General features: G+C 40.4%; 3 protein-coding genes, 1 long non-coding RNA gene and 1 pseudogene across 5 annotated transcripts; 2 read left to right on the top strand and 3 right to left on the bottom strand.

The window, feature by feature from the left end:
- Positions 1-10563: 10563 nt before the first annotated feature.
- LOC113934353 lies at positions 10564-12961 on the bottom strand (annotated as a pseudogene).
- Positions 12962-17510: 4549 nt separating this feature from the next.
- On the bottom strand, positions 17511-86641 carry SPAG1 (sperm associated antigen 1). Its single transcript, XM_027604001.2, is given in 20 exon segments — positions 17511-18493; positions 18600-18775; positions 18778-18970; positions 20532-20690; positions 28562-28688; positions 30511-30643; positions 33166-33332; positions 37389-37541; positions 42639-42738; positions 43103-43477; positions 56040-56199; positions 60259-60365; positions 63593-63723; positions 66926-67031; positions 67831-67940; positions 68861-68925; positions 72350-72475; positions 78738-78897; positions 81331-81472; positions 84768-86641. Coding segments are annotated over 20 exon segments (3021 nt in total). The 5' UTR covers positions 84967-86641; the 3' UTR covers positions 17511-18361.
- On the top strand, positions 49060-82918 carry LOC113927867. Of its 2 annotated transcripts, none has more exons than XR_003521757.1 (3): positions 49060-49781; positions 63984-64131; positions 82679-82918. It is a non-coding gene; the product is annotated as an uncharacterized LOC113927867 (long non-coding RNA). The 2 variants fall into 2 exon arrangements; XR_003521756.1 differs by lacking the exon at positions 82679-82918 and adding an exon at positions 70648-71159.
- A 4073-nt stretch (positions 86642-90714) lies between the features above and the next one.
- POLR2K (RNA polymerase II, I and III subunit K) lies at positions 90715-93535 on the bottom strand. Its single transcript, XM_027621206.2, has 4 exons — positions 93428-93535; positions 92787-92856; positions 91956-92048; positions 90715-91279 (listed from the first exon to the last, which is right to left on the bottom strand). Exons 2-4 carry the CDS (start codon positions 92845-92847, stop codon positions 91257-91259), a joined length of 177 nt encoding a protein of 58 aa, XP_027477007.1. The 5' UTR covers positions 92848-92856; positions 93428-93535; the 3' UTR covers positions 90715-91256.
- Positions 93536-99034: 5499 nt separating this feature from the next.
- Positions 99035-113237, top strand: FBXO43 (F-box protein 43). Its single transcript, XM_035727073.1, is given in 7 exon segments — positions 99035-99852; positions 99854-99882; positions 101981-101993; positions 102820-104274; positions 107720-107822; positions 112307-112510; positions 112614-113237. Coding segments are annotated over 7 exon segments (2103 nt in total). The 5' UTR covers positions 99035-99802; the 3' UTR covers positions 112863-113237.
- Positions 113238-115727: the final 2490 nt, after the last annotated feature.

Here is a 115727-nt window from a genome sequence, read left to right as displayed (position 1 = left end):
ACATAGCTTAAAATGATGTCAGATGATGGGTGCCAAGAAAAATACGGGGTGTGGAATAAAATGACTAGAATGTTGGGTAGTGCTGTTTTATATAGAGCAAACCGGAAAGGTCTCTCCTAGATGACAGTGCACAAGATCTAAAACAAGTGAGGGAGGAACTGGGTAGACATACCAAAATGGGTGAGCATTCCAGACAGATATCTTCTCTGAGGTGAGTTAACAGACTATTTAGACATCAATCTTGGAATTTGATAACTAGTAAGACAAATCTGCCACCTTGTTTTTCTTGGAGGATCTCTTTGACTGTTCTTCACACTTTACGTTTTCATAACCATTTTGGAATAACTGTTGAATTCTACCAGTTTGTGTTGGGATAGTATTAAGTCTATAATTATCCCTGTAGAAGGATCTTTCGTGTCTTTTATTAATTTTATTCCCAGGGAACTTGATACTTTTTGGATGCCATTTTGTTTGTTACTAATAGTATATAGAAATACAACTGATTGTCATGTAATGATTTCATGTCTTGGGGAATATTATTACTCTCTTAATTCCAGTAGTTTAGCTTCTTTGAGATTGTGTACACAGTCATCTGTGAATAATTTATTTTTTATTTAACACTTCTACAGTGCTTTGAAGTGTCAAACACTTTCTATGTACTTTTAAAATATTAACTTATTTACTCTTCAGAACACCTCTGTGAAGGAGGTATTCATTATCCCATTTTACAGATGAAACAGAGGCAAAGAGTTAATACTTTGTCCAGAGTTGCATGGCTGGTAAGTGGCAAAGCCAGGATTCAGACTGTTTTGTTTCTTCCTCTTCGATTTTTTTCATCATGTATTTCTTTTTTTGGCCCATTTGCACTGGCTGGGACTTCAAGTATAAAGTGTTAAATAGCAGTGGCTGTGGGGGCAGTGTTTACTTGTTAAACAAGTAAACCTTTCAGTGTTTCAACCGTTAAGTGTGATATTTGTGCAGATATATTTGTAGATGCCCTTTATCAAATTTATCAAATTGTCTTGTAACTCTTCATTTGCCAAGAGTTTTTACCTTGGGAAATATGTTGAATTTTATTGGCTGCTATTGAGGAGGTACATCTGTCATATAATTGTGATTTATTCCTTTCATGTAATTAATGTAAATGGGATTTATTCCTTTAACCAGGGTTAATATGGTTATGGTTAAAATATGAATTTGATTTTTCAAATATTAAGCCAACCTCCTGGGATAAACTTCTGTATCAGAGCGCATAAGTTTGGAATTAACGTCTTTTATGAATGCTTGGTAGAAATTGCTATTAAGGCTGTGTGGGCCTTCTGAATTGCTTGTTTTTTAGTATTACAGAAAGCCAGGTTTTCAGGGTTGAGAAGCAGTTCATCTTCATGGATATAATATGAGCAGTAAGGAATGGCAGCCCCTCTCCTCTGTAAGAGTTTACAAATCCTAGAATGTGTAAATTCTCCTGGCTCTATGGTGACAACATAGTTTTGCTTATTGTTTTTCTCTCTCCAGGGTTTTGCCTAATAATTGGAACACCTATTCCACCTTTTATCCAGCATAGAGAAGGTTAAACTTAGATATTACACGCCATGTGTACCAGGTGCCTCCAAATTTGGACTTCAGGATACTGGGAAAACAAATCTTAAAAAAGAAAGACACTGTAGGCCCTTAAGGGCAAGGACCTTGTCTTTTCTTTTTTCTGTAAGTATACTAAAAGTATATACGAAGAGGAGATTGAGGATGTACTTGCTATGATGGGACAAAGTAACTGAGCAACAGGAATGAGAATGCTTGTGGACTTAGGCCTCAAGAGTTGGTGACAAGTCTCTTCATTACACTGTGCACTAGAATAAGTTGTTTGAAACGAGAGTGACTGAAAAAGCAGTCACTTTTAATTAGGTTTAATACCATGTATGTTAGGTCATAAATATTGTAGAATGTGTGACAGCCACTGGCACATCATTTTTCAGGGTTGATTTAGCCAAGGCATTTTAATTTTGGTTTTTGGGGGCTTTTTGTTGTATGTTCGTTTCAAGGAAATGTGATACTTTCAGCTAGTGAAGAAATTTGCTTTAGAGAGGCAACACGCAAACTGATGTTTTAGAGACAATTACTATTGAGAGTTTATAAACAAATAGAATGTACACACAAAAAAATTTACTTTCCCTTTCCCCCTTTTTTCCTTTCCCTTTTTTCTTTGCTCCATCTTTTCTTAGCCCCTCCTTCCCACATTTCCCTCTTCCATAACTGATGCAGATCAGTATGTACAATGATAGCATAGTTTTCTCCATGCTACTTAGTCATGCACAATGCATGTATACATTGATCATTTTCTCGATTTTCTCAATATCTTACAGAAATTAATCCAAGTCAAGTGGTATAGCTCCAACTCATTCTTTTTAATGGCCGCATATGATGGGCATTCTCTTGGTGTCACATTTGGGTTTTTCCCCCCCTACTACAAAACAGTGCAGGAAACATCCTCATAAATAAGTCCTATTTTCTGTTAGTTTTCATTATGGGAAATAGTTTCATGTATAACAAATGGCTAGGTTGCAAAGTATATGTAGTTTTAAATTTAATAAGGTTATCAGATTGCCTTTTGAAAAAGGCTGTCAAAATTTACAGTTTCCACTAATAATACATGAGTCCCCTTTCCCCTGCGTTCAACTGAGAGTAAATATTAGAGCTTTATAGTTTTTACAAGATGGGTATAAAGTAATATGTATTACCTAATTTTATGTTTATGTATCCCTGACCACTACTGAATTTGTAAATCTTTTTGTGTGGTTTTCTTTTTTTATAGGAGGAGGGGAATTGGTGGTATTTGATTTGCTGCTTTCTAAACTGAGTATTATCTTTTGCTTATTTTGCAGGGGGGGGCAGGGATTCTCTGTTCAGTTTGAAAGATCTTTATTGTACTATTATATATTTTAGCTATTATTCTTTAAAGATTTATTTATTTTAGAGAGAGAGCACAAGCAGGAGGGGCAGAAGGAGAGGGAGAGAGAATCTCAAGCAGACTCCACACTGAGCCCGATGCAGTGTTCAACCTCACGACTCTGAGATCACTACTGGAGCCAAAACCAGGAGCCAGATGCTTAACCAACTGTGCCACCCAGGTGCCCCCTATTATAGCTATTATAATAGCTATGCATTATATATATATTATAGCTATAGTCGTTTCTTGTTATAGGTTATATTTTTGTTCAGGTCTGTTATTTGACCATTGACTTTATTAACTTTGCTATGCATTTTATTCTAAACTTTATTTGAAATACTTTTAGACTATAAAGTTGCAAAGATAATTCACAAGCTTCCCATACACACACACACACACACACACACACACACGTTTTGCTATATGAAAGCTCTATTGTCAAATGTATCTCATTTTGTATTTCAGAGCTTCTAGTCATAGTTAAGGTCTCTTTTGTTCCTAAATTATACTTACAGTCTCCTGGGTTTCTTGTGAGATTTTTATTTAACTTTTTACATTTGCTTTAATGTCTTGAATTCGTTTCCTGTGATGCAGAGGCCCAATCTTAGTTCTTCTAGGTGGTGAGCGGTTTGTGATGGCACATTTTTAAATAATCTGTCCTTTCCCACTGATCTGAATGCTGTCTTTATACTGGAATTTCTAGATTTCTATCAGAAAGCCTGCTGGGATTTTGATTGTGATTCCATTGAATCTATAGTAGACCAAATTGGGGGAAATTTGCATTTTAACAATAATGAGCCTTCTGATCCATGGGCATGGTGTATCTATCTATTTATTGGGTTTTTAAATTTCTTTCATCAGTGCTTTGTAGTAGAAATAGTTGATTTTTGTAGATTGATCTTGAGTCCTAGAAATTTGTAAGTCATTTATTAACTCTAATAGCTTTTTAGTAGACCTGTAAGATTTTTCTACATAGACAATAATGTTTCTGCAAATAGTTTTATTTCCTTCTTTCCAATCTGGATGCCTTTAGGAACTTTTGGGGGTGGGGCAGAACCTATTGTACTGGCTTCAGTCTCTAGTACAATATTAAATAGAGATGGTAAAAGAGACAACCTTACCTGGTTTCCAATCGTAGTGTGTAAGTATTTAGTCTTTTATCCTCAGCTTTTATTTCTTCTGCTAAATTCTTGACAAGCTTAAAGGGGTTGCCATTTTGGATTGATTGCAGGACCCCAGAGTTTGCCTGTAAGTTATTATTTGAGTTGCGTGGTTTGCTTTTTTCCCCTTCAGTTTTTAAAATTAAGATATAGTTCATACATTGTAAAATTCACCCTTTTTAAAATGTAAAATTCGGTAATTGCTAGTATATTTACAAGGTTATACAACCATAACCATTACCTAATACTAGAACATTTTCATCACCCCAAAAAGAAACCCTGTATCCCATTATCAGTCAATTTCCATTCCCTCTCTTTCTCAACCCCTGACAACCACTACAGCTATTTCTGTCTGAATAGATTTGTCCATTCTGGGCATTTCATATAAAAGGAATCATATAATATGTGGCCTTTTGTGTCTGGCTTCTTTCACTTAACAGAGTTTTCAAGGTTCATCTGTGGAGTAGTGTGTATCAGTACTTCATGCTTTTTATGGTTCAGTAATATTCTGTTGTATGGATATACCATTTTTGTTTATTCACCAGTTAGTTGATGGAATTTGGGTTGCTCCTACATTTTGGCTGTCATAAATAATGCTGCTGTCAACATTTGTGAACAGGATTTTGTATGAACGTATGGTTTCAATTTTACTGGGTATAATACTAGGAGTAGAATTGCTGGCTCATACGGTAACACTGTTTAACTTTTTGGAGAACTGCCAAACTGTTTTCCAAAGCAGCTGCATCAGTTTACATTCCCATCAGCAATATGTATTGTCTAAATTCTTCCACATCCTTGCCAACATTTGTTTTTGTCTTTTTATTATAACCATTCTAGTTAAATCTTTGCCCTTGTTTTAGCACACATGTGAATTAGAATTAAAAGTGTGTTTGTTGAAGTTCTCCCAACCCACTGCTTAATTATAGTAAATATTTGGTCCTATTTTCAGGTGGCAAACACATAAAAGAGGTCAAATGGTAAGCCAGTGAGATGCAGTTTTTAGGAATTTTTGGATTTGACAGGTCGCTATTAAAACCCTAAGGAAAAATAGATAGCTAAGTCAAGTTGGTTTGTAAAGTTCCTGTCTGGTTTCTGCCTGCTGTACAGTGAAGCTTGCAGTGGCAGAGTTATTATTACTAAGTTTCTAGTGCATGTGATACGGAGAATTCCATAGTAAAATTATTTAATTATACTGAGCTCTTCCTTCTCATTCACTGAAGTCTAACCTGACTTAGATTTTACCTCTTCCTGAAAACATTCTTGATTTATTCTACTTGGTCCTTTTAGTAACTTTGACAAACATTTCACTGATACTTTTTTTTTCCCACTACTAGAGTCTCTCTCGCTTTTTTTTTTTTTAAAGATTGATTTATCTATTTTAGAGAGTGTGAGCACAAGCAGGAGGGGGAGAAGGAAGAGAGTATCTCAAGCAGACTCCATGCTAAGTGCGGAGCCCAACACAAGGCGCAGTCTCACAACCCGCAGATCATGACTTGAGCTGAAACTAAGGGTGGGATACCCAACCAGCTGTGCCACCCAGGCGCCCCCCTACTGGAGTCTCTTGAACTTGGTTTTATTTTCTGTTTAAGTTAGTCATAAACTCATTAAAAGCAGGAACTATCCTTTTTATCTATTCCCCATAATATTTTGTTCAGAGGGTCATGAATAGTTTAATTCACTTACAGTGCTTATGCAACTCAAATATTAGTTATTACACACTCACCTTCTAGGACAGTGGGTCACATATTCCAACTTGACTAACAATTAGAGATATTTTAAAAGTTAGATTCACAACCTCTTGGACTCAAGATTCCCAAGTGATTCTAATGCAGGTATTCCAAGAACTGTTTGAGAAATATTTGGGTTTTTTTTTTTTTTTAAGATTTTATTTATTAGAGAACGAGCAGGGGGGGAAGGCAGAGGGAGAAGCAGGCTCTCTGCGGAGCAAGGAGCACAATGCTGGGCTTGATCCCAGGACCCTGGGATCATGACCTGAGCCAAAGGCAGACACTTAACCGACTGAGCCACCCAGGCGTCCCTATGTTCCAGGTTTTAAAAATATAATAACAAGACAAGTATAGCCCTCACCTCTAAAAAACCAAGTAAACAAAAAAGCAAGTTATTACAGACTGTGATAAGTGCTTTTAAGGAATCAAACTTATACCTTACCTTCAATCTAAAATAAATTGGCTTGAAATCCTAAAAAAAAAAAAAAATGGTCACCACTTCCTGAGATCATGAAGGGAGTTTTCACCAAAATGCATTTCAGAATTGGAAATGAAAGCTTTCCTGACAAACATCAAATTCTCATTATATCCATCCTGTTGGAGTGTCAACTTACAGAGCCCTGTGCATTCTGAGATCTTGCTCATAAAGGAGGTAGTCTCTGAAATTGCCTAGATAAATCACCAATCATTCTGAGCAATTCAGAACTAAGATAGCCAATTTAGATTCAGTCTTGCAGCTGCCATTAAGCTTTTTCTGCTTCACCTTTCAAATTTAATTTTCTTTGCCCACAATCTCAGCAAAAGGGCAAAAACAGTACACAGTTCATCAGCATTTCTGATTGCATAGTGTTTTATTGTGTTCTTAATTTGGGCTTCAAGATAAATAAAGGGAGTAGATTTAGATGAGATGATCTCTAAAAAAAAATCTCTTAGGGCTATCGTGTAACCCAGTTCTATGACTAAGAAAAGGCTTCTGGATTTGACCAAGGTTGTTGAGAGTAGTTTGAATACTGATGAGAAGTAGAGGCCAAATTTCTTTTGAAAGAGAGAATTTGGGAAGTGGGAAAAATAGAAAAAGTTATTTCTGAAAACATGGTGTAGGGAAGGATGGAAACTTGGAGATTGAAAGGGACTTTAAGTGGGGAAGAGTTGAGTAGGTTTGTAGACTGAGAGGAAGGTGGTAATTGAAAGGGACATACACAAAAGACGGTCTTATCGTTGGAGGAAAGCCCTTGAAGAGGGGACGGGATGAGGGATCAGCCCTAGTAAGGACGAGGAAATTACTTCCTAAAAGAGGAGGAGCAGGGAAAATGTGCTAAGTCAGAAGGAAGGGGAGCTGATTGGAGCAGTTGTAGGAGATGGCCTGTTACTTCAGTTAAGGTCAGGAGCTGAGGGTGGTCACAGCTAGTGGCACTACCACGGCAGTGGACTGTGGGATGATGGAACAGCTGCAGAGACTGGATATTAACTGATGGGCCATAGTTAGGAGATGTTCTATACACAGGGAGTTTTCATAGTGTCCATGAACCAGAAATACTGTGTTGTATAGCTTAGAAGGCATTTTCATATGTTGTATCACAACAAACATGATGTCAGCCCAGATGATATTTACTAATCATTTAAAAATATGCAAACTTAAGCCCAGTGATTGTGGATTTGCTCAGGTGTTATACATCTAGTAAGTATTGTCATGTATAGTTTTCATTTAAAAGGCTTTGGGTTTTCCCCCCTTTTTCTGTCTTAATATTTTGTCTTACATTCTTATGTCTAGAAATTTTGCTTATTGGTTCTCTAAGGCATGAGGTTAAATTTTGAAGATAAATCACACTCTATAGAATTACTTTCTTTGAGACTTTGCTACTTCTGGATGCATGATTTACAGCAACCCATTAGGTATAACAAGTGCCCATTCTATTGAAGTATTTTAATATATGTACCCAAAAATATGTTAGTAATGTTTTGTTTTTTTTAAGATTTTGTTTATTTGAGCGGGCGCCTGGGTGGCTCATTTGTTAAGCGTCTGCCTTTGGCTGGGGTCATGATCCCAGGGTCCTGGGATCAAGTCCCGCATCGGGCTCCCCGCTCAGCGGGGAGTCTGCTTCTCCCTCTGCCTGCCGCTCTGCCTACTTGTGCTCTCTCTTAAATAAAATCTTAAAAAAAAAAGATTTTATTTATTTGAGAAAGAGAGCATGAGCTGGGGGAGGGGCAAAGGGAGAGGGACAAGCAGACTCCCCGCTAAGTGGGGAGCCCAACTCAAGGCTCCATCCCAGGACCTCGGGATCATGACCTGAGCCGAAGTCAGGACACTTAACCAACTAGCCACTCAGGTGCCCCAGTAATGCTTCTTACTCATTCATGGAGGTATTGAATCTCTACTGGGCCAGTCATTTTGCTGAGCAACATAGGGAACAGAACTAAACCAGACATTTTCTGTCACAGACAAGTCAACTCAAAACACCAAAACAGTTGGGGGCTTCTGGATGGCTCAGTCAGTTGAGTAACCGGCTCTTGATTTCAGGTCAGGCCATGATCTTGGGGTCATAGGATCGAGCCCATGTCTTCACACTTGGCACGGAGTCTGCTTCTCCCTCTCCCTCTGCTCCTCCCCCTACTCACGCACTCGCTCTCTCTCTTTCTAAAATAAATAAATAAACACAAAAAAACACCAAGACAGTGGTCAGAGCTATGGTAGAGCTATGCACATGGCACTATGAAAAAACAAAAATCACTTAACTCAGCCAAGGCAGGTGAGGAAGAGCCTCTAGGAGGTGACATTTGAACTGGATTTTATTTTACAGATTTTATTTACTTGAGAGAGAGCATGAGCAGGGGCAGGGGGAGAGGGAGAAGGAGACTCCCCGCAGAGCAGGAAGCCCAATGTGGGACTCAATCCCACAACCCCAGGGTCATGAACTGAGCCAAAGGCAGACATTTAACCCACTGAGCCACCAAGGCATCCCTGAACTGGATTTGAGGAATAGTCTTGTGGTTTTCGGAGGTCAGAGAGAGGGGAGGAGAGCGCTTGGAGCAGGGAAACACCAGGTGTATAAGCGGTCAGTGATGGGTGAATATGCCCTGTCTGGGTAATAAAAGTTTGCCTGAATGAAATATTGGATGTGGACATTGAAAAAGCAAGAAAAGCCTAGGAGGAAACTGAAGTTTCTGGCTTAGACTAGAGCGTAAATGCTGGTACATTTCACTGAGATCCTGAGTAAGTGAAGCCTGAGTTTGAGGGAACAAAGAGTTCGTTTGGGGCATTATTACATTTGAGGTGCGATGAGACATTCATGGGGAGACGAACAGTTTGGAGTTGGTTTTACAGATTGAGAGCTCAGGAAAGATTTAAGGGCTTAAGACAGAAGAGATACAGAAACAGACTGTGAGAGGCTAAGTCTTTGGATATAATTTTAAACAATCCAAAATCTCAGTGGCTTTACAAAAAAGGATTTTTTTTTTTAAGATTTTATTTATTTATTTGAGAGAAAATGAGATAGAGCACAAGAGGGGGGAGGGTCCGAGGGAGAAGCAGACTCCCTGCTGAGCAGGGAGCCCGATGGGGGGCTTAAATTACACAGTGTGTGATAAACTGTGCACAGTCAAAACCACCTACAATTGTTTTTTTTTAATTGAAATATATTCGACATAGTGTAAATTTAAGGTGTACATATCGGTTTGGTACACATATATATTATAATATGATTACCATTATAGTGCTAGGTAGCATCTTCACCTCACATAATTATTTTTTTGTGGTAGGAGTAATTAAGATCAGTCTCTTAGCAAGTTTGATGTTTATAATACAATATTGTTATCTATAATCACTATGCTGTGCATTAGATCTCTAGGACTTAGCTTATCTGCTAGTTGCTAGTTTGTACACTTAAACATTTCTCCTATTACCCCAACTCCAGCCCCCTGGTAACTATTATGTTACTCTTTTAAGGAGTTTGGCTTTAAGATTCCACATATAAATGATACTATACAGTATTTGTCTCTCTGACTTATGTCACTTAGCTGTCCTCAAGGTCCATCCACATCACAAATGGCAGATTTCCTTCTTATGACTGAAAATATCGCATCCTGTGTGTGTGTGTAATGTCCTCTTTATCCATTCATCAGGTGACAGGCATACCTAAGTTGTTTCCGTACCTTGGCTATTTATAATGCTACAATAAACAGGGAATTGCATATATCTCTTCAATATCCTGTTTTGGGTATATACCCACAAGTGGAATTGTTGGATCATATGGTAGTTCTGTTTTTAGTTTTTTGAGGAGCCTCCATACTGTTTTCCGTAGTGGCTGCACCAATTTACATTTCCACCAACGGTGAGTGCTCAAGGGTTCCTCTTTCTCCACATCCTCACCAATGCTTATTTCTTGTCTTCTTGATGACAGCCATTCTCATAGGTGTGAGGTGATATCTCATTGTGGTTTTGATTTGCATTTCCCTAATGATCGGTGATGTTGAGCATCTTTTCATATACCTGTGGCCATTTTGAGGTCTTCTTTGGGAAAATGTCTAGTTCCTCTGCCCATTTTTTAATCAGATTGGTCTTCATTATTGAGTAGTGTGAGTTGTTTTTATATATATATATATAATTTAACAGATTTTTTTAAAGATTTTATTTATTTGAGAGAGAGAGAATGAGAGAGAGCACGAGAGGGAAGAGGGTCAGAGGGAGAAGCAGACTCCCCGCCGAGCAGGGAGCCCGATGTGGGACTCGATCCCAGGACTCCAGGATCATGACCTGAGCCGAAGGCAGTCGCTTAACCAACTGAGCCACCCAGGCGCCCTATTTAACAGATTTTAATTCATTTTATTTTTTCTTGTGTAAAACTGCATACTGGCAACAGCTGGAGCCTGGGTCCTCTGCATGGAGACTCTGATGTGGGTCTTTACAAGATGGTCAGTGAATTCCATTTTGTTTTTTTTTTAGATTTTAATTTATTTGAGAGAGATATATAGAGAGAAAGAGCATATGAGTGGGGGGAGGGGCAGAGGGAGAGGGACAAGGAGACTCCCTGCTGAGCAGGGAACCTGATACAGGGCTTGATCTCAGCACCTTGAGATCATGACCTGAGTGGAAGGCAGACGCCTGACTGACAGAGCTACCTCAGGCGCCCTGGTCAGTGAATTCCTGATAGGGAGACTTAGTGAACAGTCTCTCTCCAGAAGTCAGAGGTGAGATAGCTGTAGGTCTTGGCATCAAGAGTGGCCTTGGCAAAGTTGCCTACACTGGCAGTGCAGCCCCTGGCTGAGGTGCAGCGGTCATCAATACGGGCCATCATCAGTAGCTTCTTGGGCATAGGGGCTGAGACAATGTCATGCGTCTGGGGGCAGGGATGAGGTGCACCAGCACAGAGCCATAGCGGCATGGTGTGGGGCTTGCTGATCTTATTCCATCAGTAGCCTTGCCACACAGGGATGATGGAAAGCTTCGCCAGGATGATGGCCCCATGGATGGCTGTTGCTGCCTTGGAGCACTTAACACCCAGAACAACGTGTGTATTGTAATTTACAATGGCAACAAATACTTTGAACCTGGTCTGATGGCCAGCATGGGTTTGCTTTTGAACAGGCATAATCTTCAAAACCTCATCTTTGAGGGATGCCCCCAGGAAAAAGTCAATGATCTCAGATTCCGTGATGGGCAGGGAGAAGAGATAGATCTCCTCCAGGGACTTGATCATGTCCTTTACCAGGCAGCCCAGCTTGGTGACAGGGATCCAATTCTTGGCCTTGGCCTTGTCTCCGAGAACTCCTTGGCCTTGGCCCCAGCCTCACCATGGCCACAACCCCCACCCTGCATGCCACTGCCAAGCCTCTGCGGAAGCCACCACGGCCTCCCATTCCAGGGCCCCCAAGCCCTTCAGACCTTCCCACTGCACCAGTGCCATCCGCCATTTAACGTTTTCTCCGAGAACTATTTATATATTTTGAATATTAATCTCTTATCCAGGATATGCTTTGCCAATATTTTCTCCCATTCTATACATTACCTTTCCATTTTGTTGTTTCTTTTGCTGTGCAAAATTTGCTTTTCATTTTGATGTAGTCCCACTTGTTAATTTCTGCTTTTGTTGTTTGTGCTTTTGGTGTCATAAGCAAAAAAACCATCGCCCAGACCAGTATCAAGGAACTTCTTTCCTGTTTTTTTCTAGGAGTTTTATGGTGTCAAGTCTTAGTCTTTGATCATTTTCAAGTTAATTTTTGTGGGTGGTATAAGATTAGGGGCCCAAGGCGCCTGGTGGCTCAGTCGGTTAGGCATCTGCCTTCCACTCAGGTCATGATCCCGGGGTCCTGGGATCAAGTCCCGTGTCGGGCTCCCTGCTCAATGGGGAGTCTGCTTCTCAGTCTCCCTCTGCCCCTACCCCAGCTCATGTTCTCTCTCAGTCAAATAAGTAAAATCTTAAAAAGAAAAAAATCAGGGGCCCAGTTTCACTTTTCTGTGTTTACCCAGTTTTCCCAACACAATTTGTTGAAATACTTTCCTTTCCCTACTGGGTGTTCTTGGCTGCCTTGTTGAATATTAATTGACCCTATATGTAGTGGTTTAATTTGGGGCTCTCTATTCTATTCCACTAGTGTGTGTGCATTGTTTTTATGCCAGTACCATGTGGTTTTAATTACTAAAGCTTTGTGGCTTAGTTTGAAATCAAGAAGTGTGATGCCTCAGCTTTGTTCTTATGATTGCTTTGGCTATTTGGGGTCCTTTCCGGTTCCATTAAAGTTTTAGGATTTTTTTTTCTATGTGAAAAATGCCATTGGGAATTTGATAGGGATTGTAATTAATCTAAAGATGGCTTAGGGTAATAGGGACATTTTAACAATATTCTTCCAATCCATAAGCATGGAATCCCTTTTCCATTTGCTTGTGTCATCTTTGATTTCTTTCAATGAAGTCTTGTAGTTTTGGCTATACAGATCTTTCACTTCCTTGGTAAATTCAGTTTATTTTGTTTTTGATGCTACTTTGGGATAGTTTTTCAGATGTTTCACTGTTCTAGAAATGCAACTGATTTCTCTATGTCAGTTTTATATCCTGCAACTTCATTGGATTTGATTAGTTCCAACAATTTTTTAATTGAATCTTTGGGATTTTCTCTATATAAAATATCATCTGCAACAAGAATTTTACTTCTTCCAGGGCACTTAAGTGGCTCAGTTGATTAAGTATCTGCCTTCAGCTCAGGTCATGATCCCAAAGTCCCGGGATCAAGCCCCACATTAGGCTCCCTGCTCAGCGGGGAGTCTGCTTGTCCCTTTGCCTCTCACCCTGCTCGTGCTCACACACTCTCTCTCAAATAAATAAAGTATTTTTAAAAAAATTTTTACTTCTTCCTATTCAATTTAGATTCCTTTTATTTATCTTGCCCAATTGTCCTAGCTAACATGTATTAAGAGTGATGAGAGTGGGCATCCTTGTCTTGTTCCTAATCTTAGAGGAAAAGCTTTTGATTTTTCACTGTTGAGTATATCTATATTCATCAGTTATGAGTCTTTAGCTTTATATGTAGGTCCTTATCTGGCTTTGATAGCAAGGTAATGCTGGTTTCATAGAAACAGCCTGGAAGTGTTCCCTTCTCTCTTTTTTGGAAGAGTTTCAGGATTGCTAACTCTTCTTCAAATGTTTGGTAGAATCTGCCAGTGAAGCCATCTGGTCCTGCACTTTTCTGTTTTAGGAGGTTTTTGATTACTGATTCAGTCTTTTATTGGTCTGTTCAGATTTTCTATTTCTTCCTGATTCAGTCTTGGTGAGTTCTTTTTCTAGGAATTCATAGATTTCTTCGAAGGTATCTAATTTGTTAGAATATAACTATTCATGGTAGGCTCTTATGATCCTTATTTCTGTAATGTCTCCTCTTTAAGCACTTCTGATTTTGAATCTTCTCTTAGTCTAGTGAACAGTCTTGTTAATTTCATTTATCTTTTTGAAAAAAGTTGCTTTGTTGATCTTTTCTATTTTTTTTTCTGGTCTCTATTTCATTTATTTCTGCTCTGATCTTTATTTCCTTCTGCTAACTTTGAGCTTAGTTTGTTCTTTTTATAGTTCTTTGGGTATAAAGTCAGACTGTTTGAGATCTGACTTAATATATGCATTTATCACTATAAACTTCCCTCTCAGAACTTTTTTTTTTAAACTTTATTTATTCATGAGAGACAGAGAGAGAGAGGCAGAGGGAGAAGCAGGCTCCCAAGAAGCAGGGAGCCCGATGCGGGACTCGATCCCAGGACGCTGGGATCACGACCTGAGCCGAAGGCAGACGCTTAACCATCTGAGCCACCCAGGCGCCCTCAGAACTGCTTTTGCATAGGTTTGGTATGTTTCCATTTTCATTTGATAAATTTTATTTCCCTTGTAATTTCTTCTTTGACCCATTGGTTCACAAGTGTTGTTGAATTTCCACATATGGATTTTCCATTGTTGATTTGTAGTTTCATACCATTGTGGTCAGAAAAGATGGTTGGTATGATTTCAGTCTTCTAAATTTGCTAAGACTTGTTTTGTGTCCTTTCATATAATCTATCCTGCAGAATGTTCCTTGTGTACTTGGGAATAATATATTGTTGGTATTGGATGGAATGTTCTATATGTCAGTTAGGTCCATTTGGTCCAAAGTATGGTTCAATTCCAACATTTCCTTATTGATTTTCTGTCTGGATGACTTACCCACTGCTGTAAGTATTAAAGTCCTCTGCTATTATTCTATGGTCTTATTTCTCCAGGTTTGTTAGCATTTGCTTCCTTAGTGCTCCAGTGTTGAATGCATACATATTTATGATTGTTCTATCCTCTTGCTGTACTTACTGATCTTCATTATATCTGAAGGTCAGTTCAGATATAATGACTTTTATCATTATATAATCTTCTTTGTCTCTTGTTACCATTTTTGGCTTAAAGTTTGTTTTGTCTAATGTTCAGTATGGCTATCCCTGCTCTTCTGGTTTTCATTTGCATGTCATTTCTTCTTCCATCCTTTTACTTTGAGCCTGTGTGTGTTCTTAAAGCTGAAGTGAGTCTCTTGTGTGAAGCATATAGTTGGGTCTTACTTTTTTTTTTTAATCCAGCCACTTTGTGCCTTTTGATTGGTGAATTCAATTTACATTTAGAGTAATTATTGATATGTAGGGATTTACAACTGCCATCTTACTGATTCTTCTTTCCTTCTTGTTTCTGTTTCACCTCTGTGATTTTCCATGGTGGGTATACCCCATGTATATGTTTCCTTTTTTTAATCTTTTGTCAATCTAGATTTTTGCTTTGTGATTAACATGAGGCTTACCTAAAACATTTCATACATGGAACAGTCCATTTTATGCTGATAGCAACTGATCTTCACTTGCCTATTAAAGGCTCTACACTTTTACTCCTATATTTTTATCACAATTCATCTTTTTATATTGTGTAGCTAGCAAATTACAGTAGCAAGTTATTTTTAATACTCTTTAATCTTTATACTGTATAGTTAAGTGGCTAATATACTATCCTATTATAGAATTAGAGTTTTTAAATTTGAGTATTTTTCACCCTTACCAGTGTAAAGATGTTTTCATGTCACTGATTAGCATCTTTTAATTCAGCTTGACGAACTTTCAGCATTTCTTGCAAGGCAGACCTAGTGGTGATAAATTTCCACAGCTTTTGTCTGTTGGGCAAGTCTTTATAACTCTGGTTGGCAGTTTTTATTTTTTGACACTTTGAATATGTCATTCCACAGTCTCTCCTGGCCTATGGGGCCTTTTTTTGCTGAGAAATCTGATAGCCTAATGGGCGTTCCTTTGTAAGTTACACTCTTTTTACCCCTGGCTGCCTTTAGGATTCTCTGATTTTTGGTAGTTTCCTTGTAACATGTCAGGGTGATCTATGAACTTTGTGAATTTGGATGTCCAAGTCTTTCCCCAGATTTAGGGGAGCTTTCAATTATTTTTAAAATAAACTTTCTGCCCCCTTCTCCCTCTTGTCCTTCTGGATTGTGGATTATTTCAAAAGTCCTATCCTCTAAGTCATTTATTCTTTCATCTGCCCTATTCTACTACAAAGGCTATTGTAGTCTTGTTCACTGAATTCAACTCCAGAATTTGGTTATGTTTTTCATCTGATAAATTTTTCTTTTGTTCGGGACACCTGAGTGGCTTAGTTGGTTGAGCATCTCTTGGTTTCAACTCAGGTCATGATCTCAGGGTCCTGGGATCAAGCCCTGCCTCAGGCTCCACCATCAGTGAGGAGTCTGCTTCCCTTTGCCCTCTGCTCCCCGAACCCTGCTCATGCACGCTAAAATCTTAAGAAAAAAAAAAAGTTATGTATTTTCCTTCCTAATACCATTGTATTGAGTTTTCTTGTAGCTAGTTGTGTTCTTCAAAACAGTTATTCTGAATTCTTTTATCAGCTAGATTGCAATATTCTGTGTCTTTGAGCTCAATTGTTGAATTATTGAGATCTTTTGGCAGTGAAATAGTTGATTTTCACATTTGTGTTTTTCCATTGCTGTTTTCACATTTCAAGTAGCAGACACCTCCTGAGCCTTTACTGGTTGGCCTTCGATGGAGTGCTGCTCACCGGTGTTGCTACATCAGGTTTCCTCGACTTTTGAATGGGCAAAGCTGCTCCTCTTCCTGCTCCCTCTAGTGGCAGAATTCTTAAACCTCTACGTCTTGTCTTGTAACTCACCAGGCTGCCTGCTGGAAACCTGTTTTCCAGAAGGTGGTGCTATAGCTCCACAGCTCCAGTTGGTGATTTCTCCCTTGCCCAGGGACCCTGGTCCATTTTTCTGAGAACACTCTGATCACCGGACCTGTTCTCACTGCCCCAACACGAGCACGCACAGGGATCCAGCCACATAGTGGGAGCTGGTGTGCGTTTAGCACTTGGGGTTTGGGGATGCTGTGGACCCAGTGGAACAATCTTGAGTGGGATACTCTCGAGGTATATGGGCAGACCGCTTGAAGCAGTCAGCAGGAACTGCATTCTTTTAATGCCCTTTTTAAAGAAAGATTTTTATGTATTGAGAGAGTGAGAATGGTAGAGCGAGCATGAGAAGGAAGGTCAGAGGGAGCAGCAGACTCCCCGCTGAGCAGGGAGCCCGATGCGGGACTCGATCCCGGGGACTCCAGATCATGACCTGAGCCGAAGGGCAGTCGCCTAACCGACTGAGCCACCCAGGCGCCCTGCTCTTTGATATTCTTAACTGCTTCCTTCACCTCTCTTCCCTCGCCCTCACAGTCATGCAGGTCCCACTTCAGTACCCAGGCTGCTGCTGGAGACAAATGGATTTCTCCAGCCATGACCCACATAACTGGCATAGCTGGGCACTCACTGCTTTCCACCTTCTCTGGAGAGGCCCGCCACTGCCAGACGGCTTAGCCCCAGGCAGCCAGGTGCTGGGTATGTAACTGTCAACAAAAGAGGTTTCCTTGTAATGTCTCTGAAGTTCACTAACATTCAAAAGGAGAAAACTTTTGTTTGCTTGAAGACTCGAGTCAGATTTTCATTAATGAACAAAGAACAGTTTAAAAATGTCAGAGTTTGAAAGGTATCATTTACCCACAATGATTTTTAAAATTCTGTAATTCTAAAAGATTAATGAATATGGAAATAATAAAAGTGATACCTAAAGAATGCTCCAGAAAAAGAGAATGGACTCTAACAACTACAGGAATAAATGACAGTACACTGATACAGACCTGAATGTTTTATTGTAAGAAATACTTTTACTTTGACCCAATTAACAAAGGAGCTTTCAATATGATAAGATTTCTTCACTTTCCATTAAGGGAATAAATATGGTTATGCTTAAAGGAGGAAAAGGGACATTTAAAGAAACATTGGGCAAAATGTGGAGGTGACAAAACACAGGCTTAGTTTGCTTTTATACAGTGGTGGTTTTGTTATTTACATAAGCAATATATACGGGACAGGAGCTTTTTAAAATCTAGTAAAAAGTAAAAATTTTTGCCCTTTTTTTAATGTTTCCATGTAAGAAAAAATAAGTTCCTCTTATAGCTCTTGAATTAATCACAATTTAATAATCATTTCATATTAGAAGACTTAAGTGTTGCATTTCACCCAAGCAGACTGTAATCCACAAGTAGTAATAAAAGGGGATTGATTTATATCATAGCAGGAAATAAAGGTGATAATCATTGTTAATGATTTTTAAAGAAATACATTTCTATCAAACTTTAGAGGAATCCTTCATAGCCCAAAGAAATGTAATTTAACTCAAATTTTTAACGAGTAATTAAAAGAAGATGTAGAACATAAATTAAAATGTACTTTAAACAAGTTCCAAATATACTTATTAAATATAAAGATGTTAGCTCTTGGTACGTAAGAAAATATTTACAACTAATAAGAATATTGTAGAATATACATGTTCTATGTATAAAAATAAGTAAAATATTTTATAGTACAGACCAAAGGATCTTTTCTAAACCAGGTTTTATCTGTGCAACTCTCTTACAATACCATCCCACTAGCATTACTGGAACTCATACATGCATGGAAGAAATCTAACCATAGTCTTGCCTTAAAGCTCATACTTCCTTTTTAGGGCCTGTACATCTTCTAAAGTAAAATGTTTGTTTGGTGTGTCTGAGAGGTCATCAAAGAGCTGTTCAATTTGCTTCTTCTGGCCCTTGCTAATTAGTGTCAACATCATCTGGAATAAAGAGAAAAACTGTATTAGCTTAATTAAGAAAAACATGAACATTTTAAAGTTACAGAAACCCTGGAAGAAAATCAATCTCTATTATTTTTCCACTTACCATGAACCTTTCTACTTTACTCAGATATAAAAGATGCTGATACACCAATGAGGGATCTTTACCAAGATTATTTTTCAGAGACTGAATGAGGAGGAGGAATGTATCCCCTTCAAGTTTGTTACTCAACAACATTGGCAAATCTTTCGGTTCTGTGATGGTTAAAAGGTGTGCACAGCTTGTTTATCGTTCCGCATACTGAAAGCATTTATAACCTGACCAAACTCATAGGCATTGTTAGGCTTGGTGATGGGTAGTTTTTCAGAGTATTCTGGTGGCCCACTACTGGTTGTGTCTCCGTTCTCGGAGGCACGGCAGTCAGTGGAGAGCTCCTCCGAGGTCCTTCCAGGCTCTTCTTCCTGGCCTTCGCTCACCTTCATGAGGGAAAAAATGATACTGTGATGTAACAGCCACTGCACACATCCCAAGCTACATTTATTAAAATGGGAAGGAACTGGAAAACACTAGGCGGCTATATTTTGGTCAAATTCTAAGTGTGTAATTTATAATAGTAAAATCTATTCTTTTTAGGAAGAAGTTTTAAATATCCATTCATGAAAGTATTAAAATTTTTTATAGTTTTCCATGAAAGATGACCTATATAACAACTTTATCTCAGGGCACCTGGGTGGCTCAGTCGGTTAAGCGTCTGCCTTCGGCTCAGATCATGATCCCAGAGTCCTGGGATCAAGCCCCACACCGCACTGGGCTGGCTCCCTGCTCCGCGGGAAGCCTGCTTCTCCCTCTCCCACTCCCCCTGCTTGTGTTCCCTCTCTCGCTGTGTGTCTCTGTCATCAAATAAATAAAATCTTTAGAAAGAAAAAGAAAAAACTTTCTCTTACATTTAACAGAGACATGAACATTTTTTTCTTCCCTCCTTAGAGGAAAAATACTTCTGGTTTTCTCACTTTTTGGCTTTTACTCTATAATGGAAATATAAGGTGATAAATATCACCATTTATGAATACACAAGAATTCAGGAGCCAACTTTTTTTTTTTTACGAGAGCTTGTATGGGTGCGCGCACACATTGGGGGGGGGGGTGCGTGAGAAGCAGCGGGAGGGAGAGAATCCTAAGCAGGCTCCAGGACTCCACATCAGCTCAGAAGCCCAAAGCAGGGCTTAATCTCACAACCATGAGATCATGACCTGAGCTGAAATCAAGAGTCAAGACTCTTAACTCACTAAGTAACCCAGGTGCCCCATGAGCTGACATTCTTCACCGAAGGCAAAGCAAAAAGCTGGAGCACAAGACACTGAGTTTGATTCAGGACTAGTCCAAGATCTCTGATGAGGCCAGTCTTGTTTCAGAGTGCTAAAAAGGCCTAAATCGATCTAAAAAATCTCTATGGGGTATGGCAAGGCCACTGAAATTTGAATCAGTCCTATCAGGATTGTCCAGGTCTACCCTGAAGCAAAGTTCAATGACCACAGGCCCCCAGAGCAATCTGGGGTGGAAACAATGCAAACTGTAGGCAGGTGGGGAGGGGGGAGGGGTGGAATGCAGAGAAAGGAGGAATTGCAGTAATGCAGAATCCCAATACCCTCCATGGACCCCAAGCTGGGAAATACAATGGCTAATTATGGCAAAGGAAAAGTTTTGTCTCTGTAACTGGTTAAAATTTCTTCACTGGAGATTAAAATAAAAAATTTAAAACATTTCTCATAAGAATCTGACTTAAAAACATTAAATAAAGATTTTATTTATCTGACAGAGAAAGACAGAGAGGGAACACAAGCAGGGGGAGTGGGAGAGGGAGAAGCAGGCCTCCCGCCAAGGAGGGAGCCAGATGCGGGGCTCCATTCCAGGACCCTGGGACCATGACCTGAGCCGAAGGCAGACGTTGAACGACTGAGCCACCCAGGCGCCCCTGAATCTGACTTTAGAATCCAATATAAAATCCCCCAAAGAGTACCTTCAAAGATAATGAAATACCTCTTGAATCTCAATTTTCCTTCTCTCCTTTTCCTTGTTGAATAATGTTGTATTGTCCTTAAGGAATCTGGTTACCTCTTCCAGTTCCATCTTTGCCTCAACAATACTTGAATCTAGTAGGAGAACTTTATTGAGATCGTTCAAACTTTTCTGATAATCCTGAAAGTAGAAAGCAGAGAAAATAATTTTCATAAATAAAAGGGCACAGATTAGCTCAAGTGGGAGTGAGAATAAGCTTGAGTAGCACAGAACGTGTACAGGGGCTCCCTTTAGTACCTTGATGATAACGTCAGGCCCATACAGTAGTCTTGAACTAAAATATTAACACCCATAACACAGAACACCCACCAGAGAAGAAAAGGCATGGAATCTGGAGTTGGAAGACTCCAGTTCAATTCGGGGTCACCACAACCTTCACAGTCCCTGGTATACAGCAGGCATTTGTTGTCTGCTGAGTGAGTGAATGGAAGAACCACCATCCTCATGTTAGCACCTACTAATTATGAAACTGGAACAAAATCCTACTTAATCTTTGAATTTCAGTTTTCTCATCTTTAAGGATAACAAAAGCTTCTCTACTCTGGTTTTCACCAAGGCTGTATCAAGTATAAATGAATTAATAAGGAATACTTTAAACCTATGTAAAGGGCTATCCAATGTCACTTGTCAGATAATATCTTGCACCATAAAACCCTTCAAAGTGGTACGCTGTTCAAACAGGCTGGCAGCAACATTTATTCTTCCATAGAGTCAAACAATACATGGGGGGGGGGGGTGAGGGAAAAGAAAAGGAATCTAAGCTTAACAAAACACAGCAAAGAATCTGGTGGTAGAGACAAGATACCACAAAATCACAGTCTGATGTGACAGGCCATCCTAGAACTACAGACTAGACCAATGTTTTCATTAAACCAAAATTAATTCTGTAAGGAGGCAAAGAATTCCAATGATGTGTAACCTCCCCAAGTATTCATGACCTGCCAATAAGCTCATGCGCTGGAGGCTGAGGCCCGGGTTAGACAGGCTCGTGGTTATGGGACGTTCCTGGGGGGCTCGCTGGGGGGCCACAGCCCTCCCCCTCCACCCAGCAGGACACTAGAGCAAAAGTGACCTGTTTAAAGAGATTAACGTAAATCTGCTCTCATTCAGTAAAAAAGGTAAATTATTTACAAACCATAGTAGAAACCTGCTACAGAAAAACAAGTGACACTGTATTTCCATCCCAAGTGTTCCTGCTGGGAACCATACTGAGAGGCAAGGAATGGGGCAGCAGAACAAGTTGAGGTAGTAATTAACTGCTAACTCTTAACCATTCTCTCTGCATTTTCAAAGTATTAGTTTACTCCCAATAGCCCTATACATACTAACTGCTGTCCAGCATTTTAAAGATAAGGAAACTGAGGGCATCGAGAGAATCCTTGGGACGATCAAGGCAGCAATGCCCACCAAGCAAATGAGACACAGTTGCGGAATCCCAGTGAGAAGCCTGAAAACAGATTGTGGCTATGGCCTTGGAAATGGAAGAAGTCCCACACCACTGGAAACAATACGTTTTTTGTTTTGTATTGTATTTAAGAAAAATCTGTGCCTAGGGGCGCCTGGGTGGCTCAGTCGTTAAGCGTCTGCCTTGGGCTCAGGTCACGATCCCAGGGTCCTGGGATCGAGCCCCGCATCGGGCTCCCTGCTCAGCGGGAAGCCTGCTCCTCCCTCTCCCACTCCCCCTGCTTGTGTTCCCTCTCTCGCTGTCTCTCTCTGTGTCAAAAAATAAAATCTTAAAAAAATAGAATCTGTGGCTAAAGAGCGATCTGTCTGGTTGGAGGAGACCTAAGAAAACATGAAATAATACTTTGATAAAGAGTTACAACAGGGGCAAGCAAATGTAGAGAGAGAACAAGAGCACAGGAAGAGGGAGGAGCCCGTCTGCCAGATCCCAAGAATGGTCAGGTAGCCCTGGCCCCTATGGAAGCTTCTGTCTTAGGAAGGGAAACAATCTTTAAAAAGTAAACGAATGAATAAAGTACGGACTATCACTAATGCAATTAAGAAAGCCAAGGTTTTCTCTGGATACTAACGAGGGGGAATGAGTCTCCTTTTGATACCCTTGTCAGGGAACACAAGCCCTGAAGGGAAACAGGCATGCAGTGGAGGGAAGAGCAGGGCCTACACAGAGAAAAGTGTGGCTCCGGCAAAAAGGAGGACATTAAAAGTTGCTAATTACTGCATTAGGGCCTTAAAAAAGTATAATCACAGTATTAATAGATGTACTTAAAATGTGGTAACAATTATATGACTGTTTGATATTTTTGGCCTTACAGCATCCCCAATTAATGGGCTGCACATTCCCTAAAGCAACACCATGGGCTCGTCACCACTATGATCCACAGTCTAGCGCATACATGGCACTCAATAAGAGAAAGAAGTTCTAAAACAAAATACCACAGGATTTAACTCACATGTGAAACTTAACAAAACAATTGAACACGGGGGGGGGGGGAAGGAGAGGCGGACCAAGAAACAGGCTCTTAACTATAGAGAACTGGTTACCAGAGGGGAGGTGGGGGGGGTTAAGGAGGTGATGGGGACTGAGGAAGACACTTGAGATGAGCACCGGGGGTTGCATGGAAGTGCTGAATCACTGAATTCTATACCCAAAACTAGTACTGCGCTGTAGGTTAACCGGAATTTAAATAAAAACTTGCAAGAAAAGATAAATTCTGAGTGAAAGCTTTTAATTTTCAAAACTGGCGCGTGCGCGCACACACAAAGTTAAAAGGCATCTAGAAAACAAAAGATCTAAGAAAGCAGAGTACTCAGCTGCTAACTACAGGTAGGGCACCTGCTCACTGCAAGCCTCTGTGCTAATTCTCGTTACAGACACACTAAGGAAGTGGATCCGGGCGTGAGTTCTGATGCATTTGATAAAAGCAGCTGTCGCCTTTGAAGATCGTGAAATTAAATTTGCTTGGCACATAACTCAAAATTACAGGATATATAAATGGAAGCTACAAGAACTCAAACCAGAAACACAAACTGCCAGCCTCATAACCTAGTGGGATAGGATTACTCAAATTTGGGATTCTCTTTCTGCGTAATACAATTTCTAGAATTCATTCCAAAGAAGTATAAAAAGTCTTTCATTAGGTACACCTTCTGCCTTTATGTGAGGAAAACAGGTTCAAAGTATGAGGCAACCAGTATGAGGTAAACGTGCTTTTAGAGTCTGGACATACGTAAACTCATGAGTTGTCAGGCACACCTACCCTCATGTGCCCGAATCCATTAAACTCAGAAAAAGCCGAGTAAATTTTGAAGAAGCCTCTCTTACCTCATGGTGCTACACACCAGCTAAGAAATCTTTACGTGAGGTTTATGGATGGGTGTGTCACTAACAGAAGGAGCGGGGGGGGGGGGGGGGGGGGGGGGGGGGGGGGGGGGGGGGGGGGGGGGGGGGGGGGGGGGGGGGGGGGGGGGGGGGGGGGGGGGGGGGGGGGGGGGGGGGGGGGGGGGGGGGGGGGGGGGGGGGGGGGGGGGGGGGGGGGGGTGGCCGTGGCCCGATGTACCTCTTCGCCTGGCTCTCGATCTGCGTCCTTCACAATATCCTTGATAACACACTGGGCGGGAGATGGGGGGCAGGCACGGCACGGCCCCACTGGCCTCGGGGTCCTGCCACAGCAGCTGCATGCGTGCAGCTCAACCACAACCTCTGTGGATCCAGGATCTAGAAACACAAAAGCCTGAGCCCTCAATGCGCACAGCTTGGACTCATTTGCTACACTAGGCAGAAACGTAACTGCCCTCTCCCAAAAAACCCAGGTTTTATAGAATATATTTTTAGATATTGCCCTGTCAGTGATGGGCATGGAACCTAAAGAATTATCTCAAACTCAATAAGGTCAAACTGAACTATCCCTCTCCCCAATCAAAACTCTCCCTCCTCCCGAATACCCTCCATCATCATACTGCACCACTCAATCCCCAAGCCAGGAAGCTGGGAGGTACCCCCCCTGCTCCTTCCCCCCTACACGTTACTGCTCAGGATGTTTACCTTCAAACGCCCTGGAATTAACCTCTCACTTTCTGCTATGGGCTAAACTGTGTCCCCCTGAAAATTCCTCTGTTGGGAGGAATTTTAACCACAGCACTGCAGAATGTGACCGTATTTGGAGATAGGTTCTCTAAAAAGGTAACCAAGTTAACATCAGGTCATTAGGTTGGGCCCCAATCCAGTGGGACTGGTGTCCTTATAAAAAGAGGGAACTGGCAGACAGACGTGTACAGAGAGAACACAGCTATCCACAAGCCAAGGAGAGGGGCCTAGAGCACATCCTTCCCTCACAGCCCTCAGAGCGAGCCATCCCGGCTGCCAGCTTAATCTCAAGATTAAGAACTCTAAGAACCGTTAAGAAAATACATTTCTCTTTAAGCCACAACGTGTGGTACTTTGTTATGGAAGTCCCGGCAAACTAAGAGACCTTCTCTCTTCCCTCTGCTATTCGTTACCTTCCTTCAGGCAACTGCTTCTTACTTTGGCAGCTTCTAACCAATCTCCCTACTCCACGCTGGGCCCCCGGTGATCCAGCTTTGACGCTGCTGCCAAATCTGATCCATCATGCCCCCCCCTGACCCTTAGGGGAATCCCACCACCTTCAGGATCAAGCCTATCCACCAGAGCAAGGCCTCCCAGGCCCTTCATAATCTGACCATCTCTCTCCATCCCCATTCCCATCTGCACCTGGTCTCTCGCTGTACCAGTTCATGTACAAGTTCATAAAAAATGTGGCAAGGAATAATCGTAACAGTTTTATTCTTAACAACCCCAGAAGGGAAACATCTAAATGTAATTAACTGGTGAATATGTTAAAAAAAAAAAAAAAAGTTGTAGTATATTCAGTAATAAAACTCAGTAATAAAAAGAAACAATTCCTGATATTCACACAATATGGATGACTCTCAGATGCTCTGCTGAGCAAAAAAAAAAAAAAAAAAAAAAGCCAAAGAATACAGTACATTCTATATGATTATACTTATGTTACTGCCGAAAAGAAGCAAAACTAATCTACAATGATAGAAACGAGATGAATGGCTGCCTGGGGGTGGGTGTGGAAGGAGGGGAATGGGTATAGGGAACTTTCTGGAGAGATGGGAATGTTATTTACCTTGATTGGAGTGGTGGCTACATGGGGATATACATTATTCAAAAATCAACAACTAAAATAAGAAAACAATTCTACTTACAATTGCATCAAAAGGAATAAAATATCTAGGAATAAACTTAACCAAGAAGGTGAAAGATTTGTACATAGTATAGTGAAAAGTATAAGACACTGATGAAAGAAACTGAAGACAGAAATAAATGGGAAGACAGTTTGTGCTCATGGGTGGAAAAAATTAATATTGTTAAAATGTTTACACTACTCGAAGCAATCTACAGATTCAATGCAATACCTATTTAAAATTCCAATGGCATTTTTCACAGAAATAAAACAAGCAATCCTAAAACTTATATGGACCTGGTAATACCCCAAATAGCCAAAGCAATCTTGAAAAGGAACAAAGCTGGGGGCATCACAATTCCTGATTTTAAACTATATTACAAAACTCCCAGTAATCAAAACAGTACGGTACTGGCATAAGAACAGACACAGAGATCAATAAATCAGAATGGAGAGCCCAGAAATAAGCCCATGCATATATGGCCAACTAATTTACGACAAAGGAGCCAAGAATTCTCACTGGGGAAAGGACAGTCTTCAATAAACGGCGCTGGGAAAACTGGACCACTATCTTATACTATACACAAATATCAACACAAAATGGATTAAATTTGAACATAAGACTTGAAACCATAAAACTCCTAGAAGAAAACATAGCCAGTAAAGCTCCTTGACACTGGTCTTGGGTTTTGGATTTGACACCAAAAGCAAAGGTAACAAAATCAACAATAAACAACTGGGACTACACCAAACTAAAAAGCTTCTGCACAGTGAAGGAAACAAAATGAAAAACTACCAAGTAGGAGAAAATATTTGCAAATCACGTATCTAAGAAGTGGTTAATATCCAAAATACATAAGCAACTCCTACAATTCAGTATCAAAAAAAGAATCCGGTTAATAAAAGAGCAGAGGAACGGAACAGACAGTTCTCCAGAGAAGACCTACAGATGGGCAACAGACACATGAAAAGATGCTCAACGTCACTCATCATCGGGGAAATGCAAATCAAAGCCACAATGAAGTATCATCGCACACCTGTCAGAATGGCTAGAATCAACACCACAGGAAACAACAGGTGTTGGCGAGGATGTGGAGACAGGGGACCCCTTATGTGCCGGCGGTGGGAATGGACACTGGTGCAGTTATTACAGAAAGCAGCACGGAGGCTCCTTAAAAAAACTAAAACTAGAACTACCAGGTGATCCAGCAATCCCACCTCTGGGTATTTATCTGAAGGAAATGAGAACACTAAATCTAAAAGATACCTGCACCCCCATGTTTACTGCAGCAATATTTACAACAGCCAAGACGTGGAAACAACCTAAGTGTCCACCACTGAATGAACGGATAGAGAAAAGGAGATATAGCTACACAATGGGAGTATTATTCAGTCAAACAAAAGGAAATCCCTGCCATCTGCCAACAACATGGATGGATCCCAAGGACATATGCTAAGTGAAATAAGGCAAATAGAGAAAGGCAATTACCATACGACTTCACTTGTACGTGAAATCTAGAAAAAAAACAAACAAAAAACTGAATTCACAGATATAAAAACTAATTGGTGGTTGTCAGAGGCAAGGCGGGGAGTGGGGAGTGGGTGACATGGGTCAAAAGGTACAAACCTCCAGTTAAAAGTAAGTCATGGGCATACATATAATGGACCGCCTTAACACTGTACCGTGTATTTGAAAGTTGCTACAAGAGTAGATCTTTAAAAGTTCCCATTACAGGAAAAAAAATGGTAATGATGTGTGCTGATGGGCTGCTAACTAGACTTATTGTGGTGATCATTTTGCAAATCGAATCATTATGCCATACACCCGGAACTAATATAATGTTATATGTCAATTATATCTCAACTTAAAGAAAGTCAATGACCTGTAGGCTTATAATGTGTGAATTTCATTGTATTAGGCCCTAAAACAAATTGGTTTTTAAGAAATACAATTTCAAGAAATGCCACAGCCCAGTATGTTCTAATTTGTCCTTGTGATGTTACTTTCTACAAAAATGAACATTAAAGTATTTCCACGCAGAAGACTCAGCCTAAAGAAAAGTGTAAATTATACTTTGAAAATAACGGTGTGGTTTTCTTAGAGAAGAACATCACTCCGCAGTCTCACGCTGATAACCAACCAGCCAGTTTAAAGCCCAAATCACCATCCGCTTCCCAATCTCTGATGTGTCTCTACCAACTTCCCCTGGGTGAGTCAATCTTCCGTTCCGAGGCCTTCCTCCCACCCCCCAGACAACCCCAATCGTTTGGTGGAGGAATCCAGTGGCACCACTGGTTGCCTTCAGTGATTCAGTAGCAAACCTTCCTGTCCCTTAAAGTGGACCTATGATTAACTAATAAAATTCCTAGAAAATCAGGAAATAAATCCTAATCTTTGAGCTGGAAGGAATCTTAGAAATTATCTAGCTCCACATAAAAGGTAGGGGAAATCTGAGGCCCATTCCCAGGTGTCAGGACTGGTTGGCACAGAAGCAGGATTAAATCCCAGGATAATCTCACTCCCTTTCCATGATCCCAGGATTTATGTTCATAAAAACCACATGCTGTTTTCAGAGCTGCAATTTACATATTAAAATGAAGATTTCCAGGGCACCTGGGTGGCTCAGATGGTTGAGTGTCTGCCTTCAGCTCGGGTCATGATCTCCAGGTCCTGGGATCGAGCCCCGCATCAGACTCCCTGCTCAGCGGGGAGTCTGCTTCTCCCTCTTCCTCTGCCTCTCCCCACTGCTCCTGCTCTCTCTCTCTGTCTCAAATGAATAAAACAATTCTATTAAAAAAAAATGAAGATTTCCTCACCTTGAGTCCCTTATGAGCCAGAGCTCGTCTATAGCACGCTTTCACATTCCCGTTATCGATCTGAAGTGCACGATCACAGTCCTGCTTTGCCTCTTCAAACTGGCACAGCTTCAAGTAACAGAGAGCTCTGGTGTAACGTTAAGTATGAAAGTAACGATGTATTATCAACAGCGAAGACAACGTATCTCCAATCACAGCTTTTTCTTGCAATGCATGTAATCATGGCATTGGGGATACAACTGCAAACAAAATACAGTCTGGGACCCTCAAGGAGGCTACAGTCTAGTGGAAGAGAAAGACAATTAAAACAAGCAAACACAGTAAAATCTAAACAGGATGCTTTCTCTGGGAGCACACAGCTGAGAATATCACGGAATCTGGTGGGGCTGAGGCAAGGGCAGGAGTAGTCAGGGAAGACTTCCCGGAAGAAGTTACATTTAAGTTGAAGCCCAGACCATGAGGTGGGAATTATCCAGTGCAAAGGCACTGGGCCGAGAGTTAAGATGTAGGAGGGGAGTGGTGGCCAGGGGCCCAGCAAGAGCAGAGTCTCACAGTGAGAGAGAGAGACAGAGAGCGAGCGAGCGCACAGTGCTCTTGATGGGCTAAGAAAAGCGTCATATGGCTGGGTACAGGGATGAGCTAAAAGGGAGGACAGGCCAGATGGTGAAGGGTCCCGTAAATCATGGCAAGGAGGCTGAGCTTTCTCCTGAGCTTTGTGGAGGTCCACCAATGCGTTCTCAAATAGGGCTAACATGTTTACCAGGTTTTAGAAAGATGGTTCGAGCTACAACCTTGGAGAAGGAGACAAGAGGGAACAAGACTTGCAAGGTAGTATGGAGGGTGCTGCAAACATCTAGGAGGAGCCGGTGGTGGCCCAGGACAGGGGTGACAGTGAGGTCGGAGAGAAAGACTCCCGCCAAAGAGGAATTTGGAAGGAGGACATCCCAGTTTGCAGACAGCCCGGGAGAGGGAGGCGTCAGTCAGGAGTGCAGACAGGAGTGGAGTGCCCGGGTCTGGAGCCCAGAGGGAGATGGACAGGGCAGCAGGCAGTGGGCACACCGGAAAGGTGGTAGGGGGACTGGGGAGAAGATGGACTGGCCCAGAGAGCATGCAGGGTGAAAAAGGGATCTGCGCCTTCAGAACCCCGAGAAGGTCAGGGGAAGGAAGGCCTGTGGAGGGAGGAGAGGAGATGTGCCGGGTGAGCCGCCGGTACTGACAGCAAAGGGCGAGGCGGTTTCAGGCCCAACTGAGCGGCCGCCCATACCCCAGACTGCAGAGGCTGAGCAGAAGGGGAGAACACTACCTGGTGGAGTTAGTGACAACGTTTTTGACAAAATGGTTGCCAACAGAGGAAAACATGCACAAAAACAAAGCAGTGAGAGGTCCAAGTAAAAAGAACTCATCTGAAATAGCTAAGAAAACGTGTGCTGGGAGTCCCTGCTCTTTAGGAACTATCCTCACTCTTCTTTGTCACCCCAGACTCTACCTAGTCCTGAAAATCCCCACATCACTGGAGTCTAGATAGCGATCTTTTACCATCATTGTGGTAAAGACTGCCTCTCAGCAGCTTTCCAGAACAACCTGCCCATTCCTGCTACACACTGAAGGATGCTGGTACCCTCCCTCAGGACTTCAAGAGAGAAAGGACACTTAGGAAACGCGTCGGAAAGACAGGTGAGTCTTGCTCCTATAGGGCCAACCACGCGCGGGCCTAGTTGGGCACAGGGAGCTGGGCGGCAGGAAGGGGGGCAAGGGCAGCCCGCGGGGACCCCCAGCCCGCCGCACCGCATGCTGTCAGTCTTTCTGGAACGCCTATGGCCCCCGCCTCTTTGAAAAACACTTAGGACAATATGCTGGAGAAAAAACTTTGGCAATTAATCTGCCTATACTTTTTAATCCAAAAAAAAAAAAATTAACATAAGAAATACGTAAAGTTACAAAGAACTTGCCTGTTTGTATAAATGGCACATTCCTTGTTGTTAATCTTTAAGCATTCACTGTATTTACTAAGGGCATCTTTATAGTTTTTGTCCTTTACACATTGATTTCCTTCTTCTTTAAGGGTTTTAAACATTTTTTCATCTATGGGACACCCCCCAAGGGGGGGAAAAAAAAAGGAAGGATTCATATAAGCACCTCTACAAAATCTTCAGTACATCTGTAAGCAGATATTCTATTGCAAATTAACCTGACCACACACCATGCAGAGCTAAAGTCAAAGTGGAACAAAACTTTGTATACAAATTAAAAAGACAAATTGGCTGTAAGTAAAAATTACACAATTATGACATTTTTTTCAAATTAGAAAATAAAACATAAATAATGACATCATTTTATCCACACTGGTATGTCTTCTCTACTGGAGATACGAACATCTACAGTGTTTGGTTTAGTAACTATTTCATGAAAAATGCACAAACCTGTTCAAGCCTGAGGTGGACATTTGTCCAGTACCCCATTTCCTTGAAAAACCCACCTCCCCCCGCTCTCTGTCCTGCGGTTTAGGTAAAGTAAGCCCTACCCTAGCCCAACCTTTTGGAGTAATTTTTGTGTTACTATCAGCACATCATACTTCCTTGGTGACAATAATCTAACTCATCAGGGATAGGCCTATGAGAGCCAATAAGCTACAACAAGATTTTTTATGGCAGCTTCTGGTAATGCTTGCTCTTTCTCGTGGAATATGAGGAGGAAGAGAGGAGCTATTCAGCCATCTGGTGATACAAGGGGAGAGTCTGTATTTCTCTAGATGGGGTGAAAAGAGCAAGAAAGAGGCCAAGATAGACAGCTGAAGAAGAATCTATGAGTCCTGAATCTAGCCATCCCTGCAGCTACTCTACCTGTGGACGTTTCCATGATAGGAGCCAATAAACAACCTTTTTCACTTAAGCCATAAAAGGCTGGATTTTCTGTTATCTGCAGTGAGAGAGTCCCAACTATTACCATTACCTGTGCAGTGATCATGGCCGACTCTGCTTAGGATCCATTTCCCCTTCCTCAGGGTGCCCTGATGTCCACTCAGCTATCGCTCCTCTCCTACTCAACCCGGGCGTTCAGAGGAAGCTGACCCCACTGATCAGGAACACAGGCTTAGCTAAGCCAATCGGGGCATGGCATGTCCTCATCATAGGGACTGGCTCAGGAATGGGCACATGACCCACTAGAATAAGTACCAATAAAATGTGAGTCAAGAAAGTAACGGGATAAAAAAGCTAGGGCTTTCAGGGTAACATATTTTCTCATTTTTAAATTAATGCTACCCAAAGCAATGGTGTCTCTCTCTCTTTGGACATTGATACCTGCACCCAGGAAGCCTAAAACCACTACAGTTCTATTATTTTCAGTCAGCATCTGAGCCCTGATGAGCTTTCAGTTACATGAACCAAAATATTCCTTACGGTTTAAGTTAGTAGATTTTCTGTACTTGCAACCAAAGTTTTCTATCACACATAAGTATGAAAACCTGAAGTTTTGAATCTATGTAATAAGTCTACCTAATGGAGTAACTTGATATAAAATAAAAATCCTGAAATTAAAATTTATTTCTAATGTTTCATGTTTCAAAAGACCACACAATGGGGCCAAATGACACTCCCCATACATCCTGCTATATGTAAGACCTAAAACAGAATATTACAGGGATTCCTCCCTGCCCAATTTGCTGAAAAACTTTCCTTAAGCTTTTCTTCCCCCATTGTTTTTAAACCTTTGGTATCTACTCTAATAATCACATAGATATGTAGAGCTGATTATCCTTATGCTCCTCATGAGCTGACACAGATCCACAGTACAGTTAGTACATGCCCTTTGTTAATAAACCACCACCCTTCACTGAGCAAATGCTATGTGCGAGACTCCGATGACAGCCAACTCTAGAAACCAGAGATCTCCAAGATTTTCCAAGTCTTAGTAGATGTTCCCTGCATCTCCCTTCTAGTCAATGAAGAGGATGAGGGTCTAACAGAAGCCACATCACAACTCAGGAATCTCAGGGTGTCTACAGGATGAGGCTCAACCACCAGGGACACACATGGAGGTCCTAAACAGGCAGGAGAAATGGGGCCTCAAGTTGCTTTTGTCAGAAAGCAAGAGTGAAGTCCCATTTATTAAACACTCTGCACAAAGTAATGAGGTCGGTACTATGGGAATGCAGATATGTTAATAACTATGATATAAGGCAGAAAGAAATACCTGCTAGATATTTACGTTGTAGCGTTTTACTTTGTTCTATTATTTCAAACACACTGATCTTATTACTTTAAGCCCTGCAACGTGCAGGTGTTAAGAGAGAACTACATGCTATACTTCTTTTTCTTATGAATAATAATGCTAGCTAAACCTTTATTAAGTATTTTGTACGCCTATCTCCATTTATTCCTGGGAACAACGCCACAAGACAGTTATTCATATTCCCCCCTTTCATACACACTAGGACACTGGATGTGGGAAGCAACTTCTTAAGACTCTAGTTAGAAAGAGGGCGAAGAGGGTCTTAAACCTGGGTCTGATGCCTGAGTTCATGCCCTTGACCTTCTGCTTCCCTGTGAAAACAGACACGCAGCTCAAGGTACCCTTGAAAAGAAGGGCGTGTAGGCTTCTCCCACCTGTGATGCCGGGCAGGGGCCGGCTGCAGGAACCTCCCCCTTGGTTGGGGGGCGTCTCCGCCACAGGCTGCCAAGCTCGCAAATGCGCAGAAGTGGGCACAGCAGGAATGGGTGACAACTTCTCCCTCCAGCTTGGTCCATCCAGATTCATTAAAATTCTTGTTATTCTAAAAAGAAAATGAGTTTTTTATATCACTGAAGCCCAAATCAACAGTAAGATTACAACACTTCTCTATAGAAAACACAGTCTTGAGCTATCTGCTGTCCCCATAAACGGTTTTTAAAAGGACTTTTAAAAGTTGCCCAAAACTATGTTAACTTTAGATCCTTTCTGTATCAAAAGAAAAAATGAAGGTCTAAAAATTTTTTCAATGTATATGCAATAAAAAGCGAAATATAAAGGTAAAATTTAGGAGGCCTAGAAGAAATGTCCCACATAACATTTAATATAATTACTAAATTGATAACGCGTTACTCTTGAGAATAATCAAAAACACCTTAGAATTTCTATGCCCAAACTGTACACCAAAAAGAGGTGTACAAGACAAGCTACTAAAACTGATGAGGGCAAGCTATCATGTGTAATATTGTTTTTCCTTAAAGCATTTACATATGGCTAAGATACTCTTACCTTGCCTTTTTTTTTTTGTCTTTAAAGTTACTCACTTACTGTATTTTCATATGCATAAAGATGAAAGGACAGGGTACCGGAGTCTAAGAGGCGGGCCCTTATACTATTGATGTTTACTAATGGCCATCACAAAGTTCAGATTAACATCCCCATTATCACTTATCACATCTGTCATCATTTTAAACATACAAAATATATTTACGTTTAAAAACAAAACTGAACTATGTCTTTGAAATGAAACTGGTTTTAAAAAGGTGTGTCCCAAGATGAGAAGATTTACAGGTAAGTAGTAGAATGCATTCAAGTTAGCTAACTCAACAGTACTTTTTGTGTGAATAATTTTCTATTTATGCAGAGACAAACACAATCCACATACTTTTTCTTACAGTTTCTGAAACCGAAATTTCAATAGTGATCTTTGGTTATGCAAACCAAGTATCAGACATCTTAGTGTAAAGAAATAACTTTAAAAAATAATGTAAGGCCACCCACAACTACAGAAGGAAAAAAAAAGCTTTAGAAAAGAGAAATTTTCAAGCAAAACTTGTATTACCAGCAGAGAGAAGGAAGCATGCAGCTGGAAAAGAGATGATGTGTTGCCAGGGAGTAAATAAGTAAATGCAGGGAAATTTAACATATAGATTCCTGGAGAGGAAAAGAGGAACATGGTTAATGGAAGACCAGAAACAAATATAAGCACAGAGGTTTAAATAAATGAAAAAAAAAGCTGCTCTTGTTCACATGGAAAAGCAAACATAAATATGGGATTCGTGAAAAGGAACAGTGAAATTTAAAAAATGGATATTTCACAGAAAAATATATATGGCCACCCAGACAAAGCCCCCTCATCTTCTTATAAAGTATCACTAAGAAATGTTCGATTAAAAAGTGAATGAATCTTAAAAGTCAATCTGTATAAACGAACCTTCATGAATACATATAAAATGGATAACACAATCCTCAAAAAGCTAACATAGAATTCCCCCATGACCCAGCGATTCCAATCCTAGGTATACTCCAAGAGAAAGTGAAAACAGGTGTGCAAACACTTGCACACGAATGCCCACAGCAGACTATTCCCAATAGCCCAAAGATGGAGACAACCCCAGTGTCCATCACCTGATGAATGGATAAACAAGACGTACTATGCCCATACAATGGAATGTTATTCAGCTATAAAAAGAAAGGAAGCACTCACATATTCTACAACATGAACCTTAAAAACATCACACTAGGTGAAAGAAGCCAAACACAAAAGGCACATACTCTAGGATTCCATTTACAGGGACCATCCAGATAAACCAACAAGACAGAAAGCGGATGAGTGGTTGCCAGGGGCTGAGAGAAGGGAGAATGCGTGGCTGCTTAATAGGGACAGGGTTTCCTTTGGGGATGATGAGTGTTCTGGAACTAGAGAGAGGTGGTGGGTTGTACAAGTGTGCATGTACTAAAGGCCACTCAATTGCATACTCTAAAACACAATCTTATGTTCCATGAATTTTACTTCAATTTTTTCAAAATATATATATATAGTGCACAAGGTTCAGAAAGAGGAGTAATCACAGCCTCTCAGGTAACTATTTTTCCTGTCAGACCTTCCGGGCCCATCACTATGAACCCGCTTTCCTCCAACACCTTCCAACAGGCCCTTCCTCTCTGTCGGCTAATTCGGCTGTCTTCCTGCTTTGTCTCACAGGAAGCCGAGCTCTGGGAGAAGATCCTACTTGCCCAACTACGTTGGAGATGACTGGGGACAGAGGATGGGCAAACTAAAAGCCGACCACAGGAGTGAACTGTGCTCTCTCTGTTGGAGAATGAATTCATTCAACACATCTTACTGAGTGTATCTGCTGAAGAGGTACTTCAACTACACAGACGGATAAAACCCAATTCCTGACCTCAAGGAACTTTCAGTAGAATGAGAGAAAAATAATTTTACAAAAAGGGACAGAGAATTTACAAACGATATGGAAGCTGGGTAATAATAGAGGGCACGGTGTTCTGGGGGAACTGGGAAGGGCGCCTAAAGTACATGTATGGTGGGATGGAGGTGGGTCTATCAGGGAAAGTCATTTCCTAGAGGAAGGAGGTCCTCTCCTAAAGGACAGCAAGGAATTAACCGGGAAAAAATGGGAAAAGAGCCTCCAGGCACATATGAGGAGGCAGCAGATGACATTTCAGCAAGGCAGCTGTGCCACAGGGCAAATGGTTGAGACCTCCCAGGCGATGCTGCCCAAGCTCAAGCTCAAGATCAAGCTCAAGATCAAGGAGGCTGTGAATGCCCAAGGCTTGATCTGGCCCCAGGTCCAATTACCAATGCATATCCCTTTCTTCCAGTTAGGCCAGGATCAGACAGGTTCCACATGACCAGAGGGGACACTCCAGGAAATGACTGGTGGCTCTACACACAGATCTTTCCAACGGTCTTCTCCAAAGTGCGGTGGGACTATGTGTGGAGATAAGGCATGATTTTATAAAATGAATTAATCTAAAACATGCCATTCTCATCTTGCACAATTTTGCTCAAGGTCGCCTCCTATCAGTGCTCTTCAAAGACCACGTCAGGCGCTTGCTCTCCAACAACTGCAGCCTGCACAGACGAAGGGGGCCTGGCCTCTCTGTGATTTCCCCACCTTACTAACATATTTTCACCGTTGGGGATAATCTGTCTTATGTTTTTCCCCCTGGCTATATTCTGGTTTGCTTAAATACAGAGATTATGTTATTTTTCTGCTTTTTGTCTTTTTGTGGGGGGAGCAGGGCAGGGTACGCCAGACCAACACAGGGAACAGTGTAACGCACATAAGAAGGTATACTCTGGACAAATGGGATCAGAAAATAGTATACATAACTAGAAATATTATCCAACTTGCAATTTTTTAATTTCACCTGAAAGCAATTTATGAAGTCTGGAAATTCTTACCTTCCCATGCTCACTCAGGGGCTAAATAGGTCATAATATAAATTAGATCCAAATTCTTTGCTATTTCACCATGATAAATTAATACTCATCCTAGATGAGTTGTCTATTTAAAGGGCATATAACACAAAATCTAGGAGGCTCATGAAGACATCTACTTTCCTGAGAAACAACAGTTATGCTTCCACTGACAGATGTGGTGCATTGAACATGTGCAAACCCTGTAGGAGAAGAAGATTCGATATGGCAGTTTTCACTACATTTTTGGATCTTGTGCTAGAATTACTAGTGATTTACAACATCACTGGAAACACCTTCCTAACGCCACAGATATTTACAAATACTAAAATTAAGTTCTGTGCGTTCAGAACAGCAAAGAAGATCTATACACTGAGCTTAAGAAAAAAAAATTTACTGAACAGTAATTAATGGACCAGGAAACAAATATAAAGGTGTTAGAGGACAACTCAAAATGGATTATAGGACAGTTAGAAATTAAGTTAGAGAGAGAGAGAGAACACTTTGGTTTTGATGGGAGTGAAAATCATGCATGCAAAGTAAGTAACCAAGGACATGTCTACACTCTGACACCATTCTTGGAGAAGAGGAAGAAAAACACGTAATTCCAGTAGAAAATAACTAGACCTCAGGCACCGCCTCAGGCTGGCTTACCTGTTAATGCTGTCATTTGCTAGCTGGATTCTGCAGTCTATTTGCAACACTATTTTATAATCCACATAAGCTTTCTGATACTGCTCTAAAGTTTCATAGGCCATTGCTCGACGAAGAAGAGGTTTGACTGAGAATGGATGAAGTTCCAGAGCCCTGAAGACAAAAATATTACATGTCATTTGTTTTGAAAAGTTTTAACTTAATACTAACTGAATATACACTGTAGTACTGGACTTTCAAACACAAACATATCTAGTATTTCATACGAAGGACCTAGGAATATACTAGGAAAGGCAAACTCAGAGTAGAAGAACAATCAAACTTGCGGTTACTTCCTTTATTTTATATACTTTGGGTGGCAGGGGAGGGAGAGAGAAAATCCTAAGCAGGCTCCACTCCCAGTGTGGAGCCCGCCGTAGGGGCTCCATCTCATAACCCTGAGATCATGCCCTGAGCTGAAATCAAGAGTCGGATGCACCAACTGAGCCACCCACGTGCCCCTACTTCCTTTATTTTAAACCAGTAGCAAAGCACGTTAGCATTTACTTTCCCCCGCTGAGACTGAGCTCCCTGGCAGTGGGCAGTGTGCCCCACCCTCTCCAATACCCCAAACCCTCCCCACCTCTGCCCCGACAGAGCCCACCATGGCACCAAATACAAGGTAGGCTTTCAACAGATTCTTGTTATCTACTAATGGATTAAGAGGAAAATTTTCATTCGCACTTGTGTTTAATAAGGCACCTCAGCAACAGAACCACAAAAATTTGCATTACATTTTGAAAATCAGCTCCCTAAAGGTCAGTTTATTATGATTTACTTGCTGGCAAAGGGCTTCAAAAATAGACCAGGGGGAAATCAAGGAAGTAAGTGTATGATGATTTCTTGTTAAGTCATGAATTTTCATCTTGCATTTGTTAAGGCTACGAAGTATTTCCAACATCACTAGAGATGTATTTCAAGGTTATGTTCCTTGGTTTTGTTTTAAGTAACTGTTTAAGGCTACTTCGCTACACAACGGACTTCATGACATTCTGAAATAAAGCACACAATCCAGAGATTGTAATTATGAACGAAAATTATCACACTCTTCGTTTTAACGAACTTAACTGAAACTGTAAAGCACGGCGAGCAGAAATCCTAGCAAGAGCCTACCTTCTACACACCCCACCAGGGAGTGTCTGCTGCCCTGGGCTGTCGACACCAGGGATGGCAGGTCTGCTCCTCGGGTTCACTCTTCTGCTACACGCGGTATTCAAAGCACATGTTTAACTTCCTTCAGGGAAAGCACGAGTGAGGGCTGCTTTACTTGTTCTCCAACAGTCTTGGGGATCTGCTGTCTATCCCCGTCTACAGTGATCTGGCAAGGGGATGCTGACAGAGCACCTGCCAAGTGCGAGCCACTGCAGACTCCCTCCTCGCACTGCCCAAGCCGGCAAGGTCAACAGTCATCCGTTCATGCTGCAGGTGAGGAGGCGGAGGGGAACTGAGCCTGATCTGCCCATAGGGCAGTTCTGAATTTCAGCTTCAGGAAAGCCAGGGCAGTGACTGTCCCCACGGCTGAGATCAGCGCCTGGCCCGCAGGAGGCACTCAGCAAACACCCCAGCCCCCACAAGCGAACCTACGCTCTGCCTCCCTCACACATCCAAAAGCACTATCAATAAGGGAACTTCGTTGGAGTCATTCACAATTCTCCACACTGTACAGACACTCCACCGCAAAGGGGGGTGTGCTCCCGGGCTCTGCACCATACAGGCTGTCACGAACGAGCTTCAGTGCTCTATAATCTAACCAAGTTCATTCTGCACAGGTGTTATCAGTGGGGGTTATTTTAATGATCTCCTCTGTACTGTACTGTACTGGGCTTTACGTTTTTTTCTCTAACACACATGTATTATTTTTATAACCAATAAAAGTTACTTTAAAAATAAAACTAAGATCAAGTAAAAACTCCTACTTAAACACTAGAAAACAGATCTCTGAGCATCATTACCACTGCCTTAAATCTAGCTTAGTTTCATGCTTAGGGGATTTAACAACATGAACCCAGAAGACAAACATGTACGATACTCACACAACTACCCCAGGTCACCACAGACTTCCAATGCCCAAGGTGCTTTTCAGCCACTCAAGACAGAGCCCAGGTAGGCGTGGAATATAACACTGAGCAAGATGATGCATTTAATTTTTAGCCCTCCCAGCCCAGTAAATGCAAGGTTTTTTCTCTTTAACCACAATCCTGAAAGTGAATATGAGCTTATAAAGGAAATTCCACTAAGAAAAAAAAAGGGGCATTCATTCATAAAAACAGAGAGAACTTTTTAAGCCAGAGCTCACAAAGGTTTAACCATTCAAGTTAATACAGTTAAGACCCTACAGTCTTATAATTCGAAGCCTGTCAGAGGGAAGCAAAGAGGAGCAAAAGCAGAAAATTACCAGGCAGTGTTCATTTTTAGTGAGTCTGTCAAAATATCCTCAATGGAAAGTCACCGAAAGATTCTTTTGGGGTAGTTTAGATAACCCAAAAAGGTTCTCTGGCAGCTAGGAAGAGGATTTTTTTTTTTAAGCTGGTAAACAATTCTGAGAACATAAAGCAATTTCTAGGATAATGGTTTTAAACTTCTGCCCTGTTTCATGGTTCATCTCGAAGCCTAAAATAGAAACATGGAGATGCTGTGGTCCAGAGAGGGACAAGGCCCAGAGCCCCCTGAGCTCCTCAAATTCCCCTTATACTCCCAACCGTGATCCTCTCAGCACACCCCTGGGACACACCTCAGAGGAGGTGTTTCAGAGGAGGCCCCAGGAGTTCAGATGTGTAAAATTAAACACTTTTCCCCCAAACTGCATTAAGTTATTCTCATAGGTCAATCTATGAAAGCTAATTCATAGGTTCCCCTCTCCCTTAAAGTTTGCCCCGATTGAGTTTTTTTTTCAGTTTGACTCCTGCTACCACTTGCCTCAGAGTAAGGGCTCATGGGCACACTAAAACAACTCTGCAAAGAGCAGAGACAAGCAAGTGAAAAACTAAAACATAGGCTTCCATTAAAATGTATGTAATCTTCTTGAGGTGACAATAGTCCTATTTCTGCTACTAAATGATTCCTAGTTCATACAGATTTAAATACATTTATTTCAACATGTTTACAAAAGCATATCAAGTTTTCTGGCATTAAAAGCAGTTTGAGGGGCACCTCGGCGGCTTAGTTGTTAAGCGTCTGCCTTCGGCTCAGGTCATGATCCCAGGGTCCTGGGATCGAGTCCTACGGCAGGCTCCCTGCTCGGCGGGAAGCCTGCTTCTCCCTCTCCCACTCCCCCTGCTTGTGTTCCCTCTCTCGCTGTGTCTCTGTCAAATAAATTAAAACAGTTAAAAAAAAAAAAAAAGCAGTTTGAGGTTCACTGCTTTGGAGTAAAATCACCTCATGCCCCTTATGTTGGGACTCATATGCCAGGTATCAGGAAAACATCTAAGTAGGTCGGGCTCCACAGAGGTCAGTACTGACCAGCAAAGCAGGATTCTTTGGCCTAGAACACAGCTCTTATCTAAGGACATCTGAACCAAACCACCGCCCGTCTCCCTCCACCCCCGCCCCCTCCCCAGGCCGTCTCCTGCTCTCCTTCCAGACAGACCTCCATTCTAGCCCCTCAGACACCGTGCCTGGAATCCCATCTTTGACTTCCTCCCAGATCTACACTGACACAGAACAAATTTTAGCAAGAAAATGTCTGCTACCCTCAACTATCTCACTTAAGGATAAAGTGACTCCACTGTTTTGCAGCAGCCCTAACTGTAGGGTTCCCAAGTTTGAACTGTAGTCCTGAACTCACTCACTGTAGCAAGACCTAAGATAAATCTGAAGGTTAACGTGTTAGCCACAGACACTTGTGCTGTAAAGGTTCTTGGCTGCAAATCACAATGTACTTGATATTCCACAAATTCATATGGTCTTACTAGTTAAGTGCAGTGGTAAATGTTTAACAACTGGCTCTCCTGAGGAGAAAAACCGAGATTTGAGGTGCCTGCCAATTTTCATGGTGTTAGTACTCCAACCATGGCAGGTTTCAAGCTACCAATTTGACTTCGACCAGCTCCTAAAAATGTAACAAGTAGTGTGAGCCAGCACAACAGTGGATGGGGTCTACAGTCAGGGCCAAGTGAATATAAGTAGTATTTATTTTAAATTTGAGCACGTAAAATTGGCAAAAAAAAAAATCCAAGCCCCTCAACACCTTCTTTTTAAACTGTAGACACAGAAATTGGCAAGTTTTTACCCATATCAATATACTGATACTAACACAGAAAAAAATAATAAATTGTTCTTCTTATAATGAGATTGTCCACAAGTTATTGTTCAACCTAGGACTTCTGAGAGTGAAAACGGGTAATATTAGTAATTTTACCAGAGAAGAGGAGTAAACCAGGACTGTGAGGGTCAAGCCAGGACACACAACTTATTTTTTCGATGCACTAATAGTAGCTTCTTTCCAAAGGGCTCCTGAAGCAGGCTTATTACATAATGGTGGGAAAAAACAGTACTTTTTATTCATGTAAATACAGTCACCAACCTCAGTATGTAACTTGTTGAGTACCACGGGTGACTATAGTGCTTGCAAAGTGGTCTACAACATGGTTCCTGACTTCACGGAGCTGAAAATCCATTGTAGTGGATAACACAAGTACCCACAGGTGTGAGAATGACCGTGCAAGGGGTATAGCCATGCAGGTGACCAGGAAGCCTGAGGTTACCAGGAAGGCAAAGAAGAGGGGGCAGCTGAGCAGGGATTTCGGAAGTAAAGATGTGCAGAGGGCATCACAGTGGCCCAAATGAGAGCAGAAAGCTTGTTTGGAGGGCAAGGAGGTAAGAGGAGCTTGTAATTATCTGCAACACCACACTGAGCCACTGAATACCTGTTTGAAACAAAATAATGCTTCAGGAAAAGTTGTTCTGATGCTACAGTGGAGGAGCCAAAGAGACTAGATGAAAGGCTTCCCCGAAAGTCTGAAATTGACATGAAAAGAGCACGGATTAAGGTGATGGCTGTGTAAATGAAAAAAGTTTGCAGCCTTCTATTAACTGTCTTTGTATATATGAAGGAGAAAAATCTATCATTTTTAGGTATAATTCAATTAACATGTCTTTAAAGTGTCTAAGAAATTAGATTCATGCAGAAAATTCAGTAAGAAATTAAATACTGCATTCATTCATCACACTGAAATGGTAATCTCTTGACAAACCTGAAAACGCGCAGTTTACCTGTTACAATCTTGAATGCAGCCGCTGCAGTTTCCTTCTTTTAGGTAGCACGCTGCTCTATTTGAATATAAGACACTTAGATCATCTGCACTTCCACTTCCTAAAATCACATTTAATTAAATACGGTTAAACTCCAGGAGCGCAATCACAGTTCCCCAGCAAGACGAGACGACTGAGGTCTCCGGGGGGCACTGCAGTCCTACAGCCCGCCCCTCACGCGGAGCCCGGGGAGCGCCCGGTGCCCGCAGGGGCCTCAGAGGGCGAGGCCGTGAGGGACGCACGCAGACGCGCCCTGCCCGGGCACATGCTACGCATTCCGAGGTGCAGCTCGCCCAAGTCGGTCCCACCCCGCCCTCCGTCCGGCCCGCACGGACGCGAGCGCCTGTCATCCGGGCGGCGGCCCTACACGTCCCGAGAGCCGCAGCCCGAGGGTCCGGGGAGGCGCGGGCTCAGCTCTCGCCTACCTGCAGGTTCCAGCTGCGCGATCGCCGCCGAGTACTTGAGGGCAGCCTCGGCGAACTGGCCGCTTTTGAACAGCTCGTTGCCCTGGCTCTTCAAGTCCGCGGGGCCGAGCGTGGCGGCAGGGACGGGGGCCGCGGCGACGGCGGCAGGGTCCCCGGCGCCCCGCCCGCTGCCCGGGTGCCGGCTGGCGCTGCCTGCCGCCTCGGGGACCCGCGGTCGGCCCCGCTTGTCCGCGCCGGCTCCGGGCGCACGACCCCGCCGCAGCGCGCCCCTCTCTGGCCGCTTGCCGCCCTCGCTTTTGCCGGTCAGCTTCTTCTGGATGTTGCCCATGGCGCGCGGCTCCGCGGCGCTCCCGGCTCCCGCCGGCTCCGCGGCCTCTGTGGGAAGTGGATGCGGGAAGCGAGTGTTTGCATCATCAGGAGAAACTACCTACCGCGGCGGCCGCGGGGGTGCCCCGCGCAGACGCGCGGCGCAGCGCGCGCGGGGGCGGGTCGCGGCGGAGGCCAGGCGGATACCGCCCCCGCGGGCGGGGCAGCGCGGTTCCCGGCACCTCCAGGCGCGCGTCTGCCGGGGGGCTGACCGCCGGGCCGCGCGCTGCTCGGGCCACGCACTGGAGGCACCCGTAGTTAACTCCTTGAACGCCGACGAGCTTAGGACGCGAACACGGCTCCGCAAAATCATTCCCTGAGTCAAAGCATCCGTGGCGAGGTACAGCTTAAAAAAAAACGTACCTTTCTCCCATTTACGATTTACGAAAGCATGAAGTTACCAAACCTTGAATACGATAATTGCACCCAAGATCAGGGTACCCTTTTATGTTAAAGAACTGGGAGAGAAAGATAATTTGAAAGTGAAATAAAATCCAAGTGACCATTTTAAAATGAATTTAGCAAAGAAGTTACATAAAATAGGCACCAAGTTTTTAAAGTGATCCTTAAAAAACAGTAAATTTTCCATAACAGTGTCTTATTCAAGCTAAATTCCTTTATCTTGATGGAAAGACTTCAGGCATTAATCATAGCTTTAATAATTGATTTTTGAATCTATTATTTTTAAATATGAAAATGATGTATAAATATTTCATTGGTGGGTGTCTTATCACTATTTAAAACAAAGCAAAAAATATTTAAAACAAAGCAATTAATTATTTCACAGCACTGTTAGAAAAAACACTTAAGTACAGAGACTTCCGAGCTTTCTGTTTTAACAAATTCTAATCTGACTTTTTTTAAGCAGGCTCCATGCCCAACGTAGGACTTGAATTCAAGACCCGGAGATCAAGTGTGGCATACTGCACCACTGAGTGGGACTGAGTCAGCCAGGTGCTCCTCTAACCTGATTTTTAATGGATATATTTTCCACTGTTTCATGAATGGTAAAGCTAGTATTTGAACCACAAGGACAGGGGAATAGAAAAGCAGGAGTATTTAAGTGAAAATCAGTGGATGGTCACCTTAAGGCAAGCACTGAGTGTAAAAACACTAATTAGTAAGTATGGGTTTCTATAGTGTAATAACCAAAAGAGGCTTCATTATGAAAAGAATAAAAAGATCTTGTTATAGCAATAAATCCCCAAATTGGACCCAGGAGGATTATTACAGCAAGACTCCAGTCTTCTTTGTCTGGTATCTGCTGCTCAAGTCCCCACCCAGCATCAAAACTGATGAAAGCAGAGATCAGTGTCAACAGAAACCATAGACACTTCAGTATTATTCTCCGTTCCCTTGTATATTACGCCCTCACGTCTGACCAGTACTATTACTAAATAGCTGCAGTTTATTTAGAACTTAATATGGGTCAAGATTTTTGCATACACCACTTTCCATTATCATTAATCCTCATACCTAGTATTATCATCCCCACTTTATAAATAAGGCAACAAAGACACAAGGAAAAAGCTAAAGATTGTCCGAGAGCAAAGAGAGCTAGAAATCAGCATAACTGGTTTATGGGATTCAAATGAAATGACCTGAAAGCCATACCTCTCTCCTTAAGACTGAAAGGTCCTTGAACAACTTTGATAGTCTCTAGAGGTAAGCCGAGGCCTGATCCTGAAAGACCTGTGCGTCCTGGTGTGTACTGTACTACCTGTGGGACATTCCAGCGGAGTTGTTCAGGAGGTGGCTCCAAATGTAGCTCGGAGGAGTGGCCTTATCTAAAGTCTTCAGTAAGTCCCAGTGGACTTGGGAGTTGCTGATATAAATAGGATCATTGGAGTTTGGGTGTGGATGAGGTCACTCCGATCTTCCAGAGGATCCCTAAGAAATACTAACATGTAAAGGATGATAATAAGAAAAATCTTCAGTGGAGATGGAAGAGTATCTAGAAATGAGAGAAAGCCCAGGAGGGAGTACTGCCTCAGAAACCAAGAAGAAAGAGTATTTCAGGGAGGAAGGAGTCAAGAATAACAAATAATCAGAGGAAGGGATGGCTGGCAGTATCAGCTGCCTAAAGCCTACCGACAGCCATTAGATCTAAAGCCATGAGGACTCCCTTCAGTAGCCTTCAGTCGTTTGGGTAGTTGGTAGATGCAGAAATCCTCAACAAAACACTAGCAAACCAAATCCAACAGCAGAGTACAAGGATTATACACCATGACCAAGTGGGATTTATCTCAGGAAGTAGTTCAACGTACAAAATCAATATACAACATACCACATTAATCGAATAAGGGGAAAAAAAACACATGATCATTACTGACTTTGAATGGGCATTTGACAAAAGCCAACACCCTTTCATGATAAAAAACAGAAAACTATGACCAGAAGTGAAATTTCTCAAAATGATAAAGTACATTTATGAAAAACTCAGTCAACATCATATCAGTGGTAAAATCCTCAAAGTTTTTCCCTGAAGTTCAGGAACAAGACAAGGATGCTGTCTTCACCACAGCTACTCAACATTATACTGGAAGTTGCAGCCTCATCATTAGGCAAGAAAAAAATAGAATAAAAACCATCCATATTGGAAAGGAAAAAGTAAAACTATTAACAGATGACGTGATTATTATATTTTATATTATATATGTGTGTGTGTGTATGTTTATATTTGGAGGGTATATGTAATCCTAAAGAATACACACACACACATTACTACTACTAAGGCTAAAAAGCAAATTCAGCAGTTTCAGGGTACAAGATACACTAGCAATGAACAATCTGAAAATTACAAAAACAATTCCATATACAGTAGCATCCAGATGAATAAAATATTTAGGAATATATTTAACCAAGAAGGTGAAAGACTTGTATACCGAAAAATACAAATTACTGGAAGAAAACCAACAAATGGAAAGATATCTCTTGATCATAGATAGGAAAACTTAATGTTAAGATATCCAAAGTGATCTACAGATCTGACATAATCCCCTACCAGAATTCTACAGCCTTTTCTGCAGAAATGGAAAAGTTGATCCTGAAATTCATATGGAATTTCAAGGGGTTCAGGGTAGTCAAAACGATCTTGAGAAAGAAGAACAAATCAAAGGACTTATACTTCTGATTTCTAAAAACTAAAAGCTTCAGTAATCAAAACCGTGTGGCACTGACATAAGAATAGACATCTAGGTGAACAGAATAGAACTGAGATTCTATAAACCCATACATCTATGGACAGTTAATTCTTGACAAGGGTGTCAAGTCCATTCAATGAGGAAACCATAGTCTCACAAATGGTGTTGGGACAATTGGATTTTTACATGCTGAAAAAAAAGCTAAGCTGGACTCCTTCCTACCTCAATTAATCAAAATAAGTCAGTGACCTAAATATAAGAACTAAAACCATAAAATTCTTAGAAGAGAACATAGGGGTAAATCTACATGCCCTTGGATTTGGTGATGGATTTTTATATAGGACACTGAAGGCACAGGCAACAAAAGAAAAAATAAACTTAACTTCATCAAAATTAAAAACTTTGCATAAAAGGATATTATCAAGGGCGCCTGGGTGGCTCAGTTGGTTGGGCGACTGCCTTCGGCTCAGGTCATGATCCTGGAGTCCCTGGATCAAGTCCCGCATCGGGCTCCCTGCTCGGCAAGGAGTCTGCTTCTCCCTCTGACCCTAACCCCTTTCATGTGCTCTCTCTCATTCTCTCTCTCTCAAATAAATAAAATCTTTAAAAAATAAAAAAATTTTTAAAAAAGGATATTATCAAGAAAGTAAAAACACAACCCACAGAATGGGAGAAATTATGTGCAAGCCATATATCTTACCTGCAAGGGTCTAGTACCCAGACTACATAAAGTACACTTATAATGCAACTATAAAAAGACAACCTAATTCTTAAATTAGGCTGCAAAGGACTTGAATAAGCATTCCTCCAAAGAAGATACACAAATAATAATATACACAGAAAAATGGTTACCATAATGTCATTACAAGAATGCAAATCAAAACCATAAGGAGGTGCCACTTCACACACCCATTATAATGGCTATAATCAAAATGGCAAACCATAACAAGTGTTTGCAAAAATGTGGAGGAATTAAAATCCTCATATATTGTTGGTGGGACTATAAAATGGTGTAGCCACTTTGGAAAACAGTCTGGCAGTTCCTCAAGAAGTTAAACAAGAGTTACCATATAATCCAGCATTCTACTCCTAGTTATATACCCAAGAAAATTAAAAACATAACGCCCACACACAGAACTTATACACGAATTTCATAGCCACATTTTTCAGAAGAGCCAAAAAAGTGGCAATAATCCAAATGTCCATCAACAGATGGATAGAGAAAATGTGGTATTATCCATGCAATGGAGTTTATTTGTCCATAAAAAGGAATAAAGTACTGATACATGATACAACATGGATGAACCTTGAAAATGTTATGCTAAGTGAAAGGAGCCAGACACAAAGGCCACATGTTGTATGATTCCATTTATATGAGATATTCAGCATGGGCAAAGCCACAGAGATAGAAAGGATTAATGGTTGCCCGGGGTTGGGGAGGGGGGGAGATGGAAGTGACTGTTAATGGGTATGAGGTTTCTTCTGTGATGATAAAAATGTGCCAGGATTAGACAGTGGTGATGGTTGTACAACCTTGTGAATATATTAAAATCCACTGAATTTGAAAAGGATGAATTTTATGGTATATGGATCCTATCTCAATTAAAAAAAAAAATGCTTATTTCACTTTACCCTTGACAACAAAGGATACTTTTTCTTTCTTTCTTTTTTTTTTTATCCCCCATCTTGGCCAATTTGTTGGGAGAGAAAAAGAATCTACTTTTAATTTTCTTTTTTTGTTAGCAGTACAAAATATGTTGATCATTTAATTTCTCCATTAGTGATTAATTGTTCATATGCTTTGTTCATTTTGGTACTGGGCTCTTTTAATATTTTCTTACTGTTTTGGAAAAGCTCTTTATATCATAAGGTTACCAACCCCTTGCCATTTTTCCTAGTTTGTCATTTACCTTTTCATTTTTTTTTTTAAAGATTTTATTTATTTATTTGAGAGAGAGAGAATGAGAGGGAAGAGGGTCAGAGGGAGAAGCAGACTCCCTGCTGAGCAGGGAGCCCGATGTGGGACTCGATCCTGCGACTCCAGGATCATGACCTGAGCCGAAGGCAGTCGCTTAACCAACTGAGCCACCCAGGCGCCCCTACCTTTTCATTTTTTTATAGCATCTGACTGATACTGGTTTTTCACTTATACACAGTCAACATCATTCACCTTTCTTTTCATGATTTTATCTATTGTTTTAACTCCTTGAAATCCCTACCACCTTCCTGATCCCACCAATTCTAGGACAAGAGAAATAACTGTATTTTATTCTTCTGTTTGCAAGTTACTATTTAATTTTTTTTTATTTTATTTGGGAGAGAGAGAGAGAGAGAGAGCACATGAGAAGGGGCAGGATCAGAGGGAGAAGCAGACTCCCCGCTGAGCAGGGAGCCCGACGCAGGACTCGATCCCGGGACTCCAGGATCATGACCTGAGCTGAAGGCAGTCGCTCAACCAACTGAGCCACCCAGGCACCCCTATTTAATTTTCTTATATTTCATTTTTAAGTAGGGAATAAGCAACAGCACGACAAAGGAGGCTAGCTGCTTACTTTCCTCTGATGACTTCTCACACTCTGTAAGAAGACAATAAATACCAAAGTCTCTGACAGCTAGTCATATGGTGATGGTCACGTCTAAATGCTCTCCATTAGGGAAGAAAAACACAAATAGATGGGGAGTTCCCAAGAAAGCCCAGGAGCTCAAATCCTTGGGTCTGATCAGCCTGGCAAATAGGTGTTTCTTCAAACTAGTCCCTGTAAGGACAATTGTCAATGGTCTTGTCTTAGTACCTGATACAGAGCAGGTGATCAATAACTGTCAGCTATTAAATCAAATCCACTGGCTACGTTATACCTCAGTCGGGATGAACTGGGCCTGGCCAATCCAAATGGTGCTTACAGGTGAGCAGCATTATCAGCTGAGGTTACACAACACTCAAAGCTGCATTTTCCCAGGGGCTTTAGGGCTCCCTGCATCATAGCCCATAATGACTAAGAATTCTTTCTTGGAATGTGGTGGGATGGGGAAACGTATGCAAGGATTCCATCCTGATGACCTCCCCTCTGGGCTTTAACAGGATTTCCTAAAAGTGACTTGGATTTATCCTGTCTTGTCCAAGGCTCCAGGACCTCTTTTTACATGTCCTCTAACAATGGAACTTGGTAGAGGTGAGCATAACACAGTCCTATTGACTTTATTTCATCTTAAAAGGACTACAGTCCTATTGACTTTATCTTAAAAGGACTACTTCTGAGCTTCCAGCTATTTATCCCACCTAATCTTGATTTGCTTTCCTGAAAAAAGGGAACTAACTAGTCTTAAAATTTATATTCCTATCAAGACATTTTTATTTTTGGAATTTCACATATCTTTATGTATTCCCTAATCTACAAAATAATTATTGAGGGGCATAAATGACGAGATCAGAAATGGTTCTCTCAGGGGTACCTGGGCGGTTCAGTCGGTAAAGCCTCCGACTCTTGATTTCGCTCAGGTCATGATCTCAGGGTTGGGGGATGGAGCCCTGTGTTGGGCTCTGCGCTGGGGATGGAGCCTGCTTAAGATTCTCTCTCTCCCCCACTGCCCCTACCCCAACCCTTCCTATGCGCCACCCCCCCCCCCCCCATGCTCGCTCTCTCTCAAAAAAAAAGAAAAAAAGAAATGGTTCTCTTAAAGCTCTGGCTGCTTGGAGATCTGAATGGGAACACTGTTTCTCTGTGGTTCTGATGTTATGGATAACCACCTAACTCAGAAACATCAATCTATTAAATGATTAATATTACACAACAGTCTGGGGCGCCTGGGTGGCTCAGTCGTTAAGCGTCTGCCCTCGGCTCAGGTCATGATCCCAGTTAAGTTCCGCCCTGCCCTGCCCTCGGCTCAGGTCATGATCCCAGGGGATGGAGCCCCACATTGAGCTCCCTGCTCGGTGGGAAGCCTGCTTCTCCCTCTCCCACTCCCCCTGCTTGTGTTCCCTTTCTCGCTGTGTCTCTGTCAAATAAATAAATAAAATCTTTAAAAAAAAAATATTACACAACAATCCTGACTCACTTTTCTAATCACAGAATAGTAATTACTCATTGTTTAATGATTAGCCCTTTCCTGTTTATCTCTCTGTGGGAGGAGGGCCTTTTAGTATCTCCAGTCCCCCCCCAGCTTTATTGAGATATAATTGACATATAACATTGTATACATTTAAAGTGTACGTGATGATTTGATATGGATATATATTGCAAAATTATTAGCACAGTAAGGTTACTTAACACATCCATCACCTCATGTAACCTTTTTTTAAATAGTGAGAACATTTAAGATCTACTTTCTTAGCAACTTTCAAGGATATAACATCATATTGTTAACCGTAGTCACCATGCTGTACACTACGTCCCCCAGACTTACAGGTGGAAGTTTCTACTCTTGGACCAACTTATCCCCAAAACCTCCACCTCTGGCAACCACTGTTCCACTCTCTATTTCTACAGGTTTGGCTTTTTTTTAGAATCTGCACATAAGTGAGTTCACACAGTATTCATCTTCCTCTGTCTGACTTATTTCACTTAGCATAATGTCTTAAAGGTCCACTTGTGCTTTTGCTAATGGCAGATTTCCTTCTTTTTTGTGGCCTAATAATATTCTAGTGTTTAAATGAGTGAGTGTCTCACATTTTCTTTATCCGTTTATCTGCTGAAGGACACTTCAGGTTGTTATTGATGAAGGATAGTTGGAAGAAAGGAAGGCAGGGATGAGGGCCCTCCCCACCCCCCAAGAGGAAACCACCCTTGAAAGGAATTTACACCACCCTGGAAGGAACCCTCTCCCACGTGACAGATAGACGACAAAAGCCTGATTGGATGACAGGTGTGTGGAGGGTTAATCAGATTAATACAGTCCACCAGCAAGCCCATAAAACCCCCTAGACATAGAAACTCTGGTGGCCACCCTCTCAGATCCCCTCCTTCTTCAGGAGCTTTGTACTATCGCTCAGTAAACCTTGCTTTGCTGCCCACCACTCTGTCTGGTCTACCTCTTCAGACGTCAAAGTGGCGTGACCAAGACCCGCGGGCACTGAGGGAAAAGAAATCCTGCAACGTTACCATGTCTTGGCTATTGAGAATGCTGACATGAACACAGGGGTGCAGATATCTCTTCAAGATAGTGGTTTCATTTCTTTTGGACATACAACCAGAAATGGGATGGCTGGACCAGACTGTAGCTCTATTTTGAGTCTTTTGAGGAAGCTCTAGAGTGTTGTTCATAGTGGCTGCATTAGTCCACATTCCCACCAGTAGTGCACGGGGTCCCCTTTCCTCCACATCCTCACCAACACTTGTTATCTCTCGTCTCTTTGATGACAGCCATTCAAACACATTTGAGGTGATATCTCATTGTGGTTTTTTTTTTTTTTTTTAAGACTTAACTAACATTCTTTAATTTCCACATTTTCTTCAACCCCCTTTCCACATCCATGCTCTTCTATGTATACTTTTCTGTTTATGTTTTATATTTTTTTCCCATTTATTTTTTTTTTGATGTAGTGTTCCATGATTCATTGTTTGCGTATAACACCCAGTGCTCCATGCAGAACGTGCCCTCTTTAATACCCGTCACCAGGCTAACCCATCCCCCCACCGCCCTCCCCTCGATTACCCTCAGTTTGTTTCTCAGAGTCCATAGTCTCTCATGGTTCGTCTCCTCCTCCGATTCCCCCCCTTCATTTTTTTTTTTTAACATGTAATGTATTATTTGTTTCAGAGGTACAGGTCTGTGATTCATTGTGGTTTTGGTTTGCATTTTCCTGATGATTAGTGATGTGAGCATCTTTTTCCTATACCCATGGACCATGTGAATGTCTTCTTTGGAAAAATGTCTATTCAGTTCCAATGCTTTTTTTTTTTTTAATAAAAAATGATCACATTAGTCTTTAACTCACTTGCTCTTCAACATAGGTTCAGCTTCTGATAAGAGTTTTGGTACAACATCAGTAAGCACGAGGGAGATAAACACCAAATTACATCTGTTTCTTTGACAAGGTAGCCTGGTGATGTTCAGTCTGGATTTTATAGAACCTGTACTTCCTTAGTTGGCATCTACTAACCACTTTTATGAGATAGACATTGGAGTCACACAGGTTTAGGGCCATGTCCTAGCCATGTGATTTATAGCCCGTGCAAATGTGGCAAATAACTAAACCTTTCTCGGCTTCCGTTGCCTAATCTATAAAAGTGTGGGTTATAGCTTCCTTGAGGATTAAATAAAATAACCTAAATAAGCAACTTTTATAGTTCTTCAAATGTGCTAATCCTTCAAAAAATAGTAATGAGAAAGGCAGTTCTGTCAAGATGGAATAAACACACTCTCCCCATCTCTCCCCCTAAATATAACTAAAAACCTGAGACAGAATGGATGGAGTAGCCAAATGAGGACACTGAAAAGTAAATGGTAGCAGGCCAGCCGGGAAAAGGGCCTAGAACCTGAAAAGCCACCAGACCAGCAGTGAGCTTCTCATTTTTCTTTCCTCTGTCATCTCCTAACCTGGTTCAAAGGCTGTCCAAAATCTGGAGCTGGTGCCAAAATCTTGGTTTCTTTTATTTGTTTTGTTTTTCCTTTCTGTCCAATCCCAACCCCCAGGCAATCCTATATCAGCCGCAGTGGTAGGAACAGCCAACAGCTACGTAAAATTTTGAGGGAGAGGAACTCTTCTCTCTGGTCAGAGAAACTGTGGTCCCAAGAATGTTCCCATTGCTATTCTTCTCTGTCCTCTTGCTGCTCGGTCCTGGAGGTACAGGGTCATGGGAAGTGTGCGGTAGAAAGGGGTAGTTAAAAGTCTGCCTTTCTAACTAGAGGAGTAGGAAGGAAAACCTATGGGTGCCAGAAAGAGTAGGAAAGAATCACAGAGAAGGGGGAAGCTCAAGAAAACAATTGCATATGACCTGGGCTCACATCGTGCATTATGTGATCCTAAACAGCATACTAAAAGTTTTGAGAAATGAATTATGGGGGAAGACCACTGCCCAGGCAATGGCTGGTCACTGAGTGGTGCACAGGTGGGACAGATCCAAATAGCATTGCAAAGGTTCTGAAACTAAACTGACATTAGAACCATAGTCCACAGAAATCAGGCAGGAAAACTGTTACCCAAACCTAACCAGATTGATTAACTGCTAAAAAAAAATTCTCTGTAAGATTTAAATAAGACTGAAAATCGCATATCATAATGAAGTTGCTAGTATACAGTACAAAACTACTTAACAAATGAGGAAGAAAGAAAATCTCCATATTTGGCAAGGGAAACGATGATTAAGTAATACCAAACCCCAAATAACATAGATGTGAATTCTCAAAGACTTTAAGTGACTATTATAACCATGCTCCAAGAAATAAAGGCAAACACTCCGGAAATGGATAGAAAGATTTAAAAAGTTTGCAGAGAAGTGGAAGATCAAACAAACAAACAAAACAAAACAAAAAACAACCAGAACTAAGATGAAATTTTAGAATGGAAAAACACAATAACCAAAATTTAAAATTCACCGAATGGGGGCAACAGTACATTTGGGATCAGGAATTAAAAAATCAGTGAACTTGAATATAGATCAATAGAAACTTTTCAATCTTAATAACAGAGAGAGTGAGAAAAAGAGAAGAAAGCCTCAAGGACTTGTGGGACAACACTAGGTGATCTAACAATTGTAACAGTCCCTGTGGAAGAGGAGAAACTGTTCTCCCCCCACCGCCAAAATTTGAAGAATTTATGGCCGACCAATGGTTACCAAGGTTTGAGGTGAGGGAAGAAATTGGCCAAAAGGACAGCAAGAAAGAGTCTTTGACGTCATGGAATCGTTCTATGTCCTGTCACGTGATTTTTTTTAAAAAAAGATTTATTTATTTATTTACTTGAAAGAGAGAGAATGAGAAAGAGAGAACACATGAAGGGGGGAGGGTCAGAGGGAGAAGCAGACTCCCTGCTGAGCAGGGAGCCCGATGCGGGACTCGATCCTGGGACTCCAGGATCATGACCTGAGCCGAAGGCGGTCGCTTAACCAACTGAGCCACCCAGGCGCCCTGTCACGTGATTTTATACACCTGTTAGATAGAACTGCATACCAAGAGAGTCCACTTTTACTATACGTAAATATTTAAATAATAATTTACAAATAGGATCAACTGATCTAGTTTATACTGTATCTTGTTCCAGTAAGATATTAAATGATTTCCTTTAATTTTAAGATACTTGGCTTGATATCTTAAGATAAATATAAACCCTTAGAACAATATTTGCTGCCAGAATTTATTTAAAAATCTGTCTGAAAGGTAAGTCTCAATCCTTGAAAAACTATTTACTTTAACTTCTCCCTTTTTCATCCTTTTAATGCCCTCTCTTCCTTTCCCATCTCCCTGGTGCTCCTAGCGTTTACTTTTCTCTCCTCTTCCCTTCTTTTCTGCCCCTTTGTCTTTACCCTAATTTCATTGATGTTTTGTCTTGAGCTGTATATTTTCCGTTATAGTTCTCTCACTAAAAAAATTAAAACTTTTACTTCTTTACTTTTTAAGTTGAATGCACTGAATATTTTATATTTCTCTCTCAAAATTAAAATATTCTGTCAGATTGCTTACAAGTTAATTTTTGCCTGTAAATAATTTTCAGAACTGTTACTTTCCCTTTGGTCGTTCAGGGGCTCTCAGAAAAGGGGTAAAGACACACTCCCCACCCTTGTTAAGGGAGTAGGTGCATCCTCCCCCTTAAAGCTGATGTAACTGTCATTGTTATATATTATGAAGATGAAGCTTTATCTAGTCTAGATTCTGTTAAAAAAATTATACCAGAAGTGAAATTATACCTATTTCTTTTGCATATTTAAAAAAATTTTTGAGAGACATATATAGCAATTTCCCAACAATGCATTCATCCCTGTGAAGTCAATACATTTGGTTTAAAACCAAGTAGCTATATACAAAACAATCATCTTGGAGAGGGATTTAAGGTTAACCTGCAAATTATCAATAATGTCAATATACCATGATAATCAGGAATTGAGTTGAACACTAGAGAAAGGTGCCAGGTTAAGAAGAAAAATGGGTTTAGGAGATTGTAGTAAGAAAAACATTAAGAAAAAACTTGGGGCGCCTGGGTGGCTCAGTCAGTTAAGTGTTTGACTCTTGATTCCAGCTCAGGGTCATGAGATGGAGCCCAACGTTGGGCTCACCTGCTGGTCTTGATTCTCTCTCCCTGTCTCCCTCTACCCCTCCCCCCGTCCCTCTCCTTCTCTAAAAAAAAAGAAAAAAGAAAAAACTTGTTTATGGATTTACATGGTAGAGCTAGAAAAAGTTTGGTGGACTAAGAATTTTGGTAGAAATAGAAAATTTGAGCCAGCTCATCGTATAAAAAGGGAGGTTTTTGCATAACCCAAAGAGGAAAGATGTCTCACGCTTATCTCCACGGCCGTCCTCCTGTGCTCTTCTGCTGTCCTTTCCGCCTTCATCCTCTGAGTTTTCTACTTCCTGGATAACCAGCCTCTTTCCTTTGGTTTGAGTCTTAGATGCAGGTTCAGAATTTTTCAGATCTCTCTCAACCTCTGACAAGGTCTTCTGCAACATAATCAGCATGTTAAAGAAAATGTTTTCCTTTAATTAAAAATGTAAATTCTGTCAGGTAGGAATATGAAGATATTAAAAAGTGGATAAAGAGGGGCGCCTGGGTGGCTCAGTCGTTAAGCGTCTGCCTTGGGCTCGGGTCATGATCCCAGGGTCCTGGGATTGAGCCCCGCATCATGCTCCCTGTTCGGCGGGAAGCCTGCTTCTCCCTCTCCCATTCCCCCTGCTTGTGTTCCCTCTCTCGCTGTGTCTCACTCTGTCAAATAAATAAAATCTTAAAAAAAAAAGTGGATAAAGGTACATAGGACAACACTTTTTATGGCGATCTTGTTTTTCTTTTTCAAACAACTTCATTTGTCTGATTATAATCATACATGTCCGTTAAAGCATAATGAGCATGAAAAGAAAGAAAGAAATCATCTGAAATCCTGCCACTCTGTAACAATGACATTCTGACATTCCTAGATATGTTTCTACACATATGTACACACAGACACAGTTTTATACAAATAAAATCATACGACACATGCTTTTTTTAATGTGGAAAGTTCATATCAAAACATTTTCCTTCCCCCCCCATTGCCCATTTTTAACAGTTTATGGAGGTATAGTTGACAAAGTCACATGCTTAAAATGCATGTTGATAGGTTTTGACATAATAAACATATCCATCATTCCCAAAAGTTTCTTCCCATTTTTTTTTTAAAGATTTTATTTATTTATTTGAGAGAAAGCACGTGAGAGAGCACAAGGCGGGAGAGGGAGAAGCAGCCTCCCCGCTGAGCAGGGAGCCTGACCAGGGGCTGGATCAAGACCTAAGCCAAAGGTGGAGGCTTAACTAACTGAGACACTCAGGCGCCCAGTATTGTGATTTTAATTTAAATTTCCCTAGTAACTAATGATCTTAAGCATCTTTCCATATGCTTATTTTTTTTTTAAGATTTTATTTATTTATTTGAGAGAGAGAGAGAATGAGAGAGAACACGAGAGGGAAGAGGGTCAGAGGGAGAAGCAGACTCCCCGCCGAGCAGGGAGCCCGACGCGGGACTCGATCCCGGGACTCCAGGACCATGACCTGAGCCGAAGGCAGCCGCTTAACCAACTGAGCCACCCAGGCGCCCTCCATATGCTTATTTTCCATTCACAGATCTCTTTTGGTGGAGTCTGACAGTCAAACATTTTGCTTATTTTTTATTTGCCTGTTTGTTTTCTTATTATTGGGTTTTAAGAGTTCTTTGCAGTTCTTACAGATCTTCATCAACTTACAATGGGGTTATGTCCTAATAACCCCATTTTAAGTTGAAAATGCATTTACAACACCTACCCTACCAAACATCATAACTTACTTAGCCTAGCCTCCCTTAATCGTGCTCAGAGGCAAAGTCCTCTAACACAAAGCCTCTTCTATAATAAAGTGATGAATATCTCATGTAATTTATTGAATATTGTACTGAAAGTGAACAACACAATGGTTGCATGGGCACAGAATGGTTATGACTGTATCGGTTAACCCCTGTGAGCACATGGCTGACTGGGATCCGTGGCCCACTGCCCCTTCCCAGCATATTGCTAGTCCAGAAAAAAATGAAAATTCAAAGCACAGTTTCTACTGAATACCTATCACTTTTGCACCATCATAAAGTCAAAAAATTGTTAAGTCAAGCCATTGTAAGTTGGGGACCATGTGTACATTCGTGATACAAGTCCTTTGTTGGATACATAATTTGCAAATATTTTTCCCAGTCTGTGCCTTGTCTTTTTTTTATTTCTGACAGTGTCTTTCAAAGAGCAAAACTTTTAAATTTTGATGAAGTCCAATTTACCAACTTTGCCTTTTATGGATTGTGCCATTATGTCATATCTAAGGAAGATTTATTTAATCCAAGGTCATAAAGATTCTACCCTATGTGTCCTTCTAGAACTCTCACATTCTAGGTTTTACACTGAGGTATATGATCCATTTTGAGTTAATCTTTGCATATGGTTAAGATATAAATGGTTAAGGCCTGAAAGTTAATATGTAAACATGAAATTGTATTGGGTAGTGACATTAAAGGTGGTTTTCCTTGTTTCAAATTTTTTTTAGAATATTGTCATGATAACTTTTCAATAAATACACCACTACAAAATGAAAGTACTATGGGTAAAAGATGCGTTCTTCAGCCGGGCCCTAAACCTAATCCACTGAAATGCTAACTTGACAAATACACTAGGGACATCAGCTGCCACTGAAAGTGAGACAGATAACCCGACAGGTGTGTGTAGAAACAGTGACAACTTACTGCTGGAAGACAGTTCTCCATGGACTTCTCACATTTCTAAATATGTTGTGAGTAGTGGCATAAATAACAGTTGTTCTGGATTATCTTTTCCAGGATGTCTGTTACTGAGAACAGCCTTGGAAAACAGAGAGAGTATTTCTCTTCAGAGAAGAGAGCAGGTATGTTTGCTCTCCAGTAAAATAAAGATGTTTCCCTCCATAACAGAATTTTGGGCAGGTTTGCTTGTATCCCACGATAAAAGACAAGGGTTTTCCTAAGTTTGGGATTCCTCAGCTATGATACAAACCCAGTGAGTGTGCAGCTCTATCTGGGCCGCCCTGCACCACCCCCATGGGATTTGGGGGCCAGGGGAGCTGACATGAACTTGAAGCTCATCAGTTTGCTGTAGTGTGAATAACAGAGTCCTTTGTGTCTTCTGCTAGGCCACCTTGTTAATTTGCAAGTTGGGTAAAATCTCACAGTTCTCTACACTTACCTCACTCATTAAGCCTCAAAACAGCCCCCGGGGTGCATACCTCAGTCAGTCTGCTCAGTCAGGCAGCGAATGCTGTCAGTGGTGCCATGCTTACCATGCACTCTTCTATGGCCATGGAGCCCTAGGAAACTTCTATACCACTCTGCATAATAAACTGAGATTGGCTCAGAGAAAAGCATTGCCTACAACACTGCAGGAAAGAGAAAAATCAAATATTCTTATTGTATGATATCACTTATATGTGAAATCTAAAAAAGCCAAACTCATAAAAACAGAAAGTGGAGGGGCGCCTGGGTGGCTCAGTCGTTAAGCGTCTGCCTTCGGCTCAGGTCATGATCCCAGGGTCCTGGGATCGAGCCCCGCATCGGGCTCCCTGCTCCGCGGGAAGCCTGCTTCTCCCTCTCCCACTCCCCCTGCTTGTGTTCCCTCTCTCCTTGTGTCTCTCTCTGTCAAATAAATAAATAAAATCTTTAAAAAACAACAACAACAACAAAAAAAAACAGAAAGTGGAATGATTATTACCAGGAACTGGGGAGGTACGGCACTGGGAGATGTTGCTTAGGGGCACAAACTTGCAATTAGTAGATAAGTAAGTCCTGGAGAGCTAAGGCACAGCATAGAGATTGGAGTCAGCAATACCATATTCTAAACTTAGAAGTTGCTGAGACAAGATCTTAATTGTTCTTAGCATAAAAAAGAAATAATTATGTGATGTGACAGAGGTGTTAGCTAAAGCCAAGGTGGTGATCCTATTGCAATATATAAATGTATTGAATCAACATAAGTACACCTTATAAACAATGTTACCTATCTAAATAAATATTTGTCCTTCAAAAGTAGGTTTATAGTTTTGGACATTTTCAGAGCCTGTTTTCTTCCACTTCAAATAGATATTAACACTTTGGAGCATCTGGGATATACCTAGGTGTTTTTTGTTTTGGTTTTTTTTCTTTTGGGATATACCTAGTTTTTAAAGCTGTGAGCTAATTCTCAACATCATTCATCCAACAAGATTGATGTCATTTTAACATAAATACAGAAATACTAACTGGGCAACTGGGTGGCTCAGTCCGTTAAGCATCTGCCTTCGGCTCAGGTCACGGTCCCAGGGTCCTGGGATTGAGCCCTCATCGGGCTCTCTGCTCGGTAGGGAGCCTGCTTCTCCCTCTCCTTCTGCCCCTGCCCCTGTGCTGTCTCTCTCTCACTCGCTCACTCTCTCAAATAAATAAAATCTTTTTAAAAATTAAAAAAAACACAAACTATAGAAATAAGTGAGGTATCACTTTCTGTACTTACCTTGGCCAACTCATTATCAGGTTCAACATTCAGTACTTTATTCAAATCTTCTAGGGCTTCCTGGAGCTTGTTTTGATGTTTATATGTAGTGGCACGGCGCAGAAGAGCTGAAAATTTACAGGAAAAAAAAAGTTGTATTTTTTAATGTGTGGTATCATGGTTAGAACCTATTTTTCAAGTGGAAGAATGCAAATACCACAGAACAGTTTAGTGTGCAAGTGGGCAAAGCTTAATTACACCCATTTTCATATTGTTGCACATGTAGAAAATGATACTGGGGTAAACAAAGAGGCTGCCTCAGGCACCAGTCCCTTCCAGCAACCCCGGTCCTTGAGCAGCCCCAGGCTCTGCCGGCTCCTGCCAGCACTGAGAGGCCATACCCTCAGAGGCGCCACACTATAGAGCTCTATTGGGAAGCTGGTCATAGAGCATTAACACTTACATCTTAATAATCATCATCAGTATTATTTTGCCCCTTTATGAAAACTGAGAAAATCCTTTATTCAAATTTAGTATATTGCTGACCAGCAGATGGCTCAGAATATGAGCCATTAGCAAAGGAAGCCTCTATAGCAATCTCTAAAATGATTAGATGGTATTTCACACAGGGAACCGACAGAATCCTGATTAAGTTGGCTCAGTTCAGAAATTGAGCACTTTGATAATTTGCATCAGATTTTCTGTATATTTCAAATAATTCGACAATTATTTAATACTGATAAGGAATGCCTTTATAATCCCATCATTATCCATGTATAATCAGAGAACTTTGTATAGTAAATCATTATTTTGAAAAGAATGAGTCTTGGAAATTTTGAAAAGTGAGAAATTTATATCCAACATATTTTAATATGCTATTTTAAAACATACATTTGACCAACTTGATTTCAGTCTTAGAATGAGCCATGAAAACCTACAGGATAAATCATTTTGTCATAAATTTAATCAAAACTGTTACACTATACTTTAAGCAAGTTTAGCTATTACTATTACTACTCAGAAGGGAACAACCATAAGAAGTAGGCATGATATAATAGTTACCATTTTTTAAACTTTTTATTTTTGAAATAATTTTAGGCGTATGGCAAAGCTGCAAAGATAATACAGAGAGTTCTCATATACCTTCTTCCAGCTTTCCCTCATGCTAACATCTTACGTAACTGTGGAATATTTGCCAAAACTAAGAAATTAACATTGGTATACTACTATTAACTGAACTACAGGCTTTACTTGCATTTCACCAGTTTTTCCACTAATGCCTTTTTCTGTTGCAGGATGAATTGAAATACCACACTGCATTTAGAACAATTGTATTTTGAGTAAAACAAAGTTTTGAAAATGAAGTTTTCATTTAAGCAAACATAAGACTTCTTAATGTTTTATAGCCCTCCTCATTACTAGATTTGGCTCTATCCAGTTTGTTTTTTAAATAGTGAAGATTCTGGTGCTTTTGAAATTACTCAAACAAGGAAAAATGGAAACATAAAGTCATTCTGGTGGCAGAAGATGAGCACTGTGGTGGAATGTGGGCTCTGGAGTCTGCTGCCCAGTGCAGATTCCTGTCTCTGCCATTTGCTAGCTGTGTGACTGTGGATGAACTGCTTAATCCTTTTATGCCTCAGTTTCCACTTTTGTAAACTGAGTGTCCTAACAATAGTATCTGCACCTCTACTCACCTATTGTGAAATTAGTGGAGTTAATATGTGTCAAGGACCTGGCACAGTGTTGGTGTGGGCCCATCAGAAGATCGCAAAACTTTTTTGCCACATCCTAAAACTGGGAGCCCACCCATGCTCCGTGACAGAGACAAACTACAGACAAAGAGGATTTTGCTGGTAAAAGGAGGGCAATCCATGGCAATGACAGTCAGGGCTGATGCTCCAGGATCTCCCCTTAGCACACCCACGGCTTGCACAGGAGGGTACACAAGGGTACATTCCATGTGAAAAAAATTAAATGTGTATATTTACTCAAATCCATAACATTTAAAGAAATAGGGTCGGGCACCTGGGTGGCTCAGTTGGTTAAGCGACTGCCTTCGGCTCAGGTCATGATCCTGGAGTCCCGGGATCGAGTCCCACATCGGGCTCCCTGCTCAGCACGGAGTCTGCTTCTCCCTCTGACCCTCTTCCCTCTCATGCTCTCTATCTCTCATTCTCTCTCTCTCAAATAAAAAATAAAAAAATCTTAAAAAAAAAAAAAAAAAGAAATAGGGTCTATTATAAATTATGCCACTCCCTTGTGGAGTGATTCCTTCTGGATAACAGAAAAGGAGTGGAGTCTAACTTGTGTAGTCGGGCTTAGACCACAGCAAGGCTGTGCAGCCACTGAGACAGGAAATCCGAACACAGTGCAGGTTTTGGTAAAAAGATATAGTTAGCTTTGGGCACATCTAATTTAAAATGTCTATGAAGGGGCGCCTAGGTGGCTCCTTCGGTTAAGCGTCTGCCTTCAGCTCAGGTCATGATCTCAGGGTCCTGGGATTGAGTCCCGCATTGGGCCACTTGCTCAGCAGGGAGTCTGCCTTTCCCTCTGCCCCTCACCCTGCTTGTGCTCAATCTCTCTTGCTCTCTCAAATAAATAAATAAATAAAAAGAAAGAAAGAAAATGTCTATGGACATGTAGGTGGAAATGCCCACAAAGCCACTGGCAGAAGGTTCTAGAGCTCTGGCATGGGCTTATTATATTAATGTCAGAAATTTTATATTAAATTATACTTAGATATTTTTTGGATAAAAGGATAGTTCAATAAGCCTGTAACAAAAAGATAAATATTGTATGATTCCACTTAGATGAGATACCTACAATAGCAAAATCATAGAGACAGAAAGGAGAATGGTGGTTGCCAGAAGCTGGCAGGAGGGAAAGGTAGAGAATTATTGTTTAATGGGCATAGAGTTTCACTTATGCAGGATAAAAAAAGTTCTGGAAAATGGAGGATAATGATGACTGCACAACAATATGAATGTATTTCATACCACTGAATTGTACATTGAAAAATGATGAAGATGGTAAGTTTTATGTTATGTGTATTTTACCAGAGTAAAAAAATTAAAAGATAAATAGAAAACCACCATGGCTCAAATGTAAGCCTGAGATATTTCTTTAAAAACATATTTTACTTCATCTCCTGGGATTATTAACCACTTCAGTGCAAATAACCAGGAATTTAAATTCCAAGTTAAACTTGAAGTTAAAAGTAACTTTATGAAAGTGATGATTCACAGAAATTAGAGTGTATCTGAAATAGTCTTAGTATAATCATAGTTGAGTGTCTACAAATTGTCGAACAAATCCTGGTATAAATTTAAAGCATTCTGTGAATATTTTTTACCCTTTAAGTTTCCAGGTTCTAACTCCAAGACCTTTTCACAATCCTGAAAAGCACTGTTCCAGTTCTGTAGTTTGAGTTCTGCTTGAGCACGATTGTTATAGGCCGCCACTGTGGGGAGCACTGATATACTCCTACAAAAGAGACACTTATTGGCAACAAGTAGACCAGAGGAAAACATAAGAAGATAGGAAAAACTCAGCTAAAGTTTCAAACAAAACAATTATAGCCTGTGTTATAGGTGGAATTGTGTCCCCCAAACTCATATGCTGAAGTCCTTACCCCCAGCAGCTCAGAATATAACTGTATTTGGAGATGGTCTTTAAAGACATGATTAAGTTAAAATGAGGTCATGAGGGTATACCTTCATCCATTATGACTGGTGTCCTTATAGGAAGAGGAGTTTAGGACATAGACACATGCCGAGGAAAGACCACTTGAAGACATAGAGAGAAGACAGCCACCTACAAGCCAAGGAGAGGGGCCTCGGAAGACACCAGCCCTGCCGACAGCCTTGATCTCAGATTTGCAGCCTCCACACGGTGAGAAAATAAATTTCTGTTGTTTGAGCCCCTCAGCCTGTGGCACTTTGTTATGGCAGCCCTAGCAAACTGGTACAGCCTGAATCATCAAGAGCAATAAAATATAGTTCTATAGACATACTGAATCAATATTTAGACAGATGCTGAATATCCAGGTAAGCAGTTTAAGGTTGACCCTGGCTTTAGAAGTGACCTGGTAACCTACATACCCACAGATCTCCTAAAAAACCAGTTTAGTTAACATCAAATACATTATTTTGACTCCTTGGGGACAATTTCCTCGTACAAAAAAAATGGAGCAATCAACCACAACTAATATCCTTTATTAAGTTGCTATGGTGAGTTTACTTTGTAATCTAAACACAAGAGTTTAGTTTGTAATCTAAAAGTGGATTTAACTGGGAGGAAATGATCATAATTTAATCAGAAAAAGTTAACTGAAAGAAACAAAGGAGAGTAGTAGTAACTGAGGAATACAGACTTTAAGAGAGGAAATTTTGTTACATTAAGGGTATGAAAGCAAAAATAACTGATGAAAAGAGGGACTTAAAACCTCCCCAGTTGTTGCTTAATAAGTTGATTTGGAGTGAAATAATGTATTCCTAGGTTTAGGAAAGATAAGGGTATCAGTGCACTGAATTTTCTAAAGCCAGAAGAAGAATAGAAAATGAAAAGGGAAAAGCCACAAAAAGTAGCAATTTACTAAGATCATTAAAGATGAATATAAAGAAATCACATGGTTGGGTAGAGACCAAAGACAGACAATACAAGTAAGAATGACTAATACAAGTACCTGACACTGAGTACCTCCCACCTGCCAAGCACAAACACCACACTCATTGAATCCTCACTATAATCCATGAAGGAGGTATTACTGCTCTTCCTATCTTACAGATGAAAAAAACAGATGTGACAGAAAAGCCAAGTCACATGCCCGAGGTCACAAGCTAGTAAATGAGAGGCAGGACTCAAACTCAGTGTACTCCAGCACCTGCTATCACTACCACCGTGTTAACCTGCCTTTCAGTGTGTTGTTTTATTGAATTCTCACAGCGGCTCTGAACTACTTCACTGTAACAACCTCATCACACTGAGGAAACTGAGGCAAGAGAGGTGAAGAATCTGCCCAATGTCAGAAAGTGGCAGTCTGAGTTCCCTTAATGCTATGCTGCTTTAATTTTTCACCACTCTGATTTCTTAAAAGAGGAAAAATTGTGTTCCCTGCAATAGACTAAGAGATTCTCTACTGGTGGAAATCTACGAGAGAGAACAACATCAGCACTGACATCCACCTGCCTAAAAAGGGAAGACAATACTGAAAGAGAAATAGATTAACAGCCTCTTTACCTTGTATGTTCACTTAAACATGGAGACAAACTTCTTTAGAGAAGCAACATTGAAAAAAAAACCTTCCTTCCAAAGATGAAAAAAAGATCATAGAGAGTTTATTTGTAAGATAGCATAAGGGATTCTATAAGCACAATTAGTTTGTAACAATATTTTAGGAAATTAGTCTACTTTTCATTGACTGTTAAGAGCTTCAAAAGTTCATGTAAGTGGATGCCTGTGTGGCTCAGTCAGTTAAGCATCTGTCTGCGGCTCAGGTCATGATCTCAGGGTCAAAGGTAAGGAGAGTCTGAGTCAAAAGTCTGAGTCTCCCTCTCCCTCTGCCACTCTATCCACTCATGCGCTCTCTCTCTCTCTCAAATAAATAAAATCTTTATTTTAAAAAAGTGCATATAAGTATTTATTGAATATCTACTATGAACCAGGTACTTTGTTGGACACTGGGGATACAAAGTTATAAGAAAACTGACAAGGGTGCTCTGCTCTGATAGAGTTTACAGTCCAGTTACTATCAAAACACACAAACTTAAATTGTATCTCCAACAAGTACCACAAAGGAGAGGCAAGATTGCCTTGGGAGTCAGGGGTGGGGAGGAGTGGAGTAGGGTGGAAATTTAACCTTGTCTGGGAGGCGCAAAGGAAGACTTCCCCAAAGTGAAGCATGGGATGAGATCTGAAGGCAAGTTTGAATTAACTAGATAATAATAAGAAGAAAGGATTTCTACACAGAGGACCCAGCATATGCAAAGGCCCTGTGGTGGGAGGTAGCATCATAGTAATAGGATTAGATCCAGGCACTCTGACTGCAGAACCTGAATTCTTAACTTCTATGCTATATGGAGTTTCTGTTGAGTTCCATTCAGATGGCTTCTATTTTCTCTGGAAAATAGGAAAGGACCTCTGTCAAACTGGGGGTCAGGGAGCTTAAGGGGTTGAGAAAAGTACTGAAAAACAAGGCAAACACAAGTGAATTTATGATAAATCATAAGTATAATATCTTCAGTGATTCTGACAGATTTTTTAGCTTATTTATGTCACTTCAACAATTAAATATAAACATTATCATGTTTTTTAAATGGCAAGTTTGTTTATTTTTAAGATTTTATTTATTTGACAGAGAGAGAGAGAGTGAGAGGGAACACAAGCAGGGGGAGTGGGAGAGGGAGAAGCAGGCTTCCCGCAGAGTAGGGAGCCCAATGTGGGGCTCGATCCCAGGACCCTGGGATCATGACCTGAGCCAAAGGCAGGCGCTTAACAACTGAGCCACCCAGGCACCCCTAAATGGCAAGTTTAAACCTCAACAAGGGGTTCCTGGTTGGCACAGTTGGGAGAGCACGCAACTCTTGATCTCAGGGTCCTGAGTTCAAGTCCCATATTTAGGTGTGGATTCTACTTAAAAAAAAAAAAAAAAAAAAGGCAACATAAGCCACAACAAAAATCTGCTCACCTAGTATAATACATCACAGCCTCTTCATAGTCTCCTGAATGGAAAGCTTCATTTCCTTTTTCCTTTTCATGAGTAGCAAGAAAAGTCTTTTCCTTCTCAGTTAGACCTAGAAGTAAATGTTATCTGCTATAAATAAAAATATAATTGAAGAGAATTTTTTAAAAGTTTAAATCCAAGAATGCTTATTTTAAGAACAGCAGTAAATTGTGAAGTAAATAAAATAAAGGTTTCCTAAGTTTAGGAAATGTTTCTTTAAATCATTCACAGTTTTGGGGGGTTTAGATTTTTTTATTATTGGTTTTATTTCACTTTAAAGGTGCTATACACCTACAGACTTCCAGTGAAAACAAATAAACTGCTGTATCTTTTTGTTTTGAGGCAAAAAAAAATTGAGGGATTTGGAGAAAAAAGATTTGAAAAATAGAATGAAAAACAAATTATAGTAAAACACTAGGTTTATATTTTTGAGTCTTACTAAATTTAAGTAGTGTAACTATTACTCATATAAAATTAAATAGTTAAAGGATGCAACTGAATTTGTTAGAAGTGGTCAACTCTAGGAGAAAATCCATAAACTTATAATGGAAATCTGTAGTGCTTAAAGAGAAGGTCAGGGGCGCCTGGGTGGCTCAGTCGTTAAGCGTCTGCCTTCGGCTCAGGTCATGATCCCAGGTTCCTGGGATCGAGCCCTGCATCGGGCTCCCTGCTCGGCAGGAAGCCTGCTTCTCCCTCTCCCATTCCCCCTGCTTGTGTTCCCTCTCTCACTGTGTCTCTCTCTGTTAAAATAAATAAAATCTTTAAAAAAATTGTTTAAAAAAAAAATAAAGAGAAGGTCATCTAGTTTGATAACTTTTATTACAATTTTTGAAAATGTAAAAACTACGAAATTATTTTTTTCCAATTACCTGCTGTGTCTATTCTTGTCTCAATTTTAGACAAATGTGACTTGTTGTTTACTACAGCTTTTTCTTTGTAATCTTCATCAATTTTTGAACATTCCTTTTCCACGTCAAATCTTAAATGAAAGAAAAAAACTGAAAAAATGTACAATACAAGCAAGAAAATTACATTTATTAGTGATATTCTTATATTTGTACCACTGTGCCTTTAGAGACATGTTCCAAAAATGCATAACAGGTTCATATTACAAGTCATCTGTATTCGCTCTTGGAAACCATGCAATTCAAGTGAGGACTTAACATATTTATCAGACCTAAACTGTTCAGAACTTTGTCATTAAAATTGTAACTAATTTATCTCGATTTAAAGTTTTTGTTCTTTTTTATTTTTGATGGGCATAGGATTACCTGAATTATTTCTGGTTGCTTTTATAAACAAAAGGATGCTGTAGATATTTATTTAATGAAAAAATATGATCAAAAGTGCTTATGTTACAGGATTTCTTTTCCCACAATGCCCATAGTTCTTGGTCACACCACTCTGAAGAATGAAGGGGTAGACCAGAAGAAGAGTGGTGGGCAGCAAAGCAAAGTTTATTGAGCGATAGTACAAAGCTCCTGAAAAGGGAGGGGACCCGAGAGGGTTGCAACCTGGAGTAACTTGGAGTGTCTAAGTCTAGGGGTTTTTATGGCCTGGCTGGTGGGCTGTTTAAATCTGATTAACCCTCCACACACCTGTCATCTAATCAGCCTTTTGTCATCTATCTATCACGTGGGAAAGGGTGGAGGGCTCCTTCCAGGGTGGTATAAAACCCTTTTAAGGGTGGTTTCCACTTAGGGGGAGTGGAGGGCTTATCCCTGCCTGCCTGCCTTTCTTCCAACTATCCTTCATTACTTAGACCATATACTCTTAGTACTCTACCAAAGTAACTTCATAGTCTTGATATGTTGAGATTTATTATAAGAAGTTACTACAATATTTTATGGTAGAGAATTTTCCAGTGACAAATTTTGTATTACAAAATATAAAACATACTTATCCCATTCTGCATAATCCCTCGGAATTTTCTTTTTAGGTCGTCTGCTATTAGAATATTTTTCCTGAAAGAATAAAATCACATTTTATGAGACATATTTAATATAAGATTAGCAGGTTTAATGATAAATGCAATGTGAAGTACTGAATTAAGATATACTAATTGAATGGATAAGAAAAATAGGTACTCTTGAAGTTGTAACAACTCAAGTATTGTAACTATTAACATACAGCATGTTAAAAAGGATTTTAAATTGGTAGTTAATTCTGGGAGCAATCTATAGGACTTTAAGTATGTATATAAGATTTAAAAACTCACATGTATGAAATGTGATTTTTAGTGATTTTCTTATAATAAAAAAGTAATCAACGATCATTCATTCTTTTAAAACCTAGGCATTGGAGGGATAACTGGGTGGCTCAGTTGGTTAAGGTCTGCTTTTGGCTCAGGTCATGATCCCAGGGTGCTGGGAATGAGCCCGGCATCTGGCTCCCTGCTCAGCTGCTTCTCCCTCTCCCTGCTGCTCCCGCTGCTTGTGCGCTCTCTCTCATCTCCGACAAATAAATAAATAAAATCTTAAAATAAAAACACACGAAAAAACCTAGGCATTGGAGAAATAAGAATAATTACTTTGGTGCATTAGAGATGTTTGTTTGCAACAACAGACACCCAACTTGGACTAATTCTATTAAAAAAAGAATAAACTATTATTTTTTGGCTTTCTTTTATGGCTTACATAACCAAATTGATGAAAGGGCAGGGGTATTACTAGATAAAGGCTAGTATATTCTCTCTCTCTCCAGCTCTCCCACTCTCCCCCTGTTCCTAGTCTCTGCTTCTTTCTGCCCACAGATTTCATTTCCCCCCCGCTGGCTACTTGCTTTTTCCATATAGTACGCACAGTGGCCACAAGCAGTATGGGATTATAACCTCACAGGCCTCCCAATCAGAAAGAAGGAGAGTGACTCTTCTTTTCACCTTTAGTTAGAGAAATCCCAGGGAAGGACTCAGCATTCCCTAGCTTGGGTCATGCGCCCATCCCTGACCAAGCACTAGCTTGATGCTATTCAGTGGCCCAACCTAGGTCACATGCCCACTACGGGAACTAGAAGGGAATGGGAGGAAAGCAAACAATGCCCATTATGCTCATCAACAGTTTCTTAAGTGGTTTCTTAAAAGTTAGTCACAATCCAGGATGCCTGGGTGGCTCAGTCGTTAAGCGTCTGCCTTCGGCTCATGTCATGATCCCAGGGTCCTGGGATGGAGCCCTGCATTGGGCTCCCTGCTCGGTGGGAAGCCTGCTTCTCCCTCTCCCACTCCCCCTGCTTGTGTTCCCTCTCTCGCTATATCTCTCTGTCAAATAAATAAATAAAATCTTAAAAAAAAAAGTCACAATCCAAAACCAGTTTGAACGGGTTGTTTACCCATGCACAATTTTGTAACACTGGGTGCGGTCATTTGAGTTATGGAGATCTTCCAAATATCCCTACATTTCATTATACAATTTAAAAATCTTATCTGTTAATATCTTCATCGAGCTCATCAGAAAAGTCTTTAGGTATCCCCTTAAGGGGAAATTTTTTGTCACAAGCAGGTATTTAAGAGCCGCATAAGGATGTGAAATACTCTCTTAAATTGCAATTGAGAGCTCAGATTTTATCACTAGCAAAAAACACCGTCAGTTGTTTTCCTTAAAGTGACAGGCCCACTTCATTCATTTTCAATACAATGTTTGTCAAAAACCCAAGCCTGAATAACCATAATTTGTCTGTCAATCGCTTTCCAGTAAAACCTGTTCCGGGAAACAGTGGTGACTTAAGATGGCAACTCATTCATACAAGTCTCGAATCTCGAAATAACCACCGGATTTCACCTCACAGTCAAGTGCTTTTTGAACACTTCTTTTGTCACACAGAATATCAAAAAGATGTGTCCTCCAGATTCAAGACTTAACAAAATAAGCTTTTTTGTTTCATCAAAGACATTTTTAAGTCAAACTGGAATTGTTTACTGTAAATGGGGAGCTGTGGAGAAAACAGCGACTACTAGCACAGTTTGGTGCCACTCAGTGCCTTGCTTCATGCTAAGGCCGGGCAGCTTCACCCTCAATACAAATGTCAACACAGTGAAAAAGGCAAAGCAGTAACATTATTTTCTAAAAATAGCATTGACTTTCTGGACCCTCTGGAAGAATCTCTGGGAGAACCAAGGCCCATGGATTATACTTTGAGAATCACTGTACCACTAGTCTATCTACCCCACGGAACCATAACCTCCTGTTATATCTTCAGGGTACAGAACTAGCAAAAAATGGGTGTTCAATAAATACAAATATATTAATTACAGAGGATGGCATTCTTACCAGATTATGCTGTATCTCATTTACATAAGCAATTCTTTTTTTTTTTAAGATTTTATTTATTTGACAGAGAGAGACACAGCAAGAGAGGGAACACAAGCAGGGGGAGTGGGAGAGGGAGAAGCAGGCTTCCCGCCGAACAGGGAGCCCGAAGCAGGGCTCGATCCCAGGACCCTGGGATCATGACCTGAGCCGAAGGCAGGCGCTTAACGACTGAGCCACCCAGGCGCCCCACATGAGCAATTCTTAATGGGGAGGAAAAAGATGCAGGAAGGTAAATTATTAGAGAGCACTGTAATGAAGGGCTATGGATGTTTTTTAAATAAAATTGAGAATTCAAAGAAGAAATGAGAATAATAAGAATGAACCCAGAATGAAGAGACTTGAGCAGGCAAACTTTCAGAAATGATAGGAATAAAAGAAAAAAGTAGGGCAGAGGGAACAGAATGCAGGATCCATGTGAAAGCCCAGAGACTCCCAATGCCCAGGACACAATGGCTAGATTCTGTAATATCAGGGTCAGGTGGATGCCCAGAAGCTCAGTTTTAAGTTGAAGTTAAGTATAAATGGACCTGAAATTCCAGCAGGCCCCTTCTCTATGGAACCCATGGGTGAAAAAGGAAAGGTCTACATGACAAAATAGGGATGGACCACAGAGAAATCTCATAAGGGGCTGGGGTAATAACATGCAGTAAACAGAGGAATGACATTTATAACTGCTTGAAAGTTATCTATTTAATACTTTAAATCCAGAGTTAATCATGTAATAAATGATTTCCTCTATGCCTCCATTGGACAGACAAAATTATTCCCTGAAATTCTCACCCACTGAATTGGATCTTATGTGTTCATCAAAACTGGTCAGAGTAGAGCAGACGTCACAATGAAAGAAAAAATGAGAAAAGGCAGTGAGCTGGAGAAGCAAGGCTTCAAAGGGAAATGTTGTTTCATTTGGATGTCCAAGTGATGAAACAAAGCCTCCTCAAGAAGGCGGCAGCACATGGCCACTGAAAGATAATCCCTGACTCTCAGAGGCCATCACACTGTGGTTATGCTCATTAAATGCTAGCTCTCTTAGCAACAACAATCCTGTCCCCCGCCACCCACACTTCACGCCAAAACGGCCTACCTTACTAACATGAAGATGGCTACGTGAACCACGAACTGGAGGCAAATTATCTTCCTTTGCTGGAAGTGTTTCAGTTTCATGAAAGTGCATTTTATTTTCTTCTTTTTTAATTTCCGATATCCAACTCTGAGAAGCAGGAGAAAAAAGAAGATAAACGTACAGTTTGAAGTAATTAGTCAGGTGTTAGGATTACACATTATCATAGTTTCCTATGGGTTCATTTTTTGGGTGACAATTTGGTCAAGCATTCTATCTGTAATGCCCTTCTACTATTATTTTAAACTGTGGTGAAATACACAAAACAAAATTTATCATGTTAACCACTTTTGACTGTACAGTTCAGTATTATTATGCATATTTGTGTTACCCTTCCTACTTCTATTATTCTGCAAGCTCACTCTCATCCCTTCCAACAAGCTTTCCCTGAACTACCGGGTTGGGCTACAAATGCTCCTCCTCCATGTTTTAACACAGAGATTTATTTATTTTTTATTGTATTTTTTTTAAGATTTTATTTATTTATTCATGAGAGACAGAGAAAGAGAGAGAGAGGCAGAGGGAGAAGCAGGCTCCCAAGGAGCAGGGAGCCCAATGCGGGACTCGATTCCAGGACTCTAGAATCATGACCTGAGCCGAAGACAGACGCTTAACCACCTGAGCCACCCAGGCGCCCTAACACAGAGATTTAAAATAAGCCATTTATTGTTCATCTCTCTCACATTCTGTAAGTTCCCTGAGGGCAGACCTTATGTCATAGTCTCATTTTTGTGGTTCAGGAACCTAGCACAATGTCTGGCACATAATAGGTTCATAATCATGTTTATTAAACTGAATTGTCACAGGTTCTAGGAAGAAATTGAGTGAGAGATTTGTTATCTGAGAAATTCTATTATTATTATTCAGCAGCTATACAGTGAGGGTCTAATATCTGTCAGACACTATATTAAATTAGGCACCGTGATACAGCGATTAACTATATTATCTGTCCTAAACATGCAGGAGGCAGGGGAACAAAATGGGAGCAGAGAGGTGAAAAAGGGAGAAGAAACAGAAAAACAGTAAGGGGAGAAAGGTAAAACGGAAAAGGAAGCACTACAGAGGAGGACGAAGAATAAGAGGGCATGGGGGGCGGGGGAAGAAGTGGCAGGGAAAAGCATGAAAGAAAGGGAGAGGAAGCAAAGTCGAGAGGTGACTGAGAAAGAACACGCAACTGGAAAAAAAAGCAGGTTCTGCAACTAAAACTACGCTGTTATTCCCCGGACAATAAAGCCAAAGAACTCTGGACATAAACTGCTATTTTAACTTGTAGATTAATTATCAGATTTTCAATTTCAAGTCAATAAAATGGCAAAATGAGAAAGCTGAAAGTTTATTTTTTTAACGATTTTATTTATTTATATATTTGACAGAAAGAAATAGACAGAGAGAGAGAGAGAGAGAGAGAGAGAGAGAGAGAAAGCACAAGCAAGGGAGCAGTAAAGGGAGAGGGAGGAGCACGCTGCCCGCTGAGCAGGGAGCCCGATGCAGGGGCTCAATCCCAGGACCCGGGGATCATGACCTGAGCCCAAGGCAGATGCTTAACTAACTGAGCCACCCAGGCACCCCGAGAAAACTGAAAGTTTAAAAAACATAGCATTCTGAGTTAGAGAATACATATTCCTCAAAATTGTCTTCGAATGTATTATTCAATCCAGTAAAATACGCTGAATAAAATAAAGTAAAACAAAAAACTGTTTCTCCAGAATCTGTTTTAAGAAGTTATTTCTTAAGCAAAATGAAACCACAAAAGGACTCAGAAAATACAGGTAAATATGCATCTGGTGGAGAGGAAGCTTTCTCAAGTATAAAAGCAAGAAAACAGAAGGGATAAAACCAAGGGATAAAATTTTTTTAATGAATAAACATGAAAAACACTATACACAGATTTAAAAGACTAATGACAAATTGAAGGAAAATTTAGAATATATGCAACAGACCTATTACAACTAAATAAGGAACACATGAATAGAAACATCAATAAAGGGATATCTCCTCCTGGACCTGATGGAGTAACAGGACTGGATCTGCCCTCCTGCTTACACTCTAGAAAACTGGATAAAATATATGAAACAGTGGTTTTCAGACATTGGACAATAGGTAGCACAGGGCAATGATTCTTGAAAGAAAGGAAACAAATGAGGGAAGCTTTGCATTGGCCCCAATTTACTGCCCGTAATTTCCAGGCTATAGCATAGGGAAAGGAAACCCAAACAGCCCTGTGGTCTCACTGAATTCAAAAAAACACAGTTCAGGCTTCAGGGAGGCAAAGATTACAAAGATCCAGGGTGCAGTATATCCAAGAAGAGGGAGCCAGACGGAGAGAACTCTAAGGATCACCTGAATAGCACTGTATCTGTTAAGGAAATGTAATTCATAGTCAAATCCTTTCTTATAATGAAAACTTGAGGCCCAGATGGCATCAGTGGTGAATTCTGGAAAATATTTAAGGAAGAAATAATACCAATTACACACAAACTTTCCTGGAAAATTCAAGAAGAGAGAGCACTTCCCAACTCATATTCTATGAGGCCAGCATTACCCTGTTACCCAAACCAGACATTACAAGAAAACTACAGGCTAATATCTCTCATGATTGTAGACACAAAAATCCTTCATAAAATTCCAGCAATATATAAAAAAGACACAACATGACTAAATAGTGTTTATCCTCGAATGCAAGACTGGTATAATGTTTGAAAACAGAGTACATAATTTACCTTATTAATAGACTATAAAGAAAATCTTACATTCCTCTCAATAAATGCAGGAAAAGCATTTCATAAAATTCTATATCCATTCATGATAAAAATTCTCATCAAGGGGCGCCTGGGTGGCTCAGTCGTTAAGCGTCTGCCTTTGGCTCAGGTTATGATCCCAGTGTCCTGGGATTGAGCCCGGCATTGGGCTCCCTCCTCAGCGGGAAGCCTGCTTCTCTCTCTCTCCCTCTCCTACCCCCCTGCTTGTATTCCCTCTCTCACTGTGTCTCTGTCAAAAAAATAAATAAAGTCTTAAAAAAAAAAATTCTCATCAAACAAGGAATAGAAGGGACCCTCCTCAACCTTAGAAAGGGTCACATCATAAAATCTAAAGCCAACATTATACTTAATGGTGAATGGTGAATGATGTCCCCCTAATATTATGAACAAGGCAAGAATATCTGTTCTTATACTTCTATTCAACATTGTACTAGAGGTCCAAGCCTGTGCAATAAGGCAAGTAAAAGAAATAAAAGGCAGCCATCCTGGAAAAGAGGAAGTAAATCTTTCATTATTTGCGGATGACATGATCCTGCATGGAAGAAAATGAATCTACAAAAAAGCTACTAGAACTAATTTGTAAATTTAAGAAGATTGCAGGATACAAAGTCAATATAAAAAGATCAGTCAGGTAACTATAAACTTGCAATGTACAAATAAAAATGGAAATTAAAATTCCACTGATATGAGGTCTCTAGATTAGTCAAACTTACGAAACAGAAAGTGGAATGGTGGTTGCTAGGAGCTGAGGGGAGGGAGAGATGGAGAACTATTGTTTAATGGGTATAGAGTTTCAGTTCTGTACGATAAAAAAAAGTTCTGAAGATTGGCTGCACAACAATATGAATATAACACTAATGAACTGCACACCTAAAAATCTCTGAATATAATAATGTCAATATAACACTAATGAATTGTCCCCTTAAAAATGGTTAAGATGGTAAGTTTTATGTGATATGTATTTTACCACACCAAAAATACATACATACATACATACATACATATATAAAATTTCATAGCTAGGGTGACTTAGAATGAAGAAAAAATTGAAATTAAAAAACATTAACTTTTAATATAGCATAAAATATATTAAATACTTAGGAATAAATTTAACAAAAAATATGCAAGAACTACACACTGAAAATTACAAGACACTGGCACAAAAAATTAAAGAAGACTTAAGTGAACAGAAAACATATCATGTTCATGGATCAGAAATTTCACTATTAAGATGTCAGTTATTTTGAAATTGATCCATAAGTTCAACACAATCCCAACCCAAAGACGACCAAGTTATTTTGTAGTAACTGGCAAGCAAAGGACTTAGGAATAGCCAAAATAACTATGAAAAAGGAGAACAAAGTTGGAGGACTTGTACTATCTGATTTTAAGACTTAACCAAAATCAAGAGAATGAGGTTTTAGAGTAAAGAGAGACATTTAGATTAATGAAAGAGAATAGAGAGAGTCCAGAAATAGACCCACACATACATGGTCAGTTGATTTTGGATGATGATGTCAAGAAGTTCAATGGGGAAAGGATAATCTTTCATTTAAGTGGTGCTTGAAAACTTGGATATCTATATTATATATATGTGTGTGTGTGTGTGTACCCCAAAATTAAAACAGTCCTAGACCTAAATTTAAGAGTTAAAACTAGAAACTTTCTAAAAGAATCATATGAAGAACCTTGGGGATCTGGGACTAGACAAAGATTTCCTAAATAGGACACAAAGCACAGACTGTAAAAGAAATATTGATTTCATCAAAATTAAACACCTTTGCTCTTCCAAAGTCACCATACAAAAATGAAAAGGTAATCCGCAAAATATTTTTTTGCAAAACTATTTGCAAAAGATGTGTCTAATGAAACACATGTATGAAAGACATGTATTTTACAACTCAATAAGAACACAAATAATCCAAATTTTTTTTTAATGGGCAAAGTATTTAAAGACTTTTCACAAAAGAAGATATATGGATGGCAAATAAGCACATGAAAAGACACTCAACAAAGTCATTAGAGAAATGGAAATTAAAACCACAATGAGATACCACTGCATACCTAAAAGCTGAAATTAACAAAACTGGCAATACTAAGTGTGAACCAAGATGCAGAGCAACAGGAATTTTTATCCATTACTGGCAGGAATGCCACTTTGGAAAACATTTTGTTCATCAACTGATAAGTGGATAAACTGTGACATATCCACACAATTCAGTACTACTCAGCAATTAAAAGAAACAAACTATGGACATGCAACAACATAGATGCATCTCAAAAGCATGATGCTAAGTGAAAGAAGACACAAAAGACCACATACTGTATGACTATCTTTATAGGAAAGTCTAAAAAAGACAAATCCATAATGATAGAAAACAGTTCAGGGGTTACGAGGGACCAGGATGTGGGGTCAGCACTGACTGCCACAGGGACACAAGGAAACTTTTCGGGGTAATAGAAATGTTTTAGAGCATAGACAGGTGTCAAAACTCGGTGAAACGTAGACCATTAAATTTTTGTTTGACTGTAAATTACACCTCAATAAAGCTGATTAAAAGAAATCACTAAAGGGCGCCTGGGTGGCTCAGTTGGTTAAGCGACTGCCTTCGGCTCAGGTCATGATCCTGGAGTCCCGGGATCAAGTCCCGCATCGGGCTCCCTGCCCGGCGGGGAGTCTGCTTCTCCCTCTGACCCTCTTCCCTCTCCTGCTCTCTATCTCTCATTCTCTCTCCCTCTGAAATAAATAAATAAAATTTAAAAAAAAAAAAAAGAAAAAAGAAATCACTAACGATACAGCCCATTAACAAAAGAAGAAATTCAACTGATGGACAAAAAAATTGAATGTTGCTAGTAATCAAACAAATACACGAATTTTTCAGTTATTTAGTTGATTAAAAAATTATAGGTTGGCTTAGTCAGTTAAGTGTCTGCCTGCAGCTCAGGTCATAATCCTGGAGTCCTGAGATTGAGCCCCGCGTTGGGCTCCCTGCTCAGCTGGGAGTCTGCTTCTCCCTCTCCCTCCGCCCCTCACCACACCCCCAACCCCCGCCCTACTCATGCTTGCTCACACTCTCTCTCAAATAAATAAATAAATAAATAAAATCTTAAAAAAAATTATTATAGTATCCAGTGAAGAATACCTTAAATGGGCATTCGTATATACTGCTGCTGAAAAGAGAACAAAAGCACAACTTCTCTGAGAACATGGAAATGTGTTTCAACAGCCTTCGAATTATTCACATCCTTTGATCAAGCAACTGGATTTCCAGTAATTTATGCCGAGGAAATAACCAGGATCGTAGAAAAGAAATTACAAACCAGCATGTTTGTGTAGCACTATTTATAGAAGCTGAGTGAGTGAATTATGTTTCTTTGATAGGACAGTCACTTAAAATACACATGTGGGCGTACAGACACAAACATACACATTCACAATATTCTCCTGGGTTTGAGAAGCAACCAATACTACCTGAGTGAATACCACTAAAAGCCCTTCACTGACAAAAAAGAAAGAAGCCTAGGATTTTAGAAAAGGGAAGGAGACATATATGCAATATGAGAATGTCACAAAAACCAGCGTCAACCTATACCTTTATGTCACCGTCAATTTTTTCCCATTCTTCTGCTGTAAAACTGGATGCTGTTGCTGCAGGTTTATCTTTCCTCAAAGCTCTACTTTCAGGAGCCAAGCCTTTAAGGCGCTTTTCACAAAATTCCGTAAGTTCAGGATAATATCCTTCCTCACCAGACCTTCAAAAAAATTCAGAACTTTGGAGTCACCACTTTATTTAGAGATCAATGTAGATTTGCAGGCTGGGCTCCATGGAGCAGAAGGGTTCTGCAGAGCTCTCCAGGGCTGCCCCTGCACAGGGATGAAGGCTGGGCTGTGCGTGGGCTTCCCACTCACCTTCCTCAACCGGCACAACCTTCATCTCTATGTTAAACTATGGAGTGATGCAATGAAGGAAAAAATGGAGCTCCAAAGATACCAGTTTCCATCACACACTTTGAAAGTTGAATAAACAACATTTTCTCCCCTCTTTAACATGTGTTCATTTTGTTACATAAGGTAATTTTAACTTATAAATGAAAATTCAATATGAGAGACAGGCGGAAACAGACTGGATTTCCTTCCCAAGGAGGAGTTTGTAGCTTTTTTTCCCACAAAGGTATAGGAAGAAAATGGCAGAGGAGTGGTTCAGAACAACACACCTCTAAATTCAACCACTCAAGGAACAGAATTCATTCCGAGAGAGTTGTATGGAGAACTCTGTTCTTTGTTTTTGAAGGAAAATCAACCTTTTCCCCTTATAAGTCTGTTTACCTTTAAATTTTTAGAAAAATAGAAAAAAATTCCCATTTTCAAATAAAATTTTCTTAAAAATAAATTCTGGGGGTGCTTGGGTGGCTCAGTTGGTTAAACGTCTGCCTTCAACTCAGGTCATGGTCCCACAGTCCTGGGATGGAGCCCCGGGGTAGGCTCCCTGCTCAGCCGGGAGCCTGCTTCTCCCTCTCCCTCTGCCCTCCATTCATGATCTCTCTCTCACTCTCTATCTCAAATAAACAAATAAAATCTTTAAAAATAAATAAATAAGTTCTGAATCAATGCAATATAATTGAATTAAGCTATTCATAGAATTTCTTAGAACCAACAGCGTGTGGCTTTCAAACTCTTCCATCACATAAATGTCACATTTTCTTTATCAGTCCTGACCACATGTAAATGAAAATGTTTTTCTACTGCTGAGAAAAAGGAAAAAATACATGTTTCACTTTCCATTTCAGAAATGGTGAGGTTGACATTGACTGTGTCCAGGCACAAGCAGGGATGCTTAGGGAGGACCGGAGGCTGAAGGTGATGAGACAGAAAAAGGAAAGGACACAGTGATGGGGACAGGGGCCAGAAGACAGAAAACAGGACTACCACCTAACAAAAGGAACGCTACTGATGTCCAGGGAGGAGTAATTCACGCTCCACAAATACTTCCACAATATCAGGCTACTCTCCAAATGAAAACCCCTCAGTACATCCCAAATAGGTGGCACCCATTGGGATGCCCCAGAGCAGTGCTGCTTGAAGTGGGCTCCCTTGACAACCTGCATGTCAGTCAGCCAGGCACTCATTAAAAACACATGTTCCTGGGCCCCACCCCAGGGTTCCTGAAGCAGGGTCCCTGGAAATGGGACCCTCAAATCTGCATTTTTTTAAAGATTTTATTTATTTGTTAGAGAGAGAAGGTGGGGGATAGTGAGCAAGAGAGAGTGAGCAAGGGTACAAGCAGGGGGAGCTGCAGGCAGAGGAAGAAGCAGGCTTCCCGCCGAGCAGGGAGCCCGATGCAGGACTGGATCCCAGGGCCCTGGGATCATGACCTGAGCCGAAGGCAGACGCTTAACCGACTGAGCCACCCAGGCGTCCCTCAAATCTGCATTTTTAACAACCACATTTGACCTATATTAAAGTTTGACAGTCACCACTGTGGAGCCCTTACCCAGAGGTCTGGATTCCCTGCTTTCTGGTCCCACCTCATGACCTCCCCACTACCCTCTCCTTGTGACCAGCTCACAGTAAGTCACCACCCACGTCGGCAGATGGTATGGAGCGCGGGGAGTACCAAAGAACTTTATCAACTGGTAGGCTGGTGAGCTAACCTTATTTTCTTTTTTTTTTTTTTTTTTTTTTTTTTTTTTTTTAAAGATTTTATTTATTTGAGAGAGAGAGAGAATGAGAGATAGGAAGCATGAGAGGGAAGAGGGTCAGAGGGAGAAGCAGACTCCCTGCTGAGCAGGGAGCCCGATGTGGGACTCGATCCCGGGACTCCAGGATCATGACCTGAGCTGAAGGCAGTCGCTCAACCAACTGAGCCACCCAGGCGCCCGCTAACCTTATTTTCTAATGGCTACTGTCATGGCTACCTTTTCCTAGAAAATGTGGAGGAAGCGAGAAAAATGTCCTCTTGAATACTGATAAGCCTTACGTTGCATGCTGGAAGTAGATCTAGCAGAACCCTCTAAACTAACCACAGGATCAAAACAACAATTTTGGAACCTTACATGGGAATAAACAAAACAACACAACAATCTCAATATGTGAAAATGTTCTGCAATATTTCTAAGAGTTTCAATTTTCAGAAGGCAACAATATAATTGGTATACTGAAACATAAAATGATTTTTGAATGCTTACCTGAGCACACAAAAAATTTTTTCCAAGTGTTTAACATCTGAACATTTTTCAATATACTTGAAATCCAAATGTTCCACAGGAATTTTAAACGTTTTTGTTGTTCCAAAGCCCCATAATGAGGGATAATCTTTGGCAGTCATGGCTGAAATGTAGCATAGGAAAATAGTTATGAAGCAAATATATATAGTAATACTGAATTTAGATAGTAGTACCCATCTAAGTATTTCTATAACATTGACTTTTCCTTTCCATGGAAAAAGGAGGTGTGTTTTCTCTAAGGAGGAAGGCTACCCATTTTAAACTCTCTCTCCTTGATAACAACAGTTAACAGTCATGGAACTAAATTACTAAGTACCATACATAGATTACCTCAATCTCCACTTAAGCAAAGTTGAACACAAAGCATGTTGTGGTGCTATAGAATAGGAAAAGAGTTTTCCTCTACTCATGTAGGTTCAGTGCCTGAGACTCCCATATTAAACTGATAAAATACACATTAACAGGAGAAAAGGTTTATTTTATACACTTAATGCATTGGGGGGCGGGGCTTCATAGAAAAGTGAAAACCCAAAGAAACTGTTAGGCCTGGGAGCCTATATACCATTTTAACAAAGGGTGATAAGTTGTGGATAAGTGATTAGACAAAGGAAAAGGGGGTTTGGCTTTTAGGAGAAGGTAAATATATGGGAGAATGAAATGAAAGATAATGGTTTCCTTATTAAGATCTGTTTATGCAGCTTTCTCCTGGTGCTATCTACTTGATGAGGATTGTTCTCCTCCTGGTGTGAGAGCGGGGAGGAGGGGACACCTTTACAAAGGGAAATTTATGCCCTGCTATTAGGCAGAAAGGGGGAGGGTGAGAATTCTTCCTGTTAATTGTTTTCAGTTTAAAATAATCCTTATGCTTAAATGGCTTATTTGGGGATGGCATATTCTGGTCCCCTTAGGTGCTTAAACTTCCTTTTTTTTTTTTTAAGATTTTATTTATTCATGAGAGACAGAGAGAGAGAGGCGGAGGCAGAAGCAGGCTCCCCACTGAGCAGGGAGCCCGACAGGGGACTCGATCCCAGGACCCCGGGATCATGATCTGAGCCACCCAAGCGCCCTCAAACTGCTTTTTAAGATAGCTTTTAATGTTGATTTCAATGACTTCTACTTCAGCTGTTTGTTCACACCCCAACCATGCTTTGTGATTCAGCACAAATATAAATAACATCCTTTAACTGTTCTTTACATCACCCTCTCCACCATTCCCTGCTGCCCACTCCCGGCTCTGTTCTAATGACACTGGGCCCATACCTTTCTCATAGCACATATTCTAATTATGTATTTTTGTCTTCCCTTCTAGATTGTGAGATCTTACTTTATTCATCGTCATATATTCAGGACCAACATAAGTAGTGCCTTATACCCTTAAGAAACACTTGCTGAATTGGGAAAAAGGGGGCCTTGGACTGTTTCACTTTAATGATGCTGTTGCTAATGCTGATGATAATAACACCAACAAATACTACACAGCTCTTAATGTGTGCTGGGTACCATCCTAAGAATTTTACATATATTACCTCATTTAATCTTTCAACTACTGTATCAGGTAGGTCTTATTTTAAGTAGAGAGCAGTAATAACAGTTAACAGTTATGCAGCTAAATTACTGTGTGCCATGGATTATTATCTCACATAATATTCAAAACCACTCTCATGAAGGGTATTAATAATTACTCCCATTTTACAGAAAAGGAAGTGTTTGTGTTTTAAGTAACCTGCTCAAGGTCATATAATTATTTAGTGACTGAGGATTTGAATCTCAGTAGGCAACTGCAGAGCCCACACACTTAGCCATCATACCCAGACTTTTCAAATTGTGGGTGGCAACCCCTGAAATCAATTTAGTGAGTTGCAATTAGCATTGTTTTATAATGAGACACACTAGAACAGCAACAACAACAAAAAAATCTGACTACTTCACATGCCATTACAGTGAATACTGCTTTGTAAAAACTTTTATTTCATGTCTATACAAACAAATGACAAGTGTGAACATAAATGCACATGTTGCAAAATATATTTCTCATCGTGAGTCACTGTCAAAGTGTTTTAAAGACCACTACAGTAAAACACATTGGGTTATAAATTTTAAAACAAGAAGTAGCAATGGGTCTAACTGACCAAAAGTATCTCCTTCAGCATGCCTGCCCTCTGGGAGTCTGGTCATACATCAGACCTCTGCAAAAGAGAAGGCTCTGTCAACTTCTCCATATTCCTGCTAGCTTTGACCGGGGCATGGAACACAGAAGACAGGTCAGCGGCTTTCCGATGAGATCCAGCTGAAAAATGAGATGGTTTTCGCCCTATACTGGCAGGGCCCAGGATGATGATACATTCATCACAAGGATAGCCTTAAGAGTAGAAGTTACTGGAAAGCAACCTGAAGGACTTTTAAATTATTGACGCTGCCCAGAAGAGAATGGGTTGCATTAGGAGAATTTTTCTAAAGAGTTGGCAGATCTTTGATGGGAGAAACTTAAGCATCCAACAGGATTAAAATGGATGGTCTCGGATTTGTCTTGCAACCCCTGAGATTTCACGATTTGAATAAAATACAGTGAAAAACATTTTAAATGACAGAGCCATCTCATCTAATCAAATGAATTTCATTCTGCACACTGGTTTAACATTTCTCTGAAAATCCTTTTTGAAAACTTTGTTTGGGGTTTTTTTTCCCCCCAGTGGGAGGCACATTTCAAGACTCCTAAATGTTAACTCTCAAGTTCCAAAAAAATCATACAACAGTTTATTTGCTCTTATTAACCCTCCCACATCCGGTTGGAATTTCTTTGATTAGGAAAATCCTTGATTCTAGTTGGATTTAATCTCTTCGTCATCCTGATCCACATCCATTTCCCATATCCCTAATCAGCTGATAGGAATACCTCCAGCGGAAACTGAGATGGTTAAGTAACACGAAAACCTGTTTTCCTCCCCCGGGCACATTCTCTCCACAACCACAGGGTCGAGCGCCCCCTGCAGGCGGAGGTCGAAAGGAAATGGCTCCCTTAGCCGTAGCAACGGTTTCTTGTGTACAGCGCCGCCGAAAGCGGCAGGGGTCAGGGGCCGGCCGGGAACCCGGAGCTCCACAGTCAACCCAACGGTCAGGGGGCACTTTAGGACCCTCTGAAATTGCTCCCCACTCCCCGGCTTCGGTCTCCAGGACTAGTCGCCGCCGGCCGACCCCGGCAACCCCCGTGTTGGGACCCTGTCCCAACAACCGCCACCCTCCGCCACAGTAAACTAAAGCCCCCAGTTTCTTCATCCCATAACCGGCTCCCTCAGTCGAGTCCGACCGTGTATTTGCTTCTCGGGGCCCGCTTTTCACCCCAGCTCCCGAAGGGAACTGCGATGGGAGATGTAATTTACTCCTGGCCGGCAGGTACTCACCTGGTTCCCAGACGCCACTCCGCGCCGCGGATGTGACCAAGGCACACTTTACCACCGACGCCTCAGCCCCCACCGGTGAGAGGCTGACCGCCGGGGGCGGGGCCACAGCCTCTGTGGATGATTGGAGGGCCCTCGACATGCTACCTCGCTGATAGGCCTCACAGCCCAGCCTCTCCCGCACAGAGGACCCGTTTTCCATCGAGTTAAAACGCCGTTACTGTTCTGGATTGTTATACTACCCGCAAGATAAATTGATAACTACTCCAACTTAATTATAGAAATATAATTAAACGTTCAGAATATCTACAATGCAACCCAGACTTAGCTCCTTCCCTTTACATAGAAAAGTAAATGAAAGACAAGATTCCCTCTTCCTTTGTATGCATTCAACATCTTCGGAGTGCTGGTTATGAGACACCGTACTGGGCACTGGGATACAAAGGCAAATAAGACGTAATACAGTTCAGATGAATAAAACAGTAGAGATTGTTGGGGGAATGTATTTTACAATTTCAGATTAATGTCTGGTACATAATAGGAACTCAATAATGTATTTTCCTTCCCTTTGCACTTAAATTAGATCTAGTCCTTTAAGCAGTCACTGATAGTGGTAAAAACACTGATAGCGGTAAAACTTCTGAAAATTTTACTATATTTTTATTATTTCCATTGCCAATGCCAGAGAATGCTAAATTTGCACCTTTATAGGCACAGATTTGAATTTTAGAGTAATCCTTACTTTGCTTTGTCAGCATCACATGCCCCAGTCCATGTAAAGTCACTTCACACCTCATTCCAGCCAGCAAACTTCACTCAAAACTATGTCCTAGGTTTAAAACACTGACTACTGTAACTTGACATCGTTTTACTTCCAGCACAGGAGGAAATCCTTTAAATATTTGGGGAAATGGTTGTAATTCCACATACTCTGTAATTTTCTTTTCATTCTTACTCAATATTTTGTTCTGGTTATAATTATGTATATATACATTTATGCTTAATTAAAAAGTAGGGTAAAAAGCAACTTGAAGGGGATGGACTATGCAGGCAAATGAAAATTATCACTATCATCTTCATAGAGGTAAGACACTGCATCCAAGAAACAAGGATAGGTATGTGTTAGTTTTTCTTCGAATGTATACATTCCAATACACATTCAAATATACAAAGAAAAAATAAGCTTATAGAAATTAAAATTACACCAGAAATGAAAATCCCAATATATGGATTAGAAAGTAAAATTAAAGAAATCTTCCAAAGAGCAAAGGAAAAAAAAAAAAAGGAAAAGGAAAGATGAGAAAGGTCAATGAAGTCTAACATTTGTTTAAAAAAGATCTGGAGAAAAGAGAATATTGAAGGTAGGAAGTTATTAAACAATTCAAGAAGGGCCGCCTGGATGGCTCAATTGGTTGACATCCTACTCTTGGTTTCAGGGCAGGTGGTGATCTCATGGGCCCTGAGATCCTGCCCAGCATAGAGCTTTGTGCTCAGCCAGGAGTCAGTCTTAAGATTTTCTTTCTGCACACTCATGCACTCGCTCTTTTAAATAAAAAATAATTCAAGAAAATTTCCCAGAATTGAAGAGCTTGACTTTCCAGATTAAAAGGACCCACCAAGTGCCCAGAACAGTGGAAAACAGCCCCATGCTAAGGCACATACTGTAAAATTTCAGTACACTGGCAAAGAGAATCCTACATTTCCAGAGAAAAAATGAAAAAGAATTAGGAATAAGAATCTCAACAATAATACTGGGGAGATGGATGGGGGCACCTGGGTGGCTCAGTCAGTTAAGAATCTGCCTTTGGCTCAGGTCATGATCCCAGGGTTCTGGGATCAAGCCCCACATTGGCCTCCCTGCTCAGCGGGGAGTCGGCTTCTCCCTCTCCCTCTGCCCCTCCCACTTCAGTGCACCCCCCCCACACACACCTCCCGTGCATTTGAGCATGCTCTTTCAAAGAAGTAAAATCTTTAAAAAAAAATACTGGAAGCCAGGAGACTATGAAACAATCCTTCAGAATTCTGATGCTGGTTAAGAACAACACAAAAGGTCATTTCAGGCAGAGAGAAAAGCATGAGAAAGGCACAGGTAAGAAAGAAAGGAGTTACCTGCTTAAAGAACTGCAAACATCTCCTTAGAACCAAAAGATTAAGTGAGAGGTGGGTTGAAGTGGTGACAGAGATAGAAAAGGAGTCAAATATACTCTTCCAATACTTTTGGCTTTATCAAAATGGAGAGCCACTGAGGATTTTCAGCAGGACAGTGCCATGAAATCTGTATTCCTGAAACAGCAATCTGAAAAGGATGGAGACAGCAAGGCTGGAAGCTGGGAGACTGATCTTGAAACTAATCATGTGTGGAAAATAATCCAGCAATGGTGATAATAATAAACACTGATTAGGCTAAGAGTTTTTATGGATTCATTTTATTTTGCAACTAACCTATGAGGTGGGTGCTATTATTTCATGCCTACCTTACAAATGAGGAAAGTGAACCCTGGTGAAGTCACACGGACTGTTAACAAAAGACACTGTGGCTATTTGAACCCCAAGCCTTTCACTTAAGTCCGTATTGTTTACTGAGCTCTTAAAATGATAGCCAATCAATCAATAAGTCCAGTTAGCTCAACTTCAAAATGTTATCTTACAACCAGCCACTTCTTAGTCCCTCCACTGCTACCACTCTGGCCTGCCATCATCATCGTTATCCTGAACTATTACAGGTGGTCCTTAACTGGGTTCCCCATCCATCACCCATCCCTACATTATCCATTCTCACAGAACAGCTCAAGTAATCTTTATTTTTTTAAGATTTTATTTATTTGACAGAGAGAGACACAGCAAGAGAGGGAACACAAGCAGGGGGAGTGGGAGAAGGAAAAGCAGGCTTCCCGCGGAGCAGGGAGCCCGACGCAGGGTTTGATCCCGGGACCCTGGGATCATGACCTGAGCCGAAAGCAGACGCTTAACAACTGAGCCACCCAGGCGCCCACAGCTCAAGTAATCTAGTCTTAAATCATGTTACTGTCCTGTTTACTCCCATCACGAGACCATAAATAAGCAGGCCTCTGCCTACCTCAAAAGTTTGAGCCACATGGGCTTCATTCTAAAGTGGGAACATCCACCCCTGAGACATTACAATGGCTATTTCCTCAATTTCAGGAATGCTCCTTGCCCTTGTCTTACTATCTCATCCTTCAGCCCTCTGTTCAAATAACCACTCCCTCTTGACTAATTTTCTACACAGAACTTATTCTAGGAAGGGTGGGAGTATCAATGTATTTGTACATGTGAGGAGGCAACTTGTTTTTACATCTTCTCAACTTATATAATTTAGTCTTAAGACTGGCCTTTTTTTTTAATTTTTAAGTAATCTCTACACCCAACATGGGGCTCAAACTCACAACCCCGAGGATCAAGAGTTGCTTGCTCTACTGACTAAGCCAGCCAGACACTCCTAAGACTGGTTTTTTTTTTTTTTTTGGCAGACACACACACACACACAGAGACAAACACAGCAGAGGGTGAGGTGTGCAGAGGATCTGGAGATCATGACCTGAGCCAAAGGCAGACACTTAACCCTCTGAGCCACCCAGGCACTGAGGTGTGCAGAGGGAGAGAGAATCATCTCACAACCCTGGGTTCATGACCTGAGCCAAAATCAAGAGTCCAACGCTTAACTGACTGAGCCACCAAGGAGGCCCAAGATTGGCCATTTCTGATTTCATCTACTATTTTTACATTTTTCACAACTTTAATCTCTGAAGATAACTTCAGAGCCTCAAAGCACCATACTGACCATCATAAATTCCTCCACTTTGACAATGAAGCTACAGTTAAAAGAAATGAACTGGCTAGTCACTGAGTAGCAGGGCTGGATTTGAATCAATTTCCATGCTTTTCTCATGGACACGCATGTCCATAGTCATTGGTAAATAGTTTAAGTACGGGACAAGTTAGGTGGTAACTCTAAGTTCAGATTTACTGGTATTTATACTTACAGAACACTTCTTGAAAGTCTTTTTTTTTTTTTTAAGATTTGTTTTTATTTATTATTGAGAGAAGAGTGTGTGTGCAGAAGGGAGGGGTAGAGGGAGAGGGATAGAGTCTCTGCATTCAGTGCAAAGCCTGACACCGGGCTCGAGCCCACGACACTGAGATCATGACCTGAGCTGAAACTAAGACTCGAACACTTAACTGACTATGCCACCCAGGCACCCCCAAAACCATCTTTTAAAGCAATTTTATATCCATTTTACCTTTTTTTCTTAAAACTATCCAGGGAGGCAAGAGGTAAAATGGCTTCCATTTTTATAGATGTAAGGGACACAAAGAGGTGACTGGTTGAAATGCTGGTCTTAAGTTCCAGTGGTATTGCTTTTTCCATTAAACCACTGTCTAGTTAACCAAATAATATTTCAATTAAATTAATGATACATAAAAGAACTATGATAAAATCAAAACAGCTAAGAGCAACATTATCCAAAGTGTTAGGATTTTAGGGAACTGTCCTATCATATTTATTGGGACTCTTTGTCTGGAAAAGACAAGGTCAAGAAGGAACAGAGCAGAATTACAAAATTATGAAAGGTATGGCTAAAGGAAAACCTGGACCTAGGAAGCACTCTTTAAAAATGTGAGCATGGGGGGCGCCTGGGTGGCTCAGTTGTTAAGCGTCTGCCTTCAGCTCAAGTCATGATCTCAGGGTGCTGGGATCGAGCCCTACATCGGGCTCCCTGCTCAACGGGAAGCCTGCTTCTCCCTCTCCCACTCCCCCTGCTTGTGTTCCCTCTCTCTGACCAATAAATAAAATCTTTAAAAAATAAATAAAAATTTGAGCATGGTAGTACTTTGTATAGCACTTAAAAAACTTATAGCACTAAGTATTCAAGGATGGTAATAGAAATATAGGTGCTGGGCGCCTGGGTGGCTCAGTTGGTTAAGCAACTGCCTTCGGCTCAGGTCATGATCCTGGAGTCCCAGGATCGAGTCCCACATCAGGCTCCCTGCTCGGCGGGGAGTCTGCTTCTCCCTCTGACCCTCTTCCCTCTCATGCTATCTCTCATTCTCTCTCTCAAATAAATAAATAATCTTTAAAAAAAGAAAAAAAAAAAAAAAAAGAAATATAGGTGCTTTGGGTGCCTGGGTGGCTCAGTTGGTTAAGCGACTGCCTTCGGCTCAGGTCATGATCCTGGAGTTCCAGGATCGAGTCCCGCATCGGGCTCCCTGCTCAGCAGGGAGTCTGCTTCTCCCTCTAACCCTCTCTCCTCTCATGTGCGCTCTCTCTCTCTCATTCTCTCTCTCAAATAAATAAATAAAAAAAAAACTTTAAAAAAAAATATAGGTGCTTTTTTAAAATGGCACAGTTAATTTTTTGAATGTCAGAGACACATATAGCTATTAGTGAAGATGGAATATATCTACTCTTCAAAGTGAATGTCAGATGACATCCCATAATGATGGAATCCTGGAACAAATGGGAGTATCCGAGTATCCATATCCCTAAGATCAAGGCAAAAGTTTTAAACATTTATCCATAGGTCAGTGTGAACAAGTCCCTATATACATATACATATATATATATATACACACACATATATACACATATATATATTTATATATCCTGAAAGCAGAATTTTTTACCTTAATGATTATACCTCAGAAACTACACCTGCCTTAATAATCTGCTTCATCCACTTTACTTAGGGTTGATTTTGCCTTACAGATGCAACCATTAAAGTTTCTTTTTCTCACCCAAGACTTAAAATATAGTCAAGCCTTTGGGGCGCGTGGGTGGCTCAGTCATTAAGCATCTGCCTTCCGCTCAGTCATGATCCCAGGGTCCTGGGATCGAGCCCTGCATCGGGCTCTCTGCTCAGCGGGAAGCCTGCTTCTCCCTCTCCCACTCCCCTTGCTTATGTTCCCTCTCTCGCTGTCTCTCTCTCTTTCTCTGTCAATTAAATAAATAAAATCTTTAAAAAAAAAATATATATATATAGTCAAGCCTTATATATATATATACAGAAGGCCTACATCAAGTAAAAATGAAAAATTTAACTTAAAATAATGCATGCAAGCTAAGTACATTGGTATACTCAATACAAAATAATGCTGGAGAGTTTACAAAGTTGGTGATGTAAAACAGTAGTTTCCAAGGAACTTACTAAATCAGACCTTCACAGGGCCCTAGAAAACTTCATTTTTAACAAGAATCCCAAAAGATTCTAGGCCTTAATTAAAAGTGTGGTTTAGGGAAGCACTTTAAACTTTCACTCTGTGTCAGATTACATATACAATAAAAGTAAATTATAAATCATGTAATTGAACAAAAAATTTTCTTTATAGGAACTATTAAATAGATATTTAAATACAAGATGGATTTTAAAATGAAATGTTATTTGTATTTGTAAAGATATGTACACTAATCAAAAGCTATACAACATTAACACCAAATCCAAATCCAAATGAAGATAATCCTCTGAATTCCAAGTTTCATCGAGCATCAAAAACCACCACTGTATTAAAATGAGTTAAGGAGAAAAACATTTAAAAATTACATGAAAGATTTAACACTTCCAAGTCACTTTCTCTTTGCAATAAGCTAGTTATTTAGCTACAATGCACAAAAGAATGAACTCAGCATTTACTATGACAATTGGGAATAAAAAAGTTTCAGTTTTTATTAGTCCCCTTTCCATGACACAAAAGACCAATGCACCAAAAAACACTGAAACCATGTTAGCAAGGTAACTTACTGGTTTAAAAAATACTGTAATTGTATTATTAGTTACCATGTAACAATGTACTTTCAGTCTTTTGGCTAATTTGTAAGCCTCACTTTATCCAGTAAGTAGCATTCATACACAGTATTTGTATTTCTCCTTGTATAATTTAGTTTGTCCATAAACTCAAAACTCAAGGACTATAAGTAAAATAAGTTAAATGCCAATCCTGAAAAACAGACTTATGAAAACTAAAATCAACTAGTACTTAAATATTTAGTATATGCCTCTTCACTGGATTTTTATTATGAAAATAAAAATAAAATGATTATGAAAATCCTAATCATGCCTTTTTGGTAGGTAGTCTAAAAGTTATTACCTTTTTTTATCAGAAATTAGTCTTTGACTAATAACCCAAGCATTATTCTTCACTTCCACCTACTTCATATTTAGCAAGTTACAAGGATACATCTTTTAGTCCTTTTCTTGTACATTATTCTGTATCCACATTCTCTGCATCTGATTGGATCCCTGGATTTTATTTCATTTTCTGTGTGACATTCTAAAAAAGAAAGCATGGTCATTCAATGCCTAAAGGGCAAACAGGACAGACAAGCAAATTATCTTAACTGTATTTTTCACCCAAAGCATTAAAATGTACTCAATCTCAAGAGTATGGTGCTATAACCATGTTGAAAAGAAAACCACAGGCCCCAAATGGCCTCACTTAGGTTAAGATGCCAAGTCCGTAAACCTAGTAAACCAAGACTTAACACTTAACCTAACTGCAGTTTCAACCATGCAGAAATATAACCCCTGACCAGTCAATATGGGAATTTCCTTGTCAGCATTAGGAAATTTACTGTTTTTTGGTTCCTCTTAGAAAGGCGACCTTACCTAAAACAATGGAGTCTTTGCTAATCATTTCCTTTTTTCCACTCCTCTCTACCTTTAAAAACCTTTCCTTTTCTGTAGCCTTTTGGAGCTCCCATCTACTTGCTAGACAGGATGCTGCCTGATTCATGAATCCATTAATAAAGCCTATTACACCTTTAAAATGTACTCAGTTGAACTTTTATTATTTAACAACAATATACTAAGGAGGAAAGAAAAAAGTTATGGGCAGTGCACTTTTTCTTGGAGAGAAAACGAATTCTTAATGAGTTGGTTTTTTTTTTTTTACAGTTGCTAGTATTCTGCTTTATAACTTTAAAAGATGACTCATCAAGACAAAGTTAAATGTAATTATTTCAAAACTCTGAAGTAAAACACTCCTACTTTATGTAAGTTCTATCCTTACCTCCGCAGATATATATCATCGGCTGCTGCTTCGGGGGCTGAACGTCCTTTTGGGTGTCCATTGATAGTCCCTGCAATCACAGACTTAAATCTTGAATATCTCAAAAGGGCTCCTCACAAATCCAACCAGGCCTCATTTTTCTCAGGAAAACCTAAGAGTCCCAATTCCTAACGTGTATTTTTTCCAAACCTTACGGGTAGAGCTAAAGGACGGAACAAAAACACAACGTATTGCGCACTTACCCCCAAACTAGACACAGTAACATTTTACACATGTCATTTTAATCTTTACAACAATCGTAGGAGTTATTACCCTTACTTTACAGATGAAGAAACCCAGCCCTGTAGAAGTCAATTTGCGTAGGGTTATTCAGCTACTAAGAGGTAGGGGCACTGGGATCTGACTGCAAAGCTCGCGTTCCCATTTAACAGAAGTCCTACTCTTCCAAAATTCAGCAGAAGGCAGTAAATTATATCCCTCAACAAGCGAACATGCGAACCGAAAATAAGGGGAGAATAACTCCCCAAAGCCAAACAGCTAAACTGAACGAAACCGGGCAAAGGATTAACACCATCCACTCAATCCGCAGCTTCTCCCAATTCTAACCCCAGGGTTTTACCAGTTTGGGTCCAAACACCCACCTGTAAATACAGCCGGCCAATTCCCTACCCACGTAGCCCCCAGACACTCCGTACTCTGAAGTTCGCGGCGGATTATGGCTCCTCGTTGTGTCTCAACCAACTTCCGGCGCTGGCATATGACGCCTGTAGTCCCCGCCTCTTCCGCCCCCGGGCGTGGCCGAGGAACCCGGATTGTACACAAGCGGTAAAGCCGGGAATTTTGTTGTTAGGCTCTGTGGAGAAGAATTCGTGTTTCGCCCCAGCTTATCTCATTTTTCAGGATAGCAAAGCATTTCAATAGTTCCTCAAATCGAAGAGAGTCTGCTTTTCCGACTAATGAAGTTAGTGGAAAGTACACTTTTCCAGGAGGGCTGAGGGTTAGGAGAGAGCGAAATGACAAGTGCCCCCGGAATCCTAGGCTAACCGTTACTCGGAGGAACACAGAAGCAGCGACTGCATCACTGATTTTCACTTTAAAAAGCACTTTTCAGATTATGTTTTTCCTATTGTTTGATACCTGTGCTGGGCCAGTGGAGCATCCATCCCCTATCCTTCACATAATTTCATTTTTGCTTTTTGAAACTTTCGTAGGCTCCCGTTTTCCCTCTGACCCACTCCTTTTACTTGTTTTAAAGCAAAGGCTGGGGGCGCCAACTCTTGGTTTGGGGTTTGTTTGTTTTTTTAAGATTTTATTTATTCGAGAGAGAGAGAGAGGCGGAGGGAGAAGCAGGCTCCCCAAGGAGAAGGGAGCCCGATTCGGAACTAGATCCCAGAACCCTGGGATCATGACCCGAGCCACCCAGGCGCCCCCAACTCTTGGTTTCTGCTCAGGTCGTGATCTCCGGGTCCTGGGATGGAGCCCCGCATCAGGCTCTGCACTCAAGCGTGGAGTCTGAGATTCTCTCTCTCCCTTTCCCTCTGTCCCTCTCGTGCTGTCTCTCTCTCTCTAAAATACATTTTTTAAAAAAGCAAAGGCGGTATAAAGGCAGCTACATAAATTAATTCCACTTAAAACTAAAGGATATTGGTAGCAGTCACTATCCATTGATTGACCTTCCTTCCATCTCATGTATTCCTCCCTAGATGAAACAAAAGGATCTGCGCAGTGGAGGTGTGTTTTTTGAAAGATCAAAATCAGTGAGATTAATAGCAATTGGGTTCACAGCATTGACATTCGTTTGCTTCTTTCACAGCAGGTTTTCACTTACATCAGAAGGAAGAAGAAAATGAATTAAAATTTAGAAAATAGTTGTTAATAATGATTATACTTAAGCAGAGAAACAGGTTTCTTTCACCCCAACATGTCTTTGATTTCTTATTAAGCAGAATATTCTGCTTTCCTGTCTTCCATCCAGCAGTTTGACAATGGAAGATTTTATTTATACACAGAACAGCCTATTTACACCCCCAGATCGGGTATGTACACAGCGATACAGGAGACATTTGCTTCCATGGCGGGCACTGTATAAATTAAGATCATAAATATGAGGGGTAAGCCCCACCCGAAGGCTAAAACCTTTTCCCCAAGACTCCCCAGGACCACCCCCCCCCAACAGCCACAGCGGGGTCGGGTTGGGCCAGGCTTCACCTTTCACTTCCAGAAGTTCAAACTGATCGTACCTTTACAGACCAGGTTGGGAGATTTAACTTGATCTTCCTGGTCTTCCTGGCTGCCAATTTTTTAATTTCCAGGGAAACATAATGGATTTTCTTGCTTCTTCTTTCACAGACAGGCCAACATACAGCATAAATATTTTGACCATTAGCTTACAAACTACCTCCCCTCTCAACCAAAGAGAAGAGAGTAATGCAACAGAATAGTCAAAATAAGCTTTCCTACACAATTACTAGATAAAACTGTTGTTATAAGAGAAAGATGATGGAGGGGCGCCTTGGTGGCTTAGTCGGTAAGCATCTTGACTTCGGCTCAGGTCATGATCCCAGGGTCCTGGGACTGAGCCCCGCATTGGGCTCCTTGCTCAGCAGGAAGCCTGCTTCTCCCTCTCCCACTCCCCCTGCTTGTGTTCCCTCTCTTGCAGTCTCTCTGTCAAATAAATAAATAAAATCTTTTTAAAAAAGAGAAAGATGATGGAGTGATATAAAGTATAACTTTAATCATTGCACACTTTACTGGATTCTGACTCTCCAGTTGATGTATCAAAAGGATTCTGGCACATAATAGTCTATGGAGATCAGAATGGATCGCAAAAGTAGGATAGAAATGAGTCCTAGGACCCTGTGGAAGGGTAGAGTAATTGCAAGTGATATCAAGGAGATCCAGAATTTCAGCAAAAGTCCATGTTGATGCTAGTTCTCAATCCAACACCCTCTTTCCTATCAGCAGGAACCAATAGTTTTAGAATCAGTATGGAGCATGGTCAATGTAAACTATTATCATTGGTAACAGCTAACTTTTCTTGAGCACTTACCATGTGCAGATATCACTCCATTGCCCTCTCCTAATGAGGGCAGATGTCTTGTTATCTTGGATACTAGTGCTTTTAATTCCTTAAAATATGGTTATGGAGATGCAAGTTGCTTTTTTCCTCCCTGAATCTCTGTTTTTCATATTCCTTGATCTTATTCTTTTAAGTATATCTGCATAGCTTTAGTCATCGTGATTGGAAAAGTCTTTCATTATGTTTTGCTGGATGGTCCCCAAAAGAATTAGATCTTGTGGAAAACAGATGGGTTTTAGAATTCTGAGGTCAGTAATGGGATGACATCCAATCCAGAAAAAGAAGCAAAAAGGCCAAAGACCATGGTGGGTAAATAGAAAAAAAAAAGAATAGGAGAATATAGCTCAGTGGTTTGTATTTGGGGTATATGAGTAAAGCCAGGACAAGCTACATATAACTAGGTTCCTTTTTGCCTTTTCAGTGGAGGGGGGAGTAAAAATTATTCTTATGATAGAAGGGAGTTATGTTATACTTTTGCGGTCTTCAGTCATAATAAAATAAAGAAAAATAAATTAACTAGATAAAGAGAAAAGAGCAAAGTTTAAATTATGTTTGGGATTTTGTGGATTTTTTAAACCATAGGCAAAATCCCCTGCCCTGTTTATGTTATAGTGGGAGTGAGGATCAGACATTAAACTAGATAAGTAATATGACATTTTAATTTTTATTTACTTTTTCTAAGGATTTTATTTATTTGTCAGAGAGTGCACAAGCAGGGGGAGCGGCAGGCAGAGGGAGAAGAGGCTTCCCGCTGAGCAAGGAACCCGAGTACTCGATCCTAGGACCCTGGGATCATGACCTGAGCTGAAGACAGATGCTTAACCGACTGAGCCACCCAGGCATCCCAGTAATATGACATTTTTAGAAGGTGATAAACTACATGGAGAAAATTCAGCAAAGAAGGAGGATTGCAAATGCTATGGTGGGGGGAAGGGCAAAATGGCTGTAACAGAGATTTCTTTGAAGAGCTAGAGAGGGCACTACTCACTCTATCTGGGTACGTGTGGGTGTCTTCAGAGAGGTGCTATGTGTAATTCACCAATTCCTTAAGTCCTACAGGTGCCTGAAACTTAACAACCTCATACTAAATTCATCTTATTTTGTTCCAAACCTGTCCTCTGTGCTTCCTCAACCCCTGCCCCATGCACTTGATTCTTCTAACTGAACATGTTGAGTCCAGGTTCTTCTCCAGCCCCACTGGCTTCCAGAGTCATGCAGTAGCTTCCTAAGTGGTCTTGCAACCACCCTCACCTCTTTTCCTTCTGTTCTCCATTCTGCCACCAGAGTGATCTTTCTAAAATTAAAACGCTCTGCAATGCCTAGAGGATCAACTTCAGACTCTTAAATGCAACCAAAATTCTCCATGACTTGGCTTCTTCCCCTTCTCAAGAATTTTCTTTGCCCTTTCCTCAAATAAACCTGAGTTTCTAAGTATAACAAACTATTTACAGTTTCCCCAACTGTCCCAACTTTCCTGCTTTTGCACATTTTGAGATTGAAATCACCTGTTGTCTGACTTTTAAGTTGCCATTTGTCCCTCAAAATCCACCTCGAGTCATGGTCTTTGTTTTTTTTATTATGTTAATCACCATACATTACATCATTAGTTTCTGATGTAGGGTTCCATGATTTCTTGTTTGAGTATAACACCCAGTGCTCCATGCAGAACGTGCCCTCTTTAATACCCATCACCAGGCTAACCCATTCCCCCACCCCCTCCCCTCTAGAACCCTCAGTTTGTTTCTCAGAGTCCATAGTCTCTCATGGTTCGTCTCCCTCTCCGATTCCCCCCTTCATTCTTCCCCTCCTGCTATCTTCTTCTTCTTTTTCTTTTTTTAACATATAATGTATTATTTGCTTCAGGGGTACAGGTCTCTGATTCATCAGTCTTACACAATTCACAACGCTCACCATAGCACATACCCTCCCCAATGTCTATCACCCAGCCACCCCATCCCTCCCACCCCCCACCACTCCAGCAACCCTGTTTGTTTCCTGAGATTAAGAATTCCTCATATCAGTGAGGTCATATGATACATGTCTTTCTCTGATTAAGTCATGATCTTTATAAAGTTAATTCTACCCCTTCTTTGAATTCCTTAGGGTTAGTTGATCCTCTTTCCTTTGTACTACTACTGCCCCCCTATTAGAGTGATTGTGAGCCCCTTAAGGCCATAACTGTGCTGTACTCATCTTTGTATTCCCAGTAGCTAGCCTAGTGATTGGCAGAACTTAATTGTTAGTGAGTTTTATTTTGGATATATTTCATTTTGGATGACTAAAGGGCATCCAGACGGAGAAATAAATGTCCAGTTGGAGGAGAGTGGTAGTAGCTGCTATTATTGGCTTAAAAGTAATGGGTGAGGTTCTGCCCAAGAATTATGTAAGAACATAATGGCAAAGTTTAAAAAAAAAAGTGCTGAGGTAGGACGTCTCATTTAGGGAAAAGGCAGAGAAAAAGAAGCCAGAAAAAGGAGACTAGGAGGAAGCCGCCCAGAGCAGAAGGGTGGAGCCTGGCATAGAATAGGTGTCCGGTGAATAATATAAAACATCCTGTCTAGCAGAATCAAGCATAATCCCGTGTAGAGACACTGTAACCAAGTTAGTCATACCTTTCAGACCTCATCCTGTGTATAACTATACTACCAAAAGGCGTCATTCAGTTTGTAACCCACTTTCTATACCTATCTCAGGAAACATTCTCAAGTGACCGCTCACCTGCATTATTTTTAATGGCATCCCACAGTAGGACCTAGTGGCCTTTCTACATAATGCTCCCCAAGGTGAGAATGGGGAGAGGCAGAGCCCATGAAGTTAGGAAGCCCGGCTGAGCTTTGGGTCGGGGTGGAAGAGTGGGAAAGGGAGGACGAGACCGCCTCCGGGGGAAGCCGGGACCCCGGCCTGCGGGTCGCGGGGCGGCCGGCGGGGGCGCCACGGAGGCGGAGGAAGGGGCGGCGCGGGGCGGGGCGGGGCGGCGCGGGGCGGGGCGGGGCGGCGCGGGGCGGGGCGGGGCGGCGCGGGGCGGGGCGGGGCGGCGCGGGGCGGGGCGGGGCGGCGCGGGGCGGGGCGGGGCGGCGCGGGGCGGGGCGGGGCGGCGCGGGGCGGGGCGGGGCGGCGCGGGGCGGGGCGAGCGCGTAGCGGTTACTCAAGGCGGGCAGTTCAAACCGAAGGAGGGAAACGCGGCGGTCCCACGCGAACCTGGCGTGGGTGTTGCCATAGCCCGGCATCCCTGGGGGCGAGGCGGTGGCTCCTGCCCGGCGCTCCCAGCGGCGGCTGCCTGACTCCCTTCCCGCCTGGCCCCGCGGCCCGGTCGTTGCGGGCGCGCCTCGCTCTCCAGGTGGGCGGGAGTGGGGGGCCCAAGTGTGTGCCGGCTAGCGGGCCTCCCGGCGTCCCCGGGCCCGGCGCCCACTTTGCTTTCCAGGTGCTGGGACTAGAGAGGCGCCCCGAAGCCGATCTCTTGCCCCCTCGCTCCGCTCCAGGTGACGCCCACCCACCCTCCGCCTTTCGGTGGCGTTCTGGGCCCTGGGCCCTGGCGGCGGAGCCGAGGCGACCCCCGTCCCCCCGCCAGCTTGGCCTTGGGAAGGTCCAGGAGGGACGAACGGGGCCAAAAGACGCCCTGGTGAGACCGTTAACCAGCCACCCGCTGACAGCACCTTGGGGGATTAAATGACCGCGCTGTGGCTTGTTACACTGCATTTTCAGAAAAACCCGAATTTGGGAAGGTTCCTCAGTTCCCAGACTCGCTGGAGAGAACAAGGATATTGAAATTACCATTATCTGGAGAGCTGAAAGAAATTCAAAATGGTTTAGGCCTTTTCATATGTTAGGAATAATCCCTGAAGCGTGTACTTTATGTACCTTGCCAATCTTAGCAGTCATCATGCTGCTGCAGGTTTCAATTGTCCAAACTAGAGTTTTTAATCGGTAATACTTTGGCATGAGTTTTGAAGGCAAAGAAAGATTTTCTTGTTTGGAAGCTCACATAACTGACATCTAAGATCTCAAGATTTACTGATGGTAAGATTTTCCACTTTAACAAATGAAAGTTTGGTTTTAATATAATTAAGTAGTATTTCATTCTCTAACTTAACAAGTGTTTTTAAACTGAATTATGGTTGACATACAATATTATATTAGTTTCAGGTGTACAACATTAGTGATTCTACATTTTTATACATTATGAAATGATCACATTGATAGGTCTAGTTATCTGTCACTATAAAAATTTACTACAATATTATTCATTGCATTCCCTATGGTATATATTACCTTCCCATGGCTTATTTATTTTATAACTGGAAGTTTGTACCTCTAATTCTTTTCATTTACCTTGACTACCCTTTACCCCCATCCCCTCTGGCAACTTCAGATTTGTTCTCTGTATCTATGAGTCTGTTCCTGTTTTGTTTGTTCATTTGTTTTGTTTCTTAGATTCCACAATAAGTGAAATCATATGGTATTTGTTTTTGTCTGGCTTATTTCACTTAGCATAATACCCTATGAGTCCATCCATGTTGTCACAAATGACAAGATTTCATTCTTTTTTATGGCAGAGTAATATTTCATTGTATATATGTACCTCATTTTATCAGTTCATCTATCAATGGACACTTAGGTTGCTTCCATATCTTGGCTATTGTAAATAATACTGCAATGAACACAGAGGTGTACATGTATCTTTTCAAATTAGTGTTTTCATTTTCTTTGGGTAAATACCCAGAAGTGGAATTGCTGGATCATATGATGGTTCTATTTTTGATTTTTTAAGGAACCTCCATACCGTTTCCACAGCGGCTACACCAATTTGCATTCCCATCAGCAGTGTGTGAAGGTTCCCTTTTCTCCACACCCTTGCCAATTTTTTCTTTTTTGAGAGCACATAGAGATGTGTTCTCAACACTCAGGAGCCTCGTTTTAAAAAATGAGTATCAAGGAGGCTCGTTTGATTAATTAGTGAACTGTTGAATCAGTAAAATTAAGTAAGTCAATGGACATTTCAAAATTTTGCATGAGTCTTTTTAAATGATTTAAAAATTAAGTTTTGAAGAACCAAATTTTGTTTGAGACCAACGCCTTGGGATAGTAGAAAGATGGACATGATGACAGCAGAGAAAGCACAGTGGAGGCAACTTCAGATCGGTAGATGAACAGAAAAAAAATTAGTGTTTTGTTTATATGTTTATGTTTATATCAAGTGGCCTATGGGTGATAGGGGTAGAGGATATCTGCATCCTGGGTTTTGTTTCTAACAATTTGCCGGTTTCCCAAATTCTAGCATGGTGAGACACCTAGTGGTAAGGTAGAATAGTTACATTTGCTCTAAAATTTTAGAAGGATTTGTTGACCTAATTTTAACTTATATTTATAGAATGATTCTCAGAGAGGGGAAAATATTCATGGGTGCAGGTATAATTTGGAAGCTCATTATATGTCATTAACTTAATATTTTGAAAACAAAATTGTTTTAAAGTATAATACAAGTTATAGAAAGCAAAGTTTGATTATCTTGGCTGGTAAGCATGTACAGAAGATAGCAGTCATTCTTATGATCTGTGGGGATCTAGATCAGAAGAGAACATGTATGAGATTTACCAGAATTGAATATAGGTTTAAAAGGTTGAAAAACACTTAGATATTTTGCCCAGTGGTAATCTTCCCATGATCATTTTAGCATAAAGAAACTTTTGTTTTGTGGTTGGAGTAGCAATTTGTTGTTGTTGTTGTTTTTAAAAACTCATTCACTTAGGTACTTAACTAGTATAACCTAGGCATAAATATATTACTTTACCATTATAGTCAACTAAAATATATTTCCCCAGGATCTTTTAATAGAGAAAAATCATGTATTTGGTCTGGAGAAAACTTTGAAAAATGACAGTTTTCTTAGTGTTCTTTGAATATTCTGGAGAAATATCAGAAACTATGGTAGTTTTCTCCCCTTCACACTCTTTGAGTTAAGATTTGAGTTTCTGAAAAGAAGGAATGTGATAATACTGTTAAGAAAATGTTAAGGGGTAAAGTATTTCCTAGTGTTATTCCTTACAAATATAATTACTGAGTAACTCAATAAGTAATTACAAGTAATTTACTTGACTTCTGTTCTTGTAATTTCAAGAATATTATAAAGGGTGAGTTTCCCACAAATAGTTGTCTGTTATCTGTGAATTCAAGCCTGCAACTGGACCTGATATCTCAAAATATTTAGAAAATGAGACAAGAATGACATGCCAGGTTTGTAATGGGCCTCTATCTGTGGGGTGCTGGTTCATTTGGGTTAGCTCAAGAAGAATGTATTAGTAATTAACAATCAGCCAAGGAGTCTTTGCAAAGTCATGAGTCTGAGAACTCAGACCTCGAAAATGGTCATGGGGACTGGATTTCTGTGGCAGGCCTATGTCACAAAGATGAATAACATTATCCTGGCATTGCTTAGCCAAGTTGCTGTTAAATCTAGTGGTAGCACCCATGTGACACATTTCCAAAAACATGTTTAGAAATTGGCATATAGTTTTTTAAGCAGCTTTACTTATATACCAGAACTTTGAAGGGAAATATCCAACTGACTAGATATGGGCCAGTACGAATAAGCTAGAATATTAAAACTATAACTCTGTACTTCAGTGCTGTTAAAATCGTAAGGTAATAAAATCTAAAAATGATGCTGCCAGATTTTTTCCTCAAGTGTAGTTCAAGAAAATATTTATGCATGGTGCTTAGGACTATGCTTAACCAAGTAGTCTGTGAATATGTATTGGTTGTTTTGTTTTGGTTTTTATGATGTTAAAAGTTGGGTTAAGTAATGTACACATGAGTATATATTAGAGTAGATTTGTTTTTTTAAGGTAACTTTTCTTATTGCCATAACATTTTCTATTATCCCTATTCACATATTTTTGGATAAGCTGCTAGGCTACTCATTTCAAAGGAAGAATAAAATCTGTTTTCACTCTGTAGAAACATTGTGAAGATGTCAGAGAGACGTTCAAGCCAAGCTTGCAGTGGAGCAGAAAATGAGGTGGACTCTCCTACTGTCAACTTCAAATCCTCCAGATTCAGAGATTTCTGTTCCACATCTTCATTTCAAGATAGTGGCTACAATGAGTTGTTACAACCTTGCAACTTTGGTAGTGCAGATAAAGAATTTTTTGGAAAGAAAGAAAAAGGCCCAACATTAATCCATGAACATCCTGAAACTTCAAATCTGGGCTTAACTCATCCTTTAGAATCTCCAACTCAAAAAAAGAGATTTGTCTTTTCTAGGAAGGAAAATGATAAAACTCCAGAACTTTGTGAAACCCCTAAAGTCAGTGGAAAAAAATTTTTACTGCGTAGAAGGTTGGACATATCTTTCTCTCTCCTAAAGGGGTACTGTGAATCACAAAACAGTTCTCTAGAAAGTAGTATAAACCAAGTCCTCAACTTAGAAAAAAATAATCCAAGCTGTGCTGCAAGTTTTCCAAGGCAAACCAATTTTAGTCCTTTAGTTACTAGTACTTTGAAAACAGAAGAAACAACTTCCAGCAGTCAAAAATTGAGACTTAATTTTTCTCAACAGAAGACTTCCACAGTTGATGATTCCAAAGATGACTGTAGCCTATTTGAAGTTGAATGTATATCTCCGATTCAGGGCAATAGTTTTAAAGACTCTATCACATATGACCTTAGTGATAGCAGTCTGTTTGTTAATGATGAGAATACATATCCCAAACTTCTGGGCTCTTCTGCTAGTCAAACATCTTGTGGAACAAATGAGAATTTATGTGTGACTCCAATAAGTAATCTTGTAGCAAACATTAAATTTAATGCAAGTCAAAGGCTCTCTCCTTCAGCTGAAGTGAGGGGCAATATTTCAACACCTGAAGACAGTGGTTTTAACTCACTTTGTTTGGATAAATCAGAAGATTCCCTCTCTGACCAGGAGGGTTCTTTTCGAGAACTTTGGAAACATAAGGGAACTGTCAAAGTGGGGGACACCATTAAAAAGTCAGGGCATCTTCGGAGGCTGAGAAGATTGTCCACCCTTCAGGAACAAAGCTCACAGTCTGAGACAGAAAGGGACTCTGACTTGGAAGCAACACCAGCAACTGCTTCAGACACGTCGGAGAATCAGCTGAGCAGTGACAATGAGATTTTAAGCTTTAAGAATTTATCAAAGACCCCAGCCTTGCAGTTAGTGCATGAGCTCTTTATGAGAAACAAAAGAAAAAGATTCCAGCAAAATGGTGCACATGAATTCTTAGAAGAGAAGGATGGGGGGCAAATAGCTGTACTACAGTGTGTACTTGCAGGACTGATTGGCAAGAAAATGGGTATAGAAAAACTGGACATCTTAACGGAATTAAAATATAGAAATTTAAAACATATTCTTGCTATGGTTTTCGATTCCTTGACTGCAGAAAGCCTATGCAGGTAAGAATTTTTTTCTGAAGTAAAACTTCCTTCTTACCACTTTTTTTTTTTTTAAGTTGGAAAGCTTTTCTGTGAGTTGAGTAGTTGTCCTGTTTTTTATTCATTTTGTTTTATTATCTCTATCTTTAGTTGTCTTACACTTTATCAAAGGTGGTTTAGTGAGCTTCCTAATAGAGTTCCTTCTGTTTAAAATCCTGTTTTAGGGGTGCCTGGGTGGCTCAGTCAGTTGGGGGTCCCACTCTTGGTTTTGGCTGGAGTCAGGTTGTGGGGTGGAGCCCTGCCTTGCGCTTGGCTCTTGGTGGGGCGTCTGCTTGGGGGTTATCTCCCTCTGCCCCTCCCCCCAACCTCTCTCTCTCTCTCCCTCTCTTTAAAATAAATAAATAAATTTTAAAAAAAATAAAATCCTGTTTTGGAAGTATCAGTATAGTCTTCTGGATAAAGTTCATGTCACTGTCATTTGGGAAGAGAGTTTCTAAACGTTGAACTTTAAATTTTCAAGATGGCAAACTATCTTCTGCAAAAGTTATTTACTGATTTAATAGTTCACATCCTATTGTCAGATTGCAAATTGTATTAAAGTTATGACACTTGGTCAGAAACAATGTAAAGTATTATGGTGACTAAGAAATGACAGCATACAAAGGATACCATTTAGTTATTTAATCTAAATTCTAGAATCCAAAATAATGGTTAGCTTTCATTTTAGGGCTTAGTTTCTCTAGAGACCAAGGGAATAGGGATTAGTTCATTTTCATTGCTAACAGGGCAGTGGAAGGTAATTACTTTTGGGAATTTCTTTTTTTTTTTTTTTTAAGGATTTTCTTTATTTATTCATGAGAGACAGAGGGAGAGAGAGAGAGAGAAGCAGAGGGAGAAGCAGGCTCCCAAGGAGCAGGGAGCCCGATGCGGGACTCGATCCCAGGACCCCGGGATCATGACCTGAGCCGAAGGCAGATGCTTAACCATCTGAGCCACCCAGGCGCCCTACTTTTGGGAATTTCAAGGAATTAGAAACTGAAGTATTTGTGTTAACAGAGATTTCAGTATATTGGATGCTGCTACATAATTAAAGAGAAACAGACATTTAGGAGTACTGAAGGAAGGAATGAGGGTTATAAAGACTAACGTGGGACTGTGTTCATACTGGCAATTTTGGGGAGTTGCAGGACTATCAGAAGACAAGATCTTTGGGAATGCCATGACCAGGAAGGAGGGAAGCCTGTAGAACAAGACTTCTGCAAGGTGACGGTTGACGGAGGACATGCAGGAGAGTTTGTGAATTTGTTTTTTGATAGAGATATGTCAAGAGTTTGGTTCATAGAATCCTTGCTGTTTTTATGGCCACTGCTTCTATCAAAGCCCTTCTTCACCTTTCCTCCACAAATTAATTGTAGGCTACTGTAGAGAATTGTAGAATTTCATAGCTGGAAGTCTTCTGAGACATCTAGTTTAATCACATATTTTGCAGATGAGGAAACTGTGTTCCAAAGAAGTTAAGTACCTGCCAACAGTCATTCAAGGAGATAGGAATGTATCTAGGTCTTTAACTGAGCCCTCTGATTTTTTTTTCTTTTTTTTTTTTAAGAAAGGGAGAGGTGGAGGCAGGGGCAGAAGCAGAGAGAGAATCTTCAGCCGACTCCACACTGGGCGTGGAGCCCAGTGCCAGGCTTGATCCCATGACCCTGAGATCATGACCTGAGCTGAAATCAAGAGTCAGACGCTTAACTAACTGAGCCACCCAGGTGCCCTGAGCCCTCTGATTTCCAATCCAATACTGCCTCACAAACTCATATTAAGATTTAAGGCCTTTCTAAATAAACTTGACTGGGAATGTACGTGGTGTAACACAAGTAGGATAATAAACAGATCAGTGTACCTGTATGTATGTGCCTTTAAAAAAAGTTTGAATGAGATAAATTATTTGTTTAAAAAGTCAAGGAGATGGCTGAAATATAGGAAGTTTATTTTTATATGCTGTAGTATTTGGATAGAGACCAATTAAAAACTTGGGTGATATTTTTGGTTGCTCACTTGTGGGAGCAGTTGATATTCGGTCATATTTTTGTAGTTACCACTTTTCCGCACCCCTCCAAATGTATAGTATTTGTACTGCAGAATGCATGTATAATGTTAGCAGTGTTTATTCTTGGTAATGTGAGAGATTACGGTCAGTTGAAATAACTGTGGCAAATAACCAATTGCATAGTTCATTTCTTCCCCATTTAGAGGTGACTTTCTGCCTTTTCCTCTCCATCAATCTGATATAAGACACATTTATTGGCTTAGGGAGAGGCAAGACAATTGAAGTGGCCATGGTAACTGAAGGACAGTGTTACCCCCATAACAGCAAGCGAACTTTTTTGAATTGTCTGATCTTATTCCCTTTGAGTGATTTGAGTTAGAGTAATAAAAAAGACCAGAATAACAGCTGAGAGATTATCTTTTCTTTCATAATTAGTATAGCCAAGGTTATTGATAAATAGGCAGCCACTGGATATAAATTGAGGGTTTTTTTTTTTTTTTTGGTTACTTCATTCTCATCAACTTTGGTTTCTAAAATAGGAACTTTCTAGTGCTACCCATCATAATGATTGTTATTTGGCACTTAGTACATCCAATGAATTATTGATAGTTCTTCTGTTTGGGGGGGGATGGGTTAGCCTGGTGATGGGTATAAAAGAGGGCACATATTGGGGCGCCTGGGTGGCTCAGTTGGTTAAGCGGCTGCCTTCGGCTCAGGTCATGATCCTGGGGTCCTCGGATCGAGCCCCGCATTGGGCTCCCTGCTCGGCAGAGAACCTGCTTCTCCCTCTCCCTCTGCCTGCCACTCTGCCTACTTGTGCTCTCTCTCTCTCTGTCTGTCAAATAAATAAATAAAATCTTAAGAAAAAAAAGAGGGCACATATTGAATGGAGCACTGGGTGTTATACGCAAACAATGAATCATGGAACACTACATCAAAAACTAATGATGTAATGTATGGTGGTTAACATAACATAATAAAAAATGTCTAATAAAAATGATAGCTTTGTTAAGTACTTTCATAGGAGGAATAAACACCTCTTGTGCTGTATGGATGATAATCATTTTCTACATGTTGTGTTCCAAATTTTTGTCTCACATTTGAAGTTAAATCCTCTTAATCAGTCTCCCAGTGGACTCATATTGGCTTTATATGAAACTATGTTTTTCCCTTAACTATTTTTAAGGTAATAACCTGTCAATATAATGCTGGCATATACTTAATATTTTAATGACAATTCTCTCATATGGTGAAACAGTATGGAACAACAATGTAGATCAAGTCATATTTTTAATGTAAATTTTTAGGTTTAAATTTACTGTCCAAATCTTTAAAACAAGTTTTTCTTATTAATTGTCGTATGCAAAAATGGAATAATTTGGTGGAACATATACAATATAAAGACCAATCATTTTGTTGCAGTGTTTGGAAAGTGAGCAGAAATTGGCGAGAAATTATTGTTCAAGATAAAAAAGCAAATCGGAGGAGGAAATGTTATATCTCACAACTGAAAGCAGATTCTGAGGTAATGTATATAATACTTTTCTCAAATGGATTTGTAAAATAATCTCATATTGCTGGACAACCCAGTTTGGTTTTCCTGCTATCTTTTAACCCTTTTCATTTAGCAAACATTCACACATGAATGTTTTACTTCTCTCAAACTCCATTTCCTTCCAGTCCATAAGTGGAGTAGACTACCTAGCATCAGGAGCGTCTTGTAGGGTTTTGTTGTTTAGGTGTGTGTGCTGTTAGCAGGGTTTGAATACCAGTGCTATGCTGGATCCTATTCATAATTAGATATCCTTAAAGCATTTTCTATCTTGTCTTTTGAGTGGATATTATGTGCCAATTGCTCAGATTACAATGGTGAACCTTTCTGAAATGGTCCCTGCTCTCTTGGAACTCATGCCCCATGACTTGAGATATTAGTCAACAGGGGATTATAATACAGGTGTGTTAGAGGAAGCCCAGAGTTTGTTCTATTAGATCATTTAAAAGGAGTATTTGACACTGGAGAATCAAGAGAAGGCTTTTCAGAAACAGTGCAACTCCGCTGAGACCCGATGGATGAGGAGTGAGTGGCTAGCCAGGTGAAGACAGGGAGGAGTGTTTCAACAGAGAGGATAGCATAGAGGGAGTCCTGCAAATGAGTGAGTGTGGCAGAGTAGTACTGGGGAAGCATCATGAGCTTGTATTTTCTTGAAGATTTGGGAACCAGCTTTGAATTGACAGGAAAAGTCCTGCAGAAGCTGATTTATTCTTCCTAGTGACACTACTTTGTGTACTAGGCATCTGATGACTCTGGCCCTGTACGTATTGTATATGCAGCTTTTAGAACTTTCTTAGCCATTAAATACCAAAAGAAACCACGAGAGTTCACTCTCTTATCCTTGTTCTAGTAAAAAGTCTTTAATAACATAAGTAAATTTCTAATTTGACAAAATATAATAATTGAGGTGATAATTGGTGTAAACAAATATAAATACCTAGATACAGATTGGTGGGTTTCTCATTACAATGAAATATTAGGGACTGCACTTAACTAAAATGTTGACTTTCTATTTTACTTTGAAGAACAGTGTTACCTTCTCACCTACGATATTGCCTTACAACTTGCTCACAGCTCCTGGCTACTTACTGCTGCAGCTTCTGGGCCTGGGAGCTTATACTAGAGAAAATATTTGCCTTCTTAACTTCATATTTTTTAGAGTGCTGCTCTATGTGCTAAGGACTAAATTTTTTTAGGGCGCCTGGGTGGCTCAGTGGGTTAAGTGTCTGCCTTCGGCTCAGGTCATGGTCCCAGGGTCCTGGGATCGAGTCCTGCATGGGGCTCCCTGCTCGTTGGGGAGCCTGCTTGCCCCTTTCCCTCTGCCTGCCGCTCCCCCTGCCTGTGCTCTCTCTCTCTCTCTGACAAACAAATAAATAAAACAGCAGAGAGGGAGGCTGAAGCAGACTCCCCACTGAGCAGGGAGCCAGACTCAGGACTGGATCCCAGGACCCTGAGATCATGACCCGAGCGGAAGGCAGATGCTTAACTGACTGAGCCGCCCAGGTGCCCCCCCAAAAAACAATTTTTAAGCAAGCATCTATTAATATTAAACTATCACCTCCAGGTACATGTACAAAGAAAGAAACATGGTTGTGTTTGGCAACACTTCAGGTAATTCCAGATAAAATATTCATATCCGGGCCACCACTTTTTTTTTCCAACTTTATTTCTTAAAGGACTATACGTTTTTCCTTACTTTAACTTTTTTCTTATTTTGGTTTGCTTTTTAAATTTTTTTTTCATAGTAAAACAAGTACATGGTTTAAAAAGTCAAACTGGACTATGAGGCTTATAACAAAACACATTCTCTTACCTGTCTCTTCCTACTCTTGATTCTTGTCCCAAGTTAATCACTTTCAACTCTTCAGTTGTTCCTTTTTGAGATTTACCTCCACGTTTCTAAATAGCATGGCTTTCCTCCTATTTCTTGGCTTTTATCTTTGAAGAGTTTGTTCTCTAACTTCTCACCATTCCTACCACTACCTGCCCACCCGCCCCTCTCTCTGAACTACCACTACCTCCCCACCCGCCCCTCGCCCCTCTCTCTGAACTACCACTACCTCCCCACCCGCCCCTCGCCCCTCTCTCTGAACTACCACTACCTCCCCGCCCGCCCGTCTCTGAACTCCTTTCTCCTTTTCTCCTCACTAATGTAACCACACCACCATTTGGGAGTGAATCAGAAACAAGTGCTGACATTATTAAGACTGTATTGAGATTATGAGTTTGTTGACTGCTGAAACATGCAGTACACTATGATTACACCTTTTTTCCTATATAACTTTTTTTTCCAGAGTTAATAATTGCCCAGTTTCTTTCTTTTGTTTTGCTTAGTGTTTCTCTGTACAGATCCCCGATTCATCTCCTATTATCCACCAGAACTGGAAATCTCCTCTGTGTAAGTCCAGACAAATCAGGTATTCTTCCTGTTCCTTCTTTTCCCTAGAAACATCCTTCCTGGTGCACTTTGCCCTCCTATTCTGATATGGACTGGTTACTTTCCACATGAACTCTCCTAATGTATATCATTAACCCAAACAGAAACATTGTAAGACAGAGTTGTTTGATAGTTTTCCTCATACTTGTGTAATGTCTCTGAAAGCTCCTTATGTATAGAAGTTAGAAGGCAAACAGCAGCTACGTGTAATAGGATCTCAATTTCATCTATTTGCTTTGCAACCATGAGAATGAATGTTAGAATCGGGATACGGCTTTTCCATCGAATTTCTTAATTTACTGTATTCCTCACTGTTTTTTATAATTATGGAAATGAACAACCACATGGTGACTCCACTCTCACATTTAAGTATTTTCTGGTAACATGATGTGACTGTGTTTGAAAAATTTTGGCCTTCGTGAACATGTGCCTTGGTTGACTTCTTTGCCTCCTATTGCTCAGAGATGGAAGCACACATTTTAAACTCTACAAGGCCTGGGATTAGACTGTTTTATTCACTTGACACCTTTAGGAGTTCTATAAATATTTGTTAAATAAATGAAGGTTTATTCTGTGGCTGAAATGTGTTTCAACAGTGTATCTCTATTCATTTTGTTTGTTCATACGCGATCACCGTGTTTACCAATTGCATCGAATCCATCAAAATTTTGGTGTGCTCTTTTATCGTGTGCATGTGTCCTAGGCTGCAAATTATTTATACAAATGTACTATAAAGAAATGTGTTTCAACAGTGTATCTCTATTCATTTTGTTTGTTCATACACAATCACCGTGTTTACCAATTGCATCGAATCCATCAAAATTTTGGTGTGCTCTTTTATCGTGTGCGTGTGTCCTAGGCTGCAAATTATTTATACAAATGTACTATAAAGAAATGTACTGAGTCCTTGAAAAAGTTCAGTTGTATTCATTCTAATTTTGGCAAACCAATGTTCATCCATTACACTTATGCATATGTTGTTAAACTGTTAATCATGGAATTTTCCATGACCAGCTAATCTTATTTCCTATACTTACCCTACTATAATTTCTCTTATTTTCTCTCTCCTCACTTTTAGGAGCCAATTGTGGCAAAGGGAAACTCTCAAGGGAGAGGAAGCACAGTTTTAGTTAGACACATGAGGAAATTCACTCTCAGTACATTTTATTTTGATAATTGGTTAAGAAGGCCAATTTGTTAAAAAACAAAAACAAAAACCCAATTTTTTCCCGTTATCAACCTCAGCAAAATAGAGAGCTTATTGAAAATATTTCTTGGCTGAATATTTAAGTAATGTGGAAATCCAGTTCAGAGAAGAGATACCTTTTTTTCTCCTTTTAAAATACCTAAGCATGTTTATTACAATGTAAGTATAAAAATGACTCCAGTATTTACATGTATTGTAAAAACTAGCCAAACCAATTGGATTTCATGGTCTAACCAGTACCATTATTCTTCTGACATGTGGCTAAGGTAAGAAATCTTCAAAGAATTCCATGATATCCCATAGCAAACTTTACAAAGATTCACCTCTTCTTAAACCTTGACTTAAAAGAGGGGTTGGCAAACTCCAGTCTGTGGGCCAAATCCTGTCCATCACTTCTGTTTTTAAAGTAAGTTGCATTGGAACACAGCCTTGCTCTTTCATTTACGTATCTCTACAGCTGCTTTTGGTAAAATGGCAGTTGAGTAGCTGTGACTATCTGGCCTGCAAAACGTTAAATATATACCGTCTGGCCCTTTTCAGGAAGAGTTTTCCAACCCATACCTTAAGCAGAAAAAGAACCCATCGTGTAAGATTAAAGCTAACACTTCTTGTTTTAATTTCGTTCATTTATATTTCTTTGACATTTAAGTGTTAGCTGAGAGAAAATTTTTTGTCTAGAAGGGAAAGTTTAGGGGGAAAATTCTAATGGAATTTAGTGTGAAATCATTTTCAATATTTAAATACATGTGCATCAGAAAACTGTTCCGGAACTTTTGACATTACAGTACTGACCCCTCTTATCTTTTACGGCAGGGGGCTATATTAAATGTTGAGGATGCTGCCACTCGGCTCCATCTTTTAAATCGATCAGCTTTAAGATCTGTACAAGCTCAGGCTAGGATACCAGGTTTTCAGAAAGGAGAAGTTTCAACATTTTCTCCTTGGGGAGAAGTTTTGACACCTACAGCAAGCTCTTCTGTTACTCCCTTAAGTAGTAAACAAGATGAATATGTTAAGGTGAGTATTTCTCATAAGTTATTAGAAATAAATATTTAGAGTTTGAAATAAAGTGATTCTTTGTGTGAAACTGGAAGATTCAGTGTGTATGCTTTCACTGCAGGTTGCCAAAACACTATTTATTGATGAAGCATTAAAACCTTGCCCCAGGTGCCAATCCCCTGCTAAGTACCAGCCGTATAAGAAAAGGGGACTGTGCAGCAGTACAGCCTGTGGTTTTGACTTTTGTGTGTTATGTTTGTGTGCTTATCATGGGTCTGAAGAATGTAGTAGAGGAGCAGCAAAGCCGAGAAATAGGAAAGATGCTCTTCCAGGAAGTGCCCAGAGTAAGCGGAATTTAAAACGCCTTTGAGGAGACTCTCAAATAAAAGAAGCATTCCCCCTAAACAGCGTTTTGTCTGACTTAAAATTATGAATATTTTGAAAGCATGCAACATTTCCCATTAATGACAGATGGTGATTTATTTCCTATTTTGTATATATCATAATCTATGTCTGTATTCTTTAAAGTGATGAGTTTGAAAAAATTTTATTTTACTGTGTCACATTTTCCCATTTTAATAAGTGTTTTTAAATAAAGAGTTTTTAATGTTGTCATATATATGTATTTAACTGTTTCATGTAACCTTTGAAAATTGTGCATTTCATCACTTTGTGTTGAAATGTTCTTCGATCACTTTTTAAAAATAGTTTTCCAAGTAATATTACAAATTTTGAACTTGAGACAGATGGCGTTATAGATTTGGAAAATGAGTATTTGACTGAAATGAAATATAAATAAAATGTTTTCAGAAGTTCTATTGAATTTACTCTATAATTTCAATCTTGTAATTTAGTGAGTGTCATGTGAGCACACTTCTGGTTAAATAAAATTTACTTAATATTGATTACTAAGAAGACATAAAAACTAAGTTGTTAGACATATGTTGTTAATTCACAATGAGAGTCTCAGTCAGTTAATAAACCCTTGTAAGTCCTGCATTTCATTTAAGCGTTTTTTAAAATTCCGGAACTATAATCGCAGATTCCATTTGTTTAATCTAGCTTGGGTATCACTATTGTGATAAATTTGCACGAGTTAGAAAAGATTGTTGTTGGTTTTTCTTTTCTCAACAGTTAGTTTTACATTGGGTTTCTTAAATAAGAAAATTTACTGAATTGTTTATAATGTACCTCTTTCCAAAAATGGTTGGAGGTAGCATGTTCCATTTATAGAATAGCAGCAAGAAAGAGGTAAGTTCTATTGTTGAACAAATTACTAAGACCAGGGGAAAATTTGAAGATGGTTTCATATTTTATTTGTTTGTCTTTAGGTAACTGTTGTGGGTATATGTCTGTGTACACACTATACACACAGATTTTTAAAATGTAGCTCTTACACAGTATTTTAATAAGACAGTCTTAAAGTGTGAATTACGTATAGATATATCTGGTTTTTTTAATTATTAAAAAGATTTTATTGGGGTGCCTGGGTGGCTCAGTCGTTAAGTGTCTGCCTTCATCTCAGGTCATAGTCCCAGGGTCCTGGGATTAAGTCCCACATCGGGCTCCCTGCTCTGCGGGAAGCCTGCTTCTCCCTCTCCCACTCCCCCTGCTTGTGTTCCTGCTCTTGCTGTCTCTCTCTCTGTCAAGTAAATACAATCTTTTTTTTTTTAAAGATTATTTATTTTAGAGAGTCAGGGACAGGTGAGTGGGGCTAGGCGCAGAGGGAGAGGGATAAGCAGACTCTGTGTGGAGCTCGATATGGGGCTCCATCCTACCACCCTGAGATCATGACCTGAACTGAAATCAAGGGTCGGACACTCAACCAACTGAGCCAGCCAGGCGCCCCTAGATATAAATATATTTGGAAAAATCTGCCCTAAATTTTAATTTGTTGTTTAACTCACTAAAAATTTTAGCTGCTAAATATTACATTTTATCTATATCTTTTCTAATTCCACAAAGAATTTTTGGAGGCTAAATATAAATATAAGTAAATTGTCAGTTGTCTTTAATAATTTACCCAGTCTATACATTTTATATCAAATTTTCTGATTCAGTTGATTATAATCAAGTTTAATTCTCAGTGTCTACTTAATTTCCTGAGGTATCTTCCACATCAGGGTCAATATACTTATTAATATTTTTAATAAACATTGTTAATTGAAGTTTCTTTGCATTTAGAAAACTTATTCCCAGTCTTGATTCTTTTAATTTATGAAGACAAGTCTTTGATATAGTTTGACTACCTGTCTTGACCTCTCTTTCTGGAGCTTAGATCAAATCATATCCTCTTCTGTCATATGAATATTTTTGCTATTTTATGCTCTTGACTTCTGCCTGGCCTAAATGCCGTTCTAGAAGTGACTTCTTAAGTTGTAAAAATCACAGATCCAGTTTCATGGTATGTTTTTTAAAAATGAAATGCAAGATTTTTTATTTTATATAATTTAAAATGTTTATTTCCCAATATCCTATGGATTTTTATTATTCTATTACAGAAAATGAAAAAGGAAGGATAAGCATTTCTTTTGCCTCCTTATACTTGAAATTGTCAGTATTACAATGTGAGAATCTGGAATCCTATCTCCTGTCCATTAGGAAGCACTTTGCATCTGTCTTATGTGGTACAGTCACACTGCCTTCTCCGTGTGATCACCTTTGTGGTCTTGTAGCAACTCAGTCCATTCGAATGTAATATTTTATCTTACTCTACTGTTGAAAATGTAGATTTTACCACGTTTTGTTTTAGAAATCAATAATCTCCATGTATTCTTGTCTACCGCAGGTACTGTTAACAATGGAGTTTCAAATTTTTTATATTTCTGGTTTTGATTGGGATTTGAGTACCATGATCAAGTAGTTATGAGTAAAATAGTATAAGGACTCAGTACCACATATTTTAATGATTTCATAATAAAAATTCTGAAGAAAGATCAGAGTAGGAATTTGAAAGATAAGCTTTTTACTGGTAAGCTTTATATTTGTGATGGGGTTAAGAGGTAGGTTAACTAGAAGAAAATCATACAGTTTCCAGAATAACTTTATTAAACAAAGGCTTTAGCTATTCAGAAAATAATCAGCATTCTCCAAATTATTGTAAATGACTACGTATTGTAGAAGCAGCTGTATGCTCCGGTAGCGTCCTGTGCTTCCCCTGTCACAGCACTTAGTTTACTTTATTCAAATTGTTTGTTAATTTTCTTTCCCCATGAGCCTATCAGCTCTGTGAAGA

Source organism: Zalophus californianus, chromosome 4 (assembly GCF_009762305.2).
Source record: "Zalophus californianus isolate mZalCal1 chromosome 4, mZalCal1.pri.v2, whole genome shotgun sequence".
Taxonomy (NCBI): Eukaryota; Metazoa; Chordata; class Mammalia; order Carnivora; family Otariidae; genus Zalophus; species Zalophus californianus.
The sequence above is the reverse complement of the archived record's forward strand: the minus strand, read 5'-3'. Positions and strand labels throughout refer to the sequence as shown.

Coding starts and splice junctions, on each gene's coding strand:
- POLR2K (XM_027621206.2), bottom strand. CDS start 92,847: ATGGACACCCAAAAGGACGTTCAGCCCCCGAAGCAGCAGCCGATGATA. Junction 92,049..92,786: donor GATGATATATATCTGCGGAG/GTAAGGATAGAA, acceptor TTTCTTTTTTAG/AATGTCACACAGAAAATGAA. Junction 91,280..91,955: donor CAAGAAAAGGACTAAAAGAT/GTATCCTTGTAA, acceptor ATTTTAATACAG/TGGTGGTTTTTGATGCTCGA.